Raw genomic sequence first — 138,572 nt, forward strand, 5'->3', positions numbered from 1 at the left:
TTTCTTCACACACTGTGCAGTTAGACAATGAAATCTAGTAACGTAAAATGTGGCAAAAGCCATCAGCAAACAGCTTTACAAGGGGCTAGCCAATTTCGCATAAGATAGGTTATGTGTTGTCTATATTTGTTAGTAATGATGGTTAAACATTCAACCTTCCATCTGCTGGTGAGGCAAAGTGGGGGTGGCTTTCTTGTAGATATTGAATTCTCACTTTAGAAACAGAATGCAGGATAAGACAAGACTTCGGTTGCCACTGTGGTTTTTAATATTCCTATGATTTATGTTCTTATGCTGATTGCTTCTAATCTCAACAGAATTGCCAGATGAGAATCTTTTGCCTAATAGGTTCAAAGGAGTGACATGCCTACCTGTAAATAAAAGGGACATTTGTCTAGTAATTTTGGTAGGGCAACAATCAAGGAAACCAGAATTCTACATTTAGTTAGAAATAATAATAATAATAATAATAATAATAATAATAATAATAATAATAATAATAATAAGAAGAAGAAGAAGAAGAAGAAGAGACCTTGGAGGTCATCTAGTCCAACCCCCTATACCATTTCAGACAAATGGCTGTCCAGTCATCTTCTTAAAAAGTTCCAGTGTTGGAGCATTCACAGCTTCTGGAGGCAGGTTGTTCCACTGGTTAATTGTTCTAACTGTCAGGAAGTTTCTCCTTAGTTCTAGGTTGCTTCTCTCTTTGGTTAGTTTCCATCCATTGCTTCTTGTCCTGCCTTCAGATGCTTTGGAAAATAGCTTGACTCTCTCTTCTTTGTGGCAAACCCTGAGATATTGGAACACTGCTATCATGTCACCCCTCGTCCTTCTCTAATGAAGACATACCCAATTCCAGCAACCAATCCTTATATGTTTTATCCTCCAGTCCCCTGATCATCTTTTTTGCTCTTCTCTGTACTCTTTCTAGAGTCTCAACATCTTTTTTTTACATTGTGGTGACCAAAACTGGATGCAGTATTCCAAGTGTGGCCTTGCCAAGGCATTGTAAAGTGGTATTAACACTTCACGTGATCTTGATTCTATCACTCTGTTAATGCAGCCTAGCACTGTGTTGGCTTTTTTGGCAGCTGCAGCACACTGCTGGCTCATATTGATTATGATATTTTGACTTAACTATGAGAAACACTGTTAAGGAAGACATGGACCAATATAGTCAGGAAGCTATATCATCACAAAGTCCTTTGAGAACAGCTTACCAAGACTTAAACAAAATTTGTAAAAGTTCTCCTTTCATTTTATATATTGGAAACAATGAAAATAAGTAAGTGAAATGAGGGAATAATGCACAGGGGAGGAGTGATAAATGAGGAGGAATGCCTCCTGAATCCCCAAAAATGACATGTCCCATTTTTGTTAGACTTGGTGTATGCCAGTCCTCCCAGATCTTACAAGGTTTGGCAGAAATAATTGGAGTATCAGCATACTTGATAGACCAGACCAGAAAATCAACTCCACAGGAAGACTAGAACTCTACCTTATTGAGATAGACGACAATAACAGAATCTTGAAAGTCTGATTGTGCTATCACTCCCCCGCCCCCCTTTTATCCCAGTAAATCTGGGAAGCATTTGTCTGAGCTACTTCTGAATATTATTTTGCTTCCCAGGACATAAAAGAATGTCTTGTCCCTCTTAATCTAGATAAAATTATCATTTCTTGTGAAATGAATGCATCCAGTTACACACAATATAACAAAATATGAAAGTAGTGTATATTACATTTCTGATTTATTACAGTTTCAGAACATTAGCTTTTCATACTAAAGTCAGACTTCAGTCTTTCCCAAATCCCAATATTCCTGGTTTAGTAAGAATCACTAGCTCCAGCAGTTAGGGATTTTTGCTACCTAGGGATGGAAGGGACCAAAACATAGGGAGGAAAGACACTTTTGGTCCAGATTTGGACACAGCCACTTACAGCTTCAGTCTGACTCTTATCCTAATAAAAAAATGAAGGTTGGACATGCCAGAGAACTCTTAAGAGAATGAAGTAGAAAGCAGCAGCCCTTAATGGCAAGAGGATACTATTGATTCGCAGTACAAGAAAAATATTCAACTAAGTGCTTCAGCTAGGACTATCTGCCAAGAGAAAGACTGTCATCTATCTTTTGTGCAATGGAGCTTATAGTGGAGCTGTTTATTCTAAAGTGTTAGACATACAGTGGCCACTTTTTCAAGCTTATATGATCACAACACCTTCACAAACTGTGTAATCATCTGAGTTTTAAAAAATACCAGAACAATAAGAAGCATAACCACTTGTGCTGGAAAGCATCATCCAAGGAACAAGAATTATTCTTTATTCTTATAAGTCCTAATTCTCTTTTCTTTGGCCCAATGACTAATTAAGAGTGCTGATTTTGCAAATATACTTACAAGGAAATGACACAAGATCCATGTGAAGATTAGACTGTATCATTAGCACAAGGGACACTTTCCCCTAAGTCTGTTTCAAATTAATATGTGAGACAGAGTTGTATAATTTTATGGACAGATTAGGAAGCCAAGGACAATTCTCTGTTTTATCTTAAGCCACTTCTTCACAAATCCCTTTTCAGCATTCCAGATATATTTCAGTCTCTTATCTCTAAACCAGAATTTCCAACATTTCTGAGCTGGTTAGCTTACATGTAATTTTGAGAATATCCTGGAACATTCAAAAGATTTTTAAGAGAAAGATAAAGTTTTCTCCACAATTGTTTTTATTGGGTATTGTTGTAGATTGTGATGTTAAGGAAACTAACTTGATGTTGAACATGATAACAGCAGCACGGTTACTGGTGGGACAATATTGGAAGAAGGATAGTTTGCCCACTATAGAAGAATGGGTGTTTAAAGTTTCGAATCTTGCAGAAATGTCTAAGATTTCTGCTTATTTGAAAGATCATTAACAGGAAAGATATATTTCAGTGTGGAGGAGATGGATAAATTATATTCAGAACAAATATGGGACTAAAAAGTTCCATTTAGCTTATGAGTAGATTTTAGTGGGATATTGTTATTGGTACTTTGTTTGTAGTTATGTTAAAGGGGAGTTAAAGCACATTATGAATTTGGTTAATTGTATATTATGCATAATTTTTATTTAGAATATGATTATTGTAACTATAATCCTGTATTTAGCTCTGGGAAGTGGGGGGGGGGAAGTGGGCGGGTTTGGGGTGGGAGGGATTTGGGGATATATTGTAAAATTTTGTTTTTGTAAAACTCTTTAATAAAAAAAAAGAGAATATCCGATCAAAAAGAGTTGCTAGAGGGAAAGATTGCTCTTCAGAAAATGATTGTTACAGTGGGTCTGGCTAGTCATAGAACACCAATTTATTAAAAGACAACTTAGTGAAGCTAGTCTCTGCCATACTTTTTTAGCCTCCATGATGCAGTTATCTCTAAACCATATTTCCTACTGACTCACTTCCCCAGTGAAGATATGAAGACAGACAGTTTGGTATAGTGGTTAAGATGCTGGCCTAGAAACCCAAGAGCCTATGGATTCTAAACCCACCTTAGGCATTAAAGTCAGCTAACTGATCTTAGGCCAGTTACTTTCTCTCAGCCCAACCCACCTCAAAGGGTTGTTGTTATGTAGCAAATAGAAAGAGGAAGGAGCATTATATATGTTTGCTGCCTTGAATTATTTATAAAAAATAATGAAGGCAGGAAAAGAAACTAATAAATATTCCAGAAGTGTTGCCAGAAAGAATGTTGACTGGTGTCATAACTGTAATTCATGCATGCCAGGAGTAATAGAAGCATGGATTACAACTACCATAATTCTCAATATATGCCCAACATTCATATTAGAATAATGTATTTGAGAGAGACTAGTGACTAGACCGGGGTAGGCAACCTCGGCTCTTTTATGACTCATGGACTTCAACTCCCAGAATTCTTGAGTCAGCTATGCTGAGGGGAAAGGGAGAGGTTTTCAAGCTGAGCCATGCTGACTCAGGAATTCTGGGAGTTGAAGTCCATGAGTCATAAAAGAGCCGAGGTTGCCTACCCTGGACTAGATCCATAATTTTAAAGTGACTGTCTGTTACTACAGAAAAGAATGCTTGTCCTTCATTGTCTTTAACAACCTTTGTACATAGCCAGCCTCTAGAGGTCTCCCTTGCCTTACACACCAGCTTGATTAATGGTTTAAAAGTTATTAGCCCTGTAGATACTATCAGACAAGGATGAGCAATTTATTGTCCTAGTGATATTGCTCAAACCAGCAAAGCCAATCATGAAGGCTGTTGTAATTCAACAACATCTGCAAAGCAACCGTTTGCCTCCACCATAGAGGCTAAATAGGGATTCCCAACCTATTGGATCAAAGGGCACTTTTTATATTTTAAGAACATGTCATGTGTATTAAAAGAAACAAAACAAAAGGAAAAAGGTTGCCATGAAAGCTGGTCCATCCACAAAATGATTTCCATTAATTGGTTTGACCAAAAGGCAAATTGCCCTAACTTCCTTGTCACCTTTTCCAAGATCCTATTATCAATCTATAGTTTAATTTTGTTTTTGTTATGATCATGTAGACCAGTGATGGCAAACCTTTTAGAGACCGAGTGCCCAAACTGCAACCCAAAATCCACTTACCGTATGTGTCGTCGGGTGCCGGGTGGGCGTGGCCCATTGGGTGGGTATGGCCCATTGGGTGGGCGTGGCTGTGGTGGTAATGGCAGACTGGGTGGGAATAAAAAGTTCAATCAATCAATTCCAACTTTGCCAGATCTTTTTTTCCCCCGCAAGAAGGTGAAATTGAATCGATTGAACCCCCCCTCTTTTTTTTGCACACAGCAATGGAGGCCTAAAGCGAAAAATTTTTATAAAACCCACTTGAAGGCCTAGGACTGGGGCGACGATGCGCATGTCCACAGAGAGGGCTCTGTGTGCCAACTGTGGCACGCATGCCATAGGTTCGCCACCACTGATGTAGACACATTTTAAAAAAAAACAGAACAGGAGTTTTAACATCTATTTTTATTTTATATGAATAGGAATCTAAGCCATTATTGGGGAGAAATGACTAGAGGCCAATGTTTTGCTTTGCAGCACGCTGGTTTCAGCTTGGTAGAAATAACAGCACTCTTCACTCACCAGCTCTGACTTTTTTATACTAGATAAGAGATTGACATTTTTAAGAAGGAGGGAGGAGAACATTTCTCACTTCCTTTGGGTGGTGTCATAATGTCATGAGAGAGTCTCCTTTGGTCACGCAGGAAGTAAAAGGCTGAATTCCAACCCCCTCCTTCTCAAACATTGCCCAGTCTTGTGTTCCACTAGCAAGTTTTTTCTCCTCAGATCACATCACATTTTCCCTTGGTTGCAAATTAGCAGTTAATGGAATAATCCAGTTACTTTCCCTTTAGCCATGGCCTGAATTAGCCCTTCACAAGGACCCAGTTGATTTTCCAAATGATTTCCAGTTGTTTTTTTAATTTCATTCAGAAAATCTTCCCCAAACTGAAAGATTCTAGTTGATGCCCTCATGAAGCTGCCTCTGTTCACTAGACCAGGGGTGTCAAACTGCCAGATGTGTCATGCCAAAACCATGCCCATCCCAGCTCTGGCAATGGAAAAAAAAGTCACGATATGTTGCGACACGTCACGTGACACAGTGAGTTTGACACCCCTGCACTAGACTCAAGATTTAGAAGAATCGTGATAGACTTGAACACTGGGTCCTATCTAACAATATGAAATTCAATGCTGGGAAAAGTAAGGTTCTACACTTAGGCAAGAAAAACCAAATGTACAGGTATAGACTAGTTGGTACCTGGTTCAATAGCAGTAATTGTGACAGAAATCTGGGAGTCCTGGTGGAGAACCATTTAAAAATGAGCCAGAATGTGCTACGGCCAGAAAAAAACAACAACAATGTGGTCCTAAGCTGCATTAACAGAAGGAGAATCAAGATCACATGAAGTGTTAGTACTGCTTTACAATGCCTTGGTAAGACCATACTTGGAATACTGCATCCAATTTTAATTACCCCAATGCAAAAAAAGATGTTGAGACTCTAGAAAAAGTGCAGAAAAGAGCAACAAAGATGACTGTGGACTGGAGGCTAAAACATATGAAGAACAGTTGCAGGAACTGTGTATGTCTAGTATTGAAGGGGTTAGGGGACTAGGGGGTGACATGATAGCAGAGTTCCAATATCTAAGTGGCTGCCACAAAGAAGAGGGAGTCAAGCTATTCTTCAAAGCGCCTGAAGGCAGGACAAGAAGCTATGGATGGAAACCTATGAAGAAGAGATCCAACCTAGAAATAAGAAGAAATTTCCTGACAGTTGGAACAATTATGAGTGGAACTGCTTGTCTTGAGAAGCTATGGATGCTCCATCAGTGGAGGTTTTTAAGAGGAGATCAGACAGCCATTTGTCTGAGATGGTATAGGGTCTCTTCCTTGAGCAGGGAGTTGGACTAGAAGACGTCCAAGGTCCCTTCCAATTCTATTATTCTATATCCACTAGCGACTAAGTCCAACCCTCCTGAATTAAATTAATATTTATTTATCTGTAAGCAGGTGCTAACCATTAGTTGAAAAGATTGCTTTGCATGGGCTGTTAGCCATAAATCAGTTTAATCAGATTTTCTCGTGTGGTCTTTCCCACCTGATGATACTGAAGCATTTGTACAGCAAATTAAAAAAATCCCTGGAACCAAAAATTGGCTTAAATGAGTAAAGCTAACTATGGGCAAATGTATTATGCAAAGATAATCTATACATTATTAAATGTTTAACCTCAAATTGGAATTGTATGTGTTGTTTTCTAAGAAAGCCGCTTCCTATTTTTTTAAAAGCTTTTCAAAAATTCTTCTTCAAAAAAGAATATGGATTAGAATAAATCATTCTAGCATGTAAAACAATATATTACAATTACGGTTCTTACCCCTCCACTTTGCCCTCACCATACGATAAATGCCAAAAACTTTCAGCGTGAGTTTAGATATTGCATGCATAGAAGCCCTTCACCCAATCATTGTATAGCTAAGGTCAACTAAAGAGCTTGCGGGAACATGTCAGGTTACAGTTGCCAGCCTTTAATTCTAAGTGCATTAATCTAGTATAAAATTGATATTAGCTATAGTGAGGCATACTAATTTTAGACCTTGACATTACCCTTGTTATAGCTCCCATACCCTTAGTAGAAATGTGGAAGTATTTAAATTGTAACCATGAAGCATATTATTGTTTTTCTCCTCCTCTTCCCCACCCTGCCATTCTGTGTTTTACAGCCATTCAGATATTCCTGATAAGCTCCTTGGAGGAACAAAAACTAAAATTTTCCAACCCTGATTTTAAATAAGAAAGAAAGCACTGAACATGTTTTCCTTCTGAACAGTTTCTTATCATAAACATAAATCATAGGATCATTATAATTACCAGACTAGGAGGGAATTTGCTATTTTGGTTTGATGCTCAGCCCTTTTGCTTGGCAATATCTACCATTTTTTGGAAGAATGGTTTTATGCAATCACGCTTTTCAGAAGTAAAAATAGCAAAATTAGCATAACCATAAATCTTTCTGATCTCTAGCTCTCAGCTATAAGTTGTTTTAAAACTAGAATATCTACTATTGCAGTATCTTACCTGCCGTGAGTGCTAAATCATCCAGGTAGCTGTTCTGGCCTGTTTTCCACTCCCGTCCTGTATTCTGCTTCCATCACCTCTGGGTTCAGTATTTCTTTAGCTTCCAGGTCCAACTGATTTTCTATACCAGTGGTGGCAAACCTATGGCACGGGTGCCAGAGGCGGCACTCAGAGCCCTCTCTGTGGGCACCCGCACCATTCCCCGGAGGTGGCAACTGTCCCTCTTCAACAAGCCGCCTGCTAATTCACCGAGATCCCACGTGGCTGAATGCATCCCAGCACGGCTGGTTTCCCTCCCTCCCACCCATCCTGTCCTCCTGGCCTCACATGTTCTCCTTTTCCCAAGCACGACCCACTGCATCCCCTCCTCAGCTGTTGGCCAACTGTCCATCTCGGTGGTGGCTTCTTTGAACAGCTGGCGATGGGCTGCAGAGCCCCAGAGTGAGCCTGTCGAGGGGCCGGCAGGCTGTGGCTACTGACGGACACTGTTGGTCGATCGCTGGACTCTGTGTGCAGGGGCCGATGGTGTCAAGCAGCAGCTGCCCCAGCCCTTGCCTTGCCCCATGGCAATGGCATCCCCACCCTGCCTCGCCTCACCCCACAGGATGAGTCTCTTGCCTACCACCCCACCTGCCATAGACCTCCTGGATCTCCCCCAATCCTGCCCATCCCCAACAGGTGTCCCTCCCCACGAGCAACATTGAGGTGACTACACCCACCTTGGCCACACCCACCCAATCTTCCATGACCACCACAGCCACACCCACCCAGAGGGCCATGCCCACCTAGCACCCAGCGATAAATAAGTGGGTTTTGGGTTGCAGTTTAGGCACTCAGTCTCTAAAAGGTTCACCACCACTGTTCTATACTAAAAATAAATCTATAGAAGTTTACCAACTGTACTACATATTCCAGTGTTGCTTTCATTTTCAAACAGAGCTTATCTTGCCCTAAATGAGTTCTGTAAACTTTCTTAAAGGTAAAGTTCATAGGCAGTGACAGTCATAGGCATTCTGTAGAATGTTAATTGTCATAATGACCTGGTTGACAGTATCTAAGCAGACTTGGGAGTTGACAAGGAGACCTCCAGGGAATACCATGTCAGTACCCTAGATTGGGAAATTGGAAAAAAAATAACTCAAAAGAAGGCCAATGCAAGTCATTCTTTATTGTTGCCAAGAAGCTACATAGCTATTTCTGTGAAGGTACCCGGAATCAAACTCAGCTCAAAATTAATTTATATGGATCCATTTCCAGGAGAAAGCAACTACTGCATGCAAGGAGTTTCTCTGTAAGCAATCTAGTACAGGAAAAAAAGGCAGGTGGGAGATATCTACTTACAGGGCCTTTTTTAGAGGAGGCAATACATCACTTCTCATAATTCAAACTCTTCTGAGAACGTCTTAGAAAGTGCACCTTTTACTCTTCTGCTAAGAACCACTCGAGTTAAATTTAAAGTTAAGATACATTTTTAAATATTTTTCTCTCTCATGATAAAGAGCGGAAATATTTATATGTAACATTTGTAATACTCAACCCAGCTTGTCCTCCCTCTCTGATGTATGGGATCCACAGCTCTTGCTCTATATACCAAACCAATGCCCATTCTGACTGGTCCTTATACACATACCAAGGAACTGGAAAGAAGTCGCTAGACAAGAGAAGACCACTATGAAAAAAGATGATTTTGATGACTTAGATTTTTCAAACTTGGCAAGATGTGTGGACTTCAACTCCCAAAATTCCCCAGTTAGTAAAGGTTTGAAGCCCAGACATCTCAAACATACAATAACTTGAAAAACATTCACTTAGTAGTTGTAGGCAATGGACTGATGAAGCCTGATAGAATAGCTAGCCTCACTGGAGATGAAGGTTACTCATTTGGACAGAAGAAACTTTTTTCTTCTTGTAAGCAGTTTCCCTTCCAGTTGTGTAGAACCTAGAGCAAACCTAAAAGCACCATTTTTGTTCCAGTAGGTGCTTCAGCAAAAAAGAACTACAGCTCCCAGAGTCCTTTGTTGTTCAGGTGAAGCACAGGGTGTGTTCAAGCCGTCGGGACTGGGGTTTCCTTTGGAGAAAAAGTTTTCTTGGTGTGAAAAGGAGCGCTTTACCTGATTAAACCTGGAGGAATAACTCACAAGGTTAGTGAAAAAGATACTTGATGTAACTGCAAGGCTATGCCGTGATTCCGGGAGTTGTAAAAGGACTCCGTTTCCTTCATTGCGTAAGGTCTGTCTTTTTAATCGCACGTTTTACTATTGTTCATTTGTAATCGTGGAGTGGGGGGTCTCTTGGTTGCAAATTGGGGCTTGAATGTGATTCCGTTACCGCGACCGCTATCCTGGATCTCAGAAATTCCATTGTCCAGCGTAGGATTTGCTGCAGGCGGCAAAATCATCCGAGGGATTTGGCTACAAGGATTCTTCCGTAGAGTAAGTGACCTCTGTGTTTCTTTCTCACACCCACGAAGCTGCTTGTAGAAGAAGCGAGGCCCTGGTTCTGAGTGGTGGTGGTGTGGGGGGGTGTCGAACCATTAAGCCAACTAAGAAGAGTGTTATAAATGAATGCACTAAAAATGATTTTGCTTTCTTTCTAATGCATTCCAGCCCGAAGCAAAAACAATCACAAAAGCATTTGCTCTTTTGGCCTGGAAAGAATCTTAAAATTAATTATTTAATTGTACCATCCTAAGCCTAAGGCATTGGATGCAAATCAGGCAGGGTTTTCATTTTAATTTTTGTTGCTTAAAAATAGTATAACTTTCCACCTTTTGAAAATCTGAGAAGACCAATAGAAGCAATAGCTATAATGTAGAGGTGAATCAAAAGAGGAAAGATTTTAACATGCAGTTCTCCCTGGGAAAACTGGGGCTGCTTCTTTATGATAAAATATCACTTATTACAACCCACCTACTGCATAATTTACTCCCAGTAAGAAGTTCAAGAAGAAGTGACGCTTCTTGCTAAATATAGATCTCATAGGTCTATTATTCTAATGAAAAAAAGTGATAAACTCTGCAGAAACTTCAGAAACAAGAAAGCACTGGCAATTCTGGGCTTTAAAATTTAGTTATGATGAAAATGAGCCTGTCGCCTTTTCTAAATAAGTCTTATGTTTTCTAGGATTAGGTTTGCCCCGCTTTTTTCATCATTCGCTCTGGAGGAGCACTTTTAAGCAAAAAAATAAATAAATAAAATTGCTAAGGTCCTGGAGATCAAGTTTAAACACCAGTGATTGTAATAACCTTGTGCCCAGGTAAATAGGCTGGGATCTTCAGGATGAACACGAGTAGAAGAGTTTCTGAAAAAATGATCCTTTCTTAACCTTTTTGGGACAGCTAATTTTAAAGAGGTAGCTGCCAAGAATATGCTCAGAGAAAAGAGAGGGTGGAAGATGAGACAGCAGCCTGGAGTGCTTGGCACAGCGGGAGCAAAAAGCCTGGGTTATGCAGCCTGTCCATTCTTCTGAAGCTGCGTGAATGGGAGAATGTAAAGGAGGGTTGCCTGTGGAATAGGATGCTCTTGATGGAGGCAGTGTTTTACCTTGGGACTATGACAAATTCCAAGAGCTAAGGTGGCCTTTGGACAGTCTTGCGTTGGTAAGTAACCAGGCTGTAATCTTTACTTCGAGGAATGAGCTACCAAATCCACTAGAGACACTCCCGACCAGCTGTCTGCCTATGTTTTTCTTTGATGGATATCCTGAGCTGCCCGAGAAATTGGCAGAACTAGGAAACAGTAACCTCCTGCGAGGTCGTTTGCCAGCTATCTGCTGGAAGCCAGTTTGTTGGGTGGTAACTTTTGTATCTTCTTATCCCCTGTGACTGTGCATTATGATTATGAATTCCTCTGGGCAATACCATAGATACTGACAAAAGTATAGAACTGCAGTCAAGTTATTTTTGTGGGAGTTACAACATTTTCATTTCACTATACAATATACGCACTGTGGAATAAGTTTATGAGAATACAGTCTTTCTGAATAAAACATTTAATTTCTCTTAACTCATTCTCTTGTAAAAAGGTAAAGGTAAAGGTTCCCCCGCACATGCGTGCTAGTCGTTTCCGACTCTAGGGGCTGGTGCTCATCTCCGTTTCATAGCCGAAGAGCCAGCGCTTGTCCGAGGACGTCTCCGTGGTCATGTGGCTGGCATGACTAGACGCCAAAGGCGCACGGAACGCTGTTACCTTCGCACCATAGTGGTCCCTATTTTTCTACTTTGCATTTTTACGTGCTTTCGAACTGCTAGGTGGGCAGAAGCTGGGACGAGTAACAGGCGCTCACTCTGTTACGCGGCACTCGGGATTCTCTTGTACCTACACGCTATTTTTGTAATACGTTCATGCACACATGAAAGGGAGAATGACCTAGAGCAGTGGTGGCAAACCTTTTAGAGACGGAGTGCCCAAGCTGCAACCCAAAACCCACTTATTTATCACAAAGTGCCAAGGCCACATCAGCATTCTGGTGCCCTCGGGGGGGGGGGCAGGGAGGTGGCTTTGAGTGCCACCTCTGGCATGCAAAAACCGGGGGTGCAAAAATGGGCCACTGTGCTGCAAGGCGCAAAAATGGCCACCGCCACACCGCAGGGTGCAGATATAAGGCACTGCACCACGCAAGAACGGGTGCAGGGCTAGTATCATGCAGGCACTAGCCCCGCCCCATTTGCAGCGCATGCATGCTTGTGGCCCCATGCACGCATGCGTGCATGTAAAATGCTTCCCCCTCCCTTTTCTTCCAGTCCACCAATCGACAATGGTTGGTGACCTCTGCTCTACTACCTCTACTCAAGTCAGCCGCTTTGCCTCCATTGTGCTGGGCGGGGCTCCTGCTCCAGGTGGCGTGGCGGCCTGATGGACCTGCTGCTGACGGTGATGGCGCGTGTGCCAACAGAGAGGGCTCTGAGTGCCGCCTCTGACATGCGTGCCATAGGTTCGCCACCACTGACCTAGAGGGCAATGAGCTGGCTGGCTGAATCTTGATTGACTCCTTAGAGCTCAGCAGTGACTATGCCAATTATACATTCTTCCCCTGTGTGGCCAGCAATAAATGATACGGAATTCATTGAGATTTGGGCCGCACCAGCTGGTGCAGTTGCTGCCAAAGATCTTCAATTGCACTTTGTTTCTGAATTGAGCAAAACAATCTGATCTGGGTTTTGGTATTTCTTCTAAGAGAGAAAATAGCATGGCTCACTAGCAGATTGGGGGAGGGGAGAAGACAATGAATCCTATAAACTATGGTATATATGCATGGCAAAACCACTTGAAGACACCTCCCTCAAAAATATTGAAACAGGGAAAATACAGATAATTTTTATTGTGCAGATCAATAGATATCCTCAGTAGATATCCTCCAAATCAGATTGAAAAAAGTATATACGTCTCCTTGAATGGCTTAGATAGAGATAAAGTTTTGCTGTTCAGTTGAATTGGTGCCAAAGCAGGACAAAAGGCTTCTAATTCATTGGGAAGGCGGGCAGCCATGACGAGCAAGCAAATGCATTTTATGCATATCATTTACACAGCAGCTGGCTCCTTGCATTCTGTAGAAGTGAAAGAACACGAAGCTTGACATTTATGTTGTAATCCCTATGTCACTAGTCATGCTAATGGGTCTGCTGGGGGTAATGGGTTATAAATTGAACTTTCATAAAAAAGAAAAACTCAACATTGCTCATATCAAACATGAAGCATTTTAGAGCAGAAGTAGGCAACTCCCTTGGCACCCACCAGGTTCCCTATCCATCTAACAATTTGTTTATATTCTACTTAATTTAAAACTATAAATGGAAGTGGAAGTGCTGCAAAAAAGTGCCAATATCTCGCTGCAACTGTGTTTGCATAAAAGCCTTTAAATAAAAATGGTAGGTGGCACCATTGAGGGAGGTACACCGGAAAAAGACTTTCTCTTGCTGCTACTGTTGAGTTGAAGTGCTCCTGGACATCCTTGAGTCAACAGAAAACTATACAGGTTGCCCCTGGCAATGTCATAATATAAGCTAATTTAACCAAAGTCAGCTAAAGGTGACTTAAGACTGTTTCGCTCATGGGTTGGAAATAAGATAAAGGCAGTGTCATGGGAAATTGCAGGAAAAACTGGTACCAGAGCATGCTGAATCTTTGGTTAAGTGAAACCACCAACCCAGCATGGGCTCAGACTCCCAAAATTCCCTACCAAGCGAGGTGGCTGGGGAAATCTGGGAGTTGAAATCCACTCATGGTAAAGTTGCTAAGGTTGAGAAACATTGACCAAGAGGTTTGCTCAAAGAGCCCCAAGCAGGTTATAATAGCAGAATAAACGAGCTGATATGTAGGAAAATAAAGAAGAGGAATATGATTAATGGTTTGAACAGGAATATACCTGTCTCATATGGTCCACTAGTCTTTCTGTTCCCCAAACATCCTGACAAATAAAAATTTGTGGAGAGAGAATTCATTCTCCCCAAGTCCTTCTTCCTGTCAGAGCAAGTTAGGGGGGAATTGTTTTCCTTCTCCGTGAAGACTGTTCCAATATGTAATGGGTTGCTACAAAGAAAAGGGGATCAACCTATTCTCCAAAGCATCTGGAGGCTGGGCAAGAAGCAACGGATGGAAAATAATCAAGGAGACAAGCAACCTAGAACTAAAGAGAAATTTCCTGACAGTTAGAACAATTATTTAGTGGAACAACTTGCCTCCAGAAGTTGTTGGAAGTTTTTAAGAAGAGATTGGACAACCATTTGTCTGAAATGGTATAGGGTTTCCTACCTGAGCAGGGGGTTAGACTAGGAAGACCTCCAAGGTCCCTTTCAACTCTGTTATTTTGTTAAGAAAGGGATGCTTTTTTGCTCCGAGAGATGAGCAGTGACGTTCTTCCTGCCATCTCCTGGATGTGAAAAGACATTGCATATAGAGCAACAATGTTCAACCTTGGCAACTTTAAGATGTGGACTTCAACTCCCAGAATTCCTCAGCCAGTACTGGCTCAGGAATTCTGGGAGTTGAAGTCCACGAGTCATAAAAGAGCCAAGGTTGCCTATCTCTGACTCAGCTTGCATAGCTGAGGCCCAATATGTTAAATGTTTGGACTATCAGGATATAGTAGTTCAGGCTTCAGGATTTTCTGAGAAACGTAAAATAGGTAAGCTACATTTGCTGTGACTTTTATTGCCACACCCATAGTTCCCTAAAGCCATGACTCTCTCTAGCTTTGTTTACCCCTTGTGTATTCTGGGGTCAAGAAAAGCACCAAAAGCTGCTACTTCACAACAGTCTTTGCCCCGAAGCTGTGACTAAGCTGGAGATGACTTCCAATTTTTGCAACAGGGGACATGCGAATACATAACAAGACTTGAGGATTTATGTTTCAGACTGCTCTGAGTTCCTTCAGAAGTTTGGATTCTGTCTTTATCAGGCTGGAACAAAGATGTCTGATAGTCCATATTCAATCTCTGGGGTAGACCATCCTTGTCCCTGTATCAGAAGATAAAAATGTGCAAGGTCTTGTTGCAAGCTCCACTTAAAATCACTTAAAAAAAAAATTAAAACAAGTCAAGACTGGTTTTCTCTTGTCTTTTTCTTGCCATTTTAATGAAGTTTCATTTTGTCCCACCCTTCACGACAAGATCCTAAGATCTGCAAAGAGCCAGAGTGTGGGACCTTACTTAAGGGGAACGATAGATAATGTGAGAGAGTTCAGACAGAGAAGCAGAAGTGGGTTTTATTCCCCAGTCAAGAACTGTCCTGGTCAAGATAATTACTTAATCACTTCCCCAGAAATGGAGCACGTACTGACCTTATACTTAAACCACAAGTTTACAATTTCAAAAAGCAAAGATGACATAAAGTTCTTCGCTATCGGTATAGCAAAGTACTATCTACAAAAACAAAATATCTTTCTGAACACAGTAAAAGCAAGAGCCTTGGTGGAGCAGTGGGCTAATGCCTCCTTAAGTAACACCAGCTGCCTGCAATTAGTGCAGGTTCGCATCCCACCAGGCTCAAGGTTGACTCAGCCTTCCATCCTTCCGAGGTAGGTAAAATGAGGACCCAGATTGTTGGGGGCAATTAAGCTGACTTTGTAATAATGCCGCTTGGGGTGTGTGTGTGTGAAAGCCCTAATAAACAGGCATATACATAGAATGAAGGCTACTGCTAAGCTTGTAAGCCGCCCTGAGTCTTCGGAGAAGGGCGGGATATAAATGGAATTAAAATAAAATAAAAATAAATGTTGCAACTCTTGCTGAACTGAAAGTGGCAGGGAATGAGCCAGGCAGTTTCCTGGTGTTGAGCCCTGACAGGATGCTCCATTTTTATCTTTCATAGGCAACAACCCCACTTCCTTTCTTCATTCTTCTCATGCTCAATTGAGGGTTTTAGTCCTCTGAACCTGCACAGTCAGTGGTAGAAACAAACTTCCTGTCAGGCAGGAGGAAGCTTGGTGGCTTCATTTGTTGGTGTTCACTCACACTCTCCTCTCAGGAATGCAGGAACTGGTCTTTACTAACCCTCCGAAGCCTAGCCCATCCTGGAGTATTGAAATGCAGAGTTACTTATCTCCCTAGTGACAGCTGGGCTGCTTGACAAGGATTGGAGACAGTCAAGAGAAACTTTATGGTTAAGTCTTCTGGTAGTGAAAGCAAGCCATGCACCTGCAGGTAAGCGCAAGGGAGCTTCTGCTTTCTTTTGCAGAAATGATTTGCTTTTCTACTATAAGTCAGAGAAATACATAGTTTGAGCACCAGCAGCTGTATTTGCGTCGTATGACATGCAGGCATACAGACTGAATTGCAGCCTTTGTCTCAACCTTGTTTTCCTTCCTTTTTGTGTGATTTGCTCACAGCGGACCAGGCTGCTCTTGCGATACACACTTTCTAAATCTTGTACTAACTAGGAGGCGGGAAAGCCCAGTACAGCTCCGTGTGTCTCAAGTTGTGTTCTTTATGGCATATAGGCTTGAATGTTGTGTCCTGCTGTTCTTTGATCTTGAGAGGGAATAAGAAGACATCAGATATTAGACCACAGTCGAAACAATTTGTTAGAAGACGTGTCTCAATGGAGCCAGCTTCATGTGACATTGATTCTTCCCGTAACCTGCATTTGGAAATGTGGTGGAAGTGAAAAGTGCAAAGGCAAGCAAATTACCTGTGGAGTTATCTATCAAAATGTCCCACACAGTGACTTTCACCTTTCAAGACCTTGAGAACGGAGATCCTGCCAGGTGAGTGTGGTTCTTTTTAAAATAAGCACATTTTTTTAAAAAAGTATATAACAACTTTATTCATTCCTGCCTTAGAAACGGAAAGCTTGTCATTAGATGATTAAAGTACTTCCAAAGTAGGTACAAAGCTGAAAATTAGCAGGTATTGATTTCAAAGCAAACTCCTTTTAAAAAGCCTGAAATATATTGAATTATCAGAATACTAAAAGTAGAATTCTTGTTAGCATAAAGCATGGGAAGGAATGTTGGTGTGCGGGAGTTCTGTTGCCTGTTTATGAAAATTGGAGAGAGGAGTTTCCAGTAAGAGATATAAATCATTATCACCATTGAAAAAAAAAAGTTAATGGACTATTTATATGCACTGATGATGTTACCTAGTTTGATAATGAATTGTTTGCAAGAAAATCACCAAGCTCAGAGAGTACCAAGGACCCCAAAATTCAACTCTACTATCGGAACTATTTATAATCTCCAACGTAGATCCTTTGGAATAAGTGGGTAATGCATAAATTGCCCTACCATGATTTCAGTTATTCTCAGAATAGTCTACAGTGTTAGGAAAATATTAGTCATAGCTTCTAAATGTTTTGAGTATTGCTGCCTTAGATCTGACCTTAAGACGTATGAAACATATTTTATCCATTATTGAACCATATTGTACTAAGATCCACAAATTACTATTACCAGTAATAGAATTTTTAGCCACAGAGATCAAAAGTACAGTATTTATATATTAAAAATTCTGGTTGAGATGGTGATTGATTCATTCTACCTCAATATTATATTGGTAGATAATCATCATTTCCCCAGACTTAGAACAGAAGAAACTAGAAAAGTATACAGCTATGTAATAAAGATTTACAGAATTTGGATGGAAATATGTCAACATTTTGATTAAATTAGAAAAAAATGGAACAATAAAATGCAATTATTAAAGTGCTAAAATATATGATGCTGCAATTAATCTCTGTTATAAAACTACTTTCCAAGATGTAATAATCAAGACTGTTATTTATTTGTAGTTTATTGTTTAAACATATAAGGCTTTAGTTTCACACTCATTATGTAGATCTCCTGGGTTCCCATTAGTAGATGCTTACATAAGGCTCTGAAAGCCCTGAGGGGAAGTCTTTGTAAACCAGATTTGATCACCTGGTTGGTTATTCTCCATTCATCTTATGCATTCTGCCTGTGTCTTAGACTCTGCCCTGATTTGCTATAAAGAACTGTAATGTTATGTCCCATGTGAAGTTGGTGAGATGTTAGACGCTGTTGTTTTAGGGATCCTGTTAATTAAACAGTTGGGCAGAATGGTTCTCTGTTCCCCACAGCCAAGACCCAAGTCCATATGATGAAGGGGCCGTGCATGATTCCTTCCACCAGATAATTAAGGAGCAGAGCAGTTTGGCTGAACAAGAGTTGGTGGAGATGCAAGATCTGACTAACAGGAGCAAAGGTGAGACAAGCCACATCTATATATCACAGAGACTTCCTGATGATTAACAGGGATAGTCAATTTGTAAATAAATAGTTGGGGTAAAGGAGAAAGATGCGTAACTTTTAAGTGGTATTTCCTGTTTTTCTTCACACGACAATGTGAAAACCTGATGTTACTCGCAGCTTTTAACTTAACAAAATATGGATGAAGAGATGTTTCTAGAAAGCATTTTCTTTCTTTTCAATCATTGTATCTCTGTTCAACTAACACCTATAGATAAACAAAAATCCTTGGCTTATTAACTACATTTAACAAGCCTGCTCACAGTAAAAAGTAGGGTGAAAAACAAATGCATGATCTCATTTTATCCTCATAACCACTTTGTATAGGAGATTGGCTTCAGAAGCAGTGATAGCTCCCCAATACATTTATAGCCAGCATGGATTTTAATTTGAAGCTTCTTGGGCCAAACCATGTCTGCTTTCAAAGGTTTTTGAGTTCAGTCTCAATAAACTTCCAATTCTTTTAAGATGTACAGCAGAAATACCACTAACTGATTCTCCATTAATCTAATGGGTTCCTAGATGCTATGGAAACAAGTAGCCCATCCTTATGAGCTTTTTAAGGACATACAACAGATTTCAGAAAAAGCCCAGGATTTCATTGCCTACATAGCAGAGGATTTATGTTTTTTAAAAGTTTGTGCTCCTGCTGGATGAAATGCCATGTTCCCAAGTCTTCCAATACTTGTTGCTATACTTCTGGGTTTTTTTTCTACCTAGCATTTTCCCGCAATGTAATAACAGAATTATATAGCTCTAGTTCTATTTATGAAAATGGTACTGGTGGCAGTTGTAGTAATATTAACAACCTCTTTCACAAGAATAACATGATACTAGATAAGATAACTGAAAGGGCATTGGAGATAGAGGTGAGCCTGTAGACCACGGGTCAGCAACCCGTGGCTCTGGAGCCGCATGCAGTTTTTCAGAGACAGAGAGAGGCACTTGAGCTTCCCTTCTCTCTCTCTCTCTCTCTCTCTCTCTCTCTCTCTCTCTCTCTCTCTCTCTCTCTCTCTGTGTGTGTGTGTGTGTGTGTGTGTGTGTGTAAGTGTGTAAAAAAGAGAGTGTCCTCACGCTGTTCTCCAAGAAGCTGACAAGCTTATTGGGCAGGGCTCCTGCCTTTGCTGCGTCTCTACAGGAAGCAGCAGAAAGCAGCAGCTCTCAAGGGCAGGAGAGCCAGCCCAAAAAGAATATGTGTCAGCTTGTCCGAGAACAGTGTGAAGCCAGCTTGCCAGGTGAGCAGAAGATCGGAGAAAGGGAGAGAGAAAGGAGGAGAGAGAGAGAGAGGGAGAGAGAGAGAGAGAAAGAAAAAAAACTCATGCACAGTAGCCTCTATTTCTTTTTAATTAAACTCTTCAAGCTCCCTCCCTTTTGTGTGTGCACGCGTGTGCACGTGAGGGTTTTACAGCTCCCAGTGTTTTTTTTCTCTGGGAAACAGGTCCAAGTGGCTGTTTGAGTATTTAAGGTTGCCGACCCCTGCTATAGACAGTGGTAGGACAGATCAGAACCAGAGGACTAATCAAGATGTGGGATCTATGAGTGAGTAAGAACCAGGGCTACAGGGGGATCCCACCATCTAGGAAGAACTCAGCCAACAAAGAAAACTTTGTTATCTTCTTTTTCTGACCTTTGGGATCCAGTGGCTCAGCAAGAGAGCTGGGTCAGGATTGGGCATGAACACATTTTACTGAGAATATTTTTGCTTGGTAGCATTAAAGGATTATTTGCCAGTGGAAGAGGTCGGCATAAAATGGCACAAAACTGTATCTTTGATCTGCCACAGAATGAATCTTTGCTGGAAGAGACAGAATGATAGATAGTCCTTGTTTAATAACTGCCTCTTTTCATGACCATTTGCAGTTACAGTAGTGATGAGAAAGTAACTTTGCAACCAAAGCTTGCATTTATGACACTTGTAAGTCTGAAAATAAAAAAAAAAGCTGAAGTATGATCATAAGCGCGGTTTCATTTAGCAACCACTTTGCTAAATGCCTGACTTACTAGTCCCAACTGTGCTAGCTAAATGAGGTCTACCTGTTGCCCCAAAGGAGCCATTCTCTGCCTCTTTGGTCTGCTCTACTTCCCATGCCACTCCTGGGAAAAGAAGCTGGAGCAAGAGATGAGACCTGCCCCTTCTTTTACCATGGTGCCACATGGAAGCAGCCTTATGCTGGATTGCTTGACCTGATGCACAAGCACATCTACCTAGCCGGCCCCATGGATCAGCCATGGTAGCATAGTGGTTAGGATGCAGTACTGCAGGCAAACTCTGGTCACCACAAAGAGTTCGATCCTGGCCAGTTCAAGGCTGACTCAGCCTTCCATCCTTCTGAGGTGGGTAAAATGAAGACCCAGATTGTTGCGGGCAACAGGCTGACTCTGTAAACTGCTTAGAGAGGGCTATAAAGCACTATGAAGCGATATATAAGTCTAAGTGCTATTGCTGTCAGGTACTGCTGTGCCTGCTCTGTGAGAGCTATGCAAGGAGTTGAATTCTAGCTGTGGGGTGGCTAAAGAGTAACTTTTCTCCCACCTTCACCCTAATAGTTTTCCAGTGCCAGATAGTTCCTTCCTAGGATGGGAGAATTGGTGGCTAAAGAGTTGTTGTCATTCTAACATTGTTGCTGGCTTGGAGATCTGCTGCTAGATCGGGCTGGTTGGCAAAAGAAGAGAGAGAGAGATAGCTCTTTGGCACAGGGGGAGAGTCCTGATCCTCCTACTGCCAAAGGCAGATAGCCCTGAAAAACAATGGGCAGAGAAGGTAGAAGGGGGCATGTCTGCAGCAGGCTCCAGTGGCCAATCAGAACAATTGCCAGCTCTACGTTTCCTCAGTGCAATGTGCTGCAGATCATTTGACGGTGTGTCAGAAAGTTGCAAACACCTCTTTAAAAATGGAAGAGGAAAGGTAAACATAGGTTGTCTTCCTGGTGGATCAGGAATGACTTGAAGATGGAATATAGAATAACTGAGTTGGAAGGTCTCGAGTTCAATCTCTCACTCAAGCAGGAGACCCTGTGCCATTCCAGATAAATGGTTGTCCAATCTCTTCTTAAAAACCTCCAGAGACCCACCACTTCCAGAGGCAGTCTGTTCCACTGGCTAAAGACCGCATTTTTTGTCCATGTCTTCCTGAAATCACCAAGGCATCTTCCTGCCATGGTCAGCAGACTATGTGGAAAAATCCTGAGAAACCTCTATCTGCATTTCAGTGGTTCATTTCATGGGGCAGCTGCATTCAAACAGCTGAAACAGAACACAAATGATTCATATGTCCATTATGACAGTGAATGTTAGGATATTATTCTCCTCTCAGTCAAAAGCTTAGAATATTATTTTCCTCCCCTTCAAAAAGAACTCATTTCTGTGATTCGTTTAAAGTGTTGATGAGACTTAGAGGCTCTGCACTAGACTTTTTCCGTGCTGTGTTTGTATTTTGAGCTCTAGTGGGGAAGTGGTTAAAGTGCATTATTGTAGGCTAACTCTGCCCACTCTGTTTGATCCTGACAGGGCTCAAGGTTGACTTTGCCTTCCATCCTTTTGAGTTTAGTAAAATGAGACTCAGATTGTTGGGAACAATATGCCGACATTGAAAACTGCCCAGAGAAGCTGTAAAGCTCTATGATGTGGTATATGAGTCTAAGTGCTTGCTAAGAATTTTACCTACAGTTGCTATAGAGCTGATTTTGAGCATTTCATTCTTACTTGTGAACCTTGGATTTGGAGTCTTTTGTTTTTTCTCAAAGACAACTGCCTATACACACAACTGTATTGTTTATTGTCCTGTAAACAAAAGGGAGCGACTTAGTCCACCTGGTAATCTGTCATGTTATAAATATTCGCTGTAGGAAACAGTAAAATAAATTTAGAATGAATGTCTAAGTTGTAAAATGCTCAGGAAAAATATTACGCTCATTTGGGGAATGGGCACAAAAGGAAGAAGAAGGGAAGATGTGGAGATTCCAGCTTTGACAGGACAACTCATAGCAACTTGGCAATCTGGGGGTTTTCTTTTTTCTCCAGAAAATCTGGTTCCTCCCTCTGATCGGACTGGAGCTTGGAACCCAGATGCACAGCTGGTAGAGCACCCTGATTTCTCCTCCACCACGTTGCGCATCCTTGCCAAAATGCCCAGCCGGACTATTGGTGAGTTGTGATGCTCCCCTGTAGCCCCAGCCTACTTCTTTTGAAGAAGAATTTCAGGATAAAGGTAAAGGTAAAGGTTCCCCCGCACATGCGTGCTAGTCATTTCTGACTCTGGGGGCCAGTGCTCATCTCCGTTTCAAAGCCGAAGAGCCAGCGCTTGTCCGAGGACGTCTCCCTGGTCATGTGGCCGGCATGACTGGATGCCAAAGGCGCACGGAACGCTGTTACCTTCCCACCGTAGTGGTCCCTATTTTTCTACTTGTATTTTTTACGTGCATGTGAAATGTGGGAATTAGCATAGAGGGCAATCTTTTCCTCCCCTCCATAGTGATGGTCTTCCCTTTTGTTTGCAGGGCACAGCAGAGGAGCCATCCTGTCCCAGTATTACAACTGCACTGCCAGACGCCGGCGTCGGAGCAACCATGCTCCTCTCCAGGAAGTCTCCCGTTCAGCACGGCCTAGTTTTCGACAGCTGTCTCTAGAGTTGGAGTCCAATTACAGAGAAGAAGACCGTAAGTTGACTAAAAGAGTAGGAAGATGCCTGCTAAACAGAAAAGCAGTGCAAGAAAAATAGAAGTGTGTATTTAACTTATCGTGCAGCTATTACGAGAATCATAGAGAAATCATCTTGATCATTCTCAGTATGTGATCCAGCCATCCAGGTGTTATAATTGCTCAGTGCTTCTCACGATATAGTGACAAAGTGTTACAACATGTCCTGCTCGGTGGAGCAGCTAGTCATCTTTGTCTGATTTTGCAAACCCAAGCAGGGTTTGACCTCATTGGGACTTAGATGGGCAAATGCTAGAAAGCGAAGTTAGGAAGTATTCTGGGAGAGGGAAATTGGGAATGTATCCATGAAATCCTGAAGAGTCAAACTTGGATTTGGGGGAGGCCATCATAATATTCCTCACTCAAAGAGACAGAACAATGGACGCTTCCAGAAGACCTGGGAATACTCTCGCTCTCTTATTTAACCTGTGAAGACGACTTTGTCAGGGTTCTTTTCTTGGTCAGGCTTTGCCATGAAAGGCCACAATATGTGTGCTTCTATTACAGAAAGTTCTGTTTCATTTTTCACTTTCCTATACCTTTAAAAAAAAAGATGATACCAATCAAAAGTGGAGGAAGGAAAGCAACCTTTTTCCTTTCTATAATCAAAATGTCTGCACGGGAGATGCAGTTGGGCTGCCTGACCTCTGATCACCTCTGCACTTCCTCCGTAGCCAAGTATATTTTGCTGGTCAAAGAACTCCAGAACCTGCCGGTACATCAACGGAATCACATGCTGCAGATGATGCCTCTAAGCTTGGCTGAGAAGCGCAGACTCAGGTTAGTGCCTTTAAGCCTTGTTAGGGTACTGGTCATAAGATGCTTTTGGAGAAGAGAGTCTACCTCACTGCTCTTTCTCCCCAAAACAACTTTTGCTATGTTTTAAGTTCACTTCTCTCTCTCTCTCTCTCTCTCTCTCTCTCTCTCTCTCTCTCTCTCTCTCTCTCTCTCTCTCTCTCTCTCTCTCCCTCTCCCTCTCCCTCTCCCTCCCTCTCCCTCTCCCTCTCCCTCTCCCTCTCCCTCTCCCTCTCCCCCCTCCCCACCTCTCTTACAGGCAGGATTCAAGTGGGCATTCAGGCACCTTGAAGAAACCCAAGCCAACGGGTCGCTTGTCTTACTGCAGCTGGATTAAATACCACATCCTAATAGTAAGCCATGTACCCCACTTGACTTTTGTTGTGGCAGGTGAAAAATAAGCAGACTCGGAGGACTTTCTGTGTCTTTCTCACATTGCTATGAGAAAGGATGCGTTCACTGGAGCCTTTCTGTGAAATTTGTGACTATTTAAAGAGTTGGGAAAAGTACTCTGGAAGGTCTTTTTGTCAATTCCTGATATACTTATCAAGAAGGCATCGTCAACTTTTAGGAGGATCTTTCTAGGTTACTGCACTGAATATGAAGCAGTGGGTTTACTGTTTGCCAAATTATGGTGAACGGGATGGGGAAAGTGGCTTTTGGTTCAAACAGACCCAGCAAAGCAGGCTAGAACTTTTGGGAAAATAGGAAAAAGGACTGCTGTGCTTTTCTTGCCAAGAAACATAACTTGCCAAGCAAATGGAAATAATTCCTACTCGGAGGCACGGGATGTTTCTTCGCTCCAAGTGGAAGCTGCAAATCTTTCTCTTCAGCAACAGTTTTTTATAGCACAAGAGGGAGACGAGGAAGAAGTATGGCATTCCCTTTGACATGAGTTCAACAATCTGAGTTCCTGGAAGACATCTCTTTCCATATATTTTAATGTTTTTGCTAATAGTGTTCTGGGCTTGAGAAGGAGTCAGTTACCACAAATTTCTATTGTGCTAAATGTTGTTTCAAATGTTTAATATTTTTTTTGCAATACTCCTTCAAGTAGGTAATTGCAATCCCTATTTCTTTTATGACACAATAAGACTGAGAGAGTCTCATAAGACTGGGGTGACATTTCTGATACACGTTGGACTATACTGTTATTTTGTGGCAAATAAACGGGATTGGATGGTTATTCCAAAATCATCATCCTACCATGTTTTCACCTGAAGTTGACCCTATTGTATCCTATTTTTCTTGCAGGGCTTCCGGAATCTTTGGTACAATCTGCTGTCCTTCATTCCTGTTCTCCAGCCCTGGCATTATTCCCTCAAGGAGATCAGCGGCCGCTTTGGCTCTAGTATCCTCTCCTATTTCCAATTCCTTAGGACGTTGCTCTTCTTCAATCTCTTTATGTTCCTGATCCTGCTGGTCTTTGTAGTTGTTGTGCAGGCTGCTTTCCCTTCTGTCATACCTAACAGTGTGGCCTTCACAGGGTTTGATCTCTTGACTGGAGCAGTGAGTATTCCTGAAATCCAATAGCTTTCCTTTACTAATAGAATTAAGAGAGTGTATTATACGGATGTGTTTCCCTCTAATCCAGGGGTGTCAAACTGGTGGCCCACGGGCCGGATGCATCACGCACAGGCCATGCCCACCCCGGCTCCACAAAGGCAAAAAATACTGTGATACGTCTCAATATATCATGTGACACGATCGAATTTGACACCTGTGCTCCTATCGTTTCAGTTGCACAGCAATGTTTGCTTAGCCCTTGAAAAGAGGGTTAAAAATCCAGACAAAGCCTGATTCCTGCACTGTGAGACAGCATGGGAAAAATATAAGCTATTAATATCTATCCATTTTGACTTTGATTTTCAGTTCATAATCTTTTACCAGAGTCAAACTTTAGCTTGCCAATCTAACAGATTAGAATATTGTCACAGTAAACTACGCACCTATTGACTTTTAGTCTGTAGCAGCATGTCTGGATGGTTGATAGATGCCTGTTCACTCCCAGTGCTTCTACTTTTAGTCTATACTCTGGAAATGTGAACTTGTTCCAGAAACGAAAGAACAGTGTTTGGAACAGCCCAAGGAGTATAGGTTACTCCTATGTGATGTTGTCATCTATGTAAGACCATTTCCATGAATAATCTGTGGCTGTGATTTTAATAAAGAGTGTAACATTTCAGTGTTGTTACAGCCAGGGCCAACTTCTTCAGGAAAGGATAACCTTCCAAAGGATTGACAATAATTTCTTTTCTTCACAGGGCTACTTCAGTCACACACTGATGTATTATGGCTACTACAGTAATTTCACACTTAATGCCCCTGATGCTAATAACACCCATTACAGGCAACACGTGGGTAGCCAGATGTCCTACAATATGCCTCTGGCCTACCTCTTTGTTACCGGAAGCGCATTCTTTGGAACCTGCTTTCTCTTGATCTACAGGTAAGATGAGATGCCTACTCTCTCCCCTTTGCATAGGAGCCCAGCTGCTCCTTCCTTTTCTGCCTGGGATAAGACCAGCCTTCTGCATTTAATGTGTACTTGCATCCTGTTAGGTATATGTCTGTGGCCTAACTGGTTGGGTTGGCAATATATACTACAATTGTATCATTGTTATAGAACTGTAATGTATCACTTTAACTATGTAATGCATTGCATCATACCTTCTAATGATTGGCCAGCGGCCATAAGAGGGAGCTAGAGACATAGCTTCTCTTTCTCTGTTATGTTCACTCTCGCTTGCTGTTACTTGCTGTTTATCGTGGTTTGTGGGTTTACTACTGTTTTGCTAAACCTGTAGAACTGTGTTTGACTTATGGACTGGTAAGAAGACTTGTTATCTACTATCTTTTCATTACTTGTGTATGACCTGGACTGTTTTTTTTCCTGGACTGTGCTATTGTCTTATCCCACAAGTAAAACTTTTGTGCACACCTCAGTGTATCTGTGTGGCTGCTGTGTAAACTTAACTACTCTCAGTATCCTCTTTTTGTGCAAGCTCTCTTTCGCTCAAGATTTGCTCTGCTCATCCTTGTCACATCCCTTTCAGATAAGATTTAAATAAACATTGTTTTTATCATTAGCCCAAGTGGTTTCCTCCTACCTCTCCGTATTTATTTTTCTTGGTGATTCTCAGCACCTGGGAGAGGAAGCTCTGCTGCTCACCCAGAGTTTTGTATTTCAAGAGCCCTGGCATCTGGACCAAGAGCAAAGGATGGTAGGACAACTTGGAAGAATCAGACTGATATATAGAATTGCCACTAAGGAAAAAAAAAGAAATGGTTACTCAGAAATCAGCCTCACTGAGTTTGTGGGAGGTCTTATTTCTGCAACATAGGGTTATATTGCAACTCTTGTATAATTTACACAAATTATTTGAACGTAAATATTGTAGATCGTTTCAAAACAGTTTCAGACTTCTTAATGTGATCATTTAAAACAGATTTAAATAATTAAATAGCTTGACCGCCATCATTTTCAAAATACCATTATTTTTTTCTGAGAAATGATCTAATGTCAAATCATAATAAAGATCATAATAATAAACCTTTATTGTCAAAGTACAACATGTGTACATTGAGATTAACTGAGCCTCCCCCCGTGCTCTCTCCCCTCAACACACAGTGACAACAAACCCTCCATCCTACCACACCATGTGAACCAACTACACCACACACCAGTCTCCCAAGTCAATTCTGCATAAGATTATGTCCCATTTAAAAGCCTAACAGCCCACAGATAAAAGCTATTTTTCAGCCTGTTGGTACGGCTGGCTATATTCCTGTATCTCCTACCGGATGGTAGGAGAGTAAAGAGATACCGTCCAGGGTGTGAGTCATCCCTGAGAATCTTCCTCACTCTTCCAAGGCAACGAGCCCTGGCGATGTCATCCAGTGGTGTCAGGGAACAGCCCACAATGTCTTGTGCTGTGCTCACTACCCTCTGTAATACTTTCCTGTCTGAGGCTGTCAGACCAGCATACCAAACCACAATACCATACAAGAGGACGCTCTCTATGGTAGACCGGTAAAAGAGGGTCATTAGCTGTTGTTCTACCCTGTTCTTCCACAAGACCCTAAGAAAGTGAAGCCTCTGTTGGGCCTTTCTAGCCACCTGGGTTGTGTTAACTTTCCAGGTCAGATCTTCACAGAGGTAGACTCCCAGAAATTTAAAGGAGGAAACTCTCTCTACACAGTCCTCCCCGATGTAAAGTGGGGCAGGTTCCTCCTTTTTTCTCCGGAAGTCTAACACCATCTCTTTCGTCTTGCCGATGTTTAGGAGCAAGTTGTTGTTACTACACCATATGGATAGTTTTTGTACCTCCGCCCTATATGCTGTCTCATCCCCACCTGTAATAAGACCCACCACAGTTGTATCATCTGCGAACTTGATTATCGCAGTGGATGGGTCAGATGATACACAATCATAAGTGTATAAAGAGTACAGGTAGGGGCTAAGCACACAGCCCTGTGGCGTGCCGGTGCAAAGCTTCAGGGGGGTGGACAAAGCAGACCCGACCCTCACTGTTTGTACCCGATCCCTAAGAAAGTCTTGAATCCAATCGCAGATAGCGGGTGAGAATTTCAAGTCAGTCAGCTTCTCGATGAGAATGCTCGGCAAAATGGTGTTGAAAGCCGAGCTGTAGTCAACAAAAAGCATCCTGACGTAACTTCCAGGTTTCTCGAGATGACTTGCTACAGAGTGTAAAGCAGTAGCTATGGCATCGTCTGTCGACCCATTTCCCCTGTAGGCAAATTGATGTTTATCAAAGTCCAGTGGGAGGCATGTCCTAAGATGTTGGAGAACCAATCTTTCGAAGCATTTCATGACTACAGATGTTAATGCAATACTCTAGCATTATTCCTGTTTCCCGGAATATACACCTATTTTATCTTTCCCAGTGCTCTTAGCAATCTTACCTCAGGTAATTTACTCAAATTTATAGTGTTAAGCTTATCTACACTCTGACATAGGCATACCTGCCTATTAAATATCATGAAAGTTGCTTACAGCCCTGCCAGTCTTTCAACCAGATGGTTAATTCCATGCTTGCAGCTAACAGAGTGATCGCAAAGGCTGTTCCTTGGAGAACAGTTTAAAACTGATGTTTGTCTAACCAGCAGATTCTTATGGCTTTTTTCCCCCCTCATAGTATGTCTCACTCCTTTGGGGAAAGTTACCGTGTAGGCAGTGCATCAAGTAATCTGGCAGTCAAAGTCTTCTGTTCCTGGGATTACAAAATGATTCAGAAACGCTCAATCCAACTCCAGAGTGAAAACATTCGCACGCATTTGAAGGTAAGTGCTGAATAGAGCTATGTAGTCTGTGAAAATGCAAGAACTAAATTAACTGGGAAATAAAATCACCAATCTTAGTGAAAGAGAGAATAGAAATGAGAAGTTGCAGGTTTATTTGAGAGTGCATTTGAAAGAAATGCTGCAGCCTTTTAATGCTGAATACATCTAAATCTTCATTTTCACCAATCTTTCTGCAAGTAGGTTAGCCAGTAGCTGTCAATTCAGACGGCCATCTTGCCTGCTGCTACAGCCCTAGTGTGCAAAACAAGGAAGAAGGGGACTAATTCCCAACTTCCTATTATATTCTTCGGCTGAATGCTTACAGTTTTTCAAATTATGTTTTAACTGAATGCTTGAGCTATTTTTTTCTTTCCCCTATGGCTAACTACCTCAAATATGCTAGCAACAGTACCACAGCTTGTGGTGCCTAAAATGTTTATTGCCCCTCGTGATACAGGGCAATGTAGGGAACAAGAATCAAACCTACTGCCCTGAACCTAATGATGTTTTTTCTCTCAACAAGTTCATACTATAGTAAGGACAAAGGGATTCTGTCTGCAAGAAATAAATATGTGTAGTGCATTTTACAGGGGGACAAGAGAAAAACGCAGCAGCTTGTATGTACCACTGTGCCTCTTAATTCTGAAACTGTAGACAGTGAGTAATTTGCAGCTTTTGGTCTCTGCAAGCAGTCAAATCAGTCCTTTGACAGGGATTTATCTGTGCCTTCCTTCCTTGGCAGGTACAGAGAGAGGGAGAAGGGGTGCAACTGCTAGTGATATGTCACTGACTACACAGAGTAGATTTTACTCCATGGAAATTTGATCCATGGAAATGGTGATACCGGCAACAGCAATGACAAAAATTTCCCATCTTATCTGTTTAGCAACAGAAGAGAGGACATGGCCAGAATAGGAAACCTGGCTTATTCATACTCGGTGGGAAAGAATTCTCAGAGCTGTAGTACTGAGCATCTGGAAAGATGTAAATTGCATCCAAGATAAGACATTATGTTCTCGGGAGGTTTCAATGTAATTCGCCTGAAACTTCTCTTTTCCTGTAATTGCCTATTTTTGTTTACCTCACATTACCACTTAAAGCCCACTGTTCAATTTTGAAGCTCTAGTAGACCAAAATGCACATCACAAATAAATTTGGAGTTCTTAGGTATGATTAGAAAGGCATTGACTTTTCTAGCCTGCTCTATCTATCTTTTGTGGTAAAATACATGGGAAAGTCCAATTGCAGGAAAATTCCACTTAGGGTTCACCATGAACTCATAGAGCAAAATGGACATTGCCAACAAATTTGGAGTGCTTGGGTATGGTTAGAAGGGCTCTTACTTTTCTCGGCTGCCCTATCTATGTCTACTGGTAAAATACATGGGAAAATCCCTTAGGAGGAAAATTCCACTTAGGGTTAGGGTTAGGTCACCATGAACTCATAGAGCAAAATAGACATCGCCAACAAATTTGGAGTGCTTGGGTATGGTTAGGAGGGCACTTACTTTTCTCGGCTGTCCTATCTATGTTTCCTGGTAAAATACATGGGAAAATCCCATAGGAGGAAAATTCCACTTAGGGTTAGGGTTAGGTCACCATGAACTCATAGAGCAAAATGGACATTGCCAACAAATTCGGAGTGCTTGGGTATGGTTAGGAGGGCATGAACTTTCTATCCTCCCCTTTCTATTCTGGTAAAATAAATGGGAAAATCCCATAGGAGGAAAATTCCACTTAAGGTTAGGGTTAGGTCACCATGAACTCATAGAGCAAAATGGACATTGCCAACAGATTTGGAGTGCTTGGGTATGGTTAGGAGGGCACTTACTTTTTTAAGCTTCCCTATGTTTCCTGGTAAAATACATGGGAAAATCCCATAGGAGGAAAATTCCATTTAGGGTTAGGGTTAGGTCACCATGAACTCATAGAGCTAAATGGAGATTGCCAAAAAATTTGGAGTGCTTGGGTATGGTTACAAGGGCATGAATTTTTCTATCCTGCCCTTTCTGTCTTTCCTGGTAAAATACATGGGAAAATCCCTCACGAGGAAAATTCCAGTTAGGTTTAGGGTTAGGTCACCATGAACTCATAGAGCAAAATGGACATTGCCAACAAATTCGGAGTGCTTAGGCATGGTTAGGAGGGCACTTACTTTTCTAGGCTGCCCTATCTTATGTTTTCTGATAAAATACATGGGAAAATCCCATAGGAGGAAAATTCCACTTAGGGTTAGGGTTAGGTCACCATGAACTCATACAGGAAAATTGATATTGCCAAACAAATTCGGAGTTCTTGGGTATGGTTAGGAGGGCACTGACTTTTCTATGCTCCCCTATTTATGTTTCCTGGTAAAATACATGGGAAAATCCCATAGGAGGAAAATTCCATTTAGGGTTAGGGTTAGGTCACCATGAACTCATAGAGCAAAATGGACATCGCCAACAAATTCAGAGTGTTTGGATATGGTTAGAAGAGGATTTTCCCATGTAGTTTACCATGAAAGATAGATAGGGCACCCTAGAAAAGTCAGTGCCCTCCTAACCCTATCCAAGCACTCTGAATTTGTTGGTGATGTCCATTTTCCTCTATCAGTTCATGGTGACCTAACGCTAATCCTAACTAGAATTTTCCTCGAATGGGATTTTCCCATTTATTTTACCAGGAAACATAGATAGGGCAGTCTAGAAAAGTCAGTGCCCTCCTAATCATACCCTAGCACTCCGAATTTGTTGGCAATGTTCATTTTGCTGTGCAAGTTCATATGACGTAACCTTAACCTTAAGTCCGTGGTGGTGAACTTATGGTATGCATGCCACATGTGGTGCTCATTGCCCGCTCTGTGGGCACGCCCATCACCCCAGTCCTAGGCTATAAAACTCAACTGAGTTTTATAAAATTTGCTTTAGGTCTCCGCTGTCGTGTTAAAAAAAAACCATTCAAACAATCAGTTTCAATTTCTCGCGGGGAAAAAATGATCTTGCAAAGTTGGAATTTATTGATTGAACTTTTTAGTCCCACCCAGTCTTCTGTTACCGCTGCAGCCACGCCCACCCAATGGGCCATGCCCACCCGGCACCCAATTATACATAAGTGAGTTTTGTTGCAGTTTGGGCACTCAGTTTGCCATCACTGCTCTGGTCCCTCTCCAAAGATTTACTTCACATAAAATCAGTGCTGACGTCTTTCATTGAGAACTGAGTGCTCTCTCCCTCCCTCCCTCTCCTTCTTTCTCCCTCTTTGTATACATATCCTGTTTTTCCTCTCATTTTTTCCAGGAGTGTCTGGCTGAGCAGAGGCTGGAATCCTGTTTAAGCTTTTCTAAGAAGCTGCAGGAACTTGTAGTCTTGCTGGTGGCCTGGACTGTATCTCTGGGCACTGTTGTGGGCACTGCCATTGGTATCCACTACTTTTCTGAATATGTACACCAGGTATGTCAGCAAATAGGGTCCTGTTCAGATACCTGCTCCTGCTTCCTGGGAGAGAATCATGAAAATGAGATCATTTTCTGAGCTCATACAATAAATCAAGGCTCAAGAGTGGCAGCCTCTGAGAAAATAGGCAAGATGATGGTTGTAGCATGCAATGTACAAAGGGGCAAGACTTCAGTTGCATAGCTGCAACTGCTATCTTGCCTGTTTTTATCCTTCCTGGAGGATGCCACTGCTCAGGACATTTATACCAATAGCAGTAAGGCTTGGATTCATGCATTTATATACTGCCATAGGCACCTAGCAGAAAATCTTGCCAAAACAAAACTGCAGGGACTTATCCAGGCAGTCTTTGAAAATAAGACACAATTAAACTGAAGAAAAAATAATAATAAAAAAGTTGATCTATTGTCAGAAAGCTCCTATTATTGGACAGATTACAAATGTAATTTATACATCAGAGAAGAAAATAAATAGATGTAATAGTGTGTAGGTTATTATAGACTGATCTTTCCCAGGCTTGCATTTTCCAGGCATATTGTTTTATTGTTCCTATCCAGTGGTTTTTTTCTAAAAAAAAAAAGGTGCTGGAACTCAGAGGTGCTGTCACTGGGAGTGATGCCGGTATCTTGCTACGGCTTTGCTGCCCGTCCTTTGCACCCCTGCCCCTGGGGCTCAGAGCCACATGCCGTGGGGATTCCCCTCCCCACAGCCGCCGTGGGGATTCCCCTCCCCGCAGTTGCCACGCCGCGGCCCATGCTGAGCCCCCACCCGGAGCTGCTCCAAACCCCGACCCAGAGCTGTGTTCCTCTGGCAGTGGTCTCCGGCGCCAAACAGCCTATTTCCAACCACATCCAGAAAAATTTGTAACAATCATTGGAATTCTCAAGGCCATGTTTGGTATTTCCCAGCAATCTGTTACTGGAAGAAAAAAGCAATCCCTGCTGCGTTACTGATCCCAGAGAAGCATTTGCATGTATGCAGGTATCCTTATGGTGCCATAGTTATGGATGAGAAATATTGGTTGCAAAGTTGGCATTTCTGGATATAATACAAATATTTTTGGACTTATTTTTGTTTCTTTGCATGTTTGATATTTTTAAAAAGCCATATGCTACTGACTACACTTATGCACATATGTAACATTTTTGCTAGGATACATGACCACTGCTTTTCCAGAATGTGAAAAGTGAAAGATTGTGACTAAACAAAATTTTAATGTACAGATAATACCACCAGAAATTATTTTAGCCTTTTTAATAAATGTTGTTATTGATGTTAAGCTCACCATGGAAAACATCATATATTGTTATGTATATACTAGGTTAATTATTTAAAGACTGAAGTGCAACATAACTAGATTCTAAATAATCTATTTTTCAAAACACACAACAGTCCAAACAGTAAAAGTAAAGTCCAAATTAAGAATATTCATTCTTAAGAATTGTTTAATTTAAAGTGGTTTAGTTGTAATAGATGGTTATAGGTTCAAAATAGTTTTCAAGAGTGTACAAAAGATACTATTTTTTTTCTAGCATCAGCTAAATTAGACATATTACATTGAGAAAAATGTTTGTCGTTTCTTTCCTGTTACCTTTATTAATTTCATTGCAGAGATGTTAACATAGGAAATAGATTATTTTGTAATTTAATTTTACCTTCCAAAAGACAGAAGCAGATGAAAAATGTGAGGTTCTTTCCTGTTGGCTTTTTTGAATTAGCTGTTTTAGATTCTAAAAGTTTAGTTCCTAAAGAAGTAACCTTGTAAATAATTTTAATGTCCTCCTCTAGTGCAGGGTAGGCAACCTTGGCTCTTTTATCACTCAAGGACTTCAACTCCCAGAATTCCTGAGCCAGCATGGCTCAGCTTGGAAACCTCTCTCTTTCCCCTCAGTGTGGCTGGCTCAGGATTTCTGGGAGTTGAAGTCCACGAGTCATAAAAAATAGCCAAGATTGCAAAGCCAATAGAGGGAGCATGATTTTTTTTTTACAAAAAAAGGTGCTGGAACGCCATTCTGAGCATTCTATGAGGAAAAAAAGCCCTGTTCCTATCACACTCAGCCAACATTTCATGTTTGACCGATGGGAATTGTAAATAGAGAACAAATGCTGTGGTTATCACTAATGATACCTGGCTTCTATAAAATAACCATTCATGTGAATAAAAAATAACTTTTCAGCAGAAATGTAATTGGGGCCAAGAGCATTGAGCTACCTTCAGCCATCTTAACTGCAGTAAAAGAAGCTTCTTTTCCAAGATGGCTGTTTTCAACAAGCAGTAGTTCTTCCGTCATTGTGGAATTTTTGCACACACTCTGCTAACTAATTACAATGGCCCAACTTGTCTACTGGGATTTGAGCAAAAGTTCAGTTTGAGGGAAACTCTCCATGTTCCATACCAACAGTTCCATTGCACTAAATATGGACATGCTGGTATGCCTGGTGGTTTCATGCGTTCTTTGGGCGTGTAATGCATTGAATAGCCAGGCAGCATGATACACTCACTGGTTAAGATGGTAGACATGAACTAGGGTAACCGTATGTCAAATCTCTACTCAGTCATGGAGCTCATTGGGTGATATTGAGCCAATCACCTTAGCCTATCCCAATTTGCTTATGGTGTGGTTGTGGGAAAGCTAGTTTGTCTAATGGTTAATGCACTGGGCTAGAAAGCAGGAGTTTGTGAGTTCAAGTCCCACCTTAGCAATGTAAGCCAGCTGGATGATCTTGGGCCAATCACTCTGTCTCAGCCCAACTCACCTCATAGAGTTGTTGTTGTGGGGAACATAGGAGGAAGAAGGTGTGTTGGATATGTTTGCTGCCTTGCGTTATTTGTAAAAATAATGAAGGTGGGGTGCAGATAAAGAATAATGGCATCAGGGAAGACTCTTTCTATGCTGTCTTGATTTCCTAGTGAAAAAGTGGAATATAAATGCAATGTGAATGATTTCCTCCTCAGGTTCTGCACGGGGAGCTTTTGAAAAAAAGCCATGCTGGGAAAGAGTTGTTGCTCCTGGCCCTGCCTCTGGTTGTGTCTCTTATTAACTTGCTCATGCCATATTTTTACAATCTCCTGGCTGCGTGGGAGAAACAGGAATCTCCAGTACTGGAGGTGTACGTTGCCATTAGCAGGTAATGCAAATCTCACAGCTGAAATGCAGAGTGGACTGGGCTCAACTGCATCCCATTATTGCAATATTATTAGCCATTTATAAAAGGGACTTAAAAGCCATTTCACCAGCAGTATTGCACAGGAAGAGTTCAGCCCTCAATGTCTTTCTTTTCCATTCCCCATAAAACCAATTGTGTAGACCACAAGCATGTGATAGGACAAGAAAGGCAAACTGCTTGCTGAAGTGAGATAAATCATGGTATACATACTTTCTAATTTTATAATAAAAAGAGCCATTTGTATCTTTGTTGTTACTGTGTAGCTAGAAAAGAGGAGGCACCTGGGGCTTAATCTGCGTCCCTCTTCTTGTTCTGTCCACACTCTACCTCCTTGCACAAATGCGGGGTAAAAGAGGCCTTCCTTGCTCCAGGTGTCAACTGGAGGGAGGCAAGAGAAGCAGGATGAGAGGATACCTGATGACGACTCCTGTGATCTGAAAGCAAACTTTTTCTTAGGCAATACTTTTATTTCTTTTTCTCCAGGAATTTAATTCTGAAAACGATCATCTTGGGCCTACTGTCCTACCATTGGCTGAGTTGGAAAGTGACATCTTCAGAGACTCAGGTCAGTGCAGTTCAAAAATAGTTAGTGGCTCTGTCCCTCTAACATTAGGCCAACCAAGAATAAACGGCGTTAGGGGTTGTAGAATAAAAGAGCTTTTCTCTTTGTCAATCGAGTGTGGGCTATACCAGAACGACAACTCGTGACTGCCAGTTACGAAGAGAGAAAGGGCCTTTAGAATATGAAGGGGTTCTGCAGTGAGTAGCTTTTCCCATGGAATAAGACTGGTCATCCAAACTAAGTGTGGCTTTTCTCATGAGGCATAGACTGTGGTGAGTGGGTTGAGGATATGAAATGGGCAGGCATTACCACCCCCCACGTGGGCAGAAGCAGACGTTTACTTTTTCTTTGTGAGCACTTTTTGTTAAAATGTGGCTAAGCTTATCTGGGAATACAATTTTCTGTCTTTCACTAGTTTTTGGTAATCAGGCTTCCCAAATTTTGCCATGCAACTGGAAAGAGCAACAAAGGGATTTGGAGATTGCCAAATGCCCACCTTCGACACAGTCAGTTCTGTAGCATTATGAAACTAAACTATGCTGCATTTTTATGGAGGGGGGAAAGACTCCTGAGTTTTAGACTACAACCCAGACTTGCTAGTACAGTATCCCAAATGGAGCCCCTGCTCTTTCCCAGACTTATAAAACTCTCTCTGCATGGCAGGGAGGGACTCTGCTCTGGTAGGCTTGGTGAGTGCATGCTTCTGACAAGAGAGAAGCTGATGGGCAGAGAGCTCTGGAAAGAGAGACAGGATTCTTCATGCAGGAACAGATTCAGTATTGCATCATGGGGTTCAAATACATTTTACTAGGCTTGTGAGCGTTTGCATGCCAGGGAGAGGTATCTGAGCACTCCTGTAGTATTGCAGCTAAGAGGACAGTTAAATTATAAGTGTTATGTACATAAGCTGAGGTAATTCACGGACAGCTCCATAACAGCTGAGTTTGACAGCTCGGCTGGCAGCAACAGCAGGGGAGCGCATGATTGGTCGGCTGCGTACGGCGGGAAAATTCCTCTGTTAGGATTGGGCGTTGGGCCGGCAGCCAGAGTATATAAGGAGCTCTGGCACTCACTGTCTTTGTCCTGTCCCAGCTGAATAAAGCCTGTTCTTGGATATCCGCGTCAGCTGTTCCTTCGGTCCGAGCGCCCAACATTACAGTTGGCGATGAAGGTGGGATACTGCTTCATAGAGCAAAGTTACTAAGCTGAAGTCACTGGGAAGCGGATAGAGGAAACTCATCCTGCAACTTCCCGCTGAAGCAGTATCCAGACCAGAACAGCATGGCAAAGCTTGGACACATCCGAGAATTTGACATCCGCTATCCGGAGCGCTGGGAGTCACACTGGGGGCAGGTCGAAGGCTACCTACTAGTAAATCACATCATGGAGGACCGACTGAAGGCTGCTGCCTTGCTGTGCCTAGCGGTCCGGATGTCTGCGATGTGGCCATCGGGTTGTGCAGTCCAGAACCTATCACAACTGTCTCCTACACCGACCTCACCGACAAACTCAGCAGGCACTTCATGCCAAGGAGGTCAGAACTTTTTTGGCGGCTTCAATTCGTTCAGAGGAGCCAGATGCCGGGCGAGTCCACGACCGATTACAATGCGGTGATACGTCAAGCCACCCGTATGTGCCGGTTTCCGGATCTTGAAGATCGAATTCGGGATTGAATCATCTTCGGGCTAAGCGACGAGCGGCTTCAGAGGAAGTTGGTGACAAAACCTACGATGAGCCTAACTGAAGTCATTAGCGAAGCCATGGCTCACAAGACCGGGCGTGGAAAGAATGCATCCCGACCGGGCAACGGCCCTAATGGGTCAGTACTTCTAGGCAGCGCCATGGATGGTGACAATGAGGAGGACGATGACCCAGAAGTCAACGCCACCGAACGAAAGTTTGAAAAATTCCAAATCCGACGCAACCTCGGCAGAACTCAACAAAAACCGCGGGCCAACAACAAAAGCGTGGGCTACCCAAGCATCAGAGATCCTGAGGCAAGATGTGCCAGCTGCAGGGGCACTCACGCCCGGGGAACCTGCCGATTCCGCAACGCCAAGTGCCACTCCTGCAGCAAGACCGGGCACATTCGGGCCATCTGTCGCAGCCGCAACCGCGACAACTTGAATGAACTCGACTTGCCGTTGCCAGGTATAACCCCCCCCAATCCCTGGCTTTGAGCACCCTGGGTTTTCTGCACAAATTATTGACAGGGGAGAGTTGTTAGGGTGTCATTCTGTAACCCACCTCCTGTTTAGGCCGAAAATTAAAATCAAGGTCCATTTACAAGGAATTCCCTGCGAGATGGAGGTCGACTCTGGATCTCCAGTCTCCATAATATCTTCTAAGACCTTTCAAACAATTTGCAACCTAAGCGGGCGGTGAGTTCCTTTAAAACCAACCAAAGTCAAGTTAGCGGATTTCCAGTGGGCCCTGATAAAACTAAAGGGGAAGGCCACCCTGTCAGTTAAGTTTAAGGGGTTCCGGGGTCCCTTGGACATGTTAGTAACTGTAGGTAAAAGAGCCAGTCTAGTGGCTAGGGAAATACACTGGCTCTCCTGTAAGCTTAAAATTTAAACCCAATATCCTACCAGTTAGGATCAAGGCGAGGAGAGTTTCATTCGCCCTCAAGCAAAAAATTGAGGATGAACTGGATCGACTCGTTAAATTGGGAGTTTTAGAACCCGTGGATGGGGTAATTGGGAAACCCCCATCCTCACCCCAGTTAAATCTAATGGCGACGTTAGGATTTGTGCCGATTACAAGGCCACCCTCAATCGAGCTTTAAACCCACACGCTTACCCTGTCCCATTGGTGAAACATGTCCTCTCTGCAATACAGCCCAGCGCCATATTTGCCAAGCTCGACTTGGCACAGGCGTGCTTACAACTACCTGTTACCAAGGAGACTGCAGATGTGCAGACTATTGTTACACACCGCGGGGCTTTCAAAGTGAACCGTCTACAGTTCGGAATTTCAGTAGCTCCTGGCATTTTCCAGGAAGTAATGGAAAAAACTTTGAAAGGCATCCTGGGGGTGTGTCCATACTTCGACGACGTTCTGATTGCAGGAGAATCAGAAGAGGTCCTGGCTGAATGATTGCAAGCTGTTCTTTGCAGATTTCGTACAGCTGGGCTCAAATTGAAAAAAGAAAAATGTAGCATAGGGGTAACTTCCACTGAATTCTTAGGTTATAGGATAGATGCTCAAGGAATTCACCCCACAGACTCAAAGGTAAGGACAATTCAATTGGCTTCAACCCCCCAAAACAAAACCAAACTACAAGCCTTTTTAGGACTACTAAATTTCTACCATGCTTTTCTGCCTCAGAAAGCATCCATCGCCAAGCCTCTACACAGGTTGCTAGAGAAAAAAGCCCCTTGGACTTGGTCCAGCATTCATGAAAAATGTTTCAGGGACCTGAAAAAACTGCTCTCCAACAACTCAACTGTCACCCATTTTATTGAGGGCAAAGCTATTTGCTTAGCGTGTGACGCCTCCCCTTATGGGGTGGGGGCCGTATTAAGCCATTTGGGTAGTGATGGGATACAAAAACCGATTGCATACTACTCTAGAACACTTTCTAAGTCAAAAAGAAATTATGCACAAATTGACAAAGAAGCCTTGGCAATAGTTGCCGGGATGAAAAAATTTCACGACTACCTTTATGGTAGGGAATTTACAATCTTCACTGACCACAAGCCCTTGTTAGGGTTATTTACTTCAGATAAACAAACACCTCAGAGGATCTTACGTTGGTCTACCTTCCTCTCTGCATACACATTTAAGTTGCTTTACAAACCTGGCAGGGAAATGTGCAACGCAGATGGATTAAGTACATTGCCCTTGCCAGAGAAGGACCAGGACCCAGTACCTGCTGGCCAAATTCTGGCCATTCAGGAACTACCTGAATGCCCTCTACAAGCAAAGGACATTGCTTCTGCCACCAAAACTGATAAAACCCTTAGTAGAGTACTGACTTGGGTAGCCTCGGGATGGCAAGCAAAAAGCCCAGGGACCGAATTCCAGGCCTTCTTCATTAGGAGGCATGAATTGTCTTCACACCTTGGCTGTCTTTTGTGGGGAAACAGGGTCATAATTCCCGATAAATATAGAACTAAGGTCCTACAGGCACTTCATGAGGGCCACCCAGGAATTGTGAAGATGAAAGCGTTAGCTCGCAGTTATTTGTGGTGGCCAGGCCTGGACAAAGATATAGAATGTCACGTAGCTGGATGCTACTCATGTCAAAAGTCCAGGCCAGAGCTACCACACGCCCCGGTACACAAATGGGAAGTAACGCGCAATCCTTGGTCTAGGGTCCATCTGGATTTTGCTGGGCCATTCCAAGGGCAAATGTTCCTAATTGTCGTGGATAGCTATTCCAGGTGGTTAGAGGTAATCCCAGTTAGCAGCATGACTTCAGCCAGCACAGTACAGGTACTCAGGGGGCTCTTTGCCACTCACGGTCTGCCTGACGTATTAGTCTCAGACAATGGGCCTCAATTCACCTTTGCCATTTTCCAGGTTTTCACCCAGAACAATTTGATTAGGCACGTCACATCCGCTCCATTCCACCCGTCCACTAACGGCCTTGCTGAAGTTATGGTGAGGTCAACCAAAGACGCCCTATGTCGCATCATCCGGGGAGACTGGCACCACCGATTAGCCCAATTCCTTTTGGCTCAGCACTCCACCCCCTGTACTGCCACCGGGAAAAGTCCAGCTGAGCTACGTTGGGGCTGCTGGCTCGTCACAAAGTTGGACAGGCTTCATCCTGATCGGGTGGCTGCTGAACCGGAACGACCCTACCCCTCTCGAGAGTTCCTCATCGGGGACCTTGTATGGGCTACGAACTATGGGCCAGGGGACAAGTGGAGTCAGGGGGTAGTGGTCGACCGCACAGAGCCCTTATCATTAAAGGGGAAGGGGGTGGCCACTTTAGAAGGCACATCGATCAACTAAGGAAATGGGCCCTGGAGACTCAGCTTAAGGAACACAGGGAGCTAACCCCACCCAGATGGCCTGACCACCTTACACCACCAACAGCTTCAGCAAGGAATTCGTGCCAGCCGGGAATGGCACAGGGAAGGCCAACGAGTCAACCCAAAGAACCGGCAGAAACTCTTGACCCAGCTGAAGCCCATATGGACAAGGAAACTCGGGCTGACACCAACCCAGGTTAAGGCGGAGCTTGGAACCGCACAACTTCCACGGCGTTCAGGCAGGATTTGAAGGTTACCAGCTTACCTGGAAGACTTTGTTTGGGCCAGGGGTCAAGGGGCACGGGGAGTTAAAGATTCATGTTCAACTACAAAGCACGTTAAGGAAGTTAATCGTTTATTGTCATTTCGGGGGGAGGAAAGGGGTGTTATGTACATAAGGTGAGGTAATTCACGGACAGCTCCATAACAGCTGAGTTTGACAGCTCGGCTGGCAGCAACAGCAGGGGAGCGCGTGATTGGTCGGCTGCGTACGGCAGGAAAATTCCTCTGTTAGGATTGGGCGTTGGTCCGGCAGCCAGAGTATATAAGGAGCTCTGGCACTCGCTGTCTTTGTCCTGTCCCAGCTGAATAAAGCCTGTTCTTGGATATCCGCGTCAGCTGTTCCTTCGGTCCAAGCACCCGACATTACAATAAGCGCTGTAGTAATAGATACCCGAAAGTGCAGTGTTGCCACTGAAACTTCCCATATGGCTGCGGTATGTTCCAAGTTACAGTAGGCTTCCCTGTCTTTTCATTTGTATTAAAGGCTTCTCAGTCTCTTCCCTTCGAGTCAAAACTCTGGCACAGGACTTTTTAATGTTCCCTTCTCTTATGATCTCAGCAGCTTGCTCCTCAGTGCAAGCCAAGATGACAAAGACCAAGAGCGCAAGGAAACTGCTCTTTAGGACCTCTTGTGATTCACTCCTTTTTTGTTGGAATTGAGAAACACCATTGCCCTTTCAAGCTTTGTTCAGCTCAAAAGATGGTCTCTGCTCCAAAGAAGCTGTGAGTTTTATAGAACGATGGGACTCCAGCCTGCAGGACTAGAAGCGGAAAGAGATCCTGCATTAAGCATTGTTAGCTTCCTATAGGAGGAACTGGGTGCCAAAGAACTGAGCATTACTTCTTTGTTAAGTTTGGTTTAGCCCAGGGGTAGGCAACCTTGGCTCTTTTATGACTCATGGACTTCAAATCCCAAAATTCCTGAGTCAGCTATGCTGACTTAGGAATTCTGGGAGTTGAAGTCCATGAGTCATAAAAGAGCCAAGGTTGTCTATCCCTGGTTTAGCCTGTCCATCTGACTGCCGTAAAGGTGACAGGGAAGGCTGAATGGAGAGGAGCTCTCTTGCTTGTTCTGATGCAAATGGTGCTTATCTTTCCACAGTGCTGGGAATCCTTTGTGGGGCAAGAGCTCTACCGTTTGATGGTGATGGATTTGATTTTCATTCTCCTGGATGTCATCTTTGGAGAGCTGATATGGAGGTAATGATTACAATGGAGATAATATGGAGGCAATCGGATGTTCTCCACCTGACTTCATCAAGTGGTGGGCCACATACTTAAGGTAGACAACATACTGTAAATTTTAATACACAGGTAATCAACAGAAATATGCAGCACAGGTAGCCTCAGCTTACAGTCACTATTGAGCCAAAATTTTGGTTGCTAAGCAAGACATTTGTGAAGTGGGTTGTGCCCATTTTGCAACCTTTTTTGTCACAGTTAGGTGAATCATGCTGTCGTTAAGCGAATCTGGCTTCCCCCTTAATTTTACTTATCAGAAGCCAGCTGGGAAGGTTGCAAATGGGGATCACATGACCTTGGGATAGTTCAACTATCATACATACATGCCAATTGCCAAGCAGGCAAATTCTGATCATGTGACTATGGGGATGCTACAATGGTCGTAAGTGCGAAAACTGGTTATAAGCCACTTTTTCCAGTGCCGTTGTAACTTCAAATGGTGACTAAACAAATGATTGTAAGTCAAAGACTACCTGTACCACTCTGTTTATGCATGTTTATGAATAAGATTAAGAATACAGCATCAGAAGGATATGATCCCAACTGCCAGGTGCGACCAAATGGTAGGGAAGGTTTCCAGAATTTGAGTTGTGAGGAAGCCAGGTAAAAGGACAAATCTTATAGCCTTTTTACCCCCTCTCTGCCCTTTAGAGTGCTCACCCAGGCATTGGGATAATTAGCAAGAAGAGAATTGATGTTTTTCTTTACATTCATTGCAGAGGAAGAAATTACAAGAGAGTAAGCGGGCACAAAAGGAGGAAGGTGTAACAAAAGGAATGTGCTACTGGTAGTCATTGCTTAGTGAATCTAATTGGGACTGGAATTTCTATCACTAAGCAATGAGGTCATTAAGTGAAATATCATGTGACCACACTGCTTAGCAACAGCAATTTCAGTAATCCTGCTTGTGGTTCTTAAACAAGGATCTTGTGCTTCTGTCCTTCCATGCTTCCTCTCCTTCAGATCCCCCACTCCCCCCATCTTCCCCACCACTGCCCTACTGATCACATGACTGCAGAGGCACCACAGTAGCCATGATTTTGAAGACGAGGCATAAATATCATTTGTTCAGTGTTGTGATAACTTCAAATAATTGCTAAATGAATGGTTATTAAGGGAGGACTACTATAGTTGAAGTGCCAGCCATAAGCTACAAAGGAGGCAAACAAACTTTTAGTGTGAAACTGATTAGATTCTGATTAATTTCAGGCAGCAACTGGAAGCTGATTAATTAAGTTCACAGAGCTGCCCTTGTTAACATTCCCTTAACACGGGTGTCAAACCCAATTGCATCTCGGGCCGTATCGTGATGTATCAGGACTCATTTTGCCCTTGTGAGGCATGCGGGGCATGGCATGCGGGGGCCAAATCCAGTCCACGGGCCATATCTGACACGCCTGCCTTAGCAATTTCTAAGGAGGGTTGCACTGCCTATAAAAGCAGCTGTGGAAAAGAGATCTTGTTTAGGCAATCTCTGCTGTGTGAAGGGAAGGGGTAGAAAAAAATGGGTCAGGCACAGGATAATGTGTACTAGCTCAGACATGTCAAACACAAGGCCCGGGGGCCAGATCCGGCCCGCGAAGTGGTTTCATGTGGCCCACGAAGCCATCCTGGAAACAGTGAGGGAACGGCCCCCACTGCCTTGGCCCTGGCCCAGAGACCCTCCTCCTGCCAGAGACCCTCAGATCTGTCCCACTCCTGCCCAGGCCCCCATAGGCACCCTTGATGTGAACGATTTAGAGCTGGCCACGCCCACCCAGTAGGCCACACCTACTCTAGCCACACCCACCCGGCCCCTTGAGGGCAACCGCAATGCTGATGCGGCCCTCAATGAAATTGAGTTTGACACCCCTGTACTAGCTGATTGAAACGATGAACAGGTGACAGAGACATGTAGCACACATTGCAAAGTTACTTTTTCATCACCGTATCCACAGACAGCTGGTAAACTGTCATCCTAAACATAATTCTAATTATTTTAAGTACATTGGATTTGTTTCAGAATAAGGTCCAATAGGATTATGTTGTTAGTCATGATAATGCTACTCTGGGTATATGTTATGGAATTTAGTGTGCAGAGGTCTCCTTGTGCTACCAAAGAGTTGCACAGACAAGGAAGGGCACTGAGAGCAGTAAAAATCACACACAGAAATACACTGAGTTCTAAAAGCAAAAAGTATTTTACTTTGAGGTGGTGTAAAAACAAAAATGCACAGTCAAAAATAAACAGTCCAAGTAGCAATCCAAAATACAAAGTCTTCTTACCGGTCCAGAGGTCAATACACAGTTCAGGTTTACAACAGTAGTAAACCAACAGCAGAGCAAAAACAGTAATAGTAGAGATCAGTGAATTCAGAGAGAGAGAGAAGCTACGTTCCTAGCTTCCTCTTATGGCCATGAGAACACTTACACACCCATTGGCCAATTAACAACTTAAAGACATAGCATTATGGTTAATATATTTTCAACCCAACATTGTAGGCTAACACCATATGCCTAACATTCTCCCCTTTGGGTAGAATAATATATAACTCTTACAATCTTATGCACATTCTTTCACAATTAGCATTGTGTTTCGCAGCACTTTGTACCTTCGTAAAATGATCTGCAATATTTACATCAGATGAACAATACTCTAGCTGTATTAATTTATCTTTGACACATTGTCTGACATTTAAATAACGAAGATCAGTATGTTTAGATCTTGTTCTTACTGCAGCATTATTAGCCATCTTTATCGCAGCTTGATTGTCCTCATACACAATAAATGGATCATTTACATTTAAACTCATATCTAACAATAATTGTTTGTACACTAGCAGTTCTGTACATAACACTGATAGACATGAAAATTCAGCCTCCATTGTAGATAAGCTTATGTGTTTTTGTCTAATAGACTTCCATCCAATCAAAGAATCACCCAACATTATAGCCAACCCTGAGGTAGATTTACGAGTGTTTGAATCAGAGGCAAAACTCGCATCTGCATATGCAGTAAGGATTAACTCACGATTTGGCTCTAAATATAACGAGTAGTGAATAGTTTGCTTCAAATACCTTAATACTCGTTTAGCTGATTGCCAGTGTCTAACAGTTGGATTATTGTTGTACCTAGCTAATTGATTTACACAGTAAGAAATATCAGGTCTAGTCCAATTACTCAGATACATAAGACTTCCTATCAAAGATTGGTACATAGTCTTATCAAATACAGGACTCTCAACATTAGTGTCCTTAAAATCCATAGCCATCGGAGTTTTTGCTGGTTTACACATTTCCATATTGTATCTCTTTAATAACTGAGATATTTTACTGGCTTGTGACACCTTAAAACCCCTATTTGTTTTCACAATATCTAACCCCAAATAGTGGCTTATTTCTCCAAGATTTCTAATTGTGAATTTATTTTGCAATCTTGAAATGATAGTTTGTGCTTCTAACTCAGTTTTTGTTATTATTGCAATATCATCTGTGAATAATAAGAGAAAAGATAATGCTCCGTTGTGTTCCCTTCTAAACAAACAAGGATCAGCATTACTGGCTACAAAACCTATTGCACTTAACTCATTAACTAAACATGTATTACACTCATAGCCTGATTGTTTCAATCCATAGAGGCTTTTCTTTAATTCCCAACAATCATGGTCTCTATCACTGGTCAATCCTGGTGGTATTCTTAAATAGTATGTTGCAATGGAGCATGTAAATATGCAGTTTCAACATCTACATGGTTAACCATATATTGGTTTTTAGCCGCCCATACTAAAGCTGCTCTTAAAGTAGTTGCCCTTAAACTGGGTGCAAACACTTCGTCATAATCCTCAGTAGTTTGGGCAAAACCTTGTGCAACCAAACGTGCCTTATGGGTTATAGTTCCATCTACACCCTTCTTTATTTTATATATCCATTTACAACCTATAGCTTGCTCACCAGGTGGCAGTTTTGCTTTCTGATAAACCTTAAGATTCTGCAAAGACTTCAACTCCCTGTTCATTGCAGCTTTCCATGATGCCTGTTCCTTTTCAGGATACATCCTGATCTCATCATAGTTAGATGGCTCTACACTAACTTGACATACTATACTAGCTTCATAGCGATCAGGTGGATGTCTGATACGCATTGAACGCCAAGGAATTACAGGGCTTTGAATTTCTGTCTCCTTTCCTTCCTCTGATTCATCTATTATCTCCCCTATCTCCTCTTCATCTTTTATATTTACAGGAGATGTATTATCATTACTAGTTACGTTATCAGAGGAGTCCTCAAACACTAGAGGATCAGTATTAACAGTTTCTTGCTCTAACCTATCCCAACCAACGTGCTCAAGGAATTTTGCACTAGCACTGTTATATACATTAGTTGTGCCTCGTTCCCAGAAACGATAGGATCTATGGTTAGCTTCGTAACCTACGAAGTATAATTGCCTAGCCCTATGTTGGCCTTTACTCCTGAGTTGTGCAGGAATGTGGACCCAAGCTGGGGTGCCAAACGTGTGCAGGTAATCAAGGTTTGGTCTTCTACCATGCCATATAGTATATGGTATTTTACCAGTAGAAGTATTAGCAACTATATTCAGAACATGGTTTGCACATTTTGCTGCCTCCCCCCACAGTCTATCTGTTAAGCCAGAATCTTGTAACATGGTTCTCATCATGGCTTGTAACGTTTGCCCACGTCTCTCAACAAAAGCATTATGTTGAGGCCTATAAGGGGCTGAATGTTTATGCTCAATGCCAGCTGATTGTAGCATATCAACAAAACGCTTGTTTGTAAATTCAGTACCATTATCAGTAATTATGCACTGAACCTTTCTCTTTGTTTTTCTCTCCACGAACTTCAGCCAGTTTGCAAATTGTTGGAAAGTATCTGCCTTTGACTTAAGCAGATAACAAAAACCATAACGAGAGTAATGGTCAAGTATACTTAAAATATAACATGATCCTCCTAAACTTGGTTTCATGGGTCCAATTAAATCAGTAAACACAACTTCCAAAGGTACAGTTGTTTTGAAGCTGTTTATCCTGTTTGCCGGACTTGCCTTACTCTTTTCCTGATTACAGGCATTGCAATTCAAATACTTACTACATGGCTTCAGTTTAATTCCTTCTACTAACTCAACTGTTTTACGTAGTGAGTTAAAGTTTACATGCCCTAACCGCCTATGCAATAAATGTATACATTCATCATGTGGCTTCTTGTTCTCACATATTGAGTTAGCTTTAACTGTACTAACCTGGTTACTTGTGAGAACGAATAAACCATTTTTCAAATTAGCAGTTACACAGGTTCCATTCCTCTCAATAGTGCATTGCTCCCCTCTGAATGTTACCACAAACCCAACCTTAACCAATTCCCTTACAGATAACAAGTTGAATCTTAGTTTAGGTATATATAACATAGGTAACTGTTCATCAATGCATGGACAATAGGAATTACCTTCACCAGAGGCCTTCATCCTCCAACCATTGGCCAGTGAAACATATTGGTTGCTGTTTTTCATATTAATAAACCTCTTTTTCACTTTAGTAATGCATTGTGAAGCCCCACTATCAACAACCCACAATTCATTATTTCTGGATGTTGATTCACCAGAAATAGCCAAACCAATGCACTTCTTAGCCTTCCCACTGCTATTTACATTCTGTTTTTTACCCTTTCTACAGAATTTGGCTATATGCCCTCTAGCCCCACAAGAATAACATTTCTTGACGTTGTAAGCAGTGGTAAATAGCTGCTCCTCTTGTAGCTGTGTCTCTCTCAGCTGGTCTCTGTCACGCCTTCTTCTGGACTCTTCCAGCAGTCTCCCAGTAATGTTAGTCAAAGTCAGTTCCTCTCTGGTCAGGACTTCCAAAGAAGAAACATACTCATCATAACTCTCATCCAAAGATGACAGAATAATGTAGACCTGATGCAACTCTGAAAAAATCAGCTCCTTTTCATGAAGCTCTTGAAAAGTTGCCTTCATGTAATTTAAATGGGTCAGCATATCTCCATTCTTCTGCAGACGAGCCCTAAACAGCTTACGCGTAAGGTGTATATGTGCACCCACACTGTCACGAACATAAAGCCTTCGCAAAACGCCCCAACACCTAGCAGCAGACTCCTCACCACGAATATGGACAAGCTGCTGGTCATTCAGTGTTAGTCCAATAATGCAAAGAGCTTTCTCATTGCTACGTTTAAAGTTGTCTAACTTCTTTGCATCCTCTTCGTCATCTGGATCCCAAGCAGTAGTATCTGGTGGGTTATTTACAACAGCCCATAGTCCTTCCTTGCGCAAAAGCAAGCAGCATTTTGTGGACCAGGAAACATAGTTTGTCCCATCCAACCGGGTTATCCAGGAGATGCCTGACAACAGTTCCTGTGCCATTTTACACCAAATACAAACTCAGCTAGGAATACTGTGTGTACTAACTCTCAGTACAGGCCTGGGCCCATAACCAGTGTTATGGAATTTAGTGTGCAGAGGTCTCCTTGTGCTACCAAAGAGTTGCACAGACAAGGAAGGGCACTGAGAGCAGTAAAAATCACACACAGAAATACACTGAGTTCTAAAAGCAAAAAGTATTTTACTTTGAGGTGGTGTAAAAACAAAAATGCACAGTCAAAAATAAACAGTCCAAGTAGCAATCCAAAATACAAAGTCTTCTTACCGGTCCAGAGGTCAATACACAGTTCAGGTTTACAACAGTAGTAAACCAACAGCAGAGCAAAAACAGTAATAGTAGAGATCAGTGAATTCAGAGAGAGAGAGAAGCTACGTTCCTAGCTTCCTCTTATGGCCATGAGAACACTTACACACCCATTGGCCAATTAACAACTTAAAGACATAGCATTATGGTTAATATATTTTCAACCCAACATTGTAGGCTAACACCATATGCCTAACAGTATATACCAACATAAAAGGGTCAGCTCCTAAAATGGGAACTTTGGAGGGTCTGAAAAATGTATCTTGTTACTTAGTAGACAGGTATTCCAGAAATGAAATAACTTGCTTGACACTTTGAATAAAAATATATAGTGGCTTATATATTAATTATAGAAACACAAAAATCAATTTTTGAATTTTTAAGCTAGGCCTTTTCCCTATTTTTTACAGAATCATATTGGAGAAGAAGTTAAAAAGTAAACAGAGGCCTGAATTTGACATTGCTAGAAATGTGCTAGATTTGATTTATGGACAAACTCTAACCTGGTGAGACTCTTTCTTTTCCTTCGATTGGTTGTTTCCTGCTTTGTTCCTTATATAAAAAAACCCCATTACAAGCTTCAAAGTATGTTGATCTTTAGAACCCTTGTGTTAATGTTATTTAAAATAATTGCACCCTCACTTTGTCAAAGTTTTCAAAATACTCAACACGTTTATGTATTTATTTTTTTAAAAAAATACATTGGATTAACATCATGAAGACCTGTATGTGAGATAGAACTTTGGTATTCACTGTCGTTCATTATCACTGGCTTCTGCGGCCCATCCATCTCCCATCTCTAAATCAAAGTTTTTGGTTACTTAAGCAAATGGGCTGAGGTGCGGAATTGCCTTAGTGCATTGCATCTTAATGAAATAAGCCAGAGGTCCCCCACCTTTAGGGCACCAGGGACCGGTTCCATGGAGAGAGGTTTTTCTGTGGACAGGAAGGGGTGTGGTTTTGTGTACTGCCTGCATTTCGCAGATGGGGCTTTGCTTTTTTGTGCGGACCGGTTGCTGGCATGCTGCAGCCCGGTATTGGTCCACGGAACGGGGGTAGGGGACCCCTGAAATAGGCAATGTAACACTTCTCTTCTTCATCTTTTTAATTTTTTTCCTAGGCTGGGGGTCTTCTTTGCCCCACTTCTTCCTGTGGTCCAAATTCTCAAATTACTGCTGTTGTTCTATGTTAAGAAGGTAATTTAGTTGCCATTTCTCTGACGCACGTTGCATTACCTGGCTGCACGCATGGGCAAAGGACAGGAGTGTGGACATGGCTGCAATATTAGAGCTCCCCCATCCCCGCCCCTCCCTACCCAGTCAGGATGGAAAAGTTAGCAAATCACATTGAATAGGAGGAGCTGCATTGACCAGAAGACCATTTACAGAAAGGGAAAACCAATGAGGAGTTCTGAACCAAGAGGAAGATATTTATTTCACAGTCTCCTCATTCAGAAGCAGCAATGAATGAAATGCACATTACCATGAGATGTGAATTAGAGCATTTTTATAAAAAAAAAATTTTTAAAAGAAACTTTTGGCAGGTTACATTTGGGGGAGAAATTTTTTTGGCCATTGTTTATTTTCCCCTCCTTAAAATCACCCTACATTATTTATTGCTTTGCAGAGTTTAGGCATAAGTTATGTTTAAAGGAGAGGAGAAGCAATTATTGTCTATAGTTCACTTTTTTCAACATACATAAATACTGCATGTAAGTTTTACTCAGAAACTACTGCTCTTAGGAATAAGTAAAAAGCTATTAATTTTCCTATGAATCCCTCTTAGGTCAGCTTGATGAGAAATTGTCAGTGTCCCAGTAAACCCTGGCGTGCATCTCAAATGAGCACCATCTTCATCTCTTTGTTGTGCTTCCCTTCATTCCTGGGTGCCTCCATATTCCTCTCCTATACCATCTGGGCGTGAGTAGATTTTCCTGTGCAAAATACATTTCCTGTTACATTCCAGCTGGGAAATGTTTCAGACCAAATAGTCGCAACTTCTTCCTCCACATTTCTATAATCTCCATTTTGCTCTTTCCATTATTAGGAAGGCCATAATTAAATCTGCTTTATTTTCTATTTTCAGAACTCCCATTCACATATAGTTGCATATGCAGCATCTTTTATGTATGTCTATGGAGATTCTCAGTCATCCAGGTCATGGCTGTCCCAAAGGTGCTTTTTCAAAAAGCTTCTAGACTTTGTTTTTCCTTGAAGCCACTTCGCTTCTCATCCAAAAAGCTTCTTCAGTTCTGACAGCCAGAAGAAGCTTCTTGGATGAGATGCGAAAGGGCTTCAAGGAAAAACAAAGTTGCCTTTTGAAAAAGCATCTTTCGGAAATCTTTTACGTATTGTTAAATAAAAAATGAACATATGTCAAGAGGGAAATTGCTTTTTTATATGTTAGTGCTATAAATTGTGTTTAAATTAATACTGAAAAACATTGATTTTATAATAAGCAATACAGTTTATATATAAATCTGTAAAATGAAAAATTAGATATGGTAGTTACATGAGTTACATTTCCTTCCACTTGACATTTTGATATGTACTTAGCCTCTCTTTCTCCATACAGAATAAAACCATCAGAAACATGTGGACCTTTTCAAACTTTTGATACCATCTATGATTCGTGGAAGGTATGGGTGCTACAGCTGGAAGAATCCAATCCAAATATTACTTGGTTTACCTGGATCCATCAAAACCTCTTCCAAACTTCCTACTTCCTGTTGTTAATCACTGCAATTTTGGCGTAAGTTGAAATGACAAATTTATTTATGTAAGCCTAGAAAATCATAAATAGTTGTTAGCCACAATGCATAACATTTATGCAGATATACATACTATGCGATAGAGTGGTTGAATAATATGGATGAAGGTTGTTTGCCTGTTATTTCTCAACCTACTGTAGCATCAGGATTCATCAAAAGTTGTGGATGGTTTCTGCTGCTGGGTATGTAAGTCGAACAGAAGTAATTTGCTGTTAGATTTTAGTTTAATGTAATGTTTAGTTTGGCTTTATTTGAACTTCTAGGAAGTTCCTGAAAAATAGTTAAATCGTCTTCTTCCAAACAATGTAAAAAGCCTTAAAAAGTTGATTGAAAATATTTAATAGAAAATAACCAATGATTTGGAGAAGTAAAATTGAAACTACCGTATATACTTGAGTATAAGCCGAATTTTTCAGCCCACTTTTTGGGCTGAAAAACTCCACTTCGGCTTATACTCCAGTCAACAAAAAAAAAAAGAACTGTCCCTTCGTTCGGAACAGGCTGCTGAGAGAAGCTGCCTCGCCTGCTGCGCCCCCAACAACCGCCGCTGCCGCTTTCCCCCCCCATCGCTCACCCGCTGCCCCCGAAAATGCCGCTGCCGCTTTTCCCCCCCCATCGCTCACCCGCTGCCCCCGAAAATGCCGCTGCTGCTTTCCCCCCCCATCGCTGACCCGCTGCCCCCGAAAATGCCGCTGCCGCTTTTCCCCCCCATCGCTCACCCGCTGCCCCCGAAAATGCCGCTGCCGCTTTTCCCCCCCATCGCTCACCCGTGCCGCCTCGAAAATGCCGCTGCCGCTTTTCCCCCCCATCGCTCACCCGTGCTTTCTCTCCCCATCGCTCACCCGTGCTTTCTCTCCCCATCGCTCACCCGTGCTTTCTCTCCCCATCGCTCACCCGTGCTTTCCCCCCCCATCGCTCACCCGTGCTTTCTCTCCCCATCGCTCACCCGTGCTTTCCCCCCCCATCGCTCACCCGTGCTTTCTCTCCCCATCGCTCACCCGTGCTTTCCCCCCCATCGCTCACCCGTGCTTTCTCTCCCCATCGCTCACCCGTGCTTTCTCTCCCCATCGCTCACCCATGCTTTCTCTCCCCATCGCTCACCCGTGCTTTCTCTCCCCATCGCTCACCCGTGCTTTCCCCCCCATCGCTCACCCGTGCTTTCCCCCCCATCGCTCACCCGTGCTTTCTCTCCCCATCGCTCACCCGTGCTTTCCCCCCCCATCGCTCACCCGTGCTTTCTCTCCCCATCGCTCACCCGTGCTTTCCCCCCCCATCGCTCACCCGTGCTTTCTCTCCCCATCGCTCACCCGTGCTTTCCCCCCCATCGCTCACCCGTGCTTTCTCTCCCCATCGCTCACCCGTGCTTTCTCTCCCCATCGCTCACCCATGCTTTCTCTCCCCATCGCTCACCCGTGCTTTCTCTCCCCATCGCTCACCCGTGCTTTCCCCCCCATCGCTCACCCGTGCTTTCCCCCCCATCGCTCACCCGTGCTTTCTCTCCCCATCGCTCACCCGTGCTTTCCCCCCCCATCGCTCACCCGTGCTTTCTCTCCCCATCGCTCACCCGTGCTTTCTCTCCCCATCGCTCACCCGTGCTTTCCCCCCCATCGCTCACCCGTGCTTTCTCTCCCCATCGCTCACCCGTGCTTTCCCCCCCATCGCTCACCCGTGCTTTCTCTCCCCATCGCTCACCCGTGCTTTCCCCCCCCATCGCTCACCCGTGCTTTCTCTCCCCATCGCTCACCCGTGCTTTCTCTCCCCATCGCTCACCCGTGCTTTCTCTCCCCATCGCTCACCCGTGCTTTCTCTCCCCATCGCTCACCCGTGCTTTCCCCCCCATCACTCACCCGTGCTTTCCCCCCCCATCGCTCACCCGTGCTTTCTCTCCCCATCGCTCACCCGTGCTTTCTCTCCCCATCGCTCACCCGTGCTTTCCCCCCATCGCTCACCCGTGCTTTCCCCCCCATCGCTCACCCGTGCTTTCTCTCCCCATCGCTCACCCGTGCTTTCCCCCCCATCGCTCACCCGTGCTTTCTCTCCCCATCGCTCACCCGTGCTTTCTCTCCCCATCGCTCACCCGTGCCGCCCCGAAAATGCCGCTGCCGCTCGCCCGCTTCCTCGCTTCCTCGCCCGGGGACCAGCACCAGCCAGCCAGCCCGCCGGCCAGAAGCCCGGCCCGGAGGTGAGGGGAGGGAGCGGAGTCGCTCACCCGTGCTTTCTCTCCCCATCGCTCACCCGTGCTTTCTCTCCCCATCAAAGATCCTTGGAAGTAATGGTTGGAAAAGTTTGCAAGTCTTTGGGAAAGTTCAAGAAGTGAAAGGAATACCCTCCTCTTGAAAGACCAGATAAGGCAGACAGGGAGATGAAGAGTTCAACCGAGTTTCCTCTTTTGTTCAGGCATCTGCACCCGCTGCTTTTAAACTCGCCGGGCGCTGCAACGGCACCCGTTTTCCCCGGCGAGTTTTCCCTACCTGGCCCCTGCAGAATCACGGCGGCGCCCCCGGAGAAGCCTACCCCGAGGCTGCGGCCGATTTTTCCTTCTCCAGGACTCTGCCGCCCAGAGCGTTGTTTCTCCCCCTCGTGCTTGCGTGGGATGAGGCGAGAAACTAACAGCCTGCGTCCGTCTCTCTTTATGTATATTTCTGTATATATCTTATCTCGGGATCTAGACCTTTCGAAGGAGAAGGGGCGGCTGGAGTTCGTGAGTTGCTGTGGGACCCAAGGGTTGGGGGAAGAGAGATGGGAGGGAAAAGGGGAGAAACCTGCCGCTGGCTAGTTCTTTGTCTGATCGGGGAGCCTGAACAAAAGAGGAAACTCGGTTGAACTCTTCATCTCCCTGTCTGCCTTATCTGGCTTTTTGAAACGCACCACCGGCTGCTCCGTCCAGAAGCAGCCGGGAGGGCTGCTTGGCTTCCACTTGAGCCCATCTATGTCCGCGGGCCCCCCCCCACTACCCCTAGACCTCCGCCGCCGGCGGAGGCTGTATCCGCGCTCCGCAGCGGCAGGGCGCGGATCCAGCCAGCGGCAGAGGCTTGTGGAGCACGGATCCAGCCTCCGCCGGCATGCAGGCAAATCCTGCTAAAGGGCTTTCCCCCCCCCCCACTGGATCCGCACTCCGCAAGCCTCTGCCAGCGGCAGGGCGCGGATCCAGCCGGCGGCAGAGGCTTGTGGAGCACGGATCCAGCCTCCGCCGGCATGCAGGCAAATCCTGCTAAAGGGCTTTCCCCCCCCCCACTGGATCCGCGCTCCGCAAGCCTCTGCCGGCGGCAGGGCGCGGATCCAGCCGGCGGCAGAGGCTTGTGGAGCACGGATCCAGCCTCCGCCGGCATGCAGGCAAATCCTGCTAAAGGGCTTTTCCCCCCCACTGGATCCGCGCTCCGCAAGCCTCTGCCGGCGGCAGGGCGCGGATCCAGCCGGCGGCAGAGGCTTGCGGAGCGCGGATCCAGCCGCCGGCGACAGAGGCCTGCCTGCTTCTTTCCGCTGCGGAACGAAGCAGCCTGCCTGCTTCTTTCCGCAGCGGAACGAAGCAGCCTGCCTGCTTCTTTCCGCAGCGGAAAGAAGCAGGCAGGCTGCTTCTTTCCGCAGCGGAAAGAAGCAGGCAGGCAGGGCGCGGAGGTCCGGAGACCTGCCGACGTTTGGGGAGGTTTGGGGAGGTGCGCGCGCACCTCCCCAAACCTCCCCAAACTTCGGCAGGTCTCCGGACGGCGACGGCTTGGGAGAGGTGCGCGCGATCCTGGAAGCACCGAAGCCTCGGCCGCGCGCAAGTCCTCGGTAAGCTCCGGGCGGTCACTTGCTTCGCGTCTCCTGAGGGAAGGGGGGGCGACTGGAGCGGGCGTGTTTCCTCGCCTGCTGGGCGCCGCGATTTGCCCGGGGAACGCGCGGGCCCCAAATGGCAGCGTGGAGTGAGGAAGCGGACAGCCAGGGCTTCCCCGAGAGCCGCGGCCACACAGGGTATTCCTGTGTATTCAGGCTTGCAAAATGGCGGATCGAGCCTCTGCTGGCGGCGGAGGCTTGCAGAACGGCGGATCGGCTTATACTCGAGTCAACAACTTTTCCCAGTTTTTGGGGGTGAAATTGGGGGTCTCGGCTTATACTCGAGTCGGCTTATACTCAAGTATATACGGTATATTATGGGAAGATATATAAAACACAACAGATATTTCTAAAAACTGCAAGTTATGTACCGTAGTAGTAAAACGCTATGAAAATCAATTGTCAATTTAAAATGTTTACTTACTAGTTAATAAATACAACATAGATAACTTTATATAGATCTCTCTAATTTACATGTTTGTATTTTTGGTAAATGTTAAATTAGTAATCCATGATTCTCAGTGTGATTCAGAATTAAACTTAATTATTCAATATGAAATGCAGATTTTTGAATTTATTAAAAGGAATAAGGACTTTAATAAACAGCACGTTTATATAGAAAATTATGAATACAATATGATCTCTGCAGAAAAATATAGTACAATTATATTTGGCAGGAGGTAACTTTTTAACATTTAGAAGCCTTTGTTGAATAGCTTATGCAAAGCTAAATAAAATACTTGAATTTAATTGAGATTGCCTTTTAATATTAGTTTAATTAGATGTAAGATATATTATATTATGAAGATCTTGAAATTTGTTATTACTTTAACCTACCGGTTACAATGTTATGTTTTGTGTGTTCAGACTTTATATTTTTTTAATGAAAATTCAGGAATCAGAAAAAGAGCTTATTTTTGCTGAATTGTTGATGGTTTGTTCAAAAAGTAGCTACTATATACATTACTCATAGTGAAGTGGCGTACTTTATATCCCTGCATATAGATAGACCATAGTAAGAAACCATATAGGTTATTTTCACTGTAACAGCTACAGTAATAAGAGTCTTGCAAGTCGGAATGTGCTTCCTCACTTTATCTTAGTGCGAAGGAGCCTGAGATATTTACTCAAACTCATTTCTTGCAGTGGATTCAAACTGGGCTTGTCTGTTCGTTGTCTTGGTAGTGGGTTTTCTTCCTGCCCTTGAAGGCCACTCTTGATGCTCTCTACACACAGTGGGTAGAGGTCTAAAAGATGCTCGCCAGAAGATATACTCATTTTAGATGTACTGGTTTATCTAGTCATAGATGATTGATTCCTCTTGTTCTTCTAAAGCAGAGGTTCCCCCAACCTTTTGGGCACCAGGGACCGGTTCTGTGGAAAGAGGTTTTTTCACGGATCAGAGGGGGTGTGGTTTTGTGTGCTTGCTGCATCCCACGGATGGGGCTTTGTTTGTGCAGACCGTTTTCTGGCATGCTGTGGCCCGGTACCAGTCCCTGAACCAGGGGTTGGGGACCCGTTCTAAAGAACTATCTTCCCTATTCTCTGTTTGAAAACACCAGGCCAAAGCCATTTCCCCTTCACAATTCTCTTATCCTTTTTGAAGGACACATTGTTCTTCTCAGTATGTGTTGGTTAATGTGTCAGCATAAATGCCATGTTCTGCAACCTTGTGTTTTACAGTGCTGTTATCTACTTCACCATTGAGATGGTAAAGGGTCTGCGGAGTATCATTTCAATACTGAAGGGGCAGATTGCCAATGTGAGTACTAAAGGGGAGTCATTCCCCTAATTTAAACATAGAGTGAAAAGAGGTATTAGTAATTAAAAGGACAAAAAAAAAACATATCAGAAAAATAAAGCACCCTCAAGCAAATTTTTAAAATCTGCATAAGTTATATATACATTCATCTGAAACACACAAATATAAACATCTGGATTTATTTTATTTATTAAATTCTTACGCAGCCCATCGCCACTACAAGGTAGGGAAGCAGAGAATTTATACCATAATTCACACAATTCCACATTTCCAGAGCCCTCATTTCCTCCTGTCCTAACAAGTATTACCAGTGGGGCTGTCGGTTTGATCTCTGAGCTTAGCAATTTGGCTGCAAATGTTTCGTCGCCATTCTGGGGGACATCTTCAGTGCGCTTTGAATTGTGCTTGTCTGTCAGAGCACTGGCCTTTAAATACCTTTTTGTGTGATGTAAATTGATGTGTTATTTGGATGTTGCTGAGTCATGGTCTGTTTTCGGGCTGTTTGATTGGTTGGTTGTTGTTGCTGAGACATAGTCCTTGTGTCATGGTTCCAACAGATGGAACCCTTCCAAAGAACTTCAAGGCATTGTTTTCCTTAAAGAATCTTTTATTCTGGAAACAAAGTATCAGCACTACATAGTTGAACCCAAAAACTAAATTCCCCTCCCCTGGATACAAAGTAACAAAGTACAATTCCCACCCCCAATAAACAGTCATAAATAAAGCACATTCCCCAATTAGCTTGAAGCGCGGGCTTTCTCCCCAGCTCTCCAGCCCACCAAAATGTTATCAGCTCTGGACCCAGTTTGTCCTTGAGATTCCCACGGCAGAGTTATTATTATTATTATGGCTAACTGAACTCTCATCCCAGTCCCCCCTCCCAGCACCAACTGATTCAAAAAAAACATAAGAGAAAATGGCTGCATTTTCATCTGTTGTCAAAGCAAGAACATCCGATGTTAGCAGCGTTGACACCTTGGTGTTTAAGTATCGTCCGTGTGATGCAAATGGTGTTTGTTCATTTGGTTGCCTCTGAGTCATGGTCTGGTTTCAGGTTGTTTGGCTGCTGTTGTAGTCCGGTTTCTTGTTGGTGGTAGTGATTCTTGTTGCTGTGTGGTGGGGTGCCTGTTTGTTCGTTTTAAATGCTGCCTTCGTGATTGAAGTAGTTCTTCCATTTTCAGTGGTTGGTAGACTGGGTTGATGTCAGTGTGTTTGTTTATTGACTTACTGGTGGAGAACTAGGCCTAGGAATTCTTTCTTCCCTTGATTTCACTTGGGTTACAACTGTGGTCCCGGTTAGATCAAATTTGTGTCTATTACTAGTGCCGTTAGCTTTTCCCATTCTTCCTCTCCCCACTGAAACGTTTCTACCTAAAACAGGTCCGATTTGTTCCATTTCCAGAGCAAACATACATTTTGATTTGGACATCCCCCCCCCACTCCACAAGCCTCGCAATTCTAGGCACAAATCATTTTCTGCATCCTTATCCATTTTTAGTATTTTTATTTAAATAGATAATTATAGACAGGAATAATCTGTTTTGAGTTAAATGACTGCACTAGCTACAAAACAGAGACTAAATCTGATTTAAAATATTTTTAAATGAACAAAAAAATTCTTAAAAGAGACTCGACTGTGTTTATTCTTAGGCCATGCCATTTCCTACACTTGTAAAGACCTCTAATCCAAAAAAAAAGTGTGTTTGGTTTTCTGTGGTACTTTTTTATACCGCAGCTAACAAAAATATTCATTTCTAATGTTGCAACATTTTATTTGTCATGGAAAAAAATAACAAACTAATACAGTTAGGTATTAACTTACTAATTTCCTCAAAAATGTTCAACCAAAATGGGTAACTAAATAGCGATTGCCAAAGTTGGTAGTATTCACCAGTTTGATTACACTCCCTCAATTCAGCTTTTCTTTGTGACTTTTTTTTTAGGAAAAAAGAGCTTGTCTTCCTACATGATCCAACTTACACTAGTTGTAGCTAGGTAGTTGAGGGGAGGGAGCTGGATGGACCTCCTATTCTAGGTACCTGAACTGCAATATGGCTTTCCCCTTCACACCTACTTTGCCAATCAACAGAGCATAAGTAAAGTTTTTGCAATGAACACCAATAGAAAAGAAAAACAACTAGCAATCCTGTATTGTATTTGCTTTAGCATTCTTAATGTCCGCATTCTATTAAGAAAGTCGGTTTCCTGATGCTCATCTTAAATGTGTCTTGTGTTGCAGGAAAGAGAAGACAAGAAGTTTCTCATTCAAAGACTTCATGTTATATATGAAAAATGAAAGTACAACAGGATGAAAATGAGGTAAGGCCATTTGGAACTAATCAGAAAGTTCCATAAAAGTTACAGGACACCAATATGCCAAACAGTTGGCTCAAAGCTTTGCTCAAACTAGCAGATATGCTAAATCCACACAGCTAGTAGCCTTATACATTGCAGTTTGGTTTTGGAATTCTGCAATAGTTGTTTCTGTTTTCTCTCTTTCAGTAAACCAAAATACCAAGTGCAGCTACAGGTTTCCCTAACCCCCTTCAAATTACCAAATTTTGACTAAAAAATTACAGGCTCTGAAGCAAATAGATTTCAGAGGAAGGCACATAAGTCTTGTTTTTGGCACATACACGCACATGCAAATGACAAAGACTATCCCCCTAACCTTAGGATATTGTGCTGCCACGATCACAGGCACTTTTTATGGAAGGAAGATGACTTAAGCAGCAATGTGAACAAGTGGATGCTGAAATCTTGCTATGACTAATTTTCCCTAATAACATTTTTCTTCCATTTAGGCTCCAGACTAAAAGTACTCCCTTCCACCAGAAGTATAGCAGGCATAGAAAAAATGATGGGACTCTGGGAGAGGGAGAACACATTATAACAGAAATTTGGGCTGCTATTATATTAGGGACATGGTGGCTCAGTGGGTTAGGATGCTGAGCTTGTCAATCAGAAGGTCGGCAGTTTGGCGGGTTGAATCCCGAGTGAGCACCTGTTACTCGTCCCAGCTTCTGCCAACCTAGCAGTTCGAAAGCACGTAAAAATGCAAGTAAAAAAATAGGGACCACTACGGTGGGAAGGTAACAGCGTTCCGTGCGCCTTTGGCGTCTAGTCATGCCGGCCACATGACCACGGAGACGTCCTTGGACAAGCGCTGGCTCTTCGGCTATGAAACAGAGATGAGCACCGGCCCCTAGAGTCGGAAACGACTAGCACACATGAGTGGGGGAACTTTTACCTTTACCTTTATTATATTTGGTTATTTTTGCAAACCAAGTCTTTAGATCCTCTATTCAACTCATGGGATGCTAGAGGACATCATAAGTAATTCAAGTATATGTCTGGGATTGTATTTACAAGCAAAGATAAGGATGGGCTGCATTTTGCAAATTGGTATTTTGAGGAGAAATATAAAAAGGCAAGATAAGGATTGAAAAATGTGTTGTCAATAGGAAATGCATTGTTCATTATATTGACTGTAAAATCATCACTGATTTTCTTATTACATTAAAGATCCATTTTTCCAGCGAATGTACCAGGTGAACCTTAGCCTGAAGGACTTCTTAGAAAAGGGAAATAAATATGGGGCTAACCAGAAAAGTTTTGATGAACATATTCCTGCTGCTGAAGATATTGACTCCCTTCACTCCTGCATGTGAACGTCATCTACCTTTGGTTGAAGAAGTGACGGCATATTCTTACTGTTTCAGCTTCTGTCTTCAGCCAAATGGAAACTTTCCAGAACGCGACTAAGAGCTCCCAGACTATCTCAAGATTTTTACAGACGATTTTTATAACAGAGAATTCAAACTGATATTTTATAATGTGGAATGGTCTTAAGTATTTTGTTTTGCCAGGATTATGAGATCCATGACCTCATGTGGAGAGTGTACAGTTACTGGAAAGAAATCTTTCTTACAAAGAACCTCATGGTTTAATATTAATAAAAATGACTTGTCTTAAGGGAGCAAATTATATTCTCTTTTTATTCCTTTGGTACTAACTGTCTAAGTAATGATGAACAGTTGTCATTTGTTAAGTTCTCATAGTGTGCAGTTACTCTAACATGGTTCTGCATGCCTACATTTTAACTCATGCTCTGAATGTTTTTGCACTTCAGGTATGAGGACTAATCTATAGAAGAAATCTTAACTCTTTGCTACCTCATTTTTATTTTCTTTGTGGAACTAAGGTACACAGTTATGGGACATTTTTCACAATTTCTAGGTTCCAGTCAGTAAATAAAACTTGCAACTTTCCTTTTAGAATTGTCTGAGTCACAAGAGCCAGATGAGTGAAAGTGGGTATGAGTGTGTGTGTGTGTGTGTGTGTCATAGTGAGGGAAAAGGAGGGATTTTTTTAAAAAAATAAAGTGTTGCAATCTAAGACATGCGCTCATAACTCACTGAATAATTCTAGCTGTTCTTAATACCTTATGGAAATTAAGGAGTCCCACTGGGTGGTTGAGCTTAAATGGACTCCAGAAGATGGTAGAGGACAGGAAGGCCTGGAGGAACATTGTCCATAGGGTCGCGATGGGTCGGACACGACTTCGCAACTAACAACAACTGGGTGGTATGTGTATGTTATCCCATCATAAAATCTCATTCCCTTTACCTCAGCTGTACAAAATATTTTCCCAAACATGTTAACTGGCAGCAGAACTAATCTCATTTCTGGACATGTCATATCTCCAATCTATCCACGTTGAATATTAAGGATAGTCTGTGCTTGCATGAATTTATACAATTAAAAATGCTACTTTAAAAATCAATTATGAAATATGTTTATGAGTCAGAGCTTCAGAAAGCAATGTAACAGGACTAATACCAGCTCTACTTCTTGGAGGTCGGTGACTCTCCCTTGCTGGCCCTATTTTTTTGCTTATTCTCTGAGCCCAAGCTAATTCCTCAGGATAACTATATTTTGTCCTGCAAACTAAATATCCTCTAAAGAACAAAAGACTAAAAGTTACTAGTAAATTTCAATAAAATGAAAGTAATGAGGAGCCTTGTACAGAATGATGCTGTAAGAGCTGCTCAATCGTTGACACAGTAAGTAGTTTTTACTCTATGAAATATTTATTTCAGATAAATATTTAAGTGTCTAATTTAGTGCACTGTTATAAAAGCACCAACAAGAAAATACGGCAGCATAAAATAGGTTAGTTCATAGCTTTCAGATGCATTGAATTCATAATTTACCAGCTTTTGGTAATAGGAATTCAGTGCAATTAATTAAAGCTCTCATTAAACTGGGTGTTTATGGAGGGTGAATACAGAGAGGTACAGCATGATTTGTTGGGAGAGTCAGTTCTATTGGGTTGAATCTACCCGTTTTGTGAGACAGGAAGAGAATGTGATCTGTGTTCACCTCTAGTTGAACCATCTTTGTGATTGTCCAGCAGGAGGTGCAACTGGATTGAATGCCAGCATTCATTCTGTAAATGTTCTTTATTTTTAACCCTAGTATATATTTGGTTTCTTACAAGCCATTCAAAGACTCTCGAGAGTCTTTGAATTGGAATAAGTAAATACATGCATTCAAATAACTGATTAGTGGCTCTGATGGAAGCCACTGATACAAGAGAATAAAATGGAAAGCTGAGAAGATAAAAGTTTACGTGAAAGAGTGACAGAAGAACTGAATTTTAAACAGAATACATCCAATATTGGTAAGGCTCTCATCTTGTTACATCTTAAACTTTACCATTTTTAATTGGTTGAGAGAACTAATTAGTCATGCAGAACTTTAGAATTGCTACATTGCACACCCATTTTGTAATTCAACTATAATTTACTGAGCCATTGTAGAGGTTGTTTTTTTTTGCTGGTGTCCCATGACTCAGCTAATCTGGTTCACATGATGGTATGAGCTCACCAAAAACCTGAATTCCAAGAATGTGAGATTCTAGTGAGAAGAAATCAAAACCAAGGAAACACCACAAAATTAACATATTTCTAATGTATCTCACAGAAAAGCAACAGTATGCACTACAGCAAATATTGTATATGGTATTTAATATGGTAGGTCAGTGTTACCCCTATACACTGGTTTGGATGGAATTTCTGGCCGAGGGAAAAACAGAGATTGTTCCATTGGCAAAAGCTATCTGCTAAAGCCCATCAAGTTAATACTTGTTAGGACTACGAATTTTTGGTTCTGAGTTAGATAACAGTTGTTGTAGAAAATAGTTAAACTACTGACAACTGAAACACAAGAGACTATGTACACAAACTCTTGAATAAGATACTCAGACTTGAGCAATCTGAATCTCTAGTGTGTTACAGAACAGGAATTTGTTTGCTTTGTACTTCTACCAGATCTGATTTCGTGGACCAGAAAATAATACAAAGCATAGAAACTTTGTGTGAAATTAAACTTCAGGTTGCCTACCTACAAAACCTGATTGGTACCTCTGTTACAGCATGTTTACTTGCAATTATTTCACCTGTACAAATACCCTAGAGAAAATCATACAATGTTTATGTTTATGTTTATGTTTATTGGACTTATATACCGCCCTTCTCCCGTAGTGCTGTATATGATTACTGTGCTTACCGTTAGCAGCTTCAATGTTCCCTTTCAATGGATCTACATACAGTAGCAACCAGCCAATTTGCCAGTTAAGAGGGAATCCACTGAATAATTTAAACGACATATTTCTACACCAAAGTTTCTGATGGCAATGTTGTTCCGCTGCTTGCAGGAAACGCTTCAGCTTCTTGGCATTTCCAGATTCCAACTTCAATCGCACAGGGTGGATTGAAACCACTTCATTACATCAGATAAGCCCCTGCCGTCCCGTGCACTGATCTCGACCACAGTGATAACCTGTTTGGCACAAGTAATGATATCTTGGATGCGGAGTAATGACTTCATCTCCACCAGGGACATGTAGCAAGGTAAGTCACTAGGAAGCAGAATAGTGAGGGAAAAAGTAGTTACACACCCATTTTCATTTGCCTGCTGTGCTGACAAAAGCCACTGATCTAAGTCTTCTGTCTGGAAATTCAGCTTAATTTACTTACATTTTGTTGAAAATGAGGAGGACAGGAACTGATGTTAGCTGTTCAGCAGAAAGGAGGGACAGGAGCTGGACACAGGATGCGGAAATCTGAGTAGGATTGGCAGCATCAATCATATACTGCAGGAGAGAGGGAGCAATATACTTAAATAATATCCTAAAGTACTGTGCAAGCTTGTTTGCCTATTTCACTCTTTGTGCGGCATGCCATGTCAAAACTAGAATACATAAAAATTTAGCACAATCTGAAAAACAACATGCATAAATCTTTGCCTGTGCAACTGAAGCCCAATTTCCCCCAATTTTATAATCTATAGACAATTTTACAGACAATGGGCTGTAAGGCTATATTTTTTATGACCCTTTAATCTGTTTATTCGAGATGGAGTTGGGACAATTGGATGGAGCTGAGCGCTTAATGGCTGGATGCCCTTCCTAATGCCTATGCAGAATTCACATGGGAGTCAGGAAGGGCATCCGCCCAGTAAGTGCTCAGCTTCATTCAGTCACCCCAACTCCGCCCCGAATAAAGGAATTAAAGGGTGAATACTAAATGTAATATATGTATATCTATGTCTAAGAAATATGTTTATCTTATATACAACACATTACATACATGTTTAGGATAAAATAAGTTTTTTCTTATAAAGAAATGCCAGTAGTGTATATCAGCCCCACCAGATCTGGCAGAAGGAATATTCTCCAAATCCCATTGATTAAAGAGTATCATTTGGCAGGACCCAAGAGATGTGTCATCTTGTAGATATTCGCTGCTCTTTGGTGCACTATTCCTTCCAATGACTTGATGGCACATAATCAATTTTATTATGTTCAAGTTTTCATTGGGTTAGCTACCCAATGAAAGTCACTTTAAGTGAGATGGGGATCATACAAACCTAATACATAAACACTCTAGCCTAAGAAATAAAGAGTGGGACACTTAGCAACAATAGCCGTAAACATTTAGATTTATATATTAAATATATGTTGAGATTATAAATCTAATTGACACGTCCCAGAACATCTATAATTGCTTAAAAACCCTCAGAATATAGATGTCAGGTCATGGTGTTTTATTAGAAATGTGAGAATATTTGATTACAGATAGTCCTCAACTTATGACCACAAATTTTGGAGCCCAAAATTTCTGTTGCTTAGCAAGACATTTGTTATGAGAGTTTGCCCCATTTTATAACCTTTCTTGCGATATTTATTAAGTGAATCACTGCAACTGTAAAGTTAGTAACACGGTTGTTAAGTGAATCTGGCTTCCCCATTGACTTTGTCAGACGATTGCAAAAGGTCATCACATGACCCCAGGACACTGCAACAGGACACTGCAACTATTCATATTTATATGAATCAGTTGTTAGGTGTCTGAATTTTGATCACAGGAGCATGGGGATGCTACAATGGTCATGTGAAAAACGGTCGTAAGTCAATTTTTTAGTGCCATTGTAACTTCAGTCACTAAATGAACAGTTGTAAGTTGAGGACTACCTATATTTGACATTTTTGCCCACTTACAGCAAAAAAAAAAATCTTTCAGCAGGTTACAATCTTAACTGTAACAAAGTACACGTGACACAATTAAACAATACAACAAAATTAAGAAATAAATAAAAAAATAAACTGCTCAAGTGAAGAACAGAACCAGCAAATCAATAAATAAATCACCTCAAATCAAAAACCTTCTTGAATAATGCTCTCTTTGGTAGTTTCTGAAAGCTTAATAAAGTGGGAACTGATCAAATTTTAGGGGCAAAATGTTCTAGAGCAACTTAATATGGTTGGGGCTGCATTTGGGAGTGTTGTGGATCGCGTGCAGCCCGTATGTTTGGCACCTGTGCTCTAGAGCACCCTGCAGCTGCACACCAACAACTTTTTTAACAGCCATGTGCCCTCCCCTCCCCCAAAGGAAGAATAGAGACGGAAGTGGTAGTTATCAAGTGCAAATGGGCCCAAGGAGTGCCTCTTGAGGAGACACACACCACGGCCACTTTCAAGCAACTGAAATTAAATTTCCTCCCTCTCTCTCACCCAGTCTGTTCCCTCTCTTCCAGATACCTGGAAGAGGACGGGGAGGAGGAGGAAGAAGAGAAAGAGAGAAAGAGAGAGAGAGAGAGGGAGGGAGGGAGGGAGGGAGGGAGGAAGCACACAGTTGACCAGGGACAACCAAAAGAGCATCCTATCAATGTCATTAAAGTTCAAAGGATAGAACCCATTCTGGGTAATAAAGAATCAAGACAATCACAGGAGCAGTATACAGGTAATCCTCAATTTACATCCAGTCATTTATGACAGTTATGAAGTTATGAAGTCTCTCATGACTTCAAAAAAAATCTACTTATGACCCATCCTCGAAATTACAACTGCCATTCCCCCCTCACCCAGTGGTCATGCGATTGCATTTCAGGTGCTTGGCAATCAGCTCACTTTTATAACCAGCTTCAGTGTTCTCTGGTCATGTGACCTTGATTTACAAAGTTTTTTTGCCATTTTCCAGCAGAAAACTGACAAAAAAACCCACCCATGGATATGCTGGATTTGTTTAGTGACCATGTAGTTTGTATAACAAGCATGTGTTTCACTTAACAACAGTGATGACTCACTTTACAATAGTCATAAAAACAGTCATAAAATCAAGTTGGATCACAAAGTGCTGCACCTTATGACAGCAACAATTGACAACCAAAATTCCGGGTTCCACTATGGTCCTAAATCAAGGACTACCTGTATATATTTTCCTGCCTTCTCTAAATGTTTGTGCCAGTGCAAGAGGTCAGACCACAAGAGGTCAGAGGTTTTATGGCAGCTATAAATCTTAGAAGAGTACAGGAATGTGAAAGCCCAGGAAAAATAAACAAGGAGCCTGGTTTCCATGCAGACAAATCCAAGTTCCAGGAATCAGAGCTAAGTATATTCTTGTACCAATCCAAAGTTCAATCAGGGAATCAAAAACACGGGTCAGAAAATCAGGCCTAAGAACTAGAAGTTGCTTACCAACAGAAATCCGATTCCTAAACCCTTCTTTTATAGCACGATTCAGGCTTGTCTGTTTACTAAGCATTCACCCCTCTGAGAAGGTGCTGAGTCCCTGATCACAAGGTGTCATTTAAGATTAAAACTACACTCCCATTGCCCGGCCCAGGCATCTGGATCTTTAACCCAGAGAGCAGATTTCTGAGAGAACAATGTCACTGCCCTCACACAACCAGATTTTGGAAATATACAGTACGCTAGGTCTGTATGTTCATCAAGTTGTGGACAAGGAAAGTTTTACTAGGACTGCATTGCAGCTGACTAACCCATTCACTGGCACATGTACAGTACCACGTACGCCAGCTAAATGAGCTCCCAAAGCCATAGCCTCCAAAAAGCTCTGGACACCCTCCAGCCCAGTGAGTAGTTGCTCTACTTCCTCTCTTTTTTTTTTGTCAAGAGTCTGTCATTGATTCGCTCACTTACCTTCACCAGATACTATCCTTTCCAATTAACAACACTGCACTTTTTTTTGCAAACTCCAATATTATAAGATAAGCATAACCGTAATAGCCAGCCAGGCTCTTCAACTCTACCAAAAATAATTCGAAGTAGCATTCTTCCAATCCGTACCAAAAATAGTTCTAAGTAGCATTCTTCCAATCCGACTTAACTTTCCCTTTCAAAAACAAACATTCATTGTTTAGCACCATCTCTCATTCCTTTGCATCTATACAAGCAGAAAAAATGGTATGCCACTGATAGAAGTTAAGTCCTCTGTTCTCCCCCTCCCTCCCCTCTCCTGCCTTTTTAGCAGCAGAACTTTTAACTGCCGACCAGTCCCAGAATAAACATACAATCCTAACTGACTCCATCAAAGAGCAGGAATCCCCCCCCCCACCAGGATAAAAGGAGATGCCAGAGGTGAACTCCACGTATCTGAGGTATCTGAGGGCGATCTTCCTTTACAGATTTCACACAGGATCAAAGCCCAAATCAGGAGCATCTGTACATCTGCACAGGAAGGACATGTGTTAAAACCAACACATACACAAACCACACTTGCTTGCTCACATCAAGGACCAGTCTCCCTATAAAGCCAAGCCTCTGGACCCCATTTCCTTTGTAGTCTACCTCCAAAAGAAATCTCTTTGTTCTTGGGAATAAAATTGGATCTCATTTCTCACAGTATGTCTGGATTTCGTTTTCTGATTTGTTCTTCTGCTACCCTGGCTCGTAGGACCCCAAATTATTCTTTTAACGTCATAAAAATGGTTACAACCTTGCAAGTTTATTATAAAAATAATACCCACTGAATTATACACACTATATTAATGAACGCTCACCAGGACAGCACGGCAGTCACTATAGTAACTGGGCCAGATAGGACCCATGCAGCCTCCTAGCTCTCGAACTGTGATCTTCTTTCCTATTGAGAGATCGGTAAGATTTGTGCCTACCTGTAAAAACACATACAGATACACAGATGTGCAAATGAATTATTTTCTACTGCACAGTACAGAGAATGTTTAGCATACAATATATTACAATAGGCCTTGTTGCCAAGAATGTGTGCACAGAACTGTAGATACTGTCTATTCTGTTAATTAGGTTCCCTATCCTGATATGGTAATCTAACTCTCCCAATTCTAATAAGAGGAAATACCATAAAAAGTTCTGGTATGCAATATCATAAAGTTATTTTCAGGATCCTCAAAACCCTGAGTTCTATCTTCAGTGCAAGGTCTGATATAATTCAGAAAACCCTCAGTGCCAGGAGGTTTTTCTGTTTTCATTGACAGTATGTTTTTCAGTATTTAAACATCCAAAAATATCCACGTCATATACATACTATTGAGCTATGACTAACATGATTAACATTTCCTCAGGTACTTCCCTTTACCAAGACTGGAAAAAGCAGCAGCTGAAAAATCATAAATCGGAGGAAACGTGATAATAATTCAGCAATTTATTTATTTTCACATTTTTAAACTGCCCATCTCCCTGAGAGATGGATACTAATGGGTAAATACATAATAACAAGCCACAGGTGGATGGATACATACTATATCAACACATATTACAAATATAATGGAAGGAAAATCATAACCAATAGAAAGGGTAGCAAAGTTTGTCCCAGAAGAATTAATCCTGAGCGCCACCTAGTGGCTTTAATTACATGAGGAAAACCTGCTTTTGAATGAAAGTCTGAAAGCGTGAGCACGATGATTAGCAATTATATTGCAATAGTGACAACTATAAAATTACAGTTAGAGCAGCAACAAAAGTTATTTTTAGATCTATCTGTAATCCTGCTGTACTATGATGCACAATGTGAACTGAGCTTAAGTCCTATTGGTAGATGAAGAGATTCTGGTAAAGAAACAACACATAAAATGGTATAGTGTATAATGTCTAGTGAATACACTAAGACTAAGCCAACATTCATATCTTTGTTGGAAAATTTATAAAGAAGTATTCTCGAAGTAATTGTTACTTCTTTTAGCAGTGATAACTTCCAACAAATATTTTCTATGCCTGTTAATCAATCCTACTCATTGGCTGTAATTGTGCTATCTCTATTTACAGAACTACAACTAATAGTATGATTGGACTGTCTTACACAAACTTCAGGTGATGCCACAATATTTCAATTGAGTTGTCACAGCTTTAACTTGGCTGTTCCAAAACTATGTGTCCTCTGCTTCAGCCATTCTAGTAGATGTATATGTATTTTAGCACTATTGGTTTGCTGCATGATCCACGTTCATTTAAGCATCAGCTCGTGGATAGATACCCTGCCATTTTCCTGATGAATTTGCTGATGTAGCCCAAAATTTGCCTTTTTCAATTATTGCAAGGTGAAAGCAGTCCTATTCTTTATGCACTCTTCTGCTAGAATGCAGTGTTTTTTGAAAACATAACATTTCTCATTAACAGCCAAAAGTTCTACCTTTGTCTCAGCTGTCTATGGAACATTTTCCCGATAGTCTGCCAAATCATCCAAATGGTGTTTGACAAACTTGAAAGAGGCAACAGTCTACCCAAAGTATCCTCTTGTGCACATCACAGTATTTTCTGTATGATGATCTCATGAGCACTGACAACAGAAAATGCAACATTGATTTGCAATTCTTCGCCATTACCCTGGGATTTTTTTTTACCCTTCTGGTGTATTGTAAGCCTTCCTCCCAGAATGATTTTTACCAACCATCGCTGGGAAGAATAACAGTTATGTTCCACTTTCTTCATTTGTACACTATTTGCCTAATGAACTAATTGGGGGGGAGTTTTTGAAATTGTTTTGAAACCTTTTCCAATACAATGTTTAACAAGCCATTTTTTCTGAAATCCACAAAAACCTTTCGACCTCGTAATTCACTTCTACGAGCCCATGTCATGGAGGGAAGGCTCCAAAAGAGGTAACCAACTTTTTACTTAATTGAGAAGAGTTCCTCAAACTCACACCTAGATTGTCATCAAATTAATTGAAACATCTAATTCAACCTCTTTGAGTTGATTATCCTAGGCTTCAAATATTTTCCCCAATACAGATATTAAATACTGACTCAATGTTCTATAAAAACATGACACAGTGTGCTGTTTTCATTATTATTTGTTTAATGTAAATGTAAAGGCACCAGAAGGGACGTGGTGGCTCAGTGGGTTAGGACGCTGAGCTTGTCGATCAGAAGGTCGGCAGTTTGGCGGGTCGAATCCCAAGTGCCGCGTAACAGAGTGAGCACCTGTTACTCGTCCCAGCTTCTGCCAACCTAGCAGTTCGAAAGCACGTAAAAATGCAAGTAGAAAAATAGGGACCACTACGGTGGGAAGGTAACAGCGTTCCGTGCACCTTTGGCGTCTAGTCATGCCGGCCACATGACCACGGAGACGTCCTCGGACAAGCACTGGCTCTTCGGCTTTGAAACGGAGATAAGCACCGGCCCCTAGAGTCGGAAACGACTAGCATGCATGTGCGGGGGAACCTTTACCTTTTACCTTTAAAGGCACCAGGCTAGAAATCATGAAATCTAGTCTTGCCTTAGACATGAAGCCAACTTGGTGCCTTTGGGCAGTCATTCTCTTAAACCTTGGAAGAAGGCAAGGACAAACCACTTCCGAAAATCTTGCTAAAAAACCAGGGACTAGTTTAGGCAATTGCCAGAAGAGAAGGCGGACCTAAAGAGCTTTCTCTATTGTTTACTGAAAAATATAAACAAATCTAAGCAAACAGTATGTGGTATCCTACATTGTTTTTACTATTAATCCACTGTATTCAACACCTAAATAGTACTCTATGGCCATTCCCTCAGCATTTTGTGCAATCTGATTAACAATACTCTGATGGCCAACTTTTCAGCCATCAGACAGGCTGTAAGGAAAAAAAGCCTAATACAGAAGACAACATATAACTCACTCTTGCCCAATAATACTGAGAAAAGGGGAGGGAGAACAGAAAAGGCTGTTTAAGATTATGTATATAAGAATGTATGGATGTACTTGAGTGTCCTAATCCCATTTTCCACTGCTTCATATACTGTACCTACCAGCTCCAACTATTTATGTGGGCTCAATTCTACAAACCAATCAATCTTGATCTATTTAAAGAATTTGTTTCAGTGGACCAAAACTAGTGAGCCAAAGATAATAAAAGCCATACCGTTGGCAAAGTAGCTGGTGGTTCTCCAAGGTCCTTGGCCCCATCTTTGGAGCTCAGCTGTATCAAAAAGCCATTAAGGAAGATGGTAGGAAAGAATAACATTCAATACAGTAAGATACAGGTGGGATTGATTTTTTTTTTACAGAATAGCCTTTCTCAACCCAATACTCTCAGATGTCTTCAATGATGTTTTCCATCACCTGTGCTTATCTGGGAATTATTTCTCAAAGAAGATTATCTGGAAAAGAGCAGGATATAGTAGGAAAGGCTGCTCAAGAACAAGATCCCATCTACATCCTTGCCCAACACGGCAAAGACTAACTATTCTGTATATATATATATATATATATATATATATATATATATATATATATATATATATATATATATATATATATATATATATATATATATATATATATATATATATATATATATATATATATATATATATATATATATATATATATATATAAACTACATTCCAAACATTAAGCAGGCATTTTTAAACTTCATCCCTCTCTCATGATACCTGTCACACACCACTGTTAGCCCCAAGATTCTTACAAGGGAGGCCAAATCCATTTAATTTTTTTTTCCTGGGTGTGCATTTAACGATTTCATATTCATATTTCATGCTGCACTTGGAAAAAGTAATGGCAGCAGACAGAAACCCATCTTCCAAGTCTTCCTTTCGCATTTAAACTTCATTAAAATTACATATAACCGAGACGGTTTTTTGCACTGTCATACATTTAATATCCCATTGAAAACCACAATTTCGTAATCACTTTCTGAAATCTCTAGAGGCCACCCGGAGCCTGGCGCCTCTCTACGCTGGCAAAGAGGCATGGCGCACCCACCTCCTTGGTCCTTTCCTTTTTTCCCTTCCTCGCCAGGCCCTGCTCGACTTCGTCTGCCTTTGACCCACGAGCCCCGCTTCCCCCTTCGTCGTCGGGACCCTACGTAGGATATTCTGCAGCCGCTTCGCCAGCAGCGACTTTCCCACCCCGGTAGGCCCGAGAAGCAGGTAGAGAGAAGAAGAGCTTCCCGCCATTCCCATAGCAACCGAGGCCGACTCTACGGTCGCCGACGTTCTTCGCAGCGTTCATTGGTTCGGAGCGACAGTTTACTTCGTTCGCCCTTCACCCAATCGCTGAGGCTTGCCGCCGGAAAGCCCGCCCTCTCCGCTGACTGGAAGGCGGAAGCGGGGCCTAAATTGCGGAGACGTTGGAGGGGAAGAGCGGCGGCGGCGGCGGCAGTGGCGGTCCAGCCTGATCTTCAGCGGGGGAGCACAATGGGGCGAGGCGGTGGCACCTTCGAGCGCCTTTTAGGTATTGAGTGTGGGGGGGGGGAAGGGAACCTTGGCCTAATCCTGCCCCAGAGCTTCGGCCTTCGTTTTAATGCCTTGCTTTCCTTCGACCTCCCTTTCTAAAGGCTTCTGTAAATCGCATCTTCCTTTTGGGGGGATCTTTCCGTTGCGTCTGAAAACCAGCCAGGCCTCTGAAGCGTTTTCCTTTTGCGCCCGTTTTTTCCCCCCTCCATACACCCATATTGATTTTCCTGTACTGACTCGTAGGATCGTTGTCCTCGCTCCACAAATTGCTAGGTCAGGGGTCGGCAACCTCGGCTCTTTTTTGACTCGTGGACTTCAACTCCCAGAATTCCTGAGCCAGCATAGCTGGCTCAGGAATTCTGGGAGTTGAAGTCCACGAGTCATAAAAGAGCCGAGGTTGCCGACCCCTGTGCTAGGTTGTACTCTAGCGACAGAGAGGTCAGCTGGAGTGATTAATTTTTATTCATTGTATTTTAATCCCATTTATATCCCGCCCTTCTCCGAAGACTCAGGGCGGCTTACAATTTAAAGCACAAATCAATGTGCTTAGCAATAGCCTTCATTCTATGTATATGCCTGCTTATTAGGGCTTTCGCCCCCCCCAGTGGCATTTTTACAAAGTCAGCTTATTGCCCCCAACAATCTGGGTCCTCATTATAATGTGATATTGCCTGGCGTCATGTGATGGGTTTGCAGAATGGCGGTATTGTTCCCTCAGTTTTCCTTTGTGTAGATAGGGGAAGGGTCTTTTGACCAGCTTGATACATTTTGAATGTATGGAATGATAGAAATGTGTAATTTGAAAAAAACAACAACTAGTATTTGTAATTGTACAAGGCTGCTGATCTCATCACTGACCTAAAATCAGGTTCTACAAGGTGACTGGTTGTACCAGGAAATGACAGAGTGAGTACTGACTGAATCAAGGAAAAGATGTTGCATTAGGACAAAAATCAATGGAAAGAAAATCTTACATCACCCTCTGTCCAGAGTCAACAAATTAACTGGTGTTTTTGTATTGATGGGGAAAAAACAATGATCAGCTATTCATATCCCTTTAAATATAATGCTCCATTTGAATTTGGAGTGTTAGAATATACCAAAGTATACCATTCCAAAATATACTTAAGTTCCTTCAAGAAATTTATAACATGACAGGGAAGGAGAAACTAAAGGTGAGAGGGTGATATGCAGAAAGATTAAATATGTACAGAAATCTATGTACATGTAACTAGGATTTATTCTACATAAATTGGAAAAAAGTACCAAAGTTTATGACAGAAGGAAGTTTGGAGGAAGAATTGGAAAGCAAAAGAAGTGAAGATGTTATAATCTAAACTTGTTGATAGAGATTCTGGAGTGGTCTGATTAAAGAAGTCTATTTATTGTGAAAGATAAAGATGAAGTAATTAAAGGAAATATAAGATATCTGGACAAATGATAAATAGTATAGTTGGAGGAGCAAATGTTTATAGCTCGACTTAGATTTGACAGCCAAGAGGTCAACTTTGCTGAGAAAAACTTTTTATAAATGCTTGGTAATAGCATACAGTAAACAACTGTAATAGCTGTAATTGTGATCTGAGGTTCTCATTCATGTCTGGTAATTCTTGTCAGAAGAAAAATCCCTTTGTTCATCAATTCTCTGATAGTGAATATAAATTTGAAATTGTGCCTGAATGACTGTTATTTTAATATCTTGCAGATAAGGCCACAAGTCAGCTTCTGCTGGAGACAGACTGGGAATCTATTCTACAGATCTGTGATATGATTCGTCAGGGAGATACCCAGTATGTGCTGAGCTTTACCATCTTTTCATTGCCCTATTTTTATGCACTTTATTGAAAGAAGCATTCTTTCATTACAATTAAAGCATGAGTGGAAAGAAATGTGCTGCTGATATAGAAGTTTGAATCTCTGTTTATCCATTTTCCAAACCCAAAATTTTAGATATTGGCTACATTGTGTCTCTAAAGACCTTGTTGTTCTATAAAAACTCTTGGGCCATTCAAATAAACCATCAGCTAGCACAGAGCTACACAGTGTAAAATCTCTGGCCTATGTATAACTCACCGAATCCTTGGCAACCTGTAGATTGTTGATAAATTGAAAATCTTTAATAACAAAAAGAAAAAAAGTAAATACATAGGGAACAATCATGTCAATGGTATAGCAATGTTAATATTAGTTTCATAGTTTTAATTAATATTTAATTAATATTTTGTCCTGAGTCCCGTTCTATTTTATAGTGTGGATTCCAGGATGCTATTCCAGTGCCATCACTCAAAAAGGATGATTGCTTCCTACCCTCCAGATAGCATGGACTTTAGCTCCCATCAATCCCAATTAACATGACTAATATCTATTAATCCTTAACTAATGTATGTAATTATTATCCAGTACATAGAAAGTAAGGATAGTCTTTCTGGATCAGGGCATAGATCAGATTAATACACGCACTCTCCAATCAGATCCATTCTAGAAGCTCATGAGCAGGATTTGAAGTTGGTAGCCTTTTTCTATTATTGCTCTTTAGATATATGATATGCTACCTTTGATTTTAGAGATAGATTATAATTTTAGACATCCTAGACAAACCAAGGTGACACACGTTTGTATTGTGATGTCATAGCATGAATCCTAGGCTTTTATACTTTCACCCCAATGTTGTATAGAAGTATGTAAGTCATATGGCTTGTGTCACAAGTTTTGTTATTTGTCCCATCCCCATCTCTCTCTTGAAGAGGCCTATGAATAGTGCCATCAACATGAATGATCATTCATAGCCCTATCCTCTGAATGTGTATCTTGCTAATACATTTTAAAATCGTTTGCATTGGTGATCACTTGTTTACTAAAATGAATTTCATAGCTTAATTTTGTGTGAATAAGATTGTTTTCTCATTTAGATTCAGTAAATAAACTGCATTCTAATACTATGTGTGAAAGAAAATGTATTTTCTGCTATCCATCCCCCCCGCCCCCCTTATATGCATGGTTATATTGTACTCTGTCTGCTTTGTTAACTAAGAATCATTCAACACTATTTTTTTCCTTTTTGCTGTGTCCTTGTTTTGGTCATTGCTGCATCTTTTACAGCTCTACAATGGATTTTCTTTTGAGAAACAACTGATTTAAGATGCAGTTGTAAAATGGATTTATATTAAAAAATATTTCACTGGCAATTTTTATTCAGTTGGCTAATTATTCCTAGGAAATCCCAGAATAGAACTTCGTTGCTACTTGGGTCTAAGCATATAATGGGCTCCACTCTGGTTGGCCCTTTAGTCCATTATTCTAGGTCAGGGGTTCCCAACTGGGGGTGTGAGACGATATTCCAGTGGGGGCAAAGGGTTTTCAAAATTATAATGTATATGCATAATTCATTGCCATTATTTTGAACTTTTGTAAGGGGTGCGAGAATATATCAGGAGCGTTTTAGGGGTACGAAGTATAGAAAAGATTGGGAGCCACTGTTCTGGGACATGGTCATTTGGAATATTTTCTTTGTCTGGGGCTAGTCTAGTCATAATATGACTTTTTGGTTTTGTTTTGTCTTGGCATGTACACAGCCTCCTTCATCAAGTGTTTGCATTTTGCAAATGATTACAGTATGTTTCGTGACAGGAACAAATGTTAGCTGGCTTAAGTTTCCTTGCAGCTTTCATTAGACTGAACTGGTTCTCTTCCCCCCCCCCCTCTGTTTTCCCAGGGCCAAGTATGCTGTGGGTGCAATTAAGAAAAAAGTCAATGATAAGAATCCTCACGTGGCGCTCTATGCACTAGAGGTAAGCAGAAGTATAATGACACTCCCCAGGGACTAGGAAGGTTTTCCTCATTCGGGCCCGTGTGTCATGCATTGTAAAGGAGATCCAGACTATTTGTTGTGAAGTCTCTGAACTTTATTTGGGAGCTAATGTTTGTATATTTTTTATGCAGGTCTTGGAATCTGTAGTAAAGAATTGTGGTCAGACAGTCCATGATGAGGTGGCTAACAAACAGACCATGGAGGAATTGAAGGAATTGTTGAAGGTAATAGCACTTAGGCCATTTTTCTTTACGGTTAGCTACGCTAGAGAAAAGCCTTAACTGGAGTGAGGTGAAATAGATTGACTTTGCTGTTGTTTTTTCCTTGAAGATTTGTATTAATATCGCATGACAAAATACTACCTTGTATGAACTTTTTTTTTAAAGTAAGCAACATAGAACAAATGCCAAAGTCCTAAAAGTTTTATTTTTTAAAAAAAATCTGTTTTGGGCATTTAAAATTTTAACGACCTTATTCAAGTGTAGTATGTTTATGCGTGTATATATACACAGATTACATCTAACATTTCAATTAGCCTGAAATAGTTTTAGAGCACAGTCATTTCCATGTCTTTCCATGTATTTGTATAGCAAAGATTTCGGCCTGAATAGTTGTGCATATTTATATCAATGTATGTGTTATTGATGCTTTCATTGCTTGAATACACTCACTTCTGGATTGTTTTCTTCCTTATTATCATCACATTTTATAATGGGTGGATTTTATCTACTAGTGTCAAATGAAACACATCATTTTCTGTGCTTCAGCTGTATCTGTATCAGTGAAAAAAAATGCTGGATAACTTTGCAGGTCTTGTATCCTGATTTGCTAGTTCTTAATATATATTTATATAAATATATATTTAATATGTATATAGTATACACAGGTGTAGTAATGCTCCTGTAGCTGAGTTATGAAACATCTTTTTCGTAGAAGAACATTTTATTCAAATCCTGGTCTTTTTACACCATAAAATGACTCCTCCCACAAAGTCTATTATTATTGTTGCTATCTTAACCCTAACCCTATAAAAATTTAGACCTTGTCGTCATGATCTTTCCTGCCTTACAGTATTTCAGCCTCATTCCATCAATGGTTCTTGATGGAAGCAATATACTATGATGCAAGGGGAGAATGTGCTTGAATCTGCATCTTCAGTAATGCAGAGGTTGTCATGGTGTTCAGGGAAGAGTATTTTTCTATAAGACCCTTGCTGTATCTTTAACTTCATTTTTTTTAGCTTGTCGCAGCAAGAAGAGTCTTAAATGATTCTGTATCTGTGAGGTAAGAACAGTCATTTGTGCACCAAAACACCTCTTAAAATTAGATATAAATTTCTTCAGTGAGAATAATTTTTTACGAAGAAATTATTTTGGGTTCCTAATCATACTTGTTTACAAGCAGTGACTAAACAAGAGAAAAAAATGAGTTTAACTTTTGTTGCTCAGTGGGATGATGCATCATATATCGGTGTCATAAGTCAAAAAATTGCGAGCTCAATTCTGTTGGCTGCAGTGCCTGATCTTGATCCTTCCTATTATCTGCAGCGACAAGTTGAGGCAAATGTTCGCAACAAGATCCTATACCTGATCCAGGCATGGGCCCATGCCTTCCGCAATGAGCCCAAATACAAGGTGGTCCAAGATACCTACCAGATCATGAAGGTAGAAGGTGAGGAAAGACAAGTAGCCTTCCATTATGGTATTAAGGTCAGTTGCATGGGTGGTATGTTTGCAGCTGGGAATTTAGAGAAATCAGAACTTTCCATTTATTTGTTTGTTCATTTATTTAATCAAATTTATATGGCCTGAAAACCGCCTCATGAATTTACAGACATTAGTGAAGTGCTGGTGGCAATTGCTTACTGTGTTTCAAATACTGATCACAACCATTTTACTTCTTGGGCCTATCTCAGTCTTCGAATTCTGGAGTCAAAAACAAATCCCTGTGCCCTTGTTAGTTGTCACACTATGACATTCATGGGATTTAGCGGTCAATTGATTATCTGGAAAGATTCTGAAGATTTCTTGCAAATAAATCATGCCCTATAGCTCCCTATCATTGGTTGGTAAAAAGAAGAGTGTCCAGGGCTTTGCCCACGTGGCAGACCATAGGGAAGCCTGCAGGCAGTTGTTCATACCCATCATGTAGTCCTCAGCTCAATCTCCAGAGCCTAAGTTAGTTTGGCATGCAGTGGCTTGACAGTATTAATCTACCTACAGGTCATGTTTTTCCAGAATTCAAAGAAAGTGATGCAATGTTCGCTGCAGAAAGGGTAAGTGTCCTAGCTGGGAAAGCGGCTCACCTCATTGGGGGAAATAATTTGGATTGTTCTGTACTAATTACATTTTGAATGTGCAGTACGTACTTGTTTTGTCTCTGCTTTGATACTGTTTCTAATGCTGAGAATTTGGGCTGAATCAATCACCACCGTAACAGCTGGTTGAGGCAGATGATACAACACGCCCCCTCCTATTTTGTGCCATCTGTACATTAGGGATTTTCTTAATTCCTTTCTTCTCCACTTATTACTTCACATCTGTGATTTGTGATTGCAATTCTATGTAGACAGATTGGAAAATAGCTAATCTTTTTTTCATCTTTGAGGTTAAAACAAATTCGTTCACAATGAGCTTTTACTGTCCATTAACACATTATACCACTGGACCCATTTCCTTTATTTGTAATGCATTCTAGCATAGGGGTACCCTTGGAAAACTTAGCATATTTAGGATCATGGCAATGTGTTACAGTCACCTTTTTGGTACTCCTAATTGCTGTGTTTCTGTGTGGCTAGGCTCCTGATTGGGTGGATGCAGAAGAATGCCACCGGTGCCGAGTTCAATTTGGGGTCGTGACTCGCAAGGTGAGTATTATGGCATCCTCTGATCCTGGGATCACATGCTAAATGTGACACAGAGTTTGGTTAAAGATATTAGGAGAGAAGAGGCATTGGCTTTAAGACTTACGTTTTCCTACCAGATGTTTATTTTGGAAAATTCTGATGGTTCTGGTATGTTCACAGCATCATTGTCGGGCCTGTGGACAGATCTTCTGTGGAAAATGCTCATCCAAATACTCCACCATCCCCAAGTTTGGCATAGAGAAGGAAGTACGAGTATGTGAGCCTTGCTATGAACATCTCAACAAGTAAGAGCTAAACTGTAGAAGAGGGTACTACATAAATATTCTGGAAACAATGGCTGTTTGGGGAACTCTGCTTTCTGCATGTGTGAATGCTAGGTGTGGGATTTATAAAAATGAATAGTCTAGCCCTGGGGTAGGCAACCTCGGCTCTTTTATGACTCGTGGACTTCAACGCCCAGAATTCCCGAGCCAGCAGGAATTGTCAGATATGGCTGGCTCGGGAATTTGGGGAGTTGAAGTCCACGAGTCATAAAAGAGCCAAGGTTGCCTACCCCTGGCACTCTAGCCTATCTTCTCTTGTCCTACAGAATGCAAATTCCAGGGGGGGAAAAAATGATAATTGGTTCGTTGCAGATTATAGTTTTGCTGGGGCCCCCTCTGCTTTGTCTCCCCGTTCAGCTTAGCAAGAGGGTAGTTCAGAAGCAGTCACGAACTTGTCCTTTCTATCTGCACAGAAAGGCAGAAGGAAAAGGAACCGCTACCACAGAACTTCCTCCAGAATATCTGACCAGCCCTCTTTCACAGCAGTCCCAGGTCAGTCCTTGCCTGTTTTGGGTCTCTGTTCATCTTTAATTTAATTGGTCAGTTCCACATACTAGGTACAGTGACTGCTGTTTATTATTCTGCCCGTAGCTGCCCCCAAAGCGTGATGAAACTGCCCTACAGGAGGAGGAAGAGCTACAGCTAGCAATTGCACTTTCCCAGTCTGAGGCGGAGGAAAAGGAAAGGATGGTTTGTTTTTTGATCACGATTCTTACAAGTTGTCATAACTGATTTTCATTTGTCATAACTAAGGTTCCTGTAAATTCCTCGTGCTCGACTGCTTTGTGCTATTAGAAGCATTTATTTAGCTAGTCAGACTTCCGCTTTTTACTGTGACAGCCTGTTGTCCGGTTGTGAGAAATTTGTGCTAATGTCACTCTCATCTCTTAAGTCAAAAGAAGCCCCTTAATTACCAGATAATTACCTGATAGTCTTTCTCTGTATCACCTAATCTACTGTTCATAAATGATCCAAAAATTGAACTCCTCAAGACTTCAATCTGTGTTACAGTCAGAGGGTTACAATATCATATTTCAACTTTCTGACATCTTAGTTATCACAGATGTACTCTATTTAAATGAAATGCCTTCATATATAAGATATTGCAGTTCTGCCTGTCAAAAGGATGCTTACCACTTCCTCATAAGATTGTGTAATAATCCCGATTTGATGGGGGAAACATGATTTGGAGTGTGCGGGGGCACTTAGTTTTTACATGTTGATAACTCCTTAAAAATGAGGTGTCTTCCTAGCCTTGTGTGTAATCCCAGGTTTGATTTAAGAAGGTACTATCTTTCCCTTCTCAATCCTTACACAGTGCTACTCTTTTCTCTACTGCCTCTCTCATGCTGATAAGACAGCAGAGGGTAATTGAAGTGGTATTCTTACGTCTTTACTTTTCCTCTGCAGAGACAGAAAAGCACATATTCTACGTACCCCAAGGCTGAACCCACGCCAGTCACCTCTTCAGCACCCCCAGGCGGTGCCCTCTATTCCTCCCCTGTGGTAAGAGTGCAGCCTTTGGCAGAGAAGAGCCAGCGGAGAAAGATTTTGGAGCCCTGCAGTCTTGAAATATTTTTAGTATTTTTAATTGGTTGTTTATTATATGCCAGCCAGAGTCATGTTTGTGAGATGGGTAGCTATAATAAATCCAGTCAGTCAATCGCAGGAATCAATCAGAGCATTCTGTGACTGTTGAGCCACTTCATTTCTCACTTACCATGACAATTGATCAGGCTAATGAAGGATATTTGGAGGATGAAAATAGCAAATTGGTTTTTTGCTCTCATCTGCCTTGCTTGAGCAGCTGATTTGCAGGTCTATTCTCAAGGATTTGATTTTTTTTTAAAAGGATAATTAGATCGTGGGATATTTTCACGATGTTGAATCTTACTAAGAATAACAAATTCTATGTCATTTTCAGAACTCCTCTGCACCTCTAGCCGAGGACATTGATCCTGAGGTGAGATTCCAACCTTTTTAAGTTAACGGGGAGCTGGTCTGAATGACATCTGACAATAAGTTGCTGGTTTGAATGATGTACTGACAATAAGTTGCTTTCATTTCTCAATATTTCTTGGCAGTTGGCTCGATACCTGAATCGCAATTATTGGGAAAAGAAGCAGGAGGAAGTGCGCAAGAGCCCCACCCCTTCAGCCCCACTGTCTATGGGAGAGCCAGCAACCCAGGCTACTGAAGTCCCACCTGCCCCACTTAGTGTGGTGGAGGTAGGAACAAACCCCTTCTGCATGAGTACAGCGTCACTCTCTAGGCATCAGTCAGACTCGTGCACGTCATTGCAGGGGTTAGGAAATGTTTGTTTATGAGCCGGGAGTAGCAGTGCTAAAGGGAAAGTTTAAGAGTGAGTTCTAGGCTTATTTTTGGTGGGGGAGGGGGGAATTGTGAGTAGTGCGTGCATCTGCTGTCGTGTGGGGTTTATGTTTGGACTAACATAAACAGGCAGTAGTTAGTCATCTTGAAGAACCAAATTCACATTGAAAGAAGCAGTTGCAGGATTCTAAGGTGGGAGAAGGCAGGACATGGGACTTCTGGTCAGCGGTTTCCCATCTCTTCCCCAGCAGCAATATCAGAACGGTGAGACAGATGAGAGCCATGAGCAATTTCTGAAAGCTCTGCAGAATGCGGTCACCACCTTTGTCAACCGTATGAAGAGCAACCACCTGCGAGGGCGGAGCATTACCAATGATTCGGCAGTCCTTTCTGTCTTCCAGTCCATCAACAGCATGCACCCCCAGCTCCTGGAGCTACTCAACCAACTGGATGAGCGCCGCTGTATGTTATCAGAAGTCCCTGATGTGACTGAAAATAGTTTTAGAGTTCCCTCGCCCCCTGCTGATTCTTAGCAACCTAAGTGACTATTGCTACTTTTAGATTGGTATGGGGTTAAAACAATGGGGTGCTTCCCAATTCTTCTGCCAGTTCTGCTTCTGCTTTCCTCTTAAGAGATTTGGAAAGGTGTGGCTCCGGTGGGGGCAATGATGTGACTCCAGCCTTGTCCTTCTTTTCCACAGTATATTATGAGGGGCTTCAAGATAAACTTGCCCAGATCCGGGATGCACGGGGAGCCCTAAGTGCCCTGAGAGAAGAGCACAGAGAAAAGCTGCGCCGAGCTGCAGAAGAGGCAGAGCGTCAACGTCAAATCCAGTTAGCTCAAAAACTGGAGATCATGCGGCAGAAGAAGCAGGTGAGGCTTGGGTCGTGATGTCCCAAGTTTATTTGGAGCTGTCTGAAAGCATAATGAACACAGAGCCTAATACATCCTGTGCTGCTCCAACCTTTAGGAATATCTGGAGATGCAACGGCAGTTAGCTATCCAACGCCTTCAAGAGCAGGAAAAGGAACGCCAGTTACGGTTGGAACAACAGAAGCAAACGATCCAGATGAGGGCACAAATGCCTGCTTTCTCCTTGCCATATGCACAGGTACTTGAGTGGAAGAAGACTGGAGAAGCCAAGGATTCCTTTTGCCCTTCCCTGCCTGTAAAGTTCACAGGAACTAATCTTGCTTTCTGTGCGTAGCTGCAGGCCATGCCTCCTGCCAGCGGCGTGATCTATCAGCCATCAGGACCCACAAGCTTCCCAGGCACCTTCAGCCCAGCAAGTTCTGTGGAGAGCTCACCCATGCACACGGTCTACATGAGCCAGTCCACCCAGGGCAGTACAGGACCCTACGCTGCAATGCCTGTGGCAGGAACAGGTAACAGAAGTCGGAAGGAAAGGAGTGGATGTGGATTTGGCACAATCCTTTGCTGAAAGGCTACGAAACTCAGCCCAGAAGGCTGACCTTCATCTCTTACGTGTGTGTTTCAGATCCTGGCATGGTGAACACCTACATGTATTCCACAGGCAATAATAGTGCTCAACCAGCTCCACAGGGACAGGCAGTGCCCACCACAAATCCTGCCTATTCTTCCTATCAGCCCACACCCACGCAGGGCTACCAGGTATGTTTGATCCTGAATATTTTGTTTGTATGTTGAAGCCGATCTAGACTTTCTTTGGAAATTTCTGGGTATCAAAATGTTCTACTCAAAGTTGCTATGTAGGGAACATCTTGGCCCAGCCATCTTCCTTTACCTTGCAGAATGCAGCCGCCCCTTCCCAAACGCAGACAATGCCTGCCATGACACAAGCGGCTCCCCAGTCTGGGGGTACTATGGGTTACATGGGCAGTCAGTCAGTGTCAATGGGATACCAGCCCTACAACATGCAGGTGAGAAAGTTGTTTTAATTACTCTACTGTTTCCTTAGATTAACAGGGAATATGTAGTGATGTTCATAGAGGTGGGAAAATTCATTTGTAATGGCCAAGTGGCTGCATTGCAAGAAGGGGCTACTTATTCTGGTGCAAAGTTTGACACCCTCTTTTTCTGCTAGAACCTTATGTCAACTCACCCTGGCCAGGAATCAGGTCTGAGTAGCCTGCCGCCCCAGCAGCCTTACCTGTCAGGACAACAGCCTATGTATCAACAGGTAAGTCTTTGACCAAATTTTCAGGGTAATCTCCCCCACCCCCACTAAATATTAAGGATAATGTGTTCAATTCCTTCACCTTATTAGTATTAAGATAATGACTGCCAACCCGAGCTAACGGAGCAGATTCCTTTCCTGTAGGAATTTCACTGGAAGAAATGCTGTCTCACTGCCATTTATCCTTTGCAGATGGCACCTTCCGGAGGGCCTCAGCAGCAACAGCCTCCTCCCCAGCAGACTCCTCCCCAGGTGCAGCAAGCACAAGGGGGAGGTGGAGAGGCTCAGCTTATTTCCTTTGATTAATCTCTTGGGTTGCAAGGCAAGGGAGGGATGGGTTTCTAAAACATTGTAAAGCTATCATTTGTTGGTCACTGCTGTACTTGCTACACCATTGCTGTTCCTTTGTGCTGTGCCCTCAATGGGTGAGAGGAGAGTGGAGCCCTTGGTGTTGGGTAATTTCCCACTGTCTGTCTGCATTTTCCCATTCCACCTGTCTAAAATGCTGCCAGGATCAAGAATCTGTAACATCCTATATGCTGCTACTCAGCTGTGGAGAGATAGTGGCCCACAGCCCAACTCAGCTAGCTTTTTATTAGTTGGATAACAGTGCTTAGTTCTCAAGCAACCACTGGTAGCTAGATCATTCAGGAAACTGTTCTCTTGTGGGGGAAAATAGCATTTAAGCATGCTCCAGAGTCAGAATTTGTGAGATCCAGTGTATGGCCCTTAGCCCGTGTTCTCTCTCTCTGGTCACATCTAGTCAAGCAAGTGACCTTCACTTTGCCCAGCACACTCAACTTCTTTCCCCACTAATTTTTGACATCTCTCCACCACTTCTCTCCATGTCTTCTGAGAACCCCTCTCTTGGACACAGTCTATCCCAATCCAGTATGTTTTTTAAGTCCTCGCCCTATCCAACCTATTTGTCCTTACTGCTTTGAAGATTTGTGTCTCATACTTAGTGGCTGGTGTAGACAGAATGGAATCAGTGACAATAAAAATAAGTATTTAAAACTTTCCTAGTCTCTGTTTTGTTTGTTTTTACAATCCCTATGCTGGAGTTTTAGTCTCTGCATAAATGTGCATTCTACCAAATATGTCACTGGGTTGTGATTACTGAGGTACTCCAGCAAGAATACGAGAGACGTGCTGTGTTCCAGGATTCGGGGAATTTTCACCCATTTACCAACTGAAGAATCTAGAAGTATCTAGCTTTATATCCAAAGGTTTTGTATCTAGAATGCAAGGGCCAGGGAGGTGCAGAGCCCCGCACAAATCCTTCCACTGGCCCACCAGGCCAATTGAAGCCAGCAGATTTCTGACCTTCAGAGGCTCCTCCTCATCTCCCGTTAGAGAAACATTACTTTCATGCTCTGAACACCTTGTACTTCAGCCTGCATCAGCAGTAGTCCATCTAGGAAAGGGAGCCTCCATTATGTCTTCAACAATAGTAAGCAGGCTTGTGGATGAGTTCCTGATGAGTTAATAAAATTGGATTCCCTATATTTGGTTTTCCATTCTGCAATATTCCAGAAAGTCCAGCATCTACCCACTGACAGTATAGACTTTGGTATATTCTTTGGAGAAGCTGCACTGATCAATAAAGTAATGGCAATAAAGGCCTTGGCAAAATGTATAGAAACTTAGCCCCTCCCTGACCTGATTTAATCTATGTAGTCAACTACCATCTAGGATTATTTCTTTACTCCTCTTAATCATGGGGAACCAGCGTCATTGTGGCTGCTGAACAAGTGTTGTTTGGTTCTTTCAAAATTACTACCTTTTTTTGTCTTCAGCTCTACTCATATGGCCTAAATTTATTAAACAGGAACATTGTTGTACATCAGTACAGTTGTCTGGTTAAAAAAAAGCCACATATTTTGTCCCTTCTATTCAGGCAATTTATGGAAGGTTTTAACTACTCACTTTTGCTACTGCATTATGGTCTCTTCCTGTCTGTTTTCATGCATCTTATGATCTAAAATTACGACGACCTAATGCCACAAACAATTTGGGGAGGGGGGGGAGTATATAGTTCCTAAGATACCTAGAAAGTTTTTAATTTAGTGGTACATAGTACTTCAGTGACAGGGCTTGTATTTTGAATTGTATCATGAGGAAGTGAGACTTGACAGTAATACAGAAGTGGTTTGCCGTTGCCTTTCTCAACTTTCCAGGGTAGCCTACAGCTTTAATCTATCCAAGTACTAACCAGGCCCAACCTTAATGTTTTTCAAAGTCAGGGTTAGTTAGATGCTGTTGCAACAAAGAGTTGTTAGGGTGAAACTAAAAAAAATATGGAAAACCTTTTTGGTTTTAACTATTTTTTAATGAAAGCACAGAGGGTATTATTGCCATACTGTTACAAATCCCACATTTTAAGTATACCCAAGAACAGGATATGCTATAAGACCAAAGTAATATTCTCTCATTTATTTTTGTGCCCTGTTGATATTAGATGATAAAATTTAGAAAACATTATTGTCTGGAGAAGGCAGGTTGGGCTCCATGTGTACATGCCAAGATTTTTCCCTGGGTCTTCTCCCAAAGAGCATTTTATTTTCTGTATGAAACACAAACCTCTACATAACTTGTATTAATATGTGCCAGTAAGTACACTACGGTAACTCAAATGCAGTGTTTTCTGAAATAAACCTTTGTTCCAAGAAGACTATGAAACTGACGTGAAACAAAAGCTGCTTATAAGACGAACCCGCAGGTAAACTCTGTCCCTACTTTCTCAGGATACTGTAACTGCTTTACTGCTAAACAAATCAAAACCTAATAGAAATAAATTTTCCATCTATTTCACTATCTTGTGTCTGATCTGTTGATTTCACTACCTCGGGCAAAATTTAAATTAGTCTTCCCTTGCGGAGCTGTTATGCTCACGGAGTAAATCATAAGTAATAATTTTCTATCCTGTGAACCCTTTGCGGAGACTATAAATCCGCCGCCTGCGCACTCACACTCCAGCCTGGAGTTTTTTCCGCTTAAGCCTCCGAATTGCGGAATATTCCTTGGTTGCAAACATTCCTTACCGTAATTTCATTTCGTTCGCCGAGCGTCGCAATGCTAGCTGGGTAACAGAGTTTGGCGCTGTGAGAAACAGCTTCCTGTTCCCATAGTTTTCATTTCTAACCCTAGACGGGCTTGAATCGTCACATCCGCTTACCATCGAGATGCAACGCTGTAGTGTAAACGCTTTATACATCACCGAGTCAAACTCGTTGGAGATTGGACGTTTCGTTTCACCAGCGAGATGGTTGGAGAGAGCGTCCCCGGCGCCCTTTGCGGTGTGCACGCTGCAGAAAGAGGGGACCGTCGGTGTTTCCTTCCTGCCGCCTTTTGTAGCCGCCGATATGGCCATGTTTCCCGCGGCCGGACTCGGTACCGCTCTCCGACTGTTACTGCGGTACGTAAAAGGTGACCGATGCCCCAAGGGAAAGAGAAGCGGGTGGGGGCGAGCTAGAAGGCCCGAACGCCCAAATAAAGGTCATACGCCTGCCTTCGCTTCTGCAGACGGAGCCCTTGCTTCGCGGTGCGCGTATAATTGCAGGGGGCCAGCGGAGATTACTTTGGCTCCCTTGAAACAACTCTCGATGTGTGGAGGGAGAATTTACTTTGATAAGTCCTGGAGCACCTCTGAAAGGTCAGCTCTGTTACCCCCAACTTGCTGAGGGGTCAGAACCTGATGGTGGACTCCTGTAAGGTGGGGTGAGATCTGAACGAGAAACTTTCTGACTTGGGGCTCTGTCTTGTAGAAAATAAGTCTAGAGCAGGGGTGTCAAACTCAATTTCATTGAGGGCCGCATCAGCATTGCGGTTGCCCTCAGGGGGCCGGGTGGGTATGGCCAGGGTGGGCGTGGCCAGAGTGTGTATGGCCTACTGGGTGGGCGTGGCCAGCTCTACATCGTTCGCATCAAGGGTGCCTATGGGGGCCTGGGCAGGAGTGGGACAGATCTGAGGGTCTCTGGCAGAGGGAGGGTCTCTGGGCCAGGGCCAAGGCAGTGGGGGCCGTTCCCTCACTGTTTCCAGGATGGCTTCACGGGCCGCATGAAACCACTTCGCGCCCCCGGGCCTTGTGTTTGACATGTCTGGTCTAGACTATGGGTGTGTCCAGGTAATATCCATAAATAAGTTCCAATAGATCTTTCTATTGTTACCAAAAATATTGAATTAAAGCAGGCATATTTTATCTGAGAAACTTCTTATCATGAAGAAAATGCACATTTAAAATAAATTTACCCGCATTAATCCCTAATTATTAAAAAACAGTCTGTCCTTTCTCGTGTTGAAACATGCCAGCAGAGCAGATTACGTTTTGTAAAAAATTAAAACAAATCATGCAAAATCGAAAGATTAGACCTATGCTACAGTATATTATAGCTTATCTTTTGGTTGGCTGTTTTAAATTACTTGAACTGCACCTTTTGCAGTATGAAAACTAATAAAGCTCCTACCATATAATGTTTCAGGCTATTAAAAGTAGTCACTATTTCTGAAACTGGATTATTTCTAAAATTGAATTTGTCAAAATTTGCTAATAAAATAGCTGGGGAGATTCCCCCCCCTTTCTTTTCAATAGCATATTCACCAACCCATATTGATCTTCTCCCCCTGCCATCTTGGTTGCCTTGTTATCCCTCCTTTCTTCATCTGTTCAACAGATATTTTTCATTTGTATGTACCTGTGTGTTGAGAAATGTGAACTGTAACTTTTGTTCTCTGATTTTCTACAGGCAGCATCGATCACAAGCTTGTGCTATCCGGATGCTGAAGACTACATGTTCAAAGTGTAGTGAAGTCTTGGCAAGTCCTCGTATGGATGATGCCCCAAAAGAATATTCACCCAAAATTCAACAGCTAGTTCAGGACATTGCTAACCTGACTCTCCTAGAGATTTCTGATCTCAATGAGTTGCTAAAGGTACCATTTTTACATTGGAAACTGGGTGATTAATAAATAGATCAAAGATTAAAAAGTGATAGTAGACACTTCCTGCTGTTTGTAGCTTGTTTTTCCTTATAGCGATGGGGCATGGTACTTTGGGTTATAATCCCTGCTTTAGTATTACAAGTGATGTAAAAGATGGATAAAAAGTATGTTTTCTATGTTTACAGAAAACTCTCAAGATCCAAGATATTGGACTTATGCCAATGGCCGGGATGATGCCAGCAACACAGTTGGCAGCACCGGTAAGCAACCAGCTTTATATCTTGTCATTTACCTGAACCAAATAATAATTGCTTTTGGACAAGGGTCTGAATGCACCTGGTTAACAAATACACATTGTTCTTGAAGAGGTGGGTATGAAACTTGCAAGCATGAAGGTGAAAGGTGCAGAGAGACTGCTGTTCTTCCTTTGATATTTAAAAGAGCTGCTACATGGTATAATGAAAATAACATCACAGTAGGTATTCATAATGATATGCAAATTGTAAAGATTGGCAGTATAGAATGAGACAAAAAGATTTATAAATTATGTTCAGGAGTTCAAGTTAGCTATTTCTCTATGCAGCTATAGTTTTACTGGATACTTTTCAGTCCTAAGAGTGATCCTAAGTTAAGCAGTATAACATATTTATTATAATGGTTTAGCAGCCATTTTTTCCAGCTGTCTTTTAAAGATATTACTATATCTCTGTTGCTCACTTGTGTAATGTAATTTGCTATTAAAGCTTTGCATCATTAAATATGGAATAAATAACTTTGTAGTGCCCCAATTTTTCTAAGATCTGCTTCCTGACTAAAAGATTGTATGGATTTGAGTGAATCAAGTGAAAATATTTCTAAATCTTTAAGAAATTCATCTCAAACTTTAAAAGTGGTTGCTTAACTTTACATCCAGGGAGTTCCCAAAACAGTCTTATAGCAGTTCTCAAAATCTGCCAGATTCAGTGGGTTATCTGTAGTAATTATGGATAGATGCCTTTTAGAGGCTACTCCATTCTCCCTGCTGCCTTATATCACTCTTCTCAAGTTTGCTGTCTGATCTTCTCTCCATTTACCAAACAAAGAGGCATAAGCAGCACTACTTTTCCTTTTATTTTTTCTTTTACATTTTGGAAATATTTGGACTTTTACTGGGGTGGGATAGTGATAAAAATTTCAAAACGTGAAGATGAAGTAAAAATTTGGCAAATACTAATCTACCCAGGAATATTAAACCTGGATAAAACTAGAGACTACAAAGTCTGCAGCAGACTTAGCATGCATAAGAAGGAGCACATACTAGCTCTTACCTGAAATAATTCATTAGCAATTTTGGAAATATTTTAACCAGCTCTATAGAGAAGAGGGAGGGAGGGAAGGAAGGAAGGAAGAGAAAGAGAAAAAAAAGAAAAGAGTCCTTAAAGTAAGGGGATTGTTCCAGAGAAAATAGCATGCAGGATATCAACTTCTCAAAAAAGGAGAATATATGTTTGGAATGTTTAAATTAAGATTAAGAAAACAAGCCTTTTCAAGGATGGAGTTTTCTTATTCTGTCCTCTCTTTTCCATGGCCCAAAGAGAAATTAATGAGTTTGGGGGGGAAAACATGCTTCTTACTAGTCAGAATTCATTTTTTAGCTTTTGTTGTGATCATTCCCGCTGCCTGGGGAAGATGTGAGTTATCATTTGTGATTAAATTTAGTCAGCTTGGGTGCAGAGCGTAAAGTCACTGATCAGGCAAACAAAAACACCAGAATGAGATTGATTTCTTAATGTGGATGGGCAAATATGTTTAATTAAGTTTATCAGTAAAATGTCAAAGTTCTGGAGGAATGACAGAAGGAACACTAATAAAGACTTGCATTATTTGTTTAAAATATCCATTCCCACTCAGAACTTCAGAAGAATGTACTTGATATGCTGTGAGAGAACATTTGGTTAAATAAAATAAGTCACAGAAGAATAAACAATATTATTGTTGTCAATACATTTTTTAAAAGTGTGCTAGTTGCTAAGTGAAAAAGGCTAAACGGTAACAGGTAACTAAGAAAAGATTATGGTTACTCAGCACTTATTTTGGCTCTCTTATCAGTGAAAAGTTATGTATGACACCAGGGAACCAAAGGATGAAGGGACAGGATTGAATTATAGGAAGTTAGATATTAACTTTGAATGAGTTTAAATTTGTACAATCAGAGGAGTTGCATCTTAGGGTATTGCTAGCTAACGGTATGGGCTGAACATTATACTAGTTTTAAAAATCTGAAGAATAAACCAAATGACTAGAACAAAGCAAATATTTTCTCTAGGTTGAAAAAAATGATCCAGCAAATTATGGACCAGTTAGTCTGAATACAATATTTGGGAACTTACATTTTTATTGGATAACTTCTTTGATAGTGTAATGGCATATAGAGATGACCTTTGGAGACATGTACTTTCAAACTTGCAAGATTGATGTCAACCTTGCAAGATTGTCCAGGCGGGAAGCACGCCCAGATGAACCAATTCTAATGTTAAGTATAAGATTACACTAGAACAGTGATGGCAAACCTTTTAGAGACTGAGTGCCCAAATTGCAACCCAAAACCCACTTATATATCGTCGGGTGCCTGGTGGGTGTGGCCCATTGGGTGGGCGTGGCCCATTGGGTGGGCGTGGCTGTGGTAACGGCAGACTAGGTGGGACTAAAAAGTTCAATCAATCAATTCCAACTTTGCGAGATCTTTTTTTTCCCGCAAGAAGTTGAAATTGATTGATTGAACCTTTTTTTTTTGCACACGGTGGTGGAGGCCTAAAGGGAAAAGGTTTTATAAAACCCAGCCGAAGGCCTAGAACTGGGGTGATGGTGCGTGTGCCTACAGAGAGGGCTCTGCGTGCCACCTGTGGCACACGTGCCATAGGTTCGCCACCACGGCACTAGAAGGAAGAGAGCCAGTTTGATATAGAGGGTAAGGTAACAGGCTAGAAACCTGGAGATTTGAGTTCTAATCCCAGTCACTTTTCTCAGCCATAGGAAGAAAGCAATGGCAAACTACATGTAAAAGTCTTGCTTAGAAAAATGGAGAGACTAATCTATGCAGCCACCAGGAGTCAAAAGGCACCTTACACACATACACGAATCTTGCAAATCTGAAGGTAGATTTTTTTTTCCGCCTGATCATCTTTAGAGGCCCAAATAAGTTGGATGAAGAACCGAGAAGAATGCTTAATACACTTTTAAATAATACAAAAGTAGGGCAGATAGTTAATACCCTAGAACAGCGCCCGCCAACCTTTTGGGAATCAGGGACCAGTTCCATGGAGAGGTTTTTCCATGGACCGGAGGGGACGTGCTCTCACATGCTGCCTGTATCCCACGGATGGAGCTTTGCTTGTTTGCATGGCCCAGTTTCTGGCATGCCATGGCTTGGTACTGGTCTACGGACTTGGGGTTGGGGACTCCTACCTAGAAGACATAAAAATGGCCCCTTTTGATTCTGTGATCATTAAGAAGAGATTATTGGAGCTAGTCTATTTTCTATAATGGAGAGCTTAAAAATTCTAAGAAGTCCCCATGTAGAATATGAAAATAGTAACCATCCATTTCCTATTTGTGCCTTTACTTCCATTGTCAGTTTATAAAAACAAACAATACCATTATAGTTCAGTGTTAGGTGTGGGCCTTCTCCCCCATCTAAATAAACCAAATGAAGTGCCTAAATAGTTGGATCCTTTCCTACTGTATCCTTGGAGACAAAAGGCAGGCTCTCTACCTATTGATTGTCAATTTGTTTCTCTTTCCTTTTTATCTATTAGGCAGAAGAAGAAGAACCTGTTGAAAAAGTAGAAAAGATCAATTTTACAGTCCGGTTGACTGGGTTTAGAGCTGAAGACAAGGTGAAAGTTATCAAGGAAATAAAGAACCACGTGGAGAACATAAACCTTGTCCAGGTAAATTGTTCAGATTATACTTGTTCAGATTATACTATTGAGGGGAAATATCTCTTTATTTGAAATGCTTGCAGAATATCCTGATGCTTAGAATCATGGGAGTGACAGTTCCCTGTATAGTAACTGTTCATTTAGTAGAACTATTTGTGCTGCCTTTTGGAGCATAAGGAGCCTTAAAGTGGTTTACACTAATAGCACAACTTCGTTAAAATGGTTAGGAAAATAAAATGGTGTTCAGCAAAGTTAACATTGGATGGAAATATGCTTATTGCTTGCTTAAAAAACATTAACGAAGGAGTGTTATACATCTTGGAAGCAGGTTGCACAGTTAGTGCTGACACTGAAAATGCCATACCTTAGGCTACTGCTTCCCTCTATGACATAAACTAGTGGAAACTTTAGTGATTACAGTAATTTCTTAGCTAGGTCTGGCAGGTAGATGCTTTCCTCCAGATACTGTGGTCCCAAAAGATCTTACATTGTACCTGAAAATGAATAAAAAGCTAATTCCAAGAAGTAGGGTTAGTATAATATGTTCCATAAGAGGGATATTCTAAAACATGTTACTTCTCTTAACTGCCTTAGTTCATTTCTAAATTGATTTCCATAGAAGTCTTACTGTAATTTTTTGATGATGGAGACTGAAAAAAGATGATGTGGAATGAGCCAAAGTAAAATTAAGATCCTCAGATAGAGTGTCACGTGGTCTGTCATGAATCATGCAACTCAGTGGTATCTATTGAGAAAGCGGGGCTTTAAAAAAAAGGCATGTTTGCAGAAAGGTCACAGCAAGGTGAACCTGCACCCCTTGCGTGTGAATGTATACAAAGGCACAGGACTTACATTGCAACATCACTTTCCCCTTCTTGCCATTTTGACCTTGCATGCATCTCCACCCTTTCTCCATGCAAATGAAGCTGGTAAAGCTCCAGAGGTGATTTCCTCAAATGTTTGAATTCTGTTTACTAAACCCTAGAACCATAACCTAGGAAATGTTTCTTTGGAAAGATGTTGGGGCTGCATTGTCTCCTCAAATTCAGGAAGTAAGTAGAAAGTATATGGAGACAAAGACTATATTAGCTGAAGTTTCTCTTGAATGTTGTGTTATCTTTTCCATTTTCTGAATAGAACCTCTGTCTTGTAGGCAAAGAAGTTGGTGGAATCTCTTCCTCAAGATATCAAAGTAAATGTTCGTAAAGAAGAAGCAGAAAAGGTTAAGTCGGCTCTAGAGGCGGCTGGAGGCACAGTTGTTGTGGATTAAAGAATCTGCCTGCCTGCCAAAGGACTTAAAGCAGAGCTGGGGGACGGACCCTCTGTGTCAGCCATCCCTGTTGACTGGTGGTGGTGGAGTACTGTGCGGTTCCAGGAAAGTTGCTCTGCCCCGTTTTTTTCTGCTGTGCAGTTTCCCACAGCGATGGCTCAGTGTGTAAGAAATCTTTAGCACACCTTGCAGTCTGCTATGTGGTTAAAAACCTTTATTCATAACGAATATACATGATGGATAACACCTGTAAAACATGTGTGATGATCCTTTCTTGCATGTTAGTGGTTTTTCCATCCAGCAGGTTTCTCAAGATTGTCTGGGTATTTGGACCATTGTCTCTTACTTGCAGATTTAATCATTTGTGGGAGCAGATGGGTGGGGTTTTGTAGATTTGGGGTCTTTCCAATAGGAGGTGTAAGCAAAACTGATTCTCTTAATAAAGAAGGATAGCAGCTTGGAAATGTTAGCTTTCCCTGTTGTGACTTGCTAGAATTCGTAAGAAAAAAAATTGATTCTTTTTCTTCCTGAAGTGTTTCCAAATCTGAGCAGGTTAAACTTAGGTAGGGACAGTACCTTCTGCAAGTCCCTTTGTGTAACTTTTTTTGATCCCTGAATATCCAATATTAGGGAAGATGGCTAGACCCCCCCAACTTTAGCCATGACTGTTCTCTTCTGGGGTTGGCCCTTTTCCTCTCCCCTGCCCTTAGTCCCTTTTGGTATGATTTATATCAGCACAGCCTATAACTCTCTTTTCCTTGCCACTTGCTGGGTCTTGCAATATGGTGGTTTGCTCAATCTTGGCTCCTGTTTGAAGATTTGATATAAGCCATTGTTCTGGTCAAAATGAATATTCTTAGTTTGCTTTGGATAGTTTACCCAATGGAACAAGCTGTGGTTTTAGTCCAATGTCCATGTTGTTGCACTTTCATTTAAAGCCAAGCCAAGGTGAACCCTTAGCAGGCAAGAGATCGCCTAAAGGCAATTTTTAAGGGATACTGCTTAAAAATACTGATACGGTAGTTGGAATGCTGGATTTGCAGCTTTAACTATATTTACTCCAGCACCTGAGAATTCATAAAGGAGATTTAAAGTGTGCTAATTTATGTGAGGCTTTAAAGACAGGAAGAATTTGAGACTTCCTTCACTGTCACTTTTTCCTGTTTTTTCTCAAAGATAGATTGGCAGTGGCTAATTTTTAGAGTTGGGAAACATGTTTTACTGACAGATAATTTATTGGGCATGTTATATTAATGCAATAAACCATGCCAAATATTGCACCTCCTCCAAAATGTACCTACACAAGCGTACTTTCTGTGCTTACACACCTCAAATATTTTCAAGATTGCTGAAGCCTTGTAAATAACATTGCCCTTTCACAGATGCAACTATGGAAACTTAGAAGGAATTTCAGCAAACGGACACACTTTTAGCAATTATTCTGTCACAGATATTGCTAGCTACGATCTGCAACAGTCATTGGAGAGCAGCAAATACATCCTTCGAGACTGGAATGATGATAAGAGTATGGATGGAATGTTTCATCCTAAATACTGTGTTTTCTGTTGTTTGATCAAGATGCTAAGATTACTCAACATGTAAAACTCCATTTTTCTTAATGCATTTCTGGGTGCTCTTAAAAGCAATTTGGAATGGCTTGCCTTCAGAAGATATGGGTGCTCCAGCACTAGAGGTTTTTAAAAAGAAATTGGACAACCATTTGTCTGAAATAGTACAGGATCTCCGGCTTGAAAAGGGGGTTGGAGTAGAAGACCTCCAAGGTCCTTTCCAACTCTTAATTAAGAGAGTGAGCAAAGGATTCTTTTTACATAGAACAGACATGTCAAACACAAGGCCTGGGGGCTGGATCCGGCCCGTGAAGTGGTTTCATGTGGCCCGCAAAGCCATCCTGGAAACAGTGAGGGAACGGCCCCCACTGCCTTGGCCCTGGCCCAGAGACCCTCCTCCTGCCAGAGACCCTCAGATCTGTCCCACTCCTGCCCAGGCCCCCATAGGCACCCTTGATGCAAACGATGTAGAGCTGGCCACGCCCACCCAGTAGGCCATACGCACTTTAGCCACACCCACCCAGTAGGCCACACCCACCCAGCCCCCTGAGGGCAACCACAATGCTGATGCGGCCCTCAATGAAATTGAGTTTGACACCCCTGACATAGAAAGTAAAATTATAAATGGCATCCCTGGTTAACTGAAAGAGCCAACACTGGTACTGGGAAAAGTCTGGCAATTGTGTGCAAAATGTTTCAGATGTGTACTGCTTTAAGTCTGAAATAGACTGTTAACATTTTGAAAGCATTTTGCACTTGAAACAGTTCTGAAATGATTGAGACCTTTTCAAAATAATTGTTTCAGATACAAAATGGTACAACTGTGGAAGTTTTGCACACCTTTATTCAGTTCTAACAGTAAACCATGCAAAATGGCTAGTCTAAAGAAAAGAAGAATTTGGGGTGACACGATAGCAGTATTCTAGTATTTGAGGGGCTGCCACAAAGAAGAGGGGGTCAAACTATTCACCAAAACATCAGAGGGCAGGACAAGAAACAATGGTTGGAAACCAATCAAGGAGAGAAGCAACTTGGAATTAAGGAGAAACTTCCTAACAGTGAAGACAGTTAACCAGTGGAACAGCTTGTCTTCAAAAAATCATGGGTGCTCCATCCCTGGAGGTTTTCGAGGCTAGAGAATCACTTGTCTGAAAAGGTATAGGTTCTCCTCCTTGAGCAGAGGGTTGGACTAGAAGACCTCCAAGGTCCCCTCCAGATTCTATTCTATTCTATTCTGAACACCATCTTAGGAACCTTGGACCACAGATTGCCTTGAAGTTGACTTTGCTGCAGGATATACAGTGTTCGGATTGTTAATGCCAAGGGTGATGCAGTAGGGGCTAGGAGAACTATAGCCGGTAGATCTGAAGAACAGCAGCCAAAGAAAGGCTGATGTATACAGTACAACTATGTAAACTATGGGGAGCCAACTTTGCAAGAGGGCAGCTTATATACACAAGAAAGATTACATTTCAGGAAGAGGCTTTAAGTTCAATAGTTTAGTGAAACAACAATGGAATGCAAACTAAAGCTGAGTTTTTAATTTCTTGCTCCATAGCATACACATTTTATGGTACCACAAATACATTTATTATGGCATAAATATTTTGGGGTTACAAATCACCTAACAAATGAAGAATTACCTTCAACAGAAAGGAAAAAAAATGAAATGATGGAAAGGAAAGGAGCAATAATGCCTATTTATTACTAGCCAATTCAGTAAAGGCAAGAACACAAGCATCCTAGGATGTATGCTATAGTTTTAAAAAAGTTAATCCTGATTAACCCCAAATTAGCAATAACATGATTTCTTTTCTGATCAATTGGAGGAAGCAAAATGAAGCCTGAAACGCCAGTGTCCCAAAGTGTCCCAAAGGCCTAACCAGGGGTAGGCAAGCTTGGCTCTTTTATGACTCGTGGACGTCAACTCCCAGAATTCCTAATACCAACAAAGTGAAATAAAAACTGCACAATTTATGTAAATGTTAATTTCATAAAGCAGTAATTCCATGATCTCAAGAGTGTTCCCTATATGAAGTTGGTATATGACAGCACGTGGAATTGTGTGAAAGACTGTGCCAACCCCGGAAAATCGTTTATTTAATTTCCACACCGCCCATTTCGCCCGAGTGGGAGGTTTACAACCACGGATGAACTGGTGCGATTGAGCCTTTCCTTTAGTTCTTTTTTTTTTGGGGGGGGGAAATCTATGCAATCACTAAAAGTAGACACCGGCTTAATCTATATCCAATAACGTCATAAAATAGTCTTAGGCGGCCGTCTTACAAATGTGCATGAGCAAAATGAGTTTCGCGGCTCGGTCAAAACGTTTTCGGAGTTGCCTTCTTAGACTTTAATGACAATAAATCCCGGAAGTGCGACTCTCTCCGCGAAAGAGAAGCCCGGGCGGGAACCAATATAAGCCCGGGCAACATCTGGCCCCTCCTGCAGCTGGGCATCTTTGGCCTCACAGTTGCTCTTTTAAAGCATTCCCTCCTCCGTCGCTCTCGGCATTGCCCGTTTAAGGCCGCCTCGGTTCTCGGTCGGATGTGAAGCGGAGGCTGGGCTGCCGGATCCCAAAGGCGGAGGGGAGGGATCAGCGAACGCACGTATCGCCGGCAGGATGGCGGAGAAACGCGTGTCCCGCTGGTACTTCGGGGGTCTGGCCTCTTGCGGGGCTGCGTGCTGCACGCACCCTCTGGATTTACTCAAGGTGCGTCCGGGGAGGGAGGGCAGTCTCCTGCTCGGTCGCTTGCTCGTCTTGCAGCCGATTTCCGGGGAAAGCCTCTTTGCAGCAGTCTGCGGTAGTGCTAATAACTAGATCCTCCCAGCAGCTACTTCCTTGATCAGTTCAGGGTCCTGGTAAGAGCCGCTACCTGAGGCCGTGCGCCTTGTGTGGCCAGAGGCTGATCCCCATTTGTTACTGTGGCTGCAATGGTTGCCCAGCTGCCATTTTGGCGCTTTTAGGAAGCGCTGCCTCCTTCCATTCATCTCTTTGCTGCTGAGAAACGTGGAGAAATTCCCAGTTGCTCATGCGAGAGGCAGACGACGACTGGCACCGGTGGCTGTGGTGCGATGCTGGGGCTCCCTCTTCTTGACTATATAAGCCCTCTTCCAGAAAGGCTTTGCCAAGGAGCTTTATTTATTTATTTATTTTAATCCCATTTATATCTCGCCCTTCTCCGAAGACTCAGGGTGCCTTACAATTTAAGCACAAACCAATGTGCTTAGCAATAGCCTTCATTCTATGTATATGCCTGCTTATTAGGGCTTTCGGCCCCCGCCAAGCGGCATTTTTACAAAGTCAGCTTATTGCCCCCAACAATCTGGGTCCTTGAAAGTGGCTTCAAGTTGTCGCAATGCTGAGGTCGAGCACTGAGGCAAAGAGATGTGTTCCTCCTGTCTTTAACATTTGTGTAGCTTTTCTACTTCCCACAGTGCCTTAGAGGTGGAGAAATTGGGCAATGCCTTCTTGCTTCAACTGCCTGAGAGTTGTTGGACTACTAGGTCACTGACTGAGGACTTCTGAAAGAATAGTTCAATTTTTCTCATCTAATTAATGTACCAAAACGTTTCTTAACAAAGCAACAGATCCTGGTAAACTACAGGTAGTCCTCAAGTTATGATCTCAACTGAGCCCAAAATTTCTGTTGCTAAGTGAGACATTTGTAAAGCGAGTTTGCCCTATTTTGCAACCTTTCTTGCCACTATTGTTAAAGTGAATCACTGCAGTTAAATTAGTAACATGGTGGTTAAGTGAATCTGGCTTCCCCATTGACTTTGGTTGTCAGAAAGTCACAAGGGGATCACATGATCCCTCGACACTGCAATTTTTCATAAATATGAGTCAGTTGCCAAGTGTTTGAATTTTGATCATGTGACCCACAGGGATGCTGCAACAGTTGTATGAAAAATGGTCTTAAGTAACTTTTTTCGCTGCCTTTGTAATTTTAAACAGTCATTAAAAGTACTGTATTTTTTTAGCTTGAAACTTTATTACCTGATAGTGAGAGCCTTCCTGTCTTTGCATACAGGCCTCAGTTCTTAGTGGATATACCAGAACTGCACATGCAGCATTTCCCTTTGAAATACAGGTAGTCCTCAATTTACAACAGTTCGCTCAGTGACTGTTCAAAGTTATAATGGCATTGGGGCAAAACTCTCAAATGTCTCACTTAACAGAAATTTTGGGCTCAATTGTGGTCATAAGTCGAGGACTACCTGTAAGAGGATATGGTTGAGAAACATGTATTTTGCATGGGGGGGGGAGTTCTTTGAATTGCAGATTTACAAATAATGTTTTTAAGAATTGGTGTTTAAGCCATCTGAAGAGTAACAAATTGCTGTGCTTCAGGCTGTTTATATGATAAAATTTTATCTTTAGCAGATGAGGTGAATTTCTGAGCATGATAGTTTCCAGCCCTGTCCAAAACATTCTGCACTCCTATTCTTTACCATGGAATTCTACATGGCATTCTAAAAATGGTTGTTCTTAAGGCTGCCTGTTGCTGGGTTTTTTGGCCATGCTTGCCAGAAATTCAGATAGTTGTAGCCCCAAAGCCTATGGAGGGCAATAGGATGCAGAAGACTGAGTGAACAACAGTGGTATCCGTAAGCAGAACATTGACCCTGCTTGTAGTAGCTCTGGTATATCCTTGGGACACTTATGAAGGTCAACCCATAGAAAAGAATAGAGGCGACATAAATTGGTCAGGTTGTTCAATCTGTTCAAGGCAGTTGGCTTTGGAACAAGTGCTTTGAGGGCTTTGCGATTTCCATATCCAGCCTCCGGAGCATTTCCAGATCAAACCTGTTCTATAATCTCACTCATGCCTTCCTCTTCTCAAACATTTGGCACACTTAAATGTGGTCTATGTGGAGGAAAATTCCACTTGCTTGTCATTGCCTGGCTGTTGGCCCCTTCAAGTCAGCACAAAGGTGCTAACTCCTGCAGAATTTTTCCTCCTGCTACATGGATCCTTCTGTATTCCTGACTGCTTGAGGAGCAAATTCCAATTTCATGCTCTAAAATAACCTTTGAACTATCATTGGAAATTTGGTACAATGCCCATCTTAGCCTTAACTAACTTTTCATTGCCCTCTCCTGACAGCGGATACTTCTGTAGCTTCATCTAATATGTATTCTCATCACAGGCCTCTTCAAGTCATTGATTAGTTAAAGTGGATGTTCTAGAGATCAGGGATAGGCAACCTTGTCTCTTTTATGACTCGTGGACTTCAACTCCCAGAATTCCTGAGCCAGCTCAGGAATTCTGGGAGCTGAAGTCCACGAGTCATAAAAGAGACAAGGTTGCCTACCCCTGTTCTAGATAGTACCCCCAACTGATGAACCACATTGCTAGAAGTCTCGGGGTATTGCATCCTAATGCCTCTTCCCAACTACTCATTAGGCTTTCTGCCCTTAGGACTTTTCTCATACTGCGTGGAATGGAAGAACATTTGTGCTGCTAGACTGAGAATGTGTTTCCTCCTGGCATCTCATACAGTACATACCATCTATTCTCCTCCTTGTCTCATTCGCTCTCCTCCTACAGGAGGAAGAATAATCAACAGACCAAACAGCCTTGCTATGTTGTTTGATTAACTTTGGGGGCCTTTCACCTAGAACTTGTGTGGTTGTATTATTAACCTGAACTGCTCTATAGCAACACAAAATGGAGCAACAGTTAAGTTGGATTTCAAGCTGCAGAACTGGATAGCTTAACAAACTCTCAATGTTGCAGAGTCCTGTGCAAACCTTGGGGTCCTTTGCACTGGCTAAAACATCCAAACTTAACGGTGCTAATTACAAATGCAGTGAGGAATGCAGGACAGAGCTCTGTCAAAAGAAGGAAAAGAAGAAGGGTGAATTTGGAGTAGCTGTAACTGGTGCTTGGTGCTTCTGGATAGATCATGCATGTGTCCAACCCGCGGGCTTCATGCAGTCCTGGACAGCTAGTAATACGGTCCCCCAAGATTGTAAACTTTTAACATTATGTGATTTATATACATTAACTATATTATATATTTTACATGTGGCCCGAGACAATCCCTCCTCACTCAATGCTGTCTAGACAACCCAAAAGGTTGGACACCCAAGATAGGTGTTTCCATTTGAGCAGTTAACAAATCCTGTTAGAGAGGAAGGATTTTATTTTAGAGGAAGGTAACTAAAAGCCAACCAGCCTGGAAGAAAGAAAGGAATCCAAGTGTTTTTATCTAGATCAAAGGTATTACTTCATATGTAAAACTGGAAAGATCAGACATAGCTACTGGGAATCTTTTCTCTTTAGGCCCAAGGCAAAATGTCCTCTTTAAGCACGAGCGAGTGGAATCCAGCCCTGGTTATCCTTTAAAGATTCAAAGCGAATGTTAATATAAGCTTGTGGGATCTTGTGATAGAGCAGGGGTGTCAAACTGCCAGCCAGAAGCCGCACCCACTCCATTGCCGGCAATGGCAAAACCATCCCGATACGTTGCGCAGCGTCACGTGACATCGCGAGTTTGACATGTCTGCGATAGAGGCAATCTTATGGGTTTTTTGCTTCCAGAGTGTTTCATTGTCTCCTCATTTGGCCTGGGATGCCCTTAGCAAATGATATCCAGAAAACGTCAACCTAACCTCTCTACCACTTCTGCTTAGGTTCATCTGCAAACTCAGCAGGAAGTGAAGCTGCGCATGACAGGAATGGCTCTACGTGTGATTCACAATGATGGTTTTCTAGCTCTCTACAATGGACTCAGTGCCTCGCTTTGCCGACAAGTGAGTGTTTGGCTGCGGCTAAGATGGCTTACTTCATCACCTGCCATCCTGCTCCTTGTGTCCTGTGCCAGCTTCTTGCTTTCATCATTGGCAAGGACAATTTAGCACTTCAGCATTCTAAAAATACACCTTGAGCATTCCAATGACATTCAAGTTCCCAACCAACCGCTTATGAATTTTATGCACTCTCTGAAACTGTTGAATTGTAACAAAATACCTGTAAAATACTAATGATGGAAGATAGAACAGTGTTTGGTACCCACAGCCATGTTGATAGATCAGGCAGACTCTAGTTATGGAAATTTCTGAAATAAACCTGAGTTTCTCAGAGTTTAGAAGAATTGGGTAATGTGTGCAGATGAGAATAAACTTAGAGCTGCAACAATTAATTATTTCCACTTCGTAATATCTTGACAGTGACATTTTTTTCCTTCTGCACTTTAACATCTTTGTTGCTTTTTTCACATACTTCATAAACATCCTGCAGAAGATGACTCTTCAGCCTAAATCGGTTGTTCTGTATTATGCCAGTTGTAATGCTGGTGTTTGCGATTTTCCTCATTAAGCAGGATCTGAAGAAAAAAGAGAGGTTCACTTGCAGTCATGGTTGCCATATGTTTTTTACAAGCACAAGAGCAAGCAAATTTAGCCAGGGCAACCTTTTTAGCGATTATAATAAAAAACAGCAGGCAAAACTTTGACAGTGTTTTCTCATCTTTTGGTGGGGTGTAACTTGCAGGAGGTTGGGGCGCAGAAATCGAACAGGCATGTCACGCTTAATAAACTTAATTTGTTTATTGCCAAACATTTCTGCCCAATTTGGGCACTGCAGTTAGGAGGAATCAGCACAGGTAGAGGAGGAGGGGGAAGAGATTACATGTGACTTGTGAGCAATGGATATTTGTGATTCTGATGAGCAGTTGCCACATCCTCTTGTGACTCTTTCTGCTTCTTCAGATGACGTATTCTCTCACCCGCTTTGCCATCTATGAGACAGTGCGAGACAGCTTGAGCCAGGGTGCCCAGGGTCCATTGCCCTTCTACCAGAAGGTGCTGCTGGGTGCAGTAGGAGGTGAGCTGGGGTTTGGCAAGTACAGAAGGATGGGTGAGGTCAGATCAGGCTGGGTGGTCATTTTTCATCTCCTATCCTCTGCTTGCAGGATTTACGGGTGGATTCGTGGGGACCCCGGCTGACATGGTGAATGTCAGGTCAGTTTTTCCTTCTTCTCCCCAGAACCCAGTGGATTAATCCTTAGGAGGATCCTAAATTAGTTGGGGGTAGAGAAGGATTTTATTTTGTCAAGAGTAAGTCTACAATTTGGTGAAATCTGTACTCTTGGGACATTCGGGTGTCTCTACTTAAGGTTTTTTGGAGCAAACAAAACTACCTGGTGGAGTGCTTAAAGAGAGATGTATTTTTATCTTTCCGAGTCTCAATACTGCTGTCATGTTCTTTTCCAGAATGCAGAATGACATTAAGCAGCCGGCACACCTGCGACGCAAGTAAGTATCGGGGCTGTAGTCAGATGCAGAAAATGAACAAAAATGGGAAGGCAATGAATATGCATGACCACAGAGGGACAAAATTAATCTTCAGATATCCATTCTCTCAGGTATAAGATCTCTTTTAAATTGGTGGCAATCTCACCACAGATGCCTAAGTCCCATCTGCCGGAGTCCTCAGACAGAAAATGGGATTAAAGTCTCTGATAGTAGCAAGCTGGGGTAGTGAGTGCCTGTCTGAATATTGATAAATATTGATAAAAGCTGTTGATTATCTCTTCCTGCTTTCCAGCTACTCCCATGCCCTGGATGGCCTGTATCGAGTGTTTCGTGAAGGTAAGAATGTAGTCAGTGTACAGCCGAAATATATTGTGGCTCTAGGAGACCCTTGCTGAATTAAGCTTCCTTGAAGAGGAAAAGAATCCACTGAGCAGAACATACTATAGTAGAACTCCAGGGAGAGCTACATTATGACTTTTATGGGTCCTAGGCTTCATGAGCCTCTTCCTCTACAACAGGGGTGAGGAACTATGGCCCTTTTATGACTTGTGGACTTCAACTCCCAGAATTCCTCAGCCAGCCATGCTGACTCAGGAATTCTGGGAGTTGAAGTCCACAAAATCATAAAGGGGCCGTAGTTCCCCACTTCGGCTCTAGAAAAATAATATAGTCCTCATTTTGATAATTGGGACCAGCAACTCTGTTGCTAAGTGATGTCATCAAAGCATGACGTCATGTGACGACATCAAGTTACGACGGCAGTTGCAGCAGTTCCGTTTGCCATTGTTAAGGGAATCTTGCACGATTGTTAAGCATGTTGCCATATGATTGCCGTCTGAGTCTTCCTGCCAGTTTTCCCACTAACTTTGCTTATCGGAAGCCAGCAGTGAAGGTCACCTGACCACAGGACACTGCGACTGTTGTAATTGCAGACTGGTTGCCAAGTGTCTGAATCATGATCATGTGACTGTGGGGATGCTGGGATGGCCACAACTATGAGGAATGGTTGTAAGTATCCTTGTTCAACTCCATCCTAGCTTCAAATGGTTGCTGAACAAGGGGTCGTTAAGCTAGGACTATACATTTCATGTGATTTTTTTCAATATTTTCTGGTATACTTTTATACGTTCTTATGATTTAATTAATGTAACAGATTTATAGGAAGATTGAATTTTCTTGGTAGCATTTAATTTATGATTAAGCTTTTAATTTGCATTGTATGTATATTTTGCATTTATGTATTTGTATAATACAAGGCATGACATTTCTACTTCACTTTTATTCTCTCTGCATTAAAAAGAATTTAAAAATTTTTTTCATGAGTCCTAGGCACTGTGCCTCTTGTGCCTAATGGGTAAGTGGGTCCATTGACTACAATTTTCAGTAATCCAGCCAATGGAGGTGGGTGCAGCAGCTTAGCATGCGGTTGTTGTGGTTGCCCCATCCTGGTGGTCTTATACCTTCTCTCTTTTCAATTGGAGATTGATCCTTAGGAACCAGCGATGCTTCTAGTTACAGGTAGTCCGCGACTTATGACCACAATGGAGTCCAAAATTTCTGCTGCTAAGGCAGGCAGTTGCTCATTGAGTTTCGCCCCATTTTACGACCTATTTTGCCATAGTTGTTGAGTGAATCACTACAGTTGTTAAGTGAATTGTATGGTCATTAAGCAAATCTGGCTCCCCTCCCCCTTGACCTTGCTTGTTGGAAGCCATCTGGGAAGGTTACAAATGGTGATCCTATGACCCCGGGACAGTGCAACCATCAAAAATACATGCCAGTTGCTAAACACCTGGATTTTGATCACGTGACCATGGGGATGCTACAATGGTTATAAGTGTGAGTGATTTTTTTCCAGTGCCGTTGTAACTTCAGATAGTAACTGAACGAAGGGTTATAAGTCAAGGACTAACTGTACAGGCGGAAGGCACCATCAACTATTCTTGAGGCAGAGGCTTTTGAAGCAGGGCCTTGGCCTCTTCCTTGCATATGTTTATGTGCCCAGGCACAGAAGGTAAAAATCAAAGCCCTTCGTAAGATCCAGATTGTGATTCTTAAGAACTGAACAATATTTCTCCAAACACCTTCCGGATGATTGATTTGAATTGTCTGATTTATAGCCTGCATAGTCCCAAATGGCAGCTGGTGTCCCATCCAAAACTCACTTTGAGGCCAGAAGAGAGAGTAGCTTGTTTTGCTCAAGGATGTTAGCTCTCAGTTGGCGTGCAATGAACGGGAAATTTATGTGGGTTATTTTTGAAATTGAACTTCTGGCAGAGCATATAAAATGCTCTTTTATTAGCCAAACCATCTTCACTATGGTTAGATTTCTCCCACAGGCAACTAATTGGATTTTCTCTTGCAACAGATGTACTCATTCGCCTCTTTCACTTATGGCTACATTCATTGAGGCATCTTTCTATTCAAACAAAGCTGTTTAATCTTTTTATAACCATTACATCCAGTCTTGAATGAATATTGCTGACTGGTTTATTCTGCTTTCAAAGTGTTTTCATAAACAAAAATATATTCTGCCATTCCCTTATCTCGGAAGTAATGGAAGGTGTCTTATTCTTGAGGAATGCCTTGTGGGGAGGGAGAGTTGCAGCTGCTCAGGATAAGCGGAAAACACAGTTAAAATGGAAATCCCTATTCTGTAAATTCCAGGGTTTTGTCTTTGCAGAGGGTGTGAAGAAGTTGTTCTCAGGAGGAACAATGGCATCGAGCAGAGGAGCCTTGGTTACCATTGGACAGGTAAGAATCCAGAGTCAGCGTTGCCTGTGAGCCACTTCTAACTATAGGTAAGAGTGTCCATCTAGGCCAGGGGTAGGCAACCTTGGCTCTTTTATGACTCGTGGACTTCAATTCCCAGAATTCCTGAGCCAGCCAGGAATTCTGGGAATTGAAGTCCACGAGTCATAAAAGAGCCAAGGTTGCCTACCCCTGATATAGGCCAAAGAATGTACAGGTAATCTTCAACTTACAATAGTTCATTTAGTGACCATTCAAAGTTACAACAGCACTGAAAAAAACCTGACATTACATTTTTCACAGTTATGACTTTTGCAGCATCCCCATGGTCACATGATCAAAATTCAGATGCTTGGCAATTGGTTCTTATTTATGACCGTTGCAGTGTCCCAGGGCTAGGTGATCCCCTTTTGAGACCTTCTGACCAGCCAAGTCAGTTGGGAAGCCAGATTCACTTAACAACCATGTTGCTAACTTAAGAACTGCAGTGACAAGAAAGGTCATCAAATGGAGCAAACTCATTTAACAACCGTCTTGCTTAACCACAGAAATTTGGGGCTCGATTGTGGTTGTAAGTTGAGGACTACCCGTAGATACACGTGCACACATTCATAAAAATGAAGGGTGTGCAAAATTCAGGGACCTGGAACAGAATATTTGAGAAAACTCCAGAACAGGGGAAAGATCCAGTTTGGTCTACTGGTTAAGGCACCAGGCTAGAAACAGGAAACTGTGAGTTCTAGTTCCACCTTACGCATCAATCCCAGTTGGGTGACCTTGGGCCAATCCCACACTCTCGGCCCAAGGGTGGTGGTTGTGGGGAAAATAGGAGGAGGCAGGAATATTAGATATGCTTACCAGCTTGAATTACTTATGAAAAATAATAAAGGTGGGACAAATATTGGTGGTTTCCAGAAATAAATTTCCTGATTCAGGATACCCTCAATATAACATTAGGTCTGGGGCACTTTGAACATGGGATTGATTCAGAAAACTATGAAGTTGCCTTTGGAATAGCTCAGTTGAATATTCCACTGCTCGTTTCCAGACCGAGCTTAGTGAATGTACCTCTGCTCATTCATGTGTGCCTTACGAACCTTTTGTCTCTTTCCTGCAACAATCCTGGCTACATTAAGATCACAGTGGGGGAAGGATGAAAGTTCTCCCATCAACTTTCTTGATGTAACTGCTGTAGTTGGGGTTAAAAGTAAAAGCCCTCCACCCTCAGCATTTGCCTGCCCCCCCCCCACCTAACCATGGTTACAGCAGGAGCTAGAGTGTGACTGGAATACACATTAGAAGAGAAGTTACTCATGTTTTTAAAAGTATATTTCTGTAAAGCCCACTATCCATAGAAGCTTCTGAGTGTGTGTATGTGCCAGTTGTGCCCGTTCTAGATCAGGGCACTACTCATGGTCACTCATGCCGTGGTCACATCTTGGTTAGACTACTGCAATACACTCTACATGGGACTGCCCTTGAATAGTATCTGGAAACTTCAGCTGGTGCAGTGATGCAGTGATGGGAGCAGTTATGTGTGTCTCTAGTACAGACATGTCAAACACAAGGCCCGGGGGCCGGATCCGGCCCGCAAAGTGGTTTCATGTGGCCCCCGAAGCCATCCTAGAAACAGTGAGGAAATGGCCCCCACTGCCTTGGCCCTGGCCCAGAGACCCTCCTTCTGCCAGAGACCCTCAGATCTGTCCCACTCCTGCCCAGGATTCCATAGGCACCCTTCATGTGAACATTGTAGAGTTGGCCATGCCCACCCAGTAGGCCATATACACTCTAGCCACGCCCACCCTGGCCATACCCACCCGGCCCCTTGAGGGCAACCGCTATGCTGATGTGGCCCTCAATGAAATTGAGTTTGACACCCCTGCTCTAGTAGAACATACCACTCCTCTGCTTCATGTGCTGCATATATACCAGTGTGTTCCCAGGTGCTGGTGTGGACTTTAAAAGTCTTTCATGGCATTGGGATCAGGTTATTTGAGAATCACTTCTTCCCAATTTCATCTCCCCATCTAATCAGATCCAGCAGAGAGGGTATGTTATAATTCCTCTGCCTAGGGAGCTAGATTTGGTGGGCCCTGGATGATGACCCTTTTTTATCAGTAGCCTGGAATAGCCAACCCTTTTTATTTATATACAGTCCTAATACTTAAGCCCTCAAAACAAAAAACAACAGAATACTTTTCCAACAAATAATTGGTGCAAACAGGAAAACAGAGCAGGAGTTAAACAAGAAATTCACCAATAAAACAAACAGACCATGATTCCCTTGAAGTTCTACAAACAGTTGCCTTCAGCAACCAGCACCGCCCACACCATCCCCTTTTATTAAGCAGCCCCAAGGCGTGGCTTCTCAATACCTTCTCCTCCTTTCGCTGAGTTGCCACACAGTCTTCCTCTGACCTGCTCTAGTTAACTGCCTTCTATTACGAGTGTCGATAATGGCGTCCATCTGTGAGTCCTCAGAATCCAACTCACACAGGTGAGCCTCAACCAGAACACGATTGGAAGGGCCAGGCCCTTCCTCTGACTGTGAGTTTTGTAATGCAACAGAGCCTTCCTCTGACTCCGATGGCTCTCCAAACCCCTCCTCCTCCTCTTCAGATCTCTCGGACTCAGCTGTCGGGAGCACAGGCTGGCACAGAATCACAACACTATGGTCCCCACCTATGCAATCTTCTCTCCCCTAATGTGACCACTATTGAGTCTTCTTGAGGTCCCTCAAAACCTGGTTATGCAAGCAGCCCTGGGTACTCTAAAGCATGGGTCCCCAACCTCTGGTCTGTGGACCGGTACCGGGCGGCGACATGCCAGCAACCGGTCCACACAAACAAGCAAAACCCCATCTGCAGGATGCAGGCAGCATACAAAACCACACACTCTCTGGTCCACAGGAAAACCTTTCTCCACGTAACCAGTCCATGGTGCCCCAAAGGTTAGGGACCTCTGCTCTAAGAGATGGGAGAACTACTGAGATGGCTCCACTTTTTTAAACAACCCTTCATCTACTATTCTTCGTATTAGTTTTTATACTTTTTAATGTATTTAGTTTTTAGCTCTGTTGTACACCGCCCAGAGTCACTTGTTTGTGATATGGGTGGCTATATAATTTTGTTTAATTAATTAATAAAACAAATAATATTTGTGTTCTCCTTGTGGGCTTTTAATTTGCAGCTGGTCAGCCATTATGGAAATTCTGGACCCACTTTCGATTAAGCAAAGCTCTTTCTTAGGTTCTTATATCGTGTAGAAATTCTGATCATTCCTAAATCTTTTTGATTTTAAAAGGTGAGACAATGGTATTCCATGGTGGCCAGAAATGTGTAGCCATGTGACTTCAGCTTTCCTACTTAGGATATTTAAAGTATTTTAAGCTTCTTTCTTCTCTGCTTCTTATCCAAGAGGACAAAAGTTAACAGACTGGCTGTAATCCTTTGTATTCTGTCTGTGTTTCTGGGACTGCAAAAAAAATAATTAAAAAATAGTGGAGGCTAGAGAAGGTAACAGGAGGAGGAAGGTTATCCTTTGAGGAAGATATGTAGTACTCCTACGTATATTTCTACAAATGTTTCAAAATATTATACATAGTTAGAAAACTATTTTCCTAAGCACCAAAAGGCAAGACAAGAAATAATGTTTGGAAGCTAACCAAGGAAAGTAGCAACCTAGAACTAGGGAGATATTTCCTATCGGTGAGAGTAATCAACCAATGGAACGGCTTGCCTTCAGAAGTTGTGGGTGCTCCATCACTGGAGGCTTTCAAAAAGAAACTGGACAACCATTTGTCTGAAATGGTATAGGGTCTCCTGCTTGAACGGGGGATTGGACTAGAAGACCTCCGATATCCCTTCCAACTCTGTTATTCTATGTTCTGTGTTCCTTTTCTGTAGGGAATTCTCTCTGTATGATGGCATCACACTGGGGAAATTGATGACAAGACCACAACAGGGTTATAGGGAACGTAATCTCACAGTCCAGTCACAACTTGACCTCTTTGCTGGCTTTAGATGTTTAACAATTGCAATCTCTGGCACCTTTGTTTTTGGGTAGTCCCGGTGGGAAAAGAGAGGCTCTTCACAGATCCATCGAGGGCTCCAAACTAAAAACCCATAAACTCATAGCTCAGGTGCTTGAATGTCCTTGTTCTACTTGATCCCTTGGGGTTTAGCCGAAGTTTTGAGCCTGTCTGCCTAAGTTTCCAAATCTGCTCATTACCCTCACAAACAGCCTTATTGTTTTCCGTTTCTTTGCAGCTCGCTTGCTATGACCAGGCAAAGCAGTTGGTTCTTGGGACTGGTTTACTCGCTGACAATATTTTTACTCATTTCCTGGCCAGTTTTATTGCCGTATGTATATATCTGTGTGGGTGAAAAGTCAATTAGGGGTGTGTATTTGTGTGCCGTTATAAGAATTATTGCTGCTTAGGTTAATGTTCGAGGGTTGCTCTGCCAGTTCCTTGGAAAAGGGAGTTCAGCTTGTGTCCCAGAGCTGCCAACACTGGGAGTAGGCTGGATTGCTCCGTATAGCCATGCCTTTTCTGTGTGCCTTGCTCCTGCTTTTTAATTTTAAGAGGGAAATGTCTGCTGATTAAGAATAATCACTTTGTAAGGTTAGAGTGGTAGATAAATATCTGCACAAAGGTGGTGGCTCACCAAGGCATATAAAACACAGAAGCACTTGGCATTGCCAGTTTTTCCTCCTTATCTGATGTTTTAAAAAAATATGCAAAGCTCAAATGGCAGACTTGACCGGAGACTTTGGCTTACTTTGGATCAAAAGCTATTCTGATTTGCATAGATACAAGTTCTCCTTATTTCAATCAGCTGTTAAAGTGCACCTGGGGTATCCACATAATTTGCAAAGGTATGTTTTGTTTAACCAAGCTTTGTTAATTGAACTATTGTCTGTATTTACATTACACTCTAGCCATAGGCAAGGAATTACCAAATCCAAGTCCCATTTTTACAGGCCTTGGAGCCCCCAACCAGGATTTCTGAAAACAAGGGATTTTTTTTTGCCCTTTTAGCTAGAAAACGGGAAAATTAACAGTGTTTTAAGTATGGTCCTTCATCACCCTAAAGTGCTTGTTTGTGTCAGAATTCATAATTTACACACTACCATGACTGGACTCCCATAGATGTTCTGACGTAGCCAGAAGTGATGCCAGCTTTGAGCATTCTTGACTGGGGCAAGGTTTGATAAAGGCACAGGAAGGTCATTGAAAGGGAAGTGTAACTTCTAGGAAATGGTGTCATATACTTTATATAGGAAATGGGGTTTACAGATGACTTCAAAGACAAAAATCATTAGCTGTCAGTGTGGCTGTCCCAGCGATGAGATCAGAATATCAGGAGGCTCAAGAGCAGTATTTTTCAAACTTGGCAATTTGAAAACATGTAGACTTCAACTCCCAGAATTCCCTAGCCAGCATGTTGGCTGGGAAAATCTGGGAGTTGAAGTCCACACACCTTCAAGTTGCCAAGCGTGAAAAACCCTGCTTCAGAGGGTAACAAAGTTTCCGATTCTTCTATAATAGATCATGCAATAACTCCAGAAGCTCTAACTTGTTTGGGATGATGTGAGTTGTAATTGAACACATCTGAAGGGCGTGAAGTCAGAAAAGACTTCTTTTCCATTTTAAGCCTGTCTAGCTGAAAAACCTAGCAGTTCGAAAGCACGTAAAAATGCAAGTAGAAAAATAGGGACCACTCCGGTGGGAAGGTAACAGCGTTCCATGCGCCTTTGGCGTCTAGTCATGCCGGCCACATGACCACGGAGATGTCCTCGGACAAGTGCTGGCTCTTCGGCTTTGAAACGGAGATGAGCACCGGCCCCTAGAGTCGGAAACGACTAGCATGCATGTGCGGAGGAACCTTTACCTTTACCTAGCTGAAAAATACTGGTTGTCCTTTAGTTTCATGCAACTGGTTGGCTGTAATGGCCTGCCTACTTCTAAGTGAAAAGACTTTTCCCATTTCTAATGCGGCTGGAGAGATGTGGTGCATTGTGCATACCTTTTTGGTATAAGATAATTTGTATTCCAGCTAGAGCACAAGCCATTTCTCCTCCATGCCACATCTCAGATCAGTCTGAATCTTTTTTGTCATCCGTCTTTTTCTGAACTGCAGGGAGGATGTGCTACATTTCTGTGTCAGCCCTTGGATGTGCTAAAAACACGACTTATGAATTCCCAAGGCGAATATCGGGTGAGTGATCGGGTTGCCGTGACTGCCAGCTTTCTGATTCATTAAGAGAACAGGTGCTCACATTAAACAGTAGCGGCTAGGCACTGCTGCCTTTGGCATTACAGCCCTGTGGTTTTCGGCATTGTTCGGTTCTTGGATTTCATTAAATAGCTAGAAATGAAACCTTGTGTGAATCTGGGTGGGTTCTGAAGACAGAATCAAATCAGCATGCACTGACTTATTCCCATTTTGTTTCAGGGTGTCCTGCACTGTGCAGTGGAGACGGCCAAGCTTGGGCCATTGGCTTTTTATAAGGTAATACAGGAGAGATAGGAGCCACAGTGAGTAATCATGGCATATAGATCAAAGAGGAACATAAGAATTTGCTTAGAATTTCTGATATTCCTGTGCATTCCTGTCCTAGCAAGCGCTGGCCTCCATACAGTTTCTGTCTGATTGTTTACCTGCATCAAAACATGCAAGGTGGTCTCCATCTTTTTCTCTCCAGCGCTTAGCTACTGGTGGCAACTCTGCTTATTGATTTAGGGCTGCTACCAGTTATAGAAAGGGACGCGGTGGCTCAGTGGGTTAGGACGCTGAGCTTGTCGATCAGAAGGTTGGCAGTTTGGCGGGTCGAATCCCGAGTGCCGCGTAACAGAGTGAGTGCCTGTTACTCATCCCAGCTTCTGCCAACCTAGCAGTTCGAAAGCACGTAAAAATGCATGTAGAAAAATAGGGACCACTACGGTGGGAAGGTAACAGCGTTCCGTGCGCCTTTGGCGTCTAGTCATGCAGCCACATGACCACAGAGACGTCCTCGGACAAGCGCTGGCTCTTCGGCTTTGAAACGGAGATGAGCACCGGCCCCTAGAGTCGGAAACAACTAGCACGCATGTCCGGGGGAACCTTTACCTTTACCAGTTATAGACAAGATACAGAGGAGCAGAATATGCAATATGTAGTTTGTCTTAGCAGTGAGTCCTCATGTGTCATATGCCTTTTGATTCCTAGTCCTACCTTGCCTTCTTATGTCAATGTGTTACTGGAGAAGGTGTGACCTGCTGTATGCAGCTGAAACTCCACAGGGGACAAAAGCTGATTTTCCCCTCTTTTCCTCTTCCTAGGGCCTTGTTCCTGCCGGCATTCGCTTGGTCCCTCATACTGTGCTCACCTTTGTCTTCCTGGAGCAACTACGCAAATACTTTGGCATTAAAGTGTTGACCTAAAGGAGAAGAGACTTGTTAGAGTAAAAAAAAAGATGGGGAACAAGGACTGCAGAGTCCCAGAATGGTTGGGTGACATATTCTTTCCCTCCTTGAGGGACAGGTATCCCCTTCACTGCCAGGGCACTATCTGACATCTCTCAGAAAGTCCTTGTTTGGCATCTGCTCTTGGCCAGTTCTTCAATATGGTTTGGTACCTACTAGTGACCAGTCCCGAATGCCTCTCTTCTCTGCCCATCACCACCCAAGACCTTTTCAGTGTTGAAGGCTTGCTTATACCATGGCATTCCTCATTTAACCTCCAGCCTCTCTGTCTCCTGGCCATAATAGCCAGCATTCCAACAGACATGTCTGATTTATTTCTTACCAATGTGCTTTCCTTTTCTGCTGTCAACAAGCATGAGCCTCGTTCAGAAGCCCTGCCCCCCCCCCCTTTCATTGCTTTCTAGTCTCATGTATAGCAATACCCTCTTCCCATCTGTGTGGGGATTCCTTTCTCCCCACGCAGAAGGGTGTTGGCCGTTATGTGGGAGGGAGATGCTTCATCACAAGTTTGCCCCACTTCTAAATGTTACACTTAGGGTTCTGGCGACTGCCAGGGACAGTTGATAGCAATATCAGGCAGGCAGGGGCCTTGACATAGCAGGGTCTCCAACTATTATTCAGTAATGTGGAGAGAACAATGCTTTATTTCACTCTGTCCTGCCTGCTCCCTACCTCAGTCTTCATTTGCTCTTAGCGCTGCAGTCCAAGGAACAAGTGCTTATTTTCTGGGATTGAAAGCAACGTTGGGCAAATGACGTCCTTCCACCCACCCCAGTCCATAGCCAGTCTAATATCAATCTTCTCCTTCAATTGCCTCCTTAAACTTGTTCAGCCAAAGCCTTCTGAAACCAAAGGACCTTATACTGATGAGAGGCTGCCTTGGAAACTCCCACCTAAGAGGGAACAGGTTTCCTAAATGCATGTGGGTCTTCTCCTGTCCTGTGAATGTGCAGCGGAACTGCCCACAAATTCAAAGATGGGAAGTAAAACTGGAGAGGCCTTGTGAGGTCCTTGGAACAATAAAAAAAAAGTAGCCTAGCAGATGGGCTCCTTATATGGGCTCCTTATATGTGGTATATGGGCTTCGGTGTCAGGTCAGAAGACCATCAATTTTTTAGAGTAACTACAATATATATGTTTGTCAAGCTACTATTCTGAGCCTTTTTGGTACCACTGGAAGGAGCATCAAAGGCTGTGGAATCTTCCCAGATTCCCTTGCTTTTACTGTGATGTCATCCAGATTCTACTGTAACATTGATGTATTCTTTGTTTTTCTGTCTCGGAGCCTGTTTAATGAAACAATTTTGGGATGTCTATTGATTGTATCCTCCACCAGTGCCATTCAGGGGGAGATTACCTTGTCAATTCCAAGAATCGGAGCCAATGATCAGCACTTTAGGAATCACGAAAATAAAATGATTGTGCAAAGCAGGTGTTGTTCATTTCTGGATCATCAAACAATCCTGTATGCTGCGATGTTGCATTCCAGAATTGAACCTGCAAGCACTTCAAGAAATAATTGTATAATTGTTGCAGAGAGAAGTGGGTGGTGAAACTGAATTGGCAACATGGATTAATTTTCCACAGGAATTAGTTTTCAAAGCTGCAGAAATGTTTTGAGAAATTGTCTTTCTAAATGATTTTATTGAAATTTCATTGTAGTTATAGGAGATGGTCTGACTAGTATTACTAATTAAGAACTGGGATACGTGGCTCATCTACTGTCCGTTTTGACAAATTGACCAATCAAACAATAATTGAGAAAGACTGCACAAAGATTTGCCCAAGGAGTTAAAGCAATTATTTTACATGAGAAATAAAAAGAAATAGAAGGCAGGAGCTTATTATGAATGGTATAGCAAAACCTTATAAGATCCTGGTAGCATTAGCCATTTGTCTTATTGAGACAATTGGAGAGATCTTGCTTTATTATCTCTTTAACTCTAACCTTTCCTTCTCAGAATTTTTCTGTGGTTAAAGAAGTTGATGAAATTCCTACATTGAGCAAGGCAAAGTTTAATTCTTCAGGCAGAGAGAATCATAAACAAACTTGGATTTGAATTTGAGCTACCTCTGCTCTGTGACAGGCAGAGGCCAGGATTACTGAGCAGTTCCTAAAATGAGTACTGAAAAAGATAGGATGGTGGGTACTGCTATTTCCCAAGCTGTGCTCCTCAGTCATGGTATCCATGCCTGAATGGTGTACAGTCCACAGCCACTACATTGCTGGAAACCTTTGCCATGCTACGGGCCTTCTCATGTGTGGCCTCCCTCACAGATGAGTCTGGCAGCAGTTGCCAATGAAACCGGGAGTGAAAGCTTCTGTTGGTGAAGTTTAATGATCCTTGGCATAGCATTTTGTTCAAAGTGTGGCTGCTTTGAGCAATGATCCAGTGTCAAGAGGTAGAAATATCCTGTAGGACAATGGTTTCCAATCCTGGCAATTTTGAGATGTCTGTACTCCAACTCTGGAGTTGGACGTCCAGACATTTAAAGTTGCCAAGATTAGGAAACACTGCTGTAGGATCTGTTAGTGATTGAGGCATCCTGAGGAGCAGAAAGGGCACTTAAGGAGTCATGCTTCCTTTGCAACCATCACTAAATAGGCCCCTCAGTCTTTCTGGGGTCAGCCAACACTTTGGTTGCATTGGTTCTGTCACGTTGAATGTTTGACCTCTTTGAGTGCAAAGGAACACATAAATGTTGTGTTCACAAAAGAGGGAAGGGGGACTTCCTCACCCTGCCCAGCTTGGTACTCCAGTACTGTGTTGATGGATGATGCCTCTAACACTGGACTTGTTGAGATGGTGCAGGCACCCTTGCCACTCAGCAGATGGAGCTCAAGCATTGATGGCTCCCACCATGTTACCACTGGAGAGAAAATATGCAGCGCCTTGTTTTGTTTTCAATTTTCAAGTTTTGTGGGGTTTTTTGCACATATGTATTGTGGTCTGGATCAGGCCCACTCTGGTTGCAACATGATGACAGAGGGAAGCTTACATAGTTCGATGTTCCCTACAGACGTTTAGCTCTACAGGGAAGTATGAAGTGATTGTACTGTAGCTATTGGAGATTGCCAAGTGCACATAGTACAGCTAAGTTTCCCAAGAATTTGGATCATTGCTGCATAGTGAAAATGAACCATGCTTTAATCTAGCATTTTCTGAGAAGCTAGCCCTTGTTAGTTTCTGGTCAGTGTGTTTTGAATTCAGAAAATTTGAGCTGAGCAAGCTGGTTTTAATATGGGGAAAACCCTAGTTTATTCTGTAAATAAACTATAGTTAAATCATAGGTAGGTTCATCCTGCAAACACAGCCTATATGTAACTGGTGTGCTGGATAAGTGTATACAACTGGCCCTTACATATGATTCTGCATTTAGCAGTGTTGCTAAAAGCTGAGCTCTATTTGGCTCGGCAGCCCATTCTATCTAAAATGTGTGATATGACAATAGAGTGTTTCTTCCTCAGCAGCTCTTGGTTCTTACGATGGGCCAAGCAATGCGGTATCTTCAAGGGACAGAACCAGAGAAAGCTGATCCTGCTTGTCCCCTCTCCCAATTAGTGGCCCCATTAGTGGTTCTTGAATATTCTAAATGAAATATTCACTTGAAACATGAATGAAACATCACTTCAGTTTTTGAAGTCTCATCTTGGCACTGAAACATATTTTGAGATATTCCTTAATGGATGGGCTTTCTATTAATTATTAATATTATGGGATTAATATGGATCTGATCCTTTGTCAGTGTTTAAATTGGATTTTAGATTCTGTTCACTCTTGAAATCCCATTTTAAATTAAGCTGAAAGAAAAAGACACCGATTGCCTAGTAATTCACATATTATAGCTAAACTACAATGCAAGATTCCTAGTAGTCCTCAACTTACAAGTACTTGTTTAGCAACCATTCAAAGTTAGGGTTTGAATGGCACTGGAAAAAGTGACTTTTGGCTGGTCCTCACATAACTGTTGCAGCATTCCCATGGTCACTTGATCAAAATTCAGGCACTTGGCAACCAGCATGTATCTATGATGACTGCAGTTTCCAGAGTCATATTTGTGATTGTCATTTGCAGCCTTCCCAGCTGGCTTCTGACAAAGTCAGTGGGGGAAGCTGGATTGCCTTACCAATCACAAGATTCTCTTTAACAACTACAGTGATTCACTTGGCAACCATGACAAAAAAAGGTCATAAAATTGGGTGCGACAAGTTAACAACCACCTTGCTTAGCAGTAGAAACTCTGGTCCCAATTGTGATTGTAAGTTGAGGACTACCTGTATTGTGCAAACATGCTGATTAAAAAATTGAATCTAGCTCCAAGGGATCAAGTGGCAAAAAAAAGTCTAATTCCCAAACCCCTCTCAAAATATCTCTGCTTTCGTGGCCATTTCAATGTGGATTTAATTCACAAGCTGCTGTGTAAAAAGACCCGAAAGAGAAAGGGATTTTCTGCCACATTCAGATTGCCATTGTGAACATTTCTTCTAGGTCACTAACTCTATAGGAAGTAGCCTTACAGAGGAGATACATCTCCTACATCTAATTTAATTTCTGGATTTATTTTGGATGGGGAGAGGTGGTGGTGGTGGAATGCATGTTGAAACCAGAAGTGGGATGATGCTTAGGATCTCTGTTACTTCCAAAGCTATGAAAAGTTGGGAGGATGAGGCAATTTTTTTGAGTCCTGATTTTCAAACTCTCCTACTGAGGAGAAACTGTGTCGTGTGCAAGTTCCCTTAGCTAAAATATATTTCAGACTCGGATCTTGCTTTGTGTTGACACTCCATAAGAATTGCAGGCAATGCATAGTAGGTGTGGCTGGCAATACAGGGGCATCAGTGGGAGGAATGGGAAAGTTGAACTATTCACCATTTTGGGGGCTGCATTTTTGAAAGGTTAGTGCTGGCCCACCTGAAAACCATCCTGGATCCACTGTTAGACCCCTTGCAATTTACCTACCCAGCAAATAGATTGGCAGATGATGCTGTTAATATGGCTCTGCACTACATCCTAAAACAGCTTGAATCTCCAAGGACCTATGCAAAGGTCCTTTTTGTAGATTTCAGCTCTTCATTCAATACCATCATTCCAGATATTCTCACTAAACTGATTCAGCTAGCCGTGCCTGACCACACTTGCAAGTGGATCATAAGCTTTCTAACAGACAGGAAGCGGCAGGTGAAGGTAGGCAAAATCACATCAGATACCTGTACAATTAGCACAGCCCCCCCACACTGTGTGCTCTCTCCACTTCTCTCTCTATACCAAGGACTGCATCTCAAAAGATCCATCTGTTAAAATACTGAAGTTTGCAGATGATACAATTGTGATTGGTCTCATTTGAGACAACAACGAATCTGCATACATACTGTATGGGAAGTTGACCAACTAGGCTTGTGATGTGGCTGGAACAATCTTGAACTGAACACAGTCAAAACTGTAGAAATGATAGTAGATTTTTAGAGAAGCCCTCCTATTCTACCACCTCTTACAATACTAGACCACACAGTGTCAACAGTAGAGATCTTCAAGTTTCTAAGTTTTATAATATCCCAAGACTTAAAATGGACACCTAACATCAAAAATATCACCAAAAAAGCACAACAAAGAATGTTCTTCCTGTGCCAGCTCAGAAAGCTCAGAGTGCCCAAGGAGCTGCTGATACAGTTCTACAAAGGAATTATTGAGTCTGTCATTTGCACCTCTATAACTCTCTGGTTTGGCACTGCAACCAAACAAGATAGACACAGACTTCCACCGATAGTTAGAACTGCAGAAAAAAATATTGCTACCAGCCTGCCTTCCATTGAGGACCTGTATACTACATGAGCCAGAAAGAGGGCTATGAAAATATCTACAGACCCCTCACATTCTGGACATAAACTCTTTCAACTTCTTACCACAAGATGACAATATAGGCATTGCACATCAAAACAACTATGTAGACACAAGGACAGTCTCCCCACCCATGCCATCACTCTGCTAAATAACTAATTCCCACAACACTATCAAACTACCTAGGAGGGCTGTATTACTATTATCATTCTCATCTTTTCTATTACTTATTTCCTATCTTCTTATGACTATAACTTTGTTGCTTGTATCTTATGATTTATATTAATTGTTTTATTTAGTATCCTAGTATGATTTATGTTGATTGCTTATTTAATATCCTATTACTATCACTGTTATATCTTATGATTTATTTTGAATGTATTTTATGATTATAATCATGATTTATCACTTGTTGCTGGTATGTACACTGTGTCCAATCACACTTGGCCAATAAAGAATTCTCTCCTCTCCTCTCCTCTCCTCCTCTCCTCTCCTCTCCTCTCCTCTCCTCTCCTCTCCTCTCCTCTCCTCTCCTCTCCTCTCCTCCTCCCCTCCCCTCCCCTCCCCTCCCCTACTTTATAAGAAATGCAGATGATACACAGTATGCATGGTTGGTAATACAGTGACATTACCGGGAAGAGTGGGAAAGCCAAACTATTCAACATTTTTAGGTGGGATAAAGAGAGACAAATGGCTGCATTAAGCTTTGTATGCAAAAACTGTAAAGACTGGTGCTGTTCAAAATTGGTAGGTTTGCCTGTTCTTCAGTGGGCACCGTTTGGATATGATCTTGAGAGTGAAAAACTAGATCTGGGGGGTGGGCTCCCTGGTGTGGCTCTTGTTCTGCCATCCCAGCATTCAACTTGTTTTTGGTTCAGGTTAGTAGCAGTGTGCCTAAATAAGGTAAATGAAGGTATCAAAGTTTGTTGCAAACTGCCCCAGATTTTTCCAACTTGGATACTTATTCCTTTCTCAAGCCAGCTTATGTACTTAGTTAAATCTGATTGTAAAATTTTCAGATTGCATATAAAGAACAGTGTCTTTTCCTGATCCATTATAACAAATCTTCCTTCATGTACAACATATAAGGGAATTGTTAAAATATAGCATATTTATGATGTGCTTTTCAATATAAATAAAAGGGACGCGGTGGCTCAGTGGGTTAGGATGCTGAGCTTGTCAATCAGAAGGTCGGCAGTTTGGTGGGTCGAATCCCGAGTGTCGCGTAGCAGAGTGAGCACCTGTTACTCGTCCCAGCTCCTGCCAACCTAGCAGTTCGAAAGCACGTAAAAATGCAAGTAGAAAAATAGGGACCACTATGGTGGGAAGGTAACAGCGTTCTGTGCACCTTTGGCGTCTAGTCATACCGGCCACATGACCACGGAGACATCCTCGGACAAGCGCTGGCTCTTCGGCTTTGAAACAGAGATGAGCACTGGCCCCTAGAGTTGGAAACAACTAGCACGCATGTGCGGGGGAACCTTTACCTTTACCTTTTTTCAATATAAATAGTACACTTTGGGTGTGTGAAAATATCTCTCTCTCTCTTTCTCCTCTCTCTCTCTCTCTCTCTCTCTCTCTCTCTCTCTCTCTCAACCAGATGTTATGTGTTGCATGGCACATGGTAATGATATAGTACCAGGCTCTATTGGACAGGAGTAACATTTTCAACATTTCAGCTGCATGGTATGGAAAAGTGATATAAATTGGAGTTCTACAGTCAAATTAGAATTCCATCACTCAATTCCCTAATGAGCTATGAAATTAGAAGCCGTTGCTCATCATCTTTTTTCCGAACCTGGTTCGTAGGGTTATAGCAAGGCTAATCACCTGAAGGTTTCTAGGAAAAATATCAATAATAAATAGATATAGATAAATACAGATGTATATTTATTGGGCTGGCATGAAACATGCTCCAGGGTTCATGCATCCCTTTTAAATTTAAATAAGTATACAGTGTCAAGTTTTATTTTCTTTTTCAAACAATGGGATAGGTTTTCCAAGTGAGGAATGAAGACACAGATGTTGTTACTGTTTTGTTGTTACATTTCTTAGATTTATTGCTGAATTTTTCACCAATGTGGCTCCCAAAGCAGATATCAGCCTGCTGAAAAGTTTTGTGAGTGCACCAAACCAGACAGCGTGATGCCCTTTTAGAGTTTCTTTGGCTTGAAGCCGGCACCCCAACACAGTAGGGGAGAGAAAATGGACAAGATGTCACTGGCCAGCAACTGCTAATTGGGTGATAGCAGCCAGCCATGTTCTTCAAAGCAGAACACAACTCATTTCTGTAAGCTATTGTCACTGGGCACTTAAGCTCTCCTCCCTCAGTTTCAGGAAATTTTAAAAACAATCTGTCACTTATTTGTTTCTAGAAAAGGAAGCAGCAAGGAGAAGGCGGAAGAGAAACACAACAAAGCTTTTTAAAACTGAAAAAATGGTCTGTCTCTTATGACCCTGTCCAGAAATTATGGTAGGCTTTGAAAATTTTTCTTTCTGATGTCTTGGGAGGTGAGTTGGTTGACTACAAATGATACAGTACCTTTTCTGTGGCTGCATTCCCAGATATCTTTCTCTCCTTAATATATTTCTGCAGAACCAGCTTTTGGGCATTAGAGCAACTTTTCCTGCTTCCGTTATTTATAAACTGTAATCCTATACTTGCCTAACCAGTTGAGTTCAGTGGAATGTAAAAGTTTAAAGGATTTCATGAATTTGGATCTTTCAAATTTATGAAATCTTGATCTTTGGTTCACCAAAGAAAACCTGCTAAAATATCATACCATTTTATAGTTTTTCCCCTTCTAAAGTAGGTTATTTATCATTACCAGAATATACTGTAATTCCAATAAATAATTTTTAAACATTCCTAAATTACTGGAATTTGGATTTGTTGGGTGAAATGGCACATTCAGGACAGTAACAAAAATACCTCAGAATAATGATTCGGTGTGTACTTAATTGTGTGTGAAAGATCCAAACTCATGAAATCCTTTAAACTTTTGCATTCCACTGAACTCAACTGCTTAGGCAAGTATAGGATTGCAGTTCATAAACAACGGAAGTAGGAAAAATTACTCTAATGCCCCAAAACTGTTTCTGCAGAAATATATTAAGGAGAGAAAGATATCTGGGAACGCAGCCACAGAAAAGGTTGCTGTAACATTCGTAGTCAACCATCTCACCTCCCAATTCAGTAGGGTTTTTGTTTTTGCTTGAGAAGACTTACATTCACTGATTGAGAAATTTGGGTGATGGTCATTAGCTCCAATATCTTTTAGAAGTCCTTATCAAATCTTCTGAGATTTAATATCGAGGGAAGAGATTGATAGACAATTACTACCTAAAATATCTAAACTGGATCTTCAAAAATTAGTATCCAATTGGCTATGCACAAGAAGAAAAAAATACTCTAGTGACACATTAAAGGCAAATAATTTAGTTGGGGGTAGAATATGAGTGAGAAGTAATACATGGCTACAAAAAAGGCAGATACATTTCAGTTATGTTGTTTTCAAATGACAAGAAGCAAAAGTACTATGTTCTCCGTTCGTCAAATCCTAGCTTGAATACTGGGTCCATGTCAGCCCTACAATTAGGAAATCAACTCCACCAAAGACTAGAGCTATATTTCATTGCAATAGCTATACTACCAGAATCTCTCAGAGTCTGCCTGGGACTCTCCTTCCCTCCCTCTTATGCCCTAGACCGGCAGTCAGAGGCAAATCTGAGTCTCTCTATAATACTCTCTTGCTTCTCAGAGCTGAACACCTGTTTCTTCTACATCTGGTGTTTCCCTAATGGCTTCTGGATTCTTTCTCCAAGGCCACCTCCCTGGTTCCCTACTATCCAGTTCAAGGTACTGCCATTCAAGAGGGATTAAGACAAATTAGGTCAGGTTGAAAGAAGGACTGAATGATCAGGAAATGAAAACTGCTTCCTGAAGAGCCATGAGGAAACAGGAGATAAGAGTAGAAAAGATGAGGGGGTATGACAACTCTTTTTAAATACCTGAAGACAGTCACAGGGAAGAAAATGTGGTGTATTGTTCCAGAGTGCAGGACACAAAATAGTAGATCTAAGTTCCAGGAAGGCAGATCCTTTTCAAATACCAAGGAGAAAAATGATTAATGCTAAATTCAAGAGTGGACAACCCCCCCCCCAAAAAAAAGATGCTGGGCTCCCCTTGATTGGATGTTTTACGTAAATTAATAGCCATCAGTGAGAGATGCTGTTATTTGGATTCCTACACTGTTTAGGTTTGGACTTGTTGGTTAAACAACCTCTTCCAAATCTATAATTCTGTGATTTTAAATTTATCATGGCAGAAACTTTCATGAAATAACACTCACTTCACCAGATGAAACCAAAGAAGAGAACTCCCATCCATAAAATATTATGCCATAATGAATGGTCTTCAAGGAACATAAGGCTTTTGTGGTAATGTCATCACTCCCACAAATTAAAACATTTTTTAAAATGTTGAGTTTCCAGCCTGTTTCATTTGGGAACTTTTGGATGACCACATCTGGAAATGGACAGCTGAACTGATGGACCTTTGATCCAGCAAGGCAATTTATTTAAATGTCACAAGACAAATAAAAGAGAGCAAAGCCTGCCTGCTAGCTCATTGAAAGAAGATCCCACTGAATGTCTTTCCCGAACATTGTAAATCGCTGGGGCAAAGCATTCAGCTAGAGGTTTGTTAAATGATCAGAGAACTTATTAGGCTTCCACATAAAATGTTCAGCTGCAGAATCAGGAAAATGTCTGCCCAACATCTCCATTTATTAAAGGTTCAAGAATGCAACAGCAGAAATTAGGGTTGCTTAGTCTGCCACTGCCATTGTGAGTGGAAAGCTATTCTTTAATATTTCCAGTTGAAAATGATAATTGAATGTCATGAAATCCCTTCTACAGTAGCTTAGCACCATGCACATGTTAGAAAAAACTAAGCATCTTCTCTGTATCATCACCCTTTCTACCGTAATGCGTTTTGGATAAAAGATAGTCCACCTCTGATGAAAGCAAGTCTTATATATACCTATACATCCCTAGTGCAGAAATTTCCTATATAATTGTATTCAATTGTCAAATTCAGATTGCTATGAAAATTTACTAATTAATTAGTTACTTAATATAATATCTAACTATATCATAAGGTTGTAAGGATATACAAAGGATCCATGTGAAAGACGACTAGTTCCCTGAACTTTGTGATGAAGAGTTGGAAAGGTAGGTAGGTAGTTAGGCAGGTAGATAGGTAAGTAGACATGGATATATATATGTATATGTATATGTGTGTATATGTATGTTGCAATACACTTATTTACTTTATTTGGAGATCCCCTTGCTCAGGATTTCCCGGTCTGGTGCTCTCCTAATGTGCTGGGATTCAGTTTTTAGCATTCCTCTTCTACCATCCAGGCTGGCAAGGAATTTTCAGAGTTGCAATCCTAAATCATTAGTGTAGTGCCAGCTGGGGAAGAGGGGCTTGGATTGATCTTCCTCAGCTGGTACACTCTGAATGAGTATAATTCTTCCCCCTTTTTTATACTGGTTTTATGCCACACTTTCAAATCACAATTCTTACCACCAGAGTACCAATGTTACCAGGTAACATTAAGTATCCTCTATATAAGGTGAAATGCTGTCAGAAAACAGCCTTTGAAACATAATATTTGCTGGCAGTGTACTCTTCGGAGGGAGATCACAAGCAGCGGCAGACATGTTGTTTTTCTAAAGTGCTCCCGCAAAGCTTTCAGGGAATTAAGAATTTGATGCTTACATACAGCCCACAGCCCAGCCTTCAACATGTTACATTTAAAATATCTTCCCTCTTCCAGGCTTTAATTTGTGTGAAGGCTCAGCAGAATAACTTAAAACATGACTACAATGACAACATTATGATTTTTGGCCATGGTGTGACACCTCTGACCTGTTGGCCAGGAAGCCAGACTTTCTCCCTGAGGCCTCCCCCTCTCGGTCGGCCTGCAGGGCAGCCAGACAGGTGCTTTGAATCCCAGTTCAGGGCTCATTTGCCATGGAAATCTAAGAGCTGATCAGCTGATGTAGCACCACAGTTAATGCATCTTCTCAGAGGCTAGTAGAAAGCAGGGCAGCTCTTGAAAACATGCATTTTAAAAAGGTCTTAACTAGCTTCCTTTTCCAGGGGAGGGGAAGGAAGTGTGCTGAAACCCAGCCCTGAACAGTGTGTGTTGTCAGCACAGAACACAGAAACATAGTCCTCTAGTCCAACTCCCTGTTCAAGGTGGGAGATCCTATACTCTCCCGGTGAAATGTTTTTGAAAACCTCCAGTGATGATACAGCCAAAACTCTCAGAGACAAGCTGTTCCATTGATTAATTGCTCTTACTGTCAGAAAATTTCTCCTTGCCTCTAGGTTGGATCGTTCTTTAACACGCCTCCATTCCATTACTTCTTGTCCTGCCCTCAGGTGCTTTGGGAAAAAAAGTCAGTCTCCTCTTCCCTGTGACAGCCTCTCAAGTAACGGAAGACGGTTACTGTGCCCACCCCGCCCCCCACCCCTTAATCCTTCTCTTCGATAGCCAGACAAACATTTATCATAGGATTTAGCCTCCAGACCTTTTATCATCTTTGTTGCTCTTCTCTGCACACTTTCCAGGGTCTTGCTTAACAATTGCAGTGATTCACTTAACAACTGCTGGCAAAAAAAACGATCGTAAAATGAAGTGCGACTCACTTAACAACTGCCTTGCTTAGCAGCAGAAATTTTGGGCTCATATGTGGTTGTAAGTCAAGGACTACCTATATTGCTGCTGGCAGCACAATTTCTCGTCACTTTGCAGCAGTTGTTAAAAACATACTGGAAATGCTACTATAGACCTTAATAGCATTTAAGAATTAAGAAGCTGCCAATATTTCCTCCCAAAACTAAGAAAAAACCCCTACCTTTTTCCATTATGCCTCCTTCCCTGCCCACAACGAACTTCAGGCTCCCAAAATGTTAAGTGCAGAATCTGGCCACCAAAAAGTCCTTTCAGCTAACTTTCATTATTTTGCCCTTGGGCTAAAATAGTAAAAGCCACAGAATTAAAGTACAGTTTGGCCAGAGAAGCAGCCTGGCTGGTTTGCACAATTCTGATAAACCATTGGTACAATTCTGCTACATCCAGCTCTTGGGATAAAAATAGCATAAGGATGGGATATGAGACTAACTAGGGAATAATGTCCATATCAGCCCAAACTGGCAACAAATGGCCCTCTGGTTATTATCTAACACAATGACTGTTAGTCCAATATTATCCAACTTAATGACTGTTAGTCCAATATTATCCAACTTAATGACTGTTAGTCCAATATTATCCAACATTACAGGTTTTACCATTTGCAGCTACTGTTGAATGCTGTCTGTTTAAGATGGGAAACATCACTTATAAGACTGGTTCAGATTAAGGATGATTAAGGCTAGCTAATTCATGGACTGGAGTTGCAGTGAAGGTAATATGGTCAGAGTATTAAAAAAAAAGTTGCTGCTGGGCATGTTTGTTTAGTGGTTAGGTACAAGTGGGGAAGTCCCTAAGCCTGATTAATATAGCCTCTAATTTAATTTAGCTACTGTAGCAACTAAGAGCTAGTTTGGTGTAGTAGTTAAGGCATCAAATTAAAAACCAGGAGATTGTGAGTTCTAGTCCCACTTTAGGCATGAAGCCAGTTGGGTTTCCTTGGCCCACTTATTCTCTCTCAGCCCTAGGAAGGAGGCAAGGGCAAACCACTTCTGAAATCTTGCTAAGAAAATTACAGTGATTGGTCTAGGAGTGAAAACTGACTTGAATACACACACACACACACACACACACAGAGAGAGAGAGAGAGAGAGAGAGAGAGAGAGAGAGAGAGAGAGAGAGAGAGAGAGCGAGAGAGAGAGAGCAATTAATTGAACTGTAAAGATGAAAAAGGAAAAGATGGAGCAGAAAGAATTCTCACATTTGAGTCTGGCCTGTACATTACTGATGTATGGCCCTCCACAGATGATGTGTCCTTTGAAAGAAGACAGGTGTCATCCAATGGAAAATAAGAAACTCAAGTACATCATCCCTCATTTTATCTATACACCATTGAGCACTGATAATAACTATGCTGAGTTCTTTCAATTTCCATTCACTCTCTTACAAGCATTTTTTTTTCTTTTAAGGCTCTTTGGTTTGCCATAAAGAAGGCTTTGAAGGAAGGCAGCTCAGCCTGCAACAATATTCAAACAGCTGGAAAGTCATCTAGATGTACCTAGAGTATTTAAAAACTTCTGCTCAATATGGAAATATCTCTAAATATCTCCACGGCATTGGACTACGTGTGAGCCCAGAGGCTTGGCCTCACCAGCGGTGAGAGCTGACGATCCTACTTTAGTTGCTTATACTATACCTGGAAGCTGATTCTTGGGACTGATTCAATGAAGAGGGCCAACCTTGGTCTAGTGGTTAAGGCACCAAGCTAGAAACCAGGAGACTGTGAGTTGAAATCCTGCTTTTGCCATGAAAGCCAGCTGGGTGACCTTAAATAATAAATAAATAAACCTTTATTGTCAAAGTACAACATGTGTACATTGAGATTAACTGAGCCTCCCCCCCCCGTGCTCTCCCCCCCAACACACAGTGACAACAAACCCTCCATCCCACCACACTATGTGAACCAACTACACCACACACCGGTCTCCCAAGTCAATTCTGCATAAGATTATGTCCCATTTAAAAGACCTTGGGCCAGTCACTCTCTTAGCCCGACACACTTCAGAGGGTGGTTGTTATGGTGAAAATAGGAGGAAGAAGGGATACTAGATATATGAGCTGCCTTGAGTTATTTGTAAAAATAAAAAAGTGGGATACAAACAAACAATCAAATAAATAAAATACTTGGGGAAAGTGTTGTTGGTCAGTTTTTGCCATCAGTAATTGCTAGTGGTTTCTTAGAGCCATTTGCATACAAGGTACCAATTTTGAATAGGAATGGAAAGAAAAACCATCTCAAAGAGCATATTCTTCAATGTACAGAGTAAAGAGAAGGCAAGAAAGTGAGAATGGAGAGCTATGCATCCTTGGAATTTAAGTGTGACTGTAATAGGTTTAGCAATCAGTGTAATTGCAGAATTACTGATCTGGAACCAAGGCAGAATGTGTTGTGACCTTGCTCAAAATCTATCACATAGATTTAACTTCTAGCCTAAATATCCTAGTAACAAGACAGTCCCTCATGCCATATCAGCGGTCAACATTGGCATTGGTTCACCTAGTATATTAGAACATGAGTCTTATTACCTCAAGCTTAAGGACGGCCTACCAGAGGTTTTCCATAGCAGCCAACCAGATGGTTTGAGAAGCTTACAAACAAAACCTGAAGATAATAGCCCTTCTTTTGCATTTACCTCCCTTTTTCCTTACCCCAGCATTTATATGGGAGATTTTAGGGAGCTGTTGTTTTTAAAAGGTTCCTATTTCTTTTAAAGCCATTGATGATAATACCAAATACAAATCTTGCGACATTTCCATAATTGTTCTGGGTGTTTTTGAGTGAAATGGTTTTCATTATTCTGAATACTGCCTGGCAATTTAACTGGATTGCTCTGAGCTAAACCTTTAGAGAATTTTATGTAAACACTCTCAAAGTCAACCTCATTTATACATATTCCAGTTTCTTCATAATGTTGGATACCTTTTTCTGTGCCTTTTCCAGAAATGCACAGAATTCAGATATACTCATATCATACATTTATTATTAAATAGTGTTTATTTATAGCAAGTCCTTTTAAGTTGTGAGTATACATAACAAATTATTTATATAATGCCACAACTTTAACTCAAAACAAACAAATTTCTGCTTCTCCTGAATATGATACAATAATAGATTTTGTCCATCTCAGCAATATCTGAAACCTTAAGAAATTAATCCTTTCTTGGAAGAATTGGAATGGAAGAGTAATCAGACTGTGACAAAACTGCTTTCCTTAAAAGATTACTTCCTTAAAAGGTTACTAAGCTTACAACTTCCAACTTTTCTGTCTCAAAACTTTTAAAAGTAGAATAAGAGACTCAAATTTTAATATTTAACCTCTTAAATATTACTCCTACTAATCTGAATATAAAGCTGAAAGACCAACTGAATATAAAGCTGAAAGACCAACTGTGCCATCAAATATGAAGGTTTCTTACATTATTTTGTTAATATTTCATTAGTATTTATTTTGTTAGTGTACTGTAGTATGTGAGAAATCACATAATCTGAGAGGACCATCATATTACATTCTGGGACCGTTTATTTAGAGCAGGTAAAAGATCTCAAAAAGCTAAACAGGATCCATCTAGTTGGAACCTACAAAATCCCAGGGCTGCAGAAGTTAAGAAAACATCCTGGAGGAATGTAATGGCAAACGACATCCACACTGTTGCTATGTGAGCTGTGTAAGTATAAAGTCACTAGAAATTGAGCTTGACTTGAGGGCTACTACCTTATCATTACCTTTTTTATTTCTCACACAGATTCTTATATTAGGTTGCAATGTTCATCATCCTCTCCCACATAAATTCTCTTCCTGCCTCCCTCTCATGCATAACACCTTTAAGAGAATATGAGTCAGACTATATTACCAGTACTGTACATTATTTGGAATTCCTTGTGTAAAACCCATGGGCAAATTATCTGGAAGACCGTTTATAACCTTTCCAGATGTGCATGAAATTTATCCTTTTCATTACTGTTGCTCAGAGCTGATTTGCTCAATGAGATATGGTAACACTCCAATATATCTTTCCTGTCAATCACTGTCAGTTCAGTTCTGATCAGTTAACATTATTTTCCACATAACCTAATATGGATTATTTTTGATATTACTAATCTGACCACATTTTCCACTTCATTGTATGAACAATTTTCCTAGAGTACAATCTGTTGATTTCCATTTTAGGAGTCTGGAAATACAAAATGATTGGCTCCTGCCCCAAAGATTTTATAATCCTTAATTCAACACAATGGAGACATCAAACAAAATGGAACCAGAATTTAATAGACAGGAGCAAAGAGGGAAGAATATATGCAGTATACTGAGGCAGAACCACTACTCAGTTTTTTAAAGGTAACAACCAAGGTTGTTTTAAAGTGAGGAGACTGACAGTCATTTCAATAATTAAATAGACCCCATTAGATTATTAATAGGAAAGTTCCCCAGAGACTATAGAAAAATAAATGAGTAACTTCCATGTTGCCAGTAAGAGCAATACGCTAAGCTGTAATTATTTTAATTCTTCTGATTCCTTCTTCCATAAAGCAAAGGAAACAATTTCTGGATCTAATAACAAAGCATATGGTATTGTTGGTTCAATTTTAAAAAAATCACGCATTTTCCCCTTTATTATATTTTGTGCAGAGAAATACTATAAATGCCTTGCTTGAAAATATTGGCACTCGGAGGGCTAATGCCTCTCACAGGTCTAGTGAGCTTTCCTTCTATTTAAACAGATTGGCAATGTAAAACATTTCTCACCATTCTCCAAGTGTACTTCTTTCAGTTTGTGAACCTGGTCTTTCATAGATAGAATAACAGGCCAATTTATAATGCCATTTCAAACTTTGTTTTGACAAACACCTTCCAGTTCTCTGGATCTAAGCTTAATTTAATCCTCGTAGACCATGATTGAACTAAGGCAATATTCATAGAGTACTGTATAAGCTGTTTCAATGTCTGAGGACCAAGAATGAGAGGTCTTGTCATTTGCTACCTTCCTGCTGTATATATCCTTTGACACATGGCTACTGGCATATTTAGAACTATCAAGGATTCCTCTGTTTTGGATTGTACTGGCCTGTAAAAGTCCTGTTCTCCAATTTCTTGATTGTTATTCAAGAATATTGTGTTTTATGCTAGCTCTCGCATGTCACACTTTTTTTCTCTTTCATTCAATGTGTCCAATTTTAGAGTCTGCCTGGACATGTTCCTGCAGCTTTCTTGTCAAAGTTTTCCAGAAAAGATTTGTCATTGTTTGCTTCCTAGAGCTGAGAAAGAGAGACTGGTCCAAGGTCACCCAGCCAACTTTATGCCTAAAGTGGAACTAGAACTTACTATCTCCTAGTTTCTAGCCTGATACTTTAACCACTACAGTAAACTGGCTCTCCACACTTTTTAAAGTTTGCTAAATCGTAGTACTTGTATTTTAGAAATGTAACCCAGAAAACTGTGGTTCATGTTGGTACCTCACAAAATGATTTCAAACAGCATAATTGAATTCAAAGGCAGGGGGGGAAAGAGGGAAAAAGAAGGAGTTGGTCTTTGGCCCTGATCTGGAGTGGAACTGTAGACTTGAATCTGGCCCCCCATTTGCTTTGCCCTCCAAATAAACAGGCACATTTATCTTACTTTAAAAAAGAAATAAATGTTAGTTAATTAATGTAACATATAATCATTTCTATAACCTTTTGTAAAAAGACTTTGGGAATTCAAAGTACAACCTGAGAAATTTTTTAAAAAGATTTTTAAAGAAAAGACTTTAAGGGGATAGTAAATTTTAGAACTAAAATAAAAGAGTTGATGAGGCAGAATTCCCTTTTACGTAGCCATGCTGATTCTTCCTTGCATGATTTTTTCTTTCTTCTATATATTTACTTATTCTAGCTTTAGTTATATTTTCCAAAATTTTAGCCAGGGAAACATTAATTTAACTAGCCTGTAAACTCTTTGGCTCATCTATGTTTCTTTATAAATAACTGGATTGTGCAAACTTTTCTTCCTTTTATTGATTGAGTTTCAAGGGAGATATGTCTTTGCATTATAATCATAAATGGATGATATATACAACACCAGGGGTCTCCAAACTTGGCAACCTTAAGACTTGTGGACTTCAACTACCATAATTCTTCAGACAGCCATTCAATTTACCAAGTTTGGAGACCTCTGTACAAGACCACAGAGATCAACAAAAAGACATTTCAAAGTCAACGTGGAGGCACTGACAATATAGTAGTCCTCATATAGCAAATGCCTCATATAGGGTCCATTTGCAATTATGACCGTGATGAAAAAGTAGCTTTGTAACCAATCTTTGCAGTTACAATCTTCACAGGTCTGTAAAGCAAAGGAAAGCTGAAATACTGTAAGCAGACACAATGTCACTTAGCAACCATTTTGCTTAATGACCAAACTGTTGTTTCCGATTCTGGTTGCTAAGTGAGACTACCTGTATGGGGATTATTTGTGGGTAATAAAACATTGCACAACAAAGTATCCTCAGATAAGAGGCCTTTTTTTTAAAAAAAAGAGAAATCTGAAATGCATATACTGAATCATACACAAATGGTATCCAGTTATTGGAATTCAAATATTGATTATGCATAAAAACAAAGTTGGGATATGATGCTGAACAGAGCTGTGGGTAGGGTTTAGTGTTTTTTTCTCCAAGTATGCAAGCCACATTTTTGGTTTTCGAAGCTTGGATTGATGAGTAGGAGTTCCTGTAGGTTGTGCATCTGACAGGGGAATTGATTCCTCCATTACTTCCCAGGTACCAATAAAAGAGAGTTATTGCTTCTAATTCTCTTGCCCCCCCCCCCAGAACCAGGGATACCTTCTTTCTTTCTCCAAGGCCTTTTTGACCATTCACGTGTCAACGGGTTCACACACGGGTTAGAAAGCTGAGGCACGCCACCCGGGGGAGACTTGTGGCTCTTGCCCTGGCAGATCTGACCGAGGCAGGGAAGCTCGGCTTGCCCCCCCCCCCGTTACTCCTCAAGAATATGATTATTGTAACTATAATCCTGTATTTAGCTCTGGGAAGTGGGGGGGAGAAGTGGGTGGGTTTGGGGTGGGAGGGATTTGGGGATATATTGTAAAATTTTGTTTTTGTAAAACTCTTTAATAAAAAAATATGGAAAAAAAAGTTTCACGCACGCCACAGCCCCTCAGTCGGACGGCGCGCTTCAGGTTAGAGGCTCCCTCCATTAGACTTGGCGCCTCCAACCTCGCTTCTCCCTTAACGTCCGAGGGGGGCTTCGGCGGCCGCAGGGCAGGAGGAGGAGTTGAAAGACCTCGGGGTGAGTTCTAACTTGTGGAGCAGGAGAAAAGACAGGCGAGGGAGCCGCTGACGAGCCGCGGGGGGGGGGGGTTATCGGGCGTCCGGAGGAGGGCTCGGAATCTCTCCGGCTCCCTGCCCACACCTGCCGTCCGAGAAGCGGCGCCCTCCTTGCTGCCTGCCCCGCCCCGCTGCCCCGAGGAGCCAGCCGTCCCCTCCCCCGACCCGCTCAGTGGCTGCTGCGGCGAGTCGCGGCTTTGATAAAAGTTTTTTTTTCCAGAGAAAGCGAGCTTGACAGCCGACGGCGCGTAGCAGAGCGAAGCTTTCCGGGACCCCGCGACCCTTTTGCCTGGCGATGCGCCCCAGAGGCGCCGAAAACCGACGCCAGCCCGGTAGGTTCGCACTGGGAGACGGGTGGTGGTGGTGTGGAAACGGCAGCGACCTTCTTGGGTCAGGAACTGGGTGGGGGTCGCCCATTGGAGCCCGGCCGGTTCGAAGGTCCCTGAGCCGCCCGGGGTGAGGGAGGGGTGGGGACAAAGGTCCTGAGGCGAGTTTTCCAGGGGGGGACACCTCGTCGAGGCAGTCGGTGGAAGGGAGCCCACGCGGCTGCGTTTGGGAGTCCGCTTGGCTCTCGTGCCCGGGCTAAGAAGAGGAAGCTGTGCACACGCGCGGCCGGCAGCGTCTTCCCGCCTCCATCCCTCGCTCGCTCGCTCGCTCGCTCGGCTGGTCCGTGCGCTCTCCTGCTTGGCGGGACGTTGTGGGGAGCAAAGGGGAGTCCGGCCTCATTCGGATCACCCACCCACCCACGCGGAGCAAAACATAATGGGACGACCCCGCCGGATCCAGAGGGAAAGTATGGCCGAGGAATAAACGCGAGCAACTTCTGTAACTTTCAACCAGGCAGCAACGAGAGAGATCCTAAATATTCCCCGCTTCAGAGGCGCTCCCCTTTGGGGGGACCAACGCCGAATATGCCGCTTCCAGTGTGCCGTGAGGGTCGGGGGCTCAGTAAGAAGTAACTTTAGTCAACCCCCTGCCAGAAATATAACTCCTCTTTTGGGAAGAGAGAGACGGCTCACACACACACATAGACCCCGCACCGGGCCTGGAAACGGGCAGGGCAATTCTCACAGCATTATGGGCAGAACCTGTCACTATTTTGCTGTTGACAATTTGGAGGGGGTAGTTATCGGCTTATAAGGTTGGTTTTCTTTATTCCTTAAATCTATATGGCTGTGGGTGAAGGTTCCTTCTCCGACCTTGTGGGTTGGTTGGTTTCTGAACGTTTCCTTACCGGGCTAGGTAACATCTTCAGCAAAGTTTAGGGGATGTTAGTGTTCTGACATGCTTCAAGCCCTTATAAACAGAACACGGATGTATCCTAAACTCTGCTGAAAATGTTACCTAGCCTGGTAAGGAAACATTCAAAAACTAACCCACAACCTTGAGAATGAACCTTCACCCTCATCCTACACCCCAGTTATGTTTACCACTATACGGCTGTATCAACAAGTACTGTCGAACAGTATATAAAGTAGAAAGAGTTTGGGGTGGTTTTTTTTGTAAGTTAAGGTGTAGACAATAGTGTGTGTGCATGTATCTTTGTGTGTGTGTGTACACACACACACACAATTACATTTGATTTACCGAGAAATAGTGAATGAGCCTCCACTGTAAATTCAGCTCAGAACTCTATGGCTCTTAAAACCTAACAGATGGATATAGCCTGACTCTTGGTGAGCTGCAATTCATTTCACCCAATGCTTTCGCTGCTGCAATTTCTGCACCTATTTTTTATCTTCATCCCATATTGTTCTGCAGGCTCTGCTGTGTTTATACTTTAATAGTGCTCCAACACTGACTGCCCTCAGCCGTTTGTCCCTAGTCCATGGCCTGGCCTGGCTTAGTTCATTAATTACCTAACACTTGGCAGAACCTCCACTTAATTAATACTAATGACAATCTGCTGCATGTGCACAAGAAAAGGTGGCTGCGGGGAGAGCGTGCCCAGTGCTTGAGTAAACAGTATTTACCAAAGAGAGTGTCCCATGTGAACTCTTACACAAAGATGGGAATAGGGAAAAGGGGGGGGAGGGAGTGCAGTGGACAGTGTTACTGTCTATTCAGGCGATTCAGTCTAAAATGTCTAAATGTATAATGTAATCTCACAACATCCCCTGGGAAAATTAAGAAGGATCCTAGGATCCTTGAAGGGTTTGGCTTCACATGCAAATTAAAGGTGTTAAAAATGAATTCCTGGCCCATCTGATGATTGGCGTTTGAGAGTGTCAAAGTCAAGTTAAGAGTTTACCCTGTCTTGGCTGGGTTTACTGTCAATATTATTCTTATTAATGTACCATTTCATACAAAACTTACTAATGTGTCAGAAGTAACAGTAATCTATGGCAATCTGCAGCAGATTAATGGAATGACAGCAAAATCCTAACCAAGTTAGTAGCTGATGTTTTTTGGATATAACTGGCACTTATGGGTTAGCTGTTCTGCTCTGGTGATATCCTTAATGAGAACAAGGCTGGAGGTTGTGGAAATCTGATCATAGGGATATTTGTCAGGCAAAGTCAAAACTTACAGCAATTATATCAATTTTTTGAGCCGTGCATGAAGAACAAACTTATTTTTAGCTCCCAGAATTAGTTCTGACCTCTGACCTTTAGTCCAGACAATAGTGAGGAGGGTTAGGTCACAAGCCTATATTTTTGGCAAGACTCATTTTCTTCTTTTTAGCTGTGACAACATTTTTTTTCTTTTTAGCAAATTCTTAGAAAAGCTGCCTTGGAGCCAGTAGTTTCCTTTTAATCTATTATTTGGTTCTTTACTATGAAATGGAGCACTGACCTGACCTTAAAATGCCTTGAAAAACTTTCTCCTATTTCTGTAAAATCCAGTGACCAGTCCCTGCCCCTCTGTCCCAATATAGTATGGACTGGACATTTTGTGTATGCATTTATGTTATACACTGATATCTTTAAAAAGGGAAGAAGTAGAACAAACTTGTGGAACAGTCTAGAGTTTTAATGTTTTAATTATACAGAAATATAAGTATTCAAATTATTTGTGAAAAAAGTATATTAGTTATTAATCTGATAGGTATGGGACTTTTTAGAGGACTTTTAATTATTTGAAAACTGTTATATTTTGACATAGAGAACAGTAATGGGATCCAATGAAACAAGTTCTAT

General features: G+C 42.1%; 5 protein-coding genes across 10 annotated transcripts; 4 read left to right on the forward strand and 1 right to left on the reverse strand.

The window, feature by feature from the left end:
* Positions 1 to 9,672: 9,672 nt before the first annotated feature.
* Positions 9,673 to 61,792, forward strand: TMC6 (transmembrane channel like 6). 4 transcript variants are annotated; one of them, XM_081317301.1, is made up of 21 exons: positions 9,673 to 9,754; positions 16,548 to 16,814; positions 18,146 to 18,270; positions 22,335 to 22,457; positions 22,811 to 22,969; positions 23,684 to 23,789; positions 24,064 to 24,157; positions 25,059 to 25,313; positions 26,069 to 26,253; positions 28,964 to 29,108; positions 32,386 to 32,538; positions 35,498 to 35,670; positions 36,193 to 36,274; positions 42,641 to 42,738; positions 49,883 to 49,978; positions 50,593 to 50,668; positions 51,258 to 51,391; positions 52,047 to 52,223; positions 57,739 to 57,817; positions 60,057 to 60,136; positions 61,343 to 61,792. In XM_081317301.1, the coding sequence occupies exons 2-20, from the start codon at positions 16,759 to 16,761 to the stop codon at positions 60,111 to 60,113; spliced, it is 2,373 nt and encodes a 790-aa protein (XP_081173427.1). In that variant the 5' UTR covers positions 9,673 to 9,754; positions 16,548 to 16,758; the 3' UTR covers positions 60,114 to 60,136; positions 61,343 to 61,792. The 4 variants fall into 4 exon arrangements, with proteins under 4 accessions (XP_081173427.1, XP_081173429.1, XP_081173430.1 ...); XM_081317303.1 differs by having other exon boundaries at positions 61,357 to 61,792; XM_081317302.1 differs by lacking the exon at positions 9,673 to 9,754 and adding an exon at positions 16,085 to 16,251.
* Positions 61,793 to 63,132: 1,340 nt separating this feature from the next.
* Positions 63,133 to 73,595, reverse strand: ARL16 (ARF like GTPase 16). Of its 2 annotated transcripts, XR_014025066.1 has the most exons (6): positions 73,473 to 73,595; positions 72,499 to 72,556; positions 69,185 to 69,298; positions 64,861 to 64,976; positions 63,382 to 64,742; positions 63,133 to 63,333 (listed from the first exon to the last, which is right to left on the reverse strand). XR_014025066.1 is itself a non-coding variant. In XM_081317311.1 (5 exons), exons 1-5 carry the CDS (start codon positions 73,559 to 73,561, stop codon positions 64,577 to 64,579), a joined length of 543 nt encoding a protein of 180 aa, XP_081173437.1. In that variant the 5' UTR covers positions 73,562 to 73,595; the 3' UTR covers positions 63,278 to 64,576. The 2 variants fall into 2 exon arrangements, 1 of the variants encoding a protein (XP_081173437.1); XM_081317311.1 differs by having other exon boundaries at positions 63,278 to 64,742.
* Positions 73,596 to 73,700: 105 nt separating this feature from the next.
* HGS (hepatocyte growth factor-regulated tyrosine kinase substrate) lies at positions 73,701 to 86,342 on the forward strand. 2 transcript variants are annotated; one of them, XM_081320655.1, is made up of 21 exons: positions 73,701 to 73,832; positions 75,540 to 75,624; positions 77,547 to 77,622; positions 77,774 to 77,866; positions 79,190 to 79,313; positions 79,865 to 79,917; positions 80,440 to 80,508; positions 80,668 to 80,792; positions 81,245 to 81,323; positions 81,423 to 81,521; positions 82,242 to 82,337; positions 82,756 to 82,794; positions 82,916 to 83,059; positions 83,411 to 83,624; positions 83,864 to 84,036; positions 84,134 to 84,274; positions 84,371 to 84,548; positions 84,662 to 84,795; positions 84,936 to 85,064; positions 85,229 to 85,324; positions 85,514 to 86,342. In XM_081320655.1, exons 1-21 carry the CDS (start codon positions 73,796 to 73,798, stop codon positions 85,625 to 85,627), a joined length of 2,298 nt encoding a protein of 765 aa, XP_081176781.1. In that variant the 5' UTR covers positions 73,701 to 73,795; the 3' UTR covers positions 85,628 to 86,342. The 2 variants fall into 2 exon arrangements, with proteins under 2 accessions (XP_081176781.1, XP_081176782.1); XM_081320656.1 differs by having other exon boundaries at positions 81,423 to 81,510; positions 82,240 to 82,337.
* Positions 86,343 to 88,586: 2,244 nt separating this feature from the next.
* MRPL12 (mitochondrial ribosomal protein L12) lies at positions 88,587 to 96,021 on the forward strand (the record flags this gene model as incomplete). Its single annotated transcript, XM_081316346.1, is given in 6 exon segments — positions 88,587 to 88,649; positions 88,651 to 88,739; positions 90,067 to 90,253; positions 90,448 to 90,522; positions 94,057 to 94,191; positions 95,336 to 96,021. Coding segments are annotated over 6 exon segments (666 nt in total). The 3' UTR covers positions 95,453 to 96,021.
* Positions 96,022 to 99,569: 3,548 nt separating this feature from the next.
* On the forward strand, positions 99,570 to 116,973 carry SLC25A10 (solute carrier family 25 member 10). The gene is made up of 11 exons (XM_081316314.1): positions 99,570 to 99,733; positions 103,664 to 103,783; positions 104,741 to 104,855; positions 104,944 to 104,992; positions 105,245 to 105,286; positions 105,579 to 105,622; positions 107,970 to 108,040; positions 112,306 to 112,398; positions 114,181 to 114,258; positions 114,496 to 114,552; positions 115,362 to 116,973. Exons 1-11 carry the CDS (start codon positions 99,644 to 99,646, stop codon positions 115,461 to 115,463), a joined length of 861 nt encoding a protein of 286 aa, XP_081172440.1. The 5' UTR covers positions 99,570 to 99,643; the 3' UTR covers positions 115,464 to 116,973.
* The last annotated feature ends 21,599 nt before the right edge of the window (positions 116,974 to 138,572 follow it).

This window comes from Vipera berus (assembly GCF_964194415.1).
Source record: "Vipera berus genome assembly, chromosome: 2".
Taxonomy (NCBI): Eukaryota; Metazoa; Chordata; class Lepidosauria; order Squamata; family Viperidae; genus Vipera; species Vipera berus.

Bases quoted from the DNA above. Each gene is read 5' to 3' on its own strand.
- SLC25A10 (XM_081316314.1), top strand. From the start codon at position 99,644: ATGGCGGAGAAACGCGTGTCCCGCTGGTACTTCGGGGGTCTGGCCTCT. The intron at 99,734-103,663 runs GTGCGTCCGGGG...ACTTCTGCTTAG, and splicing joins ACCCTCTGGATTTACTCAAG to GTTCATCTGCAAACTCAGCA. The intron at 105,287-105,578 runs GTAAGTATCGGG...CCTGCTTTCCAG, and splicing joins CCGGCACACCTGCGACGCAA to CTACTCCCATGCCCTGGATG.
- ARL16 (XM_081317311.1), bottom strand. From the start codon at position 73,561: ATGGGAATGGCGGGAAGCTCTTCTTCTCTCTACCTGCTTCTCGGGCCT. The intron at 72,557-73,472 runs TATCCTACGTAG...CTTTTTGATACA, and splicing joins CTGGCGAAGCGGCTGCAGAA to GCTGAGCTCCAAAGATGGGG. The intron at 69,299-72,498 runs GTATGGCTTTTA...GTGTTTTTACAG, and splicing joins CACCAGCTACTTTGCCAACG to GTAGGCACAAATCTTACCGA.
- TMC6 (XM_081317301.1), top strand. From the start codon at position 16,759: ATGTCCCACACAGTGACTTTCACCTTTCAAGACCTTGAGAACGGAGAT. The intron at 36,275-42,640 runs GTCAGTGCAGTT...ATCTTTCCACAG, and splicing joins TGACATCTTCAGAGACTCAG to TGCTGGGAATCCTTTGTGGG. The intron at 51,392-52,046 runs GTGAGTAGATTT...TTCTCCATACAG, and splicing joins CTCTCCTATACCATCTGGGC to AATAAAACCATCAGAAACAT.
- HGS (XM_081320655.1), top strand. From the start codon at position 73,796: ATGGGGCGAGGCGGTGGCACCTTCGAGCGCCTTTTAG. The intron at 82,338-82,755 runs GTAAGAGTGCAG...TGTCATTTTCAG, and splicing joins CCCTCTATTCCTCCCCTGTG to AACTCCTCTGCACCTCTAGC. The intron at 83,060-83,410 runs GTAGGAACAAAC...TCTCTTCCCCAG, and splicing joins CCCCACTTAGTGTGGTGGAG to CAGCAATATCAGAACGGTGA.